A 144,179-nucleotide genomic window follows, 5' to 3' on the forward strand; every position below is an offset into this window, starting at 1 on the left:
AAAGCGGAGAATATTAAATCTATCTTTCTACGTTTATTATTACAACAAACTTTGTAAGTGATTTTAAACTGTATGCATTGAATAATTCACGATCATTAGCTGTATGCATATTACGGTCTCCATGTTCAGCTCGATGTTTAGTTATGTAACCCAACGCGCGAATCCCACGCCTTTGATCGAGGTCACCAGTGTACTAGCCACCTGTGGCCATAAACAAAGGTAGTATTTGTGATCGCGTATAATGTCAATTTTGTACAAAGAGCTGTTAATTAATGGAAAGTTATGTTTTTAATTATATCGAATCAGTACGACTACTTTACCGATCTTTTATAATCTTAATTCCAAACACTGGTGCATAAAAATCATTTTGAATTTTAATCGCTGTTTTTGTCTGTTCACGCAACAATACATTTACATCGAAATATTTCGAAAAAGCTGCCGTAATTAAAGTTGTTAGTTAACATCTTACTGATCTCAAGAAAACGTTATTTTGTTTGAGTCTTGTGTTCTAAATGAGCTAGAAGCATAACACATATACAGGTAAGCGTTTTCATTCAGCAAGTAAACAAGAGCTCTTCATGCGTGTAATTAAAATAAACTTACTATAAATAATAAACCTAGCTACATTAGATGCTAATATTCTTTAGAATCGGGTTCTTGAAGTGTTCAGAGCTTTATTTCTAAATTATTTACTGACAACTTTCCCTTTTATTTCGTTTGTTTTCAAATTTGGATAAACCAGTCTACTTAACAGGGAAAAAAGATAACCTTTTCTTCTTATCATATAAAAACAAACAATAAAGTTAGAAAATAAAACAAAACTTTAAACATAGACCATTCACAGCCATTAAGTACACGCCTTTTACATTTACCTTGTGTGTTTACAATTATGTAACCCCTCCCTCGATAGCGCGTGGCAGAGGAGGTCACAGGGGATCAATCGGCGTGTGATCCAGCGACCTAAGGTCATACACAAAACAAACCATAGAATGGCCTTTCCAAATACATTTTGTAAACTAAGTGATGAGTGGATAAATATGTTGAATCTTTCAGATTATTTTATAATATCTTTGGTTAAGTCGCTAGTACATTTCAATTTATATTTTATTCGCTGAATTACAAGAAAGTTGCATATTAATTTTATTTTTATAAACATTGTATTTCTCGATATCGAGATAATTGCGCTTTGTGAAAAATTACTTTAAAATCATTCAGAATCTTTCATATTATTTCGTCTTACTGTTTATCACTCGCTCGTTTTAATCAACTAGTCTTAACTGACTTCAAATTCAAAGCATTTCGAATGCCGAAAAGACCACTTTGTTTGCGTATTAAAGAAACAGTTTATTTATCTCTCTAATGTTATTATTTAACGAGTTGCTATTTCTTTCATGAACATTAAACAGCATGTATATAATTATCACGATGATTGTACGTAGAGGTCACATTTTTAATTGTCAGGAAAATCGAAAATAAAGTTAACTACTTTTGAGTTTGTATTATTTTCTTCCTAACTTACAATATTATTGCATACAAAATACTAGTTCGGACGCAAGTAACCTAAGTATTTCACTTGTATTTGAAAATTCTATCGAGCGTCGAATGAATTTTACCCGTTAAAAAGTGTACAAAAAAAACTTCCTATGCAGTTTTCTTTGGGAATCAATTGGCTTAGATAGTTTACTCCGACATGTGTTAACAAAACTCACGCAATGAGAAGCCATACATTTCAAACTTGTGACCTCTTGGTCAGTGCATGTGAAGTGCACGACAATTAGTGTCTGGGAAACGAAGTATGTTTTATAAATGATTTAACAGGTTAAGATTTGTTCTCATTCTAAATTAAATACAAATTTACACAATCCCGTTATTTCTTTGTTATTTTATACCGTCAGTTATATTAGAGATTGTTTTAAAAACGTGTTGTTTAGGAAGATCCCAGATAGCAAGACTACATCGGGCCAACGTTGGTTGATTGTTGGTAGGTTGGTATAGTGTTGGCGTTGGGCGGTAAATGTTGGCCCAACATTGGCCCAACGAATGATATGTTGGCGTGAAAGCTGGTCCATCGGTGTTGGGTATGCGATGTTGGGCCAATGTTGGTCCATTGTAGTAAATGTTGGCATGAAACATGACCATTATATGTTGGGCATTTGATGTTGGCCCAACGTAGGTCCAACCAAGTAGATGTTGGCTTAAAACAAAGCCACTGTGTGTCGGGATGTGATGTTGGCCCAACATAGGGCCAACCAAGTAATGTTGACAAGAAACACATGAAATGTGTGTTGGGCATGTAATGTTGGTCCAATGTTGGCCCAACGTAGTAAATTTTGATTACAATGAGGTATTGATATGGCTTTCAACGTTGGCCCAGCGTTGGTTCAACGGAGTGAATATTGGGATAAAAACAGCTTTCATTAACATACATGTTGGTGATCTGTTAATTACACATATTAAATTTGTATCTTTTAGAACCACTTACATGTAAGCTTCTTTCAATAGAGATAGCTCATCTTTCGCTAAAATATTGTGAACGAGGGATTATCTTAATAGCCCATTTATTAATAATTTTCAGTGTATGTGTTAATAAAAACGAGAACCTTATTTATGAAAATAAAGATTTTTAATACTGATTTATGTTTGTAATTTGTGTCCGAGACCTTTGCAAATACATGTAGAAGTTTTAATTATTCTGCACAGTATATAATTTTGTAGATTCTATATTTAGCATCATGGAATTTAAAGTGCTGAATTTTAGAGCTCCAAATAATTAGGTCAGTGGTGAAATCCACTGGCTCGGCAGGTGACTGGCCGGTTTCCTAGGTAACTGGCATCCTAATCAGCTCTGTTTCCTAAACTCGGAGTGGTCACATCTTATCACTTGCAACACTTGAACAAAGCATATACATGTGCTTGTCCGTTTTGAATCGCAAGAAAGAGAGAATGGATTGTTTTAGCCCTTGAAATGTAAGTATAGTCGTTTTAATTGTGATTGATTGAATTTTATCTCTGTGAAAGTTTTAACTTGAGAAAAGTTTGTAAAATTGAACAAGTTATTCAAGAATTGCAATTTTCAAAATATGCATGTATATTTACTAGTAATCTGGTTAAGTTATAACTTAAAAGTATATAGTAAGTGTCATCATTTTTGAACGGATTAAACTGATATATTTTTTTATATCATTTATAGCATCTAGTGGGGAGAAAACCCTTTGTGTTACAAGACCATTGATGTTTGGAATTAATGGACAGTGAGTGATTTATCTCAATTATCAGTGTGAGATACATGGATTTTACAGACAAAGAAACAATAACATGAACAGGAAAAAAGGAGTGAATGGTTCAGAAGTAATATGGGCAGGAGAACATTCCAAAGTTTCACAAATTTGAACACGGGGACTTTTATTCTAGAGGAATATTATATAGTGACTGAAGCGATATGGGATAGACGTAAAAACATTTATTTAAGGAACAAGCTAATTTACAATGCTGGATTTATTCAATCAATTGTGTTTTACTCATAATTATGGAAATAAAAAGGTTACAGGAATTCATATTGTTGAACTAAAATAATTCAATCGCCGATCATTTGCCAACATGTTTATAGAACGTAGGGCCAACGTTTGTCCAACATTCATTCTTAGCTTTAAAACAACACTGAACCAACATTGGACCAACAGGAAGTTAAACGTTGGGCCATTGTTGGGCCAATGCCAGATAACCAACCATCAAATGTTGGCCCAACGTCGAGCCAACTTGTTGGTTGAACGTAGGGCCGATGAGCAAGATGATGTTGGGCCAACGCATAAAACTGACAGAGGGCCAACGTAATTTTCACCGTTGGGCTTGCGTTGGCCCAACGTAAGTTTGCTATCTGGGATTAACCTTATGCTTTTGTTTTATTTCATCTAATAAACTTAATTTTCCCATGATACGAATTACTGGTACATGCATGTAAGTACGCGTAAATGCGGTCTTATTTGTTTATGTGGAAGAGCGCCCAAAATAAATACACTTCGAACTCTGGAATTTCCCTATTTTACTGTTTAAATCATAGGTCCGCTCAGCTGACGAGTTGTTTTAATAACGGTTATAAATTATATTCAAAAAAGTCCTGGCAAGCGATCGTTACGCTTGGTTACATTGCAATTAAACAGGTATATACTAATAAGATATTAAGATACTATCGGTATATATATTTTCACCTTATATGTTTTCATTGAGTGTTTTCATAAAAATAAATTGCTGGAGAATATCATGTTCTCCCTGATCATATCGATAGCGCGTAGAAACAGCGGTACATGTATATGAACACACGCTTTTGTGTACAAAGCAAACGTGTAAATCAAAAGGATGGGGAAAAACGATGAAATAAGGGCATTTCTCTATCAACTGAAATTATTGTCTTTAGACAGATAAAAATAAATGAATATTCGCCTGAGAACATGTGAAAATTATACCCAAATACAATGTAACGAAGGATTTTCGGTTTAATCCGAGTACACAATAACAATGTTGTGTACATGTACATGCAGAATACCTCTTTTTTATCCTTCGCCCATGTGTTCCTCCTTAACGGAAAAAATTATCAGTAAATTATATTATACCGAACGAGGTTGAAAAATGACGAACTTTATTTCTTAAAATTAACAGGAATTATCAGACTTTTCTCATATCACTGTAAAAATGCCCTAAAAACTAAAACCGTCTGGTTTGACTTTGTCAACGCGTTTTAGATCGGGTTCGAGATTTTTATTAAATATCTGGAGTATTTCGCTTATTCTGCAAGTCTTTATAACAAGATTAGCTTTTTAAAAAAAAGCTGAGAGTCAGCCACTGGAATATAGAAAGACTTAGTTTCTTTCTTGGTTTGTGATGGTATATGATTTGTTTTATCCATCATGTTGTGTTCATTAAAAGTCATTGTCGTCTAAGTTAAAATTCGCCCAGTCGTTTTCTTATTTGTAACATAATTCTGTACATAATAAATAATCAAAGTACTTACAGTACTGAAAAGCGCTAAGCTAAGTTAGTTAATAGAACTCTGGTGAATAAGTATGCTCTTTTTCAACAATTGTCAGTTTTACTTACATACACTTTTTCAGAATTTAATGTCGATCTTATGTGTCTCAAAATGTTAAAAAAAATTTATCGTTTGACATGAGCGTAATTTAACTACTTATAGAATACCTTCACCTAGGTGCTGAGTAATTATTTTCATGCCCAGACTTTGATCAGATTGATTACGATCTTTGGAGCATGAATATGCAAACAACTCAAGTAATTTGTTGCTATCGCGCAAAATCATATTTCTATCGATGTGGCCCATCATCGAATACGGTACGTAAAAGTGATGACAAAAACAAATACTAATACATGTACAATAGTACATTCATACTGGCGTATAACCGGTATTCATGTACACCAACTCATTTTTTAATGTTAAACATTGTTAAGAAAAAAGTGCAAGCAACTTTACTGGTCTTCACCGCTAGATCCATCATAAAATTAAGATATGATAGCACTGCGCTAGATCACTACAGCGGTGCTATTTTTAGAAAATGCGCTTATCGGAATATCTGAGGTGCTATGTTTAGAAGAACATAATGCCGATAGGAGTCGTTGATTGGATGACTTCCTGTTTATGAAGACTCCCTAATAAGCGCTTGCGCATGCGCTTAGCGCTTAATAAAGCATAGAATAAATTTTAGTTAAACTACATCGTGATCATTATGATGACCTCCGATTAATTTCTCTTGGGCGCGGACATCAGATAAAGTTCGTCTCAGAAATGAACAAAGCCACTATGATCCCAATCATTGAACGTGTAAGAATGTATACATTTTCATTTTTACTGTTAAATTCTATAAATAATATAGATTAATATGATGCTGAAAAGGAAGGTAGACCTTGGGTTAGATTGTGTTAATTATTATTAGATAAAAGTTTTTTAATCGTGCAGGTTCGAGGCATGCAATTCATGATAGGGGAAGGGGGAGGGTGTATGTATATTTAATTCAATTTCTAAATTTAAGCATCCATTTTAGTGTTATTAGGAAAGAAAAGAATTGCTTCCAAAATAAAGTAATAAACTGGAGATTCAAAATATTTTATACATACAGTACGTATACCCTAAAATGATACTGGATTCCATCTCGCCCACTCTCTCTAATGGGGGGGGGGGGGGCTGTCTACAAATCCGCGCAGTTTCTCTCAACTATCGCAGTTCTACTATGGTCAGTTTCTCACCTGTGGGCGCGGTTCACGTGCACAAGCGGCACTTACATGTACATGTCTATCATCGTGTAAATTATAAGAATTTACACATCTTAAGTGATATTCTGACGTTTTCATAACTTTCATCATTAAAGTAAAGAGATTCTTTTTTTTCACTGTCTTGGGACCTTTGTGCAAGTGGATTATTGTGAGAATTCCGACCCGTACCTGTCTTATGCAAGGTATTGATCGAGGGAGTCTTGCATCAGGCATTCAGAGGAATACAAATCCTTGAACTTGCAACGGCGATTGAGGGTATATATCAAGTGTTAAATGTGCTCTGCATATAAACTTCTCATCTTCTATAAGAAGCACTGAAATATTTTCATAGTATCATATTTCCCACTTAGAACAATCTCTTCTTTAATTTTTCGTCGAGAACGACGAAGAACAATGCAGTCTATCAATAGATCGAGGTCGCGTCTTTGTTTAGAGGAGTTTGTGAAGAATCACGCCCTTTGGTTGGAGCAAATAGCACGAGTTTCTTTAGAACAAGTCGTGTACATCTTTTTCCCAGAATTCCAAATTATGCAAGCGTACTTGCAGTTTTATCCCACCGTAACTAGTCAGCCCGTGGGCTGACTAATAAAAAAAAAAACACTGGCAGATTTAGAGGAGGTTCAGGGGGCCTGCAAGCCCCCTTTTTGTATCCAAAATATACACAAGATTTAATAGATCAATTTTTATGTGGCTTTGGGCCCCTACCCCGACCCAAAACTGATCGGGCCCCCTTTTCTAGATTCCTTTATCCGCCACTGAAAAAAAGAATGTGTTGTTCTCTTGGATGTCGATATCTGAATTATATTTTAATTAAACATCCTGTCTAATATATCATGGGCGCCCATAATAGGACGATTATTTGTTTTTTAAAATAAAGTGGTTCTTACAAATGTTAAAAAAAAAACTTACAAACGGCTAAGTAATTATTTAATTCATCTAGAACAAAAGTTAGTTTTGTTATTTGCTTACATAATCTAACTTTTATAAATTAACACGAAAGTCGTGCGATCGTATACAAATACTCAGAAGCAATCTTCATATTTAATGAACGTATAGGTGAATAAATTGCCTCTCATCGCTATATGTATACCCCCATCCCCGAAATAAATAGAATGTTTTCCTTCGCAGCCGGTTATGTAAGTACAAGTGAGGATGGAGCTTTACAGAAGCAGGTGATGTATTCCGAGAGAAAGGCACTGCCTATTTTATATACATGTACATTCCTAGGGACCTGGTTTTCTGAACCGATGTCACTGTTATTCAAAGACCTAGCTAGAAATTCTCTCTCTCTTTGAAATGCAGGCCCGTCGATCGTAAAAAAATGACAAAATAATTTCAATTTTTATTATTTACATTTGCAAATATTTTTCTTAGGTGAACCTATTGAAGAGAAAATATGTTCAATTCTGTACAAACTTATTAGGGGGTCAGAGGTCATGGCGTGACCGTATCACACAGCGAGATGATATCTTGTCTACATATTTCTGTCCCGGTGACACTGGTTTCGGAACTTCTAAGCCGTTAAAGCGATGAAAAAGATAAAATTATTGAAACATATATGTTTTTTTTCGTTCAACAAATGATCATTAGTTCTTTCTTCGGTGTGAAGAATGTTTTTAATTAGCCTAAAATCACGCTTACCTTTTTAACCCGAAATTCCTTTGAAGGTATGTAAACTGAAGACGATATCACCGCTTTTGACTTCATATAAAGAACTCATACAATAATAGTAAGATCATTCTCAGTAGCGATCATTGTTTTGTTGTTGTTGTTTTTTTTTTTTTATTATAAATAGATATTTCCTGAACTGGACTGCTGAACAGCAATATTTAAGTATTCAAATGTTGGAGCGAGGAGAACTCTCAAGACCAAACAGCTTCTAGGTCACTTCGCGTCACAACATAGCATGAATACGGCGGGCCGTTCGTTTAATAAATGCAGTTCTTTTCAGAAAATTCGTGTCAAATGTAAATAAAAGTAATAAACAACAATGTTAAAAAGTTTTCTGGGAAATGAACTTGTTTGGTACCTGATCAAATCTGAGAAGCCCTTAGGGCTTCACAGGATTTGATCACGTGACCAACCAAGTTCATTTCCCAGAGAACTTTTTAACATTGTTGTTTATTTCTTAAATAAGTATCTCATCTCCCAAGCCCAGAGGCCCAAAGTAAGCTTTTCTGTTCATAATTCTTCAGCTTTGTTTGCTTTCTTGGCGTATATAAGCGTTATCGTCGTTGTCGTTCTAAAGTTACTTGTAAAATTTTCTCATTTTATCTTATCAAGAATCACTGAGCCATAACAACGAAAATTAACATAGAATATTTTTGGTAAAGTTTTGTTCAAATGAAGGGTCACATCCTCTTTTAACGGATACATGTAGTAAAAATTAGATGGGGTCCAGGCGCGGATCAAGGATTTTTTTTCCACGGGGGGGGGGGGGGGGAGAGGATCCCAATAAAAAAATATTTCAACCCAGAAATTTCTTGACGAGCCAAAAAAAAGAAATTCTTTTCACAAACGTGAAAAACCTATTTCGTGTGTGTGTTTATGTGCGTGTGTGTGTGTGTGGGGGGGGGGGGTCGTTGACTTTTAAAGCTTCATACCTAAGACTTTTCATACCATTTTAACACAGATCCGCGTTATCGAGGAAGGGTCTGCGTTTTCTAGGGGGGGGGGGGTTACTTTTACTTGCTTTAGTATATACATTTAACTGCCCCCAACCTCCTCTAGATCCGCGCATGGGGTCATTTGAAAATAGTATTCTCAAGAACCCATGGACTAGAATGAGAAAATTTCCAACACAGCATACATTCATTTTATTTTTCAAATCTTGATTCCAGAGAGAAGGTTTGGGCCGGAAAGAGTGTTCATAATTTAACATAGGATATATGAGATAACATATATCCCCCCAAACGAAGTGTGTTGGTTTGGGGTGGGGGTGTTTTGAGTCTTTGAATCACACTGTCCGTCTGCCTAGCTGTCCGGCTGTACGTGATAGTTTGCCCAGGATATAACTTTGTTATGAAGAAACTGGAAGGTCATACTTGGTACAAAGATTACTAATGATCCGAGGGTGTGTCATGGTTTTGATCCAACATCATTCCGGCAAGTTCAAGGTCACTTAAAAAAAAATAGCAAAGTTTTGTCCGACTCATTTATCTCTAATAGGGAGTCACCGGAAGCTCACTGGATACAGGAATTGCTTATGACAAAAAGAGTTTGCCACGACCTTCATTCAAGGTCATTCCTGTAAGTTCAAGGTCACTGACAGAAAAGTGTAAGATTACTGTATGTGCTATAATTTTGGAAGCTCATACTAGGAACAAAGATTGCTTATGATCCACCGGTTTGAGATAACATAGTACTAGATTGGCAGAAGAAGTGGCAAAACTCGTGCCTGGATTATAAATTTATAAGGGGTGGGAGGAACACAGGAAACTTTTTCTCAGATTGCTTGAGATGGGTTTGTCCTGACCTTGAATAGAGGTTTTTCCCGCAAGTTCAAGGTTACTGGCAGATAAATATTAATTTTTTTTCCATGCTATAACTTTGTAATATAAAATCACTGGAAGCTATTACTTGATACAGAGATTGCTTATGATCCAAGGATGTGTTTTGACCTTGATCCAAGGTCTTTCTGGTAAGTTCAAGGTCACTGACAGAAAAGTGCAATATTCTTTTTCAGGAATATCTTGGTCATTGAGTATCACTGGAAGCTCATAATTAGTTCAAAGGTTGTTTTTGACCTTAAAATAGGTCATTTAGGCAAGTTCAAGGTCACTGATATAATAAGTGTAAAATTCAAAAAGGTCTAGTCGCCCACGTGGCGCAGTGGTAAGAGTGTCTCCTATAGAGTCATGGATTAAGGAGTTGATCCTTATGTCGCAGGTTCGAATCCCACTATGGGACGCAGAGACCGATCCTTCAGATGAGACCGTATAAACTGAAGTCCCGTCTGGCAGTAGGTGCTGGCACAAAAAAGATCCTTCACTGTTCAAAGGCCATGAGTGCCGAGTATAGGTCAAAATTTGCAGATCTCCATCGGCAAATATGGTGGCGTCTCCACATGATTGAAAAATTCTCGAGAGGGACGTTAAACAACATACACACAAACAAACAAACAAAAAGGTCTTTAATTTTGTAATAGAAAAAATTGCATGCATTTGCATTTCACTGAAAAGACGATAAATATATCATCCAAAGTGTGTAATGGCCTTGACTTAAATTCGAGGTCACTTAGAATATGATGTTTTGGATGAATAGTCTGAAAGAATACGTGACTGTGAATTTTTTTTTTGTCGATGACATACAGATGGTGTTTGCTCTTAACCAGCTGCAGAATGTGTCCTGGCTTGACGCACGATTATTTGCACAAGTTCAAGTTCACTGACAGGGGAATTTTACATTCTTTTACTGTCTTTCTTCTGTTAAACATTGGAAGTTGATGCCCCTTACAGGATTGTTTATAACCTTAAAATGTTGCATGACCTTGACTCAAGGTCGCTATGTTCTGTCCGGAGCTCCGATGGAAGACCTATTCGTTGCATTGCAACGAGCTCGGCTCTAGTTCTTATTATTCTTTTTTTTTTTTCCTAGACGCCAACTTTGAGACCTCATACCTCGCTCATTTTTCAACGTATTTTGCTCAAATTTGCAAGGTTTATAGACGTTACAAAACTCTATCAGAATGTTGTCAAACATTTCAAAAATCCACTTCCGCTTTTGGGTTATTTCCCTTTAAATGAAAATTTAGGGGGCTTCATTTCCAGACAAAGGCTCAGAGACTACGAGAGCTGAAGTAGAAATTTTACCGAATTTAAATAATAGAAGCATTGAAGTTGTGCACATCGGTTTTTGTTTTTCAATTTCTGTATTCAAAATGGCGCTAGAGAGGGGTCAAAAATTAGAATGCCTAAAAGACCGAAAATTTACACATATTTTCTTTTTTATCTTCTAAACTAAAAATATTTTGATAAGACATGTAGAATAAAAGTTGTGCACAATTTTAAGGCCTTTCATTTGAGACCACTAAAAAGGGTCTGGCCCCTAAAATTAGGGATCTGGGGTCCTTTAAAGTTTTTGCTTTATAACTCAAAAACGGTAAATATTTCGAAATAGCTGCCGCAAATAAAGTTGTTCTTTAACATCTTATTAATCTCATGAAAACGTTATTTTGTTTGAGTCTTGTGTTCTAAATGAGCTAGAAGCATAACACATATACAGGTAAGTGTTTTCATTCAGCAAGTAAACAAGAGCTCTTTATGCGTGTAATTAAGATAAACTTACTATAAATAATAAACCTTGCTACATTAGATGCTAATATTCTTTAGAATCAAGTTCTTGAAGTATTTTGTGCTTTATTTCCAAATTATTTACTGACAACTTTCCCTTTTATTTCGTTTGTTTTCAAATTTGGATAAACCAGTCTACTAAACAGGGAAAAAAAGAGATAACCTTTTCTTCTTATCATATAAAAACAAACAATAAAGTTAGAAAATAAAACAAAACTTTAAACATAGACTATTCACAGCCAGTAAGTACACGCCTTTTACATTCACCTTGTGTGTTTACAATTATGTAACCCCTCCCTCGATAGCGCGTGGCAAAGGAGGTCACCGAGGATCAATCGGCGTGTGAACCAGCGACCTAAGGTCATACACAAAACAAACCATAGAATGGCCATTCCAAATACATTTTAACTAAGTGATGAGTGTATAAATATGTTGAACCTTTCAGATTATTTCATATCTTTGATTAAGTCGCTAGTACATTTCAATTTATATTTTATTCGCTGAATTACAAGAAAGTTGCATATTTATTCTTATAAACATTGCATTGTTGAGATAATTGCGCTTTGTGGAAAATTACTTTAAAATAATTTCGAATCTTTCATATGATTTCGTCTTACTGTTTAATTATCACTCGCTCGTTTTAATCAGCTAGTCTTAACTGCCTTTCACTTATTCACTTCAAATTCAATGCATTTTGAATGCCGAGAAGACCACTTTGTTTGCGTATTAAAGAAACAGTTTATTTATCTCTCTTTGTTATTATTTAACGAGTTGCTATTTCTTTCATGAACATTATACAGGATATATATAATTATCACGATAATTGTATGTTGAGGTCACATTTTTAATTGTCAGGAAAATCGAAAATAAAATTAAGTACTTTTGAGTTTGTATTATTTTCTTCCTAACTTACAATATTATTGCATACAAAATACTAGGTCGGACGCAAGTAACCTAAATCTTTCACTTGTATTTGAAAATTCTATCGAGCGTCGAATGAATTTTACCCGTTCAAAAGCCCTTCCTATGCAGTTTTCTTTGGGAATCAATTGGCTTAGATAGTCTACTCCGACATGTGTTGACAAAACTCACGCAATGAGAAGCCATACATTTCAAACTTGTGACCTCTTGGTCAGTGCATGTGAAGATTACGCATGGCAATTAGTGTCTGGAAAACGAAGTATGTTTTATAAGTGATTTGACAGGTTAAGATTTGTTCTCATTCCAAATTAAATACAAACACAAACCCGTTATTTTCTTTGTTATTTTATACCGTCAGTTATATCAGATAGATTGTGTTTTAAAAACGTGCTGTTTAGGAAGATTAATCTTATGCATTTGTTTTATTTCATCTAATAAAATGAATTTACCCATGACACGAATTACTTGTACATGCATGTAAGTACGCGTAAATGCGGTTTAATTTGTTTATGTGGAAGAGCGCCCAGAATAAATACACTTCGAACTCTGGATTTTCCCTATTTTACTGTTTAAATCATAGGTCCGCTCAGCTGACGAGTTGTTTTAATAACGGTAATAAATTATATTCAAGTCCTGGCCAGCGATCGTTACGGTTGGTGACATTGCAATTAAACAGGTCGGTACTAAGGTACTAAGATACTAACGGATATATATATTTTCACCTAATATGTTTTCATTAAGTGTTTTCATAAGAAGTAAATTTCTGGAGGATATCATGTTCTCCCCGATCACATCGATAGCGTGTAGAAACAGCGGTATATGAACACACGCTTTTGTGTACAAAGCAAACCTGTAAACCAAAAGGATGAGAGAAAAACGACGAAATAAAAACATTTCTCTATTTACTGAAATTATTGTCTTTAGACAGATAAAAATAAATGATTATCCGCCTGAGAACATGTGAAAATTATACCCAAATACAATGTAACGAAGGATTTTGGGTTTAATCCCGAGTACGCAATTATAGCAATGAAGTGTACATGGACATGCAGAATACCGCTTTTTTTTATCCTTCGTCCATGTGTTCCTCCTTAATGGAAAAAATTATCAGTAAATTATATTATACCGAACGAGGTTGAAAAATGCAGAACTTTATTTCTTAAAATTAACAGCAATTATCCGACTTTTCTCATATCACTGTAAAAATGCCCTAAAAACTAAAACCGTCTGGTTTGACTTTGTCAACGCGTTTTAGATCGGGTTTGAGATTTTTATTAAATGTCTGGAGTATTTCGCTTATTCTACAAGTCCTTATAATGAAAGAAAACACTGGCAGATTTAGAGGAGGTTCAGGGGGCCTGCCCCTACTGGCAGATTTAAGGGGGGCGTGGGGGCGCACGCCCCCCCCCCCCTAAAATTTTCAAAATATGACATGACTAATATTAATAATGCCATACTTTGGTTTTATAATTAATGGTCAATTAAAAAATGGTAATTTTATTTTACGACCAAGTATCGGTTTTCTTAAAAATCAAGTCTGAAAACCTTGCATTCCCTAGGCTATGAATATTATCTCATAATTATTCAAACCGGAAAACGTCTCCCGATTTCGTTTGAAGGGTAAACAGCACTTGTCAATTTCCTATCATGATGCAAGGAAAAATACTGCGATATTTAAGATATCCGACCCATAATAGCCTCAGATTCAGTGAATTTGAATGTATAACAGATATATATTGGCTGAATACTCAGTATAAGTAGACATTATCTTCATGTTTTATTATCAATATGTAAGAGCGGAATGTGTCCTAATTTTTGACCTTGTCCTGTCCTTGAAGAGTTATCCCCCTTTGCTTTTAATTAATAAAAATCAATTCTAAAGAAATCTATCTCGTAAAAGTTTAGTTTTCAATCGCTTTTCTATTCCTTGTAATTGAATACATCTTTCCACTACAGCATTTTTGGATATGCTTAGTATTTAAATTTTTATTTTCAAAAATTTGCGTGTCCCCATAAACATCAATGCAATCTTCATTAATTAATTACTGCTTAGGTAATTATATTTTTGAAAATTTCTCTGGGTAAATCCTTTACTACTCTAAAATGCTTTGAATTAATAAAGTATTTAATACAGGATGGATATTTAAGGTTAGAAAATTAGGTCCTAATAAGGGTCGGATACCTTAAAGGCTGGTCGAAGGTAAATAACATTCGGCAAACCTCGGCTGATTCCGTCACCTTCATCCAGATGAGGTACGAATCGGCCGAGGTGTGCCGAGTGAGGTAAATAAATGAATTTAAAATCAGACGGTCTAAGTTACAAACCTATCCACTGATTGATGTATTTATTTATCAAATGGTGTAACTATGCAGTAATTTACTTACATAGATACAAGACTTTTTTTTAACGTCAGGATATAGGTTAGGATGGTCAAAGTGTAACTTCGACCACCTGGTTAATTTCGACCGTTCATATAAATACCTTAAAATAATTTGTTTATAACCCATTATGGTGTACACACATCTATTTTATGCAGAAAGAAAATGCATTTTTCATATACAAATCAATGTCGATAATAATAGGCGAAATTTATTTCTTCACTGGAAAATTATATCCAAGAAGAAACTTTATCGCCCGAAAAATTACGGACGAGTCTTTTTAAACCATTGCGGGGAATTATCAGTTTATCACCTCTGAAAATATCTTGTATATACAGAAAGACACAGTGGATATTCCTGGCGTGAAATTTATCAACTATGTTTAAATTTGCACTTAAATTCATACCTTTTAAATTTATAGTATTTAGTTTTTTACAAATAAAATGCAAATCAGCTGAACAGAAATCGGCCGAAGTTACCCTTTGCATGAATACGGCGTCAGCAGGTAACTCAGTTCGACCAATGAAAATGACGCAATGCTATTTGTTACCAGAAAAAAATCATGACCACCGTCCGTATAAAAAAGTATTAGGATAAGTATTATGTACAAGAATACTCCGTAGAAACTAGTTCTATAACCGTGAAAAAATCATGTTTTGTTTACATGCGGTTTAGATGCCTGCGCATATATATACATGTACATTTGTAGCATGCCTTGACAAATCGGTAAATCAGTCTCTAGGCAGCTGGTGGACTTAATGTCTTCAAATTAGGTACATTTTGAAAATTACTTTTTTCTTTTTGTCAGCATTTTTTCACAAACTTTTATGTTTTACAGCAGAATAATTTAAATTAATATATATTTATCAAAGACCTTAATATATTTAAAACAAATGCTTTATTTATTTTATATGTTTTATTCGAGTTGGCAGGTATTGTCCACAGTGGTCTACACAACAGTGGGGCAGCCGGCAAACTGGCACATCCCCCAACATCAACAATTAAGTTGTGCCCTCCCTGACGGGAAAAGTAGCACGCTGGGTTGACCTCAATCGTGCTACGGACACATTTCAACACAAATTATCTTTAATTATATTAATTATAATTAATTATATCAATTATATTACATAATTTTGCTTTAGATTTACTCAATATGAGATATAATTTTCAAAGTCAACATCACATATATCAACATCAACCATCACATATATCAACATCAACCACAACAAGTCAAGAATATAAATAGTTCAATGGTTAAATTGAAGGTGACGATTTCAAAATACAAAAATTAAATCAGATACTTTCATCACCCACCTTTCACTTTCATTGATGCATAGAAAAGGGGAGATAACCCGGAAACATAGTGACTAAGTACCGACACTGTATGGGTGGATAACAAAATTCCGACATTACTCAATCATGAGTTTCTCGCAAAATAAGAGGCGAATGATGACATTAATAACAGAGTAGAGCTTTGATAACGACGCATATTGTGAGACGAGCTCAAATATGCGGTAATATATTTAAATTAGAGACGACGCGAATAATTTCATTTATATTTGCACATCGATCGAAAATACCCCGTGTGCGGTCGAAGTTACCCAACAGACATATCTTGTAAATCGAACACATTTATTTTATATCATGACGAATAATACATATAATACAATTTAATCTGAACAGTAAAAGGTATTCAGAAGGAAAAAGGATCCAGTAAAAGTTGAGCGTAATACATGTAATAGGCAGTGACATACTTGAACAAATCTAAATATAAAAAAAATAATCGGTCGAAATCACACCACCCTACCCTACAGTGTATCTATCATATATGTATAATACTTATAAAAACAAACGTTGCAATATTTAATTTTTCAATATTCAGATATTCTTTGTGTATCATTGTGCTTCGTTTATTTCATACTGCTATAAAGGGAACTGCACGTTACAGCGAGTTTGTTTATTTTGTTTCGTTGGCTGCGGTGGAGATACATGTGACGTAGGTCAGTGAATGGAATATAAAAAAAACCCCACTTTTTGGAATAACATTAGAGTTACATACAAATATCAGGTTGACTAGCATCCTTGCTGAAATAACAATGAATTAGAACGACTTCTAAGATACACGAAGTTCGGAGATTCACGAAGTTTGGAGATACACAAAGTTTCTGCTTTCTCAAGAGTAAATTTGAAATAAAAATTATCGAATGATTAATAAATTTGTACATTATTCTTAAGCAGACGTGAAATTCCTACAAAGACTTTAGAGTGTTGTAAGTTACAAACTAAATTCATATCTTATAGGCTTTTGTGTAAAGGAAGTAATCAGTACCACTATTTTTGTGTCTGGTTTTACTGACTCTTAAAATTCACGTAAACCCAGGAGCTTCCGGGGGCTTCGCGCCCTAGGTCACCACCAGGGCTTCGCCCTGGACCCACTGGGGGCCTTAAGGCGGTCCCCAGACTCCCTGCCTGAACGAAGTTATCCAGGCCCCCCCCCCCCCCAAATCATAAATCCTGTATCCGCCCATGGCGCCCTTTTGTATCCAAAATATACACAAGATTTAATAAATCAATTTATTATGTGGCTTTGGGCCCCTACCCCGACACAAAACTGGTCGGGCTCCCTTTTCAAGATTCCTGTATCCGCCACTGAAAAAGAATGTGTTGTTCTCTTGGATGACGATATCTGAATTATATTTTATTTAAACACCTAGTCTAATATATCATGGGCGCCCATAATAGGACGATTATTTGTTTTTAGCTCACCTGAGCCAAAGGCTCAAGTGAGCTTTTCTGATCAAAATTTGTCCGTTGTCTGTCGTCGTTGGCGTTGTCGTCGTCGTTGGCGTAAACTTTTCACAATTTCAACTTCTTCTCCAGAACTACTGGGCCAATTTCAACCAAACTTGGCACAGAGTATCCTTGGGTGAAGGGGATTCAAGTTTGTTCAAATGAAAGGCCACGCCCTCTTTCAAGGGGAGATAATAAAGAATTAGTGAAAAATTAATAGCATCTTTTAAAAATCTTCTCCTCAAGAACCACAAAGCCATGGAAATTGAAACTCATGTGGAAGCATCCTCAGGTAGTGTAGATTCAGATTTGTTCAAATCATGACCCCCGGGGGTAGGGCGGGGCCACAATGGAGGATCAAAGTTTTACATAGAAATATATAGGAAAAACCTTTAAATATCTTCTTCTCAAGAACAGGAAAGCCCTAATTGGTCATATTTATATGAAAGCATCCTCAGGTAGTGGAGATTCAAATTTGTCCAAATCATGACCCTAGGGGGTAGGGCTGGGCCACAATGGAGGATCAAACTTTTGCATAGAAATATATAGGAAAAACCTTCAAAAATCTTCTTTTCAACAACAGCAAAGCCATGATAAGTCATATTTATATGGAAGCATCCTCAGGTAGTGTAGATTCAAGTTTGTTCAAATCATGACCCCCGGGGGTAGGGCGGGGCCACAATGGAGGATCAAACTTTTGCATAGAAATATACAGGAAAAACTTTTAAAAATCTTCTTCTCAGGAACAGCAAAGCCCCAATTGGTCATATTTATATGAAAGCATCCTCAGGTAGTGTAGATCCAAGTTTGTTCAAATCATGACCCTCGGGGGTAGGGCGGGGCCACAATGGAGGATCTAAGTTTAACATAGAAATATATAGGAAAAACCTTTAAAAATCTTCTTCTCAAGAACAGCAAAGCCATGATGAGTCATATTTATGTGGAAGCATCCTCAGGTAGTGTAGATTCAAGTTTGTTCAAATCATGAACCCGGGGGATAGGGCTGGGCCACAATGGAGGATCAAAGTTTTACATAGAAATATATAGGAAAAATCTTTAAAAATCTTCTTCTCAGGAACAGCAAAGCCCTGATTGATCATATTTATGTGGAAGTATCCTCAGGTAGTATAGATTTAAGTTTGTTCAAATCATGACCGCCTGGGGTAGGGCGGGGCCACAATGGAGGATCAATGTCTGAAATAGAAATATTATAGGAAGGTATCTTCTGATGAAGAACTGCAAAGCCATGATTAGTCATTTTGATATGAAAGCCTCTTCAGGTAGTGTAGATTCAAGTTTGACCCCCGGGGATAGGGATGGGGGATCAAAAATTTCTTAAATAGAAACATATTGGAAAATATCTTCTTCTCAAGAAATGAAAACCATGTTTAGTTATTTTGATATGGAAGCATCCTCAGGTAGTGTAAATTCAATTTTTTTTTTCAAATGATAACCCCCAGGGGTAGTTTGGGGCCCAATGGGGATTGAAAGTTTTACATAAATACACATAGAATAAAATATTTCTTCTCAAGAACAGAAAAGTTATGTTTAGTCATATTGATATGGAAGTATCCTCGGGTAGTGTAGATTCAAGTTTGTTCAAATGATGACCTCTGGGATAGGGAGGAGCCACATTGGCGGATCAAAATTTTACAAAGGAATATATGGGAAATTTTTCTTTTAAATCTTCTCAAGTACAACAAAGCCATTTGTTATATTGACATGGAGGCATCATCAGGTAGTTTAAAATTCACCCCCCCCCCAACCCCCAGTAATCTTTTCAATACTGAACTGATTTGTGTCTAGCTAATGTGCTCAGGTGAGCGATGTGGCCCATGGGCCTCTTGTTTAAAATAAAGTGGTTCTTACGGATGTTATAAAAAACCTTATAAACGGCTAAATAATTACATGTATTTAATTCATCTACTACAAATGTTAGTTTAGTTCTTTGCTTTCATAATCTAACTTTTATGAATTAACACGAAAGTCGTGCGACCGTATACAAATACTCAGAAGCAATCTTTCATATTTAATGAACATATAGGTGAATAAATTTCCTCTCATCACTATACGTAAACCCCCATCCTCGAAATAAATAGAATGTTTTCCTTCGCAGTCGGTTGGTTTAACCAGGTACATGTAAGTACAGGTGAGGATGGAGCTTTACAGAAGCAGGTGATGAATTCCGAACCTATTTTATATACATGTACATTCCTAGGGACCTGGTTTTTTGAACCGATCTCACTGTTATTCAAAGACCTAGTTAGAAACTCTCTCTCTCTCTCTCTCTCTCTCTCTGAAATGCAGGCCCGTCGATTGTAAAAAAAAAAATATTTTTGGTAAAGTTTTGTTCAAATGAAGGGTCACATCCTCTTTTAACGGCTACATGTAGTAAAAATTAGATGGGGTCCAGGCGCAGATCAAGGAATTTTTTTCCACGGAGGGGGGGGGGGGAGGTATGCCAATAAAAAAAAATATTTCAACCCAGAAATTCCTTGAGGAGCCAAAACAAAAAAAAAAGAAACTCTTTTCCAAAACGTGAAAAACCTATTTCGTGTGTGTGTTTGTGTGTGTGTATGGGGGGGGGTTGTTGACTTTTAAATCTTCATACCTAAGACTTTTCATACCATTTTAACACAGATCCGCGTTTTCGAGGAAGGGTCCGCGTTTTCGGGGGGGGGGGGGGCATGGTCACTTTTACTTGTTTAGTATATACATTTAACTGCCCCCCAGCCCCCTCTAGATCCGCACATGGGGTCATTTGAAAATAGTATTCTCAAGAATCCCTGGACTAGAATGAGAAAATTTCCAACATAGCATACATTCATTTTTTTTTCTTCAAATATTGATTCCAGGGAGAAAGTTTGGGCCGGAAAGAATGTTCATAATTTTACACAGGAATTTATATATCCCCCCAAACGAAGTGTGTGGGTTTGGGGTGGGGTGTTTTGAGTCTTTTGGAATCACACTGTCCGTCTGCCTAGCTGTCCGTCTGTACGTGATAGTTTGCCAAGGATATTATAACTTTGTTATGAAGAAACTGGAAGGTCATACTTGGTACAAAGATTACTAATGATCCGAAGGTGTGTCATAGTTTTGATCCAACATCATTCCGGCAAGTTCAAGGTCACTGGAAAAATATAGCAAGTATCATACTTGATACAGAAATTACTTATGACAAAATTAAAGAGTTTGACACGACCTTCATCCAAGGTCATTCCTGTAAGTTCAAGGTCACTGACAGAAAAGTGTAAGATTACTGTATGTGCTATAATTTTGGAAGCTCATACTTGGAACAAAGATTGCTTATGATCCACCGGTTTGAGATAACATAGTACTAGACTGGCAGAAGAAGTGGCAAAATTCGTGCCTGGATTATAAATTTATAAGGGTCAAGGTCACTGGCAGATAAATATTAATTTTTTTTCCATGCTATAACTTTGTAATATAAAATCACTGGAAGCTTTTAGTTGATACAGAGATTGCTTATGATCCAAGAATGTGTTTTGACCTTGATCCAAGGTCTTTCTGGCAAGTTCAAGGTCACTGACAGAAAAGTGCAATATTCTTTTTCAGGTATATCTTTGTCATTGAGTATCACTGGAAGCTTATAATTTGTTCAAAGGTTGTTTTTGACCTTAACATAGGTCATTTAGGCAAGTTCAAGGTCACTGATATAATAAGTGTAAAATTCAAAAAGGTCTAGTCGCCCAAGTGGCGCAGGGGTAAGAGTGTCTGCTCTAGAGTCGTGGATTAAGGAGTTGATCCTTACGTCACAGGTTCGAATCCCAATGTGGGACGCAGAGACTGATCCTTCGGATGAGACCGTACAAACTGAGGTCCCGTCAGGCAGTAGGTGCTGGCACGAAAAAGATCCCTCACTGCTCAATGGCCATGTGTGCCAAGTATAGGTCAAAATTTGCAGATCTCCATCGGCAAATGGTGGCGTCTCCATATGATTGAAAAATTCTCGAAAGGGACGTTAAACAACATACGAACAAATAAACAAAAAGGTCTATAATTTTGTAATAGAAAAAATTGCATGCATTTGCATTTCACTGAAAAGATGATAAATATATCATCCAGAGTGTGTAATGGCCTTGGCTTAAATTCGAGGTCACTTAGAATATGATGTATTGGATGAATAGTCTGAAAGAATACGTGACTGTGAATTTTTTTTATGTCGGTGACATAAAGATGTTGTTTGCTCTTAACAAGCTGCAGAATGTGTTATGGCTTGACGCAAGGTTATTTGGACAAGTTCAAGTTCACTGACAGGGGAATTTTACATTCCTTTACTGTCTTTCTACTGTTGAAACATTGAAAGTTGATGCCCCTTACAGGATTGTTTATAACCTTAAAATGTTGCATGACCTTGACTCAAGGTCGCTCTGTCCTGTCTGGAGCTCCGACGGAAGACCTATTCGTTGCATTGCAACGAGCTCGGCTCTAGTTTTTTTGTATTATTATTTTTCAAAATAAATACCAGAGAATCATATACTGATAAAAGTTTTTTCATGCTGGGGTTCAAAACATTAGATGTTGCACTCCTGACATTATTGGGTGTGCACAGGTAATCAACTCTCATTAATGCTGCTTGTGATTTATATAATATTTTTAAGTTTTAAATTGTATATCAGTTATTGCTTTACACTTTGAAAAATTCTTACTAAATTTTTACTTAATTGTTTTCAGATTTTTAAAATCGATGTGTTTTTTGGCAACACTACATTTTTTCTTTTGCACTCCTGACATGGTATAACATTTTTTTCAACATCAGACATGACCACGACTTGGTGAATCAAAAAAGTTGCTACTCTCTGCATTTAAAGCTCAATACTTTGAATATTATCAGGAAAGTCTTTATTTCCAACATAAACCATTATTTTTTTTTCCACATATTTTCAAAAAATATTGAATTAAAATTTTTCAAAATGTCACGAAAAGGTGTTGCACTCCTGACATTTTTAGCCTCATTTTTGGGCATAACTTTTTTGTGAATTGAGATATCAATGAAATATTTGGCAGGTATTTAGATACTATGTAAAGACATTTTCCGAGACATAGAAATTTATTCCCATTGCCTGTTTTTAGTGCAGGTTGATAAATATGTGTTTGGTCATTTTTTTTAAATTCACCCCAATGCGTTGTACCGGAAGTTTCAAGTTATCGGAAGTGTTGTTGACCGCTGACTGTCAACACGTCGGGTAACTACTTTGCATGATGTTTTCTCATTCAAGAGAAATCTAGATTTAAAGTTGTCGAGCAGTTATCCATGCAAATGGTGGTCACACGCAGCACTTCTTTGAATTCGGTCAAAATCTATAGATACTAGTAGAGATGTTTCTGAATATGAATCGAATCCGAATCTGAAAATGAATCTGAAACGAATCTGAAACGGAGGGATCTCGATCCCGATTTGAAAACTGACAAAAATATCATCATAAGAAAAGTTCTTAATTTATTATACACTGAATAATAATATATGATTATTTCTGTGATTTATTTTTTCAATTTTACGATGACTAGGTATATATCGAATTTACATTTGAAAAGTGTTTGATCCTCCCCCTCCTTCTAATTTTAACTAGTTCAAAATTACTTTCGCTAAATACCATCGTCGGATACCCACGAGTGATCTCGTCTTTTACTCATCACCGTACATGTATCTATGTTTAATATGTCATTAAAAAAATAGTGGATGATGTAAACTTATATTTTTGTCAATGGGATGGCGTGTTATAAAAGGGACACGTCAAATTCTATAGACTAAATAACAGAACAGGTACCCTTTCAACTCCTTTCAAAACCTAGCTGCTCGTAAAATTATCATTGTTGTATTATTCACCTACTTACAATATTTGTTTCTGTCAAGAATCGTGTTCTGGACTCTACAATGTATTTTTAAAAATATTCTGTATAAATGTATACATAAGAGTCATTTTATATATTTATATGTAATTGAAAATTATGTCGGATAAATAACCTTTTCAGCAGCCCCTTGGCCACTTTCTCACAGGTCAAATTTTTTGTCGATTTACATTGGATGTCTACAAGTTTTCTAGTTTAAACGTTTCCTTTCATTTCACTGAAAAATTCCTTGATTGGCGAAAAATTAAGCTTGTTAAATGAATAGTAAAAAAATTTAATTTGTCTCCACCATCTCAAAGAAAACACAATTCTCCCGAGGAACGAATATCTAGTGAGTTAAACAATGAAATGATACAAAGCTGATAGCTTTCGTATGTATTTAAAAGACACTTATTACATGTAGTATGTCATATGGCTGATCTACAGGATGCAGTTACAGTATGGGAATGGGGCGCAACTTATCAAAAATCAAGTCTACAGACTTTATTAATGAGGAACATAACCGTAATTTTGATAATTTTGATCTGATTATATATGTACTAGGTAGTATATAACGGCAAAATTAATAGGAGGGAGAGCTGTTCTCCATCTTGCGGGCCTGATATTATACAATTATTTTTCGACGACGAACTGAGAGACCGTTCAGTAGCGATCAAGCGGTGGAAGGTGTCAAAGTAGTCCAGCCCCGCCCCCAGTTATCCAGAGTTATTATATTGTATGTAATAAAGTTAGCAAAGATGAACTTATCCCTCCCCCAATCCCCCTACTTTGGAAACACGAACGAACCCCTCATAAGCTGGTCGAGGAGAATTACACAAGCATGACAAGCCCCCACACACAGAGAGGTTTTTTCATGTTCAGGGAGAGATGGGATTTTGTTTTTGGTCGAAAAATATCCTAGTTGGAGAAAGAGGGTATTTGTTTATCTCCGTGGGAATTTAATAATATGCCCCCCCCCCTTCCCGCCCTAAGCAAAATCTTGGTTCTCCCTTGACATTTCAAACACTCCCTAGCCCCAAAGAAAAAGTAAATCTAGCTTACTTCATAAACTCTTATTTTTCACATCACTACAAGTAATGTGCAAATATAACATCCATATACGATTTAAATCATGGACTTATTACTCCCAGAATTTAGTGGTGTTTTTTTTTTTTTTTTGGGGGGGGGGGGGTCACAAACACATATCTTTTGAAGGTTACAGAATGATATATGTGTACCAAAGAGAAAAAATCTGTAATCATACATGTGTTCATTTTCAAATCGGGATCGAGATCCCTCCGATTCAGATTCATTTTCAGATTCGGATTCGTTTCATATTCAGAAACACCTCTAGTTACAAGTTAGGTTGGGCTTCAACATATTCAAGTTCGAGTATATTCCGATAAGGTCTTAAGACAGACATGCAGCTATAAAGTTAGACGGCTAGACAGAGAAACAAACAGACCATATGAAGACAATGTGTCTTCTCTACCCAAGGGGCATACTAGTATACAGTAAAATAAATTACTGTGGCATGCTTCATTCTTGCATTTATAAATGATTCGTTTACCCATTACTTGTAGAAGAACTAACTATTATACTTAAAAAATGTTTATTGTGATAATCAGTCATACACACATACATGTTATCTTAAAAAGTTAATACAAACCAAATTATTACTCTAAAGTCTAGTAATCGAAAGTATTTGAAAAGTTTATTTAGAAAACATGTGCAGTAAAACAATGCAATGAATTTGAAATCAGAGATATTAATAGCGATTCTCTGTAACCACTTAAACTTCTTTGCCACGCATGGTCACCGATTTTGATGAAACTTTGCCCATTATTACAACTTGACACCAGAAACATATAGTAAATAAAATTTCGTTGCTATGTGTCTTGGTTGCCATGGTAACAGCCAGAAAAGTTGAAAAAATTGAGATTTTCAGCTACTTTGAATCTTTATTAAGCCTTAATAAAGACTAAGAAAAACAAACAAACCATTCTCCCAAAAACATGACACCTTGTTGCCCCTTTTGCTATAAAGAAACTATTTAGAATTTATCTCTAAGTAAGTGGTAACCATGGGTACATTTGGAATACATTTTAGATGCTGAAAAATGCCGAAAAACGCTCAATATTCACCAATGATAGATGTTACATGATCAAACTCAATCAACAACCTAAGAAAAACAATAAAAAGTATTTGACCGTATGTAATTAGGTATTGGCAATATTATTCTAAAAATAACTTTCATGGTTGCCATGGTAACACAGCGTAACCATGCAAAATCTGTTGCTATGATTGGGTTAATGCTACTATCTTGAGGAAAAACAATAAAATTCATGACTAACACATATGCATCCTTGGAACCTTGCAACACCGACAACATAAGAAAAATTGGGATTAAATGTTACTTTGCATTGTAACCATGGAAACAACGTATCAGTCGTTTAAAGTGATATTTTTTGCTCCTTTAGGAATTTACTTACCTTTTAATCAAGAAACTTATTATTTGACTCACCTTGAATACTACTTAACTGGTAGAACTAAAGTTGAATATCATATATTGATAAAGTTTGTTGAAAAATACAACACTGTTACTATGGTTACCAAGAAGGGAAAATGTTCAATTTTGTTAATTTTATATCAATATTAAACCCTATGTGCCAGCTTTTTGCATCCAGTTAGAGATTGGGTGGTAGTCAAAATTCAAAGTCAGGTTAGTTGTTCATAAATATCAATAACAAAAGTTTTGGGAATCTACTTACAAGGGTGCGTATCCAAGGAAACAGAATATTTTTCAGATTTTTATGCATATTTTTTCGGATAATTTCCATAGCAACGCTCTATTTAAAGAATTGGGTTTGAATTTTTTGAAATGTGAAAATAAGGGTCACACCAATGCCTTTCAAAATTGATCATCAGTTATATAGAAATATGCTTTTTAAAAAGATAGGATAAGATTAAAACACTAAGAGAATAAATTTAAAATCCTCTCGAGGTAAATAAACCATAGCAACCGTTGCCAACCTATAAGAAATATCATATTTCGTCCTTGGTATATGATACAAGGATCTCTTGTCCATTATTTGCTTGCATTTCAACCTATAATTGTTTTTATTCTTAAGTTTATGACTTTATAAAATTAAATGAACAAAATTATTACTTTTGAATACTTTGTTTCCATAGTAACGTATGTAATAGTTGATTTACCAAGCATGTTTATCATGCATTTAAGACGTCAGGCCTTCAACTTTCAGAAACAGTCATTGCCACTTGTTTGCGTTGCTGCAAACGTTAACTGGGGGACTCTGAACATGTTGAAAAATGCCATTTTTCAAACGTTAGGACATGTTGCTATGGTAACCATGACAAGTAGCAACCAATTTTTGTCTGATTTGAGTATAAGGTATCAAAGACTTTTATCATAGAGAGTTTGGAGAAATTCTGAGACTATGCGTGCCACAGCTCCTATATAAAAGTTCAAGTCATTACAGAGAATGGCTCTTAAGTTCAAATATTTTTTCTACCTAAATATGGATTCGGAAATACTAGACTGTATGTTATGGTAGAGTGGGATAAATATTGTACTAGGCTAAAAATGACAAAACCTTGACACTGACACACACACATACTCAACCCCCCCCCCCCTCCCCATGAGTACTCGACTATCGTTCTACTAAAGCATCCGACTACTCGACTCAGCTGTGTTAGTGAAATTGACATGCCTACTCTAAACTACATGTAATATGCAAATAAAAAAATAACTTAAATAAATTCGTAAAATGTCTTACTCTTGATTGGAGAAAGGAAAACGAACTCAGCCACTTCTACAAAATTACGTAATCTTTAATATACTCACCCAAAGGGACAGTTAACAGCCTTGCAATGATCTCTTGGTCTGCATTGATACCGATCAGTTTTAGGATTTGCGACACGAGCTCCGCTGTATCTCAAGACAGCAAGTGCAGTATCAGGATTTAAAGGCTTTAATATAAAACTTTCACATTTAAAATGAGGAATATTCAGGAAATAAATAAAATTACATTAATTTTTCTGATTTTTACTTAAGAATATGAATTACCCCTTCACTGTTGCCTACTTCCAAAGTCTGTGCGCGCACCCAATAATTGTTAATGTCTTCCGAAGCCAGTACTATGAAATCTACTCTTTCGCCACCAAACACCATTACTGATTCGGCGCTTGTCATTGTGACATCATTACCATCGACAGATATTATTTGGATGTCATGCTGAATTAAATGATATAATATTGTTTATAACAGTCAAATTCTTTATTATGTGTTCAGCTAGACCTTGGCGCATTTGAATAAAATTTTGTTAAATAGTGATGAACCAATCAGTTACATGTATATTTTCATGCTAATAGTTCCACGACACATTATTGAACCTGTTATTAAATATCTCTGTTTTGAACATACTGTATATTGATTACAATGTCAAAGAAAGCGCTCATCTAAGCAATATGCACATTACAAGTAAACTTTTTTTGCTAAGTAATATTAATGGCAAACATGACAAAGTATCGAAATCATCTACCTTGTCCACAGATACACGGAAACCATAGAGCATGCCGGAGTTGATAACCCTAAATCTGTAATAACCATATCGCTCAACATTGAACGTTTCCAATGGTAACTCTGGTATATCAGGCTGTTCCGGATTATCTTTGTTAAGATAATGATTACCTACGAAAGTTACAAAAAGATGGAGATCATGGCTATTTATATAATTTACCCTCCTGTTAACAATCAGCTTGATGCTAATTCTAAATTTTAATTAATTAATTGTTCTGGATGTTTCCTATATATTTCATGGTGAGTTTGTTATATATCGTGACTTTCATCCTACCTCTGCCATTAATAAGGGCTGCTTCCAAAGGAAATAGACCCACCGCTCCTCCCGTGGCATCAAATGTAAATGAGTAGCATTTAGTTTCGTTAAATCCATATGAAAATCTGTCAAGAATACAAATTAATAAATCTTTCTTCAAAATTAAATTTATTAGGTCTCTATTTATACTACATAAACATAATGATAATTAATACTTACGTGTTCAAACCCCAGTCAGCCTCATTTTTGGTCTCAACAGAAGCGTCAAGCTTCCAGTCTGTCAATACCATGACAAAGTCCCCGGATAACTCTGGTAAATCACTTCTCAGATTCTTAACATAGTGTGAGATATTAAAAGCAAATTACCTTTATGTTAATCCATTCGTGATCATAGAAACATTAATAAGCAAACCATTGATAAAAACAACGAATCAACAACAGAAAAAAAGGTTTACTATTACCTCTGGTTTGTCGGGTCTAGGGAGCACAATCAGTGCCCCTGTCAAACCATCTGTACGTTCTGTTCCTAAGTGAGAGTGATACCAGTGGGTTCCAGGAGGATCAGCCAAAAACCTGTAAAAGGTATCCCTTCTTAAAGTTTTTTTGCAGAGATAGAGAGACTTAGACTTAGAGAAACTGTATTTGATAGATTGATGACATGAGCTGAAGCCCAGTTAAGCTTCTCTGATCAAAGTTGTTTGATGTCCGATTGTCTGTATGTTTTCGCTTCACGACTTTTTATGAAGAACCTATACATTAATTAATTCAAACGTGACCTAGATCATTCCTAAGAAAAAAAAATCTTACCTTACCTTTGTTCAATTAAAGGATCATATCCCTTTACAAGGAAAGATAATGAGTAACCACAAAGAATGCAAGCATTTTCATTAAACTACTAGATAGGATAAGACAAAACCTTTATGCATTGCAGATTCAAATAAAAAAAAGCTAATGGTTTTGATTTCGCCATAAGAGAGGATAATATTTAGACGTAGCAATACGCATTTTTCATTTCTGATGATATACATAGTCCCTACTTTCATTGGGGAAAAAATTACTTCGAAAATAAGACTTATGAGAATAAAATTTGTGTGGGGAAAACTTCATTCGTTCTTTTTGTGTAAGATTCTGTGAGAGTTGTTTTTTTTTGTTGAGGTGGAGTAAATACACTTGTATTTTTGACCACATAATTACTCGATAAATAACTGTTCCATCTGTAATCGAAGGTTGAAAGAAATTCACATATCTGAGTACCATCTACATTGTAATTTACAGAAGTAATTCTATAAATGAAACCTTATAATCATCAAATGAAAATTGTAAGTTAGTGATTGCAAACCCCCCTCTAATTGATGATGTGTAAAAAATATGCGATCCTTTCATGACATACCTATATTGGAAAGTCTCCTCTGGGTTGATTGGACAGTGTGATACAGTTCCAACACCGTCCATCCAAGGTGTATGCCATTGAACCATCCCGTGCCAGTGAATCGTAAGTCCCTCCATTAGTAAATTATTCTTGATGTTTACAACAACCTGAAACAATTATCATATTTTGTAATATATTCATTTCATAGATTTAGAGGAAGCTTTACAGATATCTAAAAATAATCCAAAAATAGATAATCAAAGTAAAACAATTTTATATCTTTGTTGGGTACTTTCTTCAAATAAAAAAAGAAGATATTTTTACCTGTTGTCCCTCGTACACCACAACTGAAGGACCCGGATACTGTTTGTTAATACTGTAGATCATTTTGTAATTACCGTCTGCAAAAATAGCTCTATCCGCATCTGTAAGACAAATATATACTTTGCCGATCTGTCCGTTAGTACTGAGGCTAAAATTTGATACTTGTTAAATTTTCCGCTGTGCACAATATGTAACCAGTCTTAATTTCAAATGCATATTTATCTGAGTCCCCCAAAACAAAATCAAGACAATTATGTTAAAACCGATAATGTGCCAAGCACAACTTTATTGGGAAAAAAGGGAGGGTTAATTCACTTCTCTAGCAATACAATAATACATGACGAATTCATATTACCTTTGGAAATGAAACAATTTGTAAAATGCAAAAGTAACATGCTAGTCAGTGTTTCTTAAGTTTTTAAAGTTGTGGCTAACAATAAATACTTTTGATTCCTGAATCATATCACTTCTGTTTTAAAATTTATAAGGTGATTGCATTTTTATTAACGTATTGAGTTTTACGTCTTTTCAAAAATACCTTATTGACATGGAAAAATGAACACCGGAATTATTTTTATGCATACACTTAAATATTTTAAAAAAGAAACACTGTTATGCATACCGTACCTTTATTAATATCAATTGGGATAAGCGCATTACAACCTGAACGCTGGAAGAGGGTACCATTTCTGACAACGATAGGATTTCCACGTCCATCTTCATCGTAATAAATCATAGTCTCAACATAGTCAATAATCCAATCAAACTCACACACCTCCTCCTCAGGGGGGCAGTGGGGTTTCACGGTATGATCGAAACTATCTACAGATCTCAAGACAAAAGACAGTAAAAGTAATAGCAGGACGGGAATAGTTGATTTCTCCATGCTAGTAAATTTTCATCCGATCATAAAACTATCTAAGCAAGTACTTTATATTGTTTGAAATACGCATTATCACATGTAGTGATATCATGTCATGGATAAGATACATATTGCTATATAAACAAATTATCCAAGTTGGTATGTGATCTGGGTGTAAATAATGAACGATTTCTCCATTTTTAGATATGATGACGTGAAATCAAGGCTAAATACTTGAGGCCAGTTCATTAACCAGTTACCTGGTAGTTTACTTACAATAACAACAACAAAAATCACTGTTTCTTTATTATTGAAACACAGTTAACCCCTATAGTTTGATATATGAGAGAGAGAGAGAGAGAGAGAGAGAGAGAGAGAGAGAGAGAGAATGCACAACAGAACAATATGCATTGTACAATTATGTACTTTAATCCATATCGATATTCTATGCCAGTACTTCCTATCACATAGAAATTCATTCGCATCAAATACAATGTGTCACAAAAAAGAGAGTAAATTTAACGGGGGTATATTTATAAGTTAGATGACTAAAAAATCAAAAGATAATCAGAGATTCTGTCGGTACAGTTGCGTCTCTTACATAAAAATATTAGTGTAATAATAAAGAATATTATAAATTTAGTCCTTTCTTAAATAAAATATACAAAAAATTGATGTAAATTTAGTTCATATCAGTAAGTACTCCATTCCTTAGACAACGAGAAGAATACTAGATCAGAAAACTAGGCACTGCATTTCCGTATGTAATACACAATGACATGTAATAGACGGAATCTTTCAAACCCACAGTGTTCCAGTGCGAATGTAATGACACTTTTTTTTTTTTTTTTTTTTTTTTTTTTTTACAAAACACCTAGACGTATAGGCGTAGTTATGGACATCGACCATACAACAGACCAAATATACATGATGTCTCATTTGATTCACTTTTACCTTACGTTATTAGAAAAAGTTTTCACCACTTTACTCGGTTCCCATGATATTTTGAATGGACTATTTGAAGAAGCTAAAGCAAGTCCATACTTGGATTTTTTAACTGCAGAATTCAAGCCAGTGTTTGTGAATATGGATGTTTCCCAGCACAGACGTATTAGAAATATATTTAGAAAATCGTTATAGAAAGTTAAAAGGCAATATACGAACCATCTATTCTTCCGTTTTCACTAAGTCGGAGGTGAGAAAAGGATTAAAACTAAATTAACAATATGTTTTGGTTTCAGAAGACAATACTTGTAACAATATCGTTTTATATGTAAGACTCATTATTGTAACTTTTTTTTTTTTTTTTTTTTTTTTTTTTTTATAGAATAAACTGGCTTTAATTCTTAAAATCCTACTTATACTCACAGTTCACTTTCTAAAGATGAAATTCTTAAAATCACATTTCAGTATTTAATATTTTTAACATTCCAGTCAACGAAGGTGAGTTCGATCTACCCTACCTATACTGGAGTCCTTAACTTCATAAAAATCCTTTTAAACATATATACATTGCCGGATCCAGCAAGTGCTCTACCAAGACCCCATCTTTACTCCTCATAAAATTATTACAGTTTCTGTAAAGGAGAAACTTCAGACATACCGTGCTACAGGATATTCTATAAGTGTTATAAATCCAATGTGGATTCTCAAAAAAACTCCAAAGAACTTCTGGAAAATTTAAAATCACAAATTTTTCAAAAAGGTAATAACATCAAAACATAACTTTTCTACGCTTGATACAACTATTCCTCACCATAAATTAAAAACTAGGTTTTTGATTTCAAGGACAATTGCTTCTTCAATAAGAATGGAACTCGGAAATTTTCCTATTTTGTGATCAGTTATCGACAAGGTCTTCCAACAACTTGTTGAAATTTCGATGGGCACTAACTGTGCTCTTTTATTAGCCGACCTGTTTTTATATTCCTATGAAGCAGAATTTATTCAAAGAACTTCTACATAAGAAGAAGAAAACACTTGCTACTTGCTTTGGCCTTCAACTCGACATTCAGATATATCGACGAAGTTTTATCAATTACAAACAGTTACTTCCATTCATAAGTCGGTTCGATATATCCAAGTGAGCTTAAAATAAAAGAAACCACAGGGTCTGCCACATCCGTTTTATATTTGGATGCTTTACTGACTATAGACAATAAGGGCCAACTAACAACTACATGTAAATTGTATGACAAACGAGATGACTCCAGCTTTTCGATCGTCAACTTTCCTTATTTATGTAATAATATTCAGCTATCACCTGCGTATATTGTTTATGTCTCCCAACTTCTTCGATACTGAGGAAAGTGCTCTGAATACGATCAATTTAAAAAAGGGGCTACCGACGGGTAAGTTGATGTTACAGAGATTTCAACAACCTCATTGAAAGTCAGTATTTCGTAAATTCTATGGTCACTATATATATAATGACATTATAAGCAAATAACCTATCATTGGGTCTAACTGGCACATTTCAGACCAGTTGTTGGGCCTTTGTTTTTATACTAAATTTGACTACGTGATTTTCCGTCTTCCTGATGAATAGGAAGGGCTCATGGCAGGTGTGACCGGTCAACAGGGGATGCTCACTCTTCCTAGCCACCAGATCACTCCTCTGAAAATTTTGGGGGTCAGTTTTTATGGCCTGTTCACAGATTTATATTGTTTGTAGTTTTTTGGAGATCTTTCACTGTTCATTATTTTCACCTTTTTCATCAATTACAATGGATCAATTTCAATAAAAGAAATATATTCGTAACATTAATATTAGTTTGCTTGTACAATAAAATTATAAACGAGCTAATAGAAGGTTAAGAAGGACATGATAATAGAACATGACCGAAGAATCCAAAATAACTCATGTGATATACCTTTTTATACAAGCCTAAAATAGATAGTCATTATCTGAAATGTTATATTTTGCAAATATAGATAAGTCGTGGTACAAATTGGTGCATACATGACTGGAGACACGTAGATACGGTACGAAGAGTACTGGACTGTTATCAATAGAATATTTTACATATCACCGGGAATAATATTATATACATGTTTGTTTTTTGCGATTAAGTACACATGAACTCCATGTTCGTATTTCGCAAATGTTTTCTTACAAAATAATTTGTAATAAAAATGAATAAGTCATTAGTGTTATCATGTGTATCGTTTTATTTGGAAGTTTATTTGCCTTGCAAGACCCCCCCCCCCTTCCCGATCCCCGGCTATTACAGCCTTAAGACTCCAAGGAACAGGAATTCTTCAATCCAAATTGTACTGTTGCATTTCTTTCAGATCAGTCTGTGATTTCATTGCTTTGACGCGTTGTAGATTGTTTAAAAAATATGAAACTAATTATGAAATTATGAAAATAACATTTTTTTGGAATTCGTTTAAACAAATTTAATCTGTCATAACAAATTTTTGAATTCGTACGATAATCTTATTACACAAATTTGATTCGTACGGAAGCCCGTTGAGGCCAATAATCATTGCGTTTAAACGCAAAAGATTGCAATAAATCGCAATGTATACTGCGTTTAAACGCAATAGTTTTGCGATTAAACGCAATACTTTTGCGTTTACACGCAAAAATATTTTTGCGTTTAAATGCAATATTTTTTGCGTTAAAACGCAATAATTTTTGCGTTTAAACGCAATAATTGTTGCGATTAAACGCAATACTTTTGCGATTAAACGCAATACTATTGCGATTGAACGCAATGGTATTGCGATTAAACGCAATACTATTGCGATTGAACGCAATGGTATTGCGATGAAACGCAATAATTTTTGCGATTAAACGCAATAATCTTTGCGTTTAAATGCAATAATCCTTCCTTTTAAGGATTTATTTTGCATTTAAACACAATGATACTGTTGTTTCAAAATCAAACATGAATTAGTCAAAGTTTATGATTACATGTATATGTACTAGGATCCGACTCTTCAACTTTAAGAAGAGCCGATTTGTTCTGTGTCTTTTTGCAAAATTTTCCAGTTTTTGAAAATTGTAGTAAAACAATGGCATCCTAAAAACCTGAATGTCTTAAATGTATTAGGACCCAAAACTCTTAATTGCTTACGTATATTACAACTTATAGAGAATGTTTCAGTTGTATTAATAGCACTTGTCAATTTGATACATGTGGTACACATTGATCAATCTGTTTTCATTTGATTTTGATTTCATATAAATCCATCACATATGTTCTTGTATTTACTGTATGCAACCATAGGAAGGGTTGTGAATGTACATTTAGGTCTAAATACTTCATCATGTTGTACGTAATTCCAACATTTCCTGTCCTTTCCAAAAATCCCTTTATACATGGGTTAAACTTGTGACCGCAACGTAAAAGAGAGAGTTTTTTAACAGAGCAACTGACCAAAACTTCATTAAGAATGTAGAGAATGAATAATAAGCTTAAGACATATCTCGTTCTTAGGTTGCCTTTGTTTTTACAACCCGACATTTTTTTCTCCTCTATAAATTCTTATTAGTGATTTATCCTTTCATTTTCTGATTCTATAAAGCTAGACAATACACAATTTCCTAAAAAGTAAAAAAAAAAAGAAATAAAAGATATAAGTATGCGTGAGTCCATTGTATTCTGCAAGGTTTGATACAAATGACTGCCTTTAAACATAAAGCTTATTGCCTTTAAACGCAAAAATCATTGCGTTTAATCGCAAAAATATTATTACGTTTAAACGCAAAAACTGTTGCGTTTAATCACAAATTTATTGCGTTTAAACGCAAAAGATTGCGTTTAATCGTAATCTTTTGCGATTAAATGAAAAGCTTTTGCGTTTAAACGCAATATACATTGCAATTAAACGCAATCTTTTGCGTTTAAACGCAATGATTATTGCGATTAAACGCAATGTTTTGCGTTTAAACGCAATAAAAAATATTTCTTTCTCTGAACTGGCCTTAACGGGCTTCCGTAGATTCGTTCTAAGAAATTCAAAAAAATTGTTATAAGGTATTAAGTTTATTTTAACAAATTCGACAATTCGTTATTCCTAATTCAAAAATATTTCTGAATTCGATAACATTTTAAAATTCTCTATATATACGGAAGCTTTCGTATTTATAGATACATTAAAAAAAACCCTTTCGACCAGCCAGATAAAAATAAACCTTTCGACCAGCCAGATAATATGATTAACATCGATTAAAATATTCGAAACAGACCTTGTCAATTGAGAGGATGACTTGATAGGACACAAAAAGGGATTTAAAGGGATTACGTTGTATATAAAGATAACACTGGAGTGATTCAATGACATAAATTATAGATTTTAAATTGAAGTTTTAATTTATTACACCTTTCCTTTGGTGACGATATCGCGGAAAAATTGTGACCGCACATAGCTCATGTTTGTCTCTTAATCTCCTTTTGACAAACTATGCTACTACCATTAAATGGAGAACTACAGACAAACATGCTAAACTATTTAGTCAGTCAAAAAGTATGGAGATTCAAAAATATATACACTTTATATTTATTTAATTTATAAATACATATATGCTAGTAGCTAAAATTCGTTATTTCACTATTTCACTGAAAACACAGTTTCACATGACACAACTTAAATTATATAAAATTATAAATATTTACAATACTTGATAAAGAAGTAAAATCAGCATTATTTTTCAAGCTGTAGACTGTATCTCGAAAACATGGACTTTGCCATTATAATCATATGGGAGGCGGAAGTATCATTTTGTGAACTGAGTGTTCAAAGTACCTCTAGTCTGGATTTCTTTGGTATTCTCAATTCCTTTGAACATCTTACCACATCTTTCCTGTGATGTCCTTCTAAACTGTTATAGGTCCATGGTCCGTCGGTGCAAAAGAAATTCCATATAGGTTTGTCTCTTACAGGACTCTTAACCAAACATTATGAATACCTTTTAAGGGAATAAGGAAAATGCTGCTTTTCTAACCAATGAACAGTTCATTCGGTTATTAGCTTGTGTCTTCATTTCATTCAAATTCAAAGAGATTTTTTTATCCCATATAAAGTTTTATAAATGCAAAAACTTCAGTATAATGTTACGTATTTTATAATGTAATGTTTATGGTATAAATAATTTTAAATTATCAATAAGTGAGTTAATTCCGATTATAAATTAATAGAAAAATTGTTGTTTTATATATATATATATATATATATATATATATATATATATATATATATATATATATATATATATATATATATATATATATATATATATATATATATTATACCTCTGTGAATTTTTTCTATATAAAAATATGATGAATAAACATGCTATTTTCTCCAAACAGCCCCTACCGTGGAATAGTTTTTGTGCTATTTGCCCATGGTGAAATAGTCATTAAACTATTCACCGGCAGCATTCTGTTTCCCTCGCTTTTTATCTCGGAACTCTTCTGGTTTTATCCAGATTGTGACGTAACACAAGTAAAGACTGCTTCGGTATAATAAAACACCTATTTACTGACTATTCGAACAATAGCAAGTTTATCGTCCCCCTCGACAGCAACTATTTCCCTTGGCTGCGCCTCGGGAAATAGTTGCTGTCTTGGGGAACGATAAACTTGCTATTGTCCTCATAGCCAGTAAATAGGTGTATAATATATATATATATATATATATATATATATATATATATATATATATATATATATATATATATATATATATATATATATATATATATATATACACACACACACACAAATAGTGTTGGTGATTTTAAAAGTTATTGAAAATACACGATATTAGGAAAAAAAGAATACAATTTAAATCTAACATTAATGCCAACAGCTTGAATAATCCAATTGTATTAATTCTTTATTTTTATTATTTCATTTGAATTTAGTTTACCTATTTATACACTGTTTATGAATTCTACATATATAATGCGTTACAATTCAATCTTATAAAAGAAAAATAATGGTATTCAATGTATTTATCTGACAGGCTTTATCAATTTTTTCTTATTCAGGTAAACACAGATTAACTCTACCTGTAACCCCCTTATAGGGCCACTTAATCATTGTAGATACAATGTAATTATTACTTCTTATTTTTGGCGAGTAGCCGTTTGTGCATGTGTAATAGAGAGAAATTTTATATGTTTTTAGAATTAATTTTCAGGAATTTCTTTGACATAAAATATTCATTTATTTGCAGATTTTAAATTAAAATATGTTAATAAAAATGTATTTCTTTCAAACTGTGAAGGTATGTGTTTTGTTATTTTATTATTTATTAAATCTAACAGGTAAAGTACCAGTTACAGGATTTACCTTTAGCTGTGTTACTATTTATAATTCTTTATATAAAGTGATCATTCTGGACTGGTCACATGATACTTTTAGGAGTTTTTTTTTTATTGTTCTTTATTCTGGTTTTTCATACCTAGCTGATGGGTGTGAGGATGTTCTGTCATGTTTGCAGCTGAATTAGTTCACATTTATCAGACTGAAAATATTTTGAATTAGGCATTCTTCCATAATCAGAACACCATATATACTCTGACAGTTAGGCGGATATTTTTTTTATACCAGACCTTTGCGCCTCATGGGAGGGTCATGTCAGGTTAAAATGTCACTTTAGCACTACATGTACAATAAACCTACAAAACCTGGATTGTAGTTTGATTACTCATTTCCATCCCGGTTTCGCATGTTAGATATTGACCATTTCTGCAATGAAAAGAAAAATGTTTATTTTGTCGCAAATTTCGTATATCCTTAAATGCAGTCATCCTTTAATTTTTTTTATTTATTATTTTTTTATAGATTTTTTTTTATTATTTATTTGAACGTAGTTGAACTTGAATTTCATTATTAATTTATACTAGACATTTTTCATCGAAAGACCTTCTTTAGAATGAATTGCTTTTCATCATAAATCTATCTTACAAGCAGTGATACTGAAAACATGGCGGAAGACCTACTCGTTGCTTTGCAACGAGCTTTGGTCTAGTTCTTATTGGTTTTTTCTTACCGATTTTGTGCAGAGGGTTTCTCAAAAACGCCTCAATAGAATTTCATGAAATTTGAAATTGAAAAAAGAAATTCATAGCAACTTCCGGTTTGACCGGAAGTGACGCAGATCGACGAATAATCAGAGCTAAAGCCTTTTATGATGGTGATAATTTGATTTTATGACAATATCTGAAGAAAAAGGTCATTTCTGGGTACTTCCAGTTTTACTGGAAGAAGTCTTAAGCGACAATACTCGATTGAAAAATAAGGCCGGACCTCCCCTATGACATTTCAAATTTAATTCCATGCTAATATCTGTGACGATAAGCCATTTTCGACTACTTCCTGTTTGGCCGGAAGTGAGGTCACCTGACGACTTTTGGTAATCTCACTAGCTGTTACTTGTCATTTTGAACAACATTGCTTCTTTGTTGTATCACAAATTCTCAATAGTTTTTGAGATATTGCAAAAACACTTTCAGTCCCTCTATATCCCCAATTTTAGGGGACAGCCCCTATTTGTTGATATCAAATGAAAGAACGTGTTATTCTGCACAACTTTTGTTCTATATGTTTAAACAAAATATTTACAAATAAAGAGATATTCTATTTCTATTTATTTTTGAGAATAAAGCTTCATTTTTCGTTACTTCCAGTTTAAATCAGAAGTACTTCCAATGGATGGTTTTTGTTGCTTTATGACTTTATTCAAAAGAATTCTTTTTTTCGAAAAACCACTAAATTGAATATCACTTCCGTAATGCATAACTCAAAGAAGTGTTCTATCTTCTCTGAAAATATCAAGATTCTATATTGAGTCGTTTATTAGAAAATGCGTGGACAAAATGACAATTTGAAATATGAACATTGGACCAAAAAATGCGACCGTAAGAGATTTTTCAAAAAATGATTAAAAAACCGTCTGGAGGTATGATGATACATCATTCCTGAAAAAATCTTTGAAATCGGTCAACTGGTTTCTGAGAAATCGATTGTACTATGAAAAAGGAATAACAATAATAATAGGAAACAGAAGGAAAACAGAAAGGTCTTCCGAAGGAAGTCGGAAGACATAATAATTAGTGAAAAAGAAACAACAGAATAACAATAAGGTCTTCCGTTGAAACGGAAGACCTTAAAAAAATTGTTACAAATTGATTTTATGCTGTAGAGTTTATTTTTTGAAAAAAATACATCAGCACCAGAAATGCCTCAGAAGATTGTTTCCAGTTACTCAATATGATAGAGAGATTTAGCAAACCAACGTGTACGCGTATACATGTAGGAGGGGATTCCCCACGGAAATCTGTGCATTACGTCATCAGTTTTGCTAATGACGAATTTCTACACGTATCCACTTACGTGTTAATTACCGAGTACACATAATTCCAAAGAAGAAGGGCGTACTTGGCGTGCGATCTGCATGAATCATGTGTACGAAATATTTATGGCTTAAATGTCCACGATTTCGTCGGTTGACCATTAGTGGACTGACCTTTCAAAGTTATGCACATAGGAAAATGTTTAGATTTACATTGAAATAGCTTGCAAATTTGAAATATTTTGGTCCACTTATCTTAATAATTACGATAACACAGTAATACTTCAGATAAATAATAAACACCTAAGAAGATAATAGGGTATGATATATGAAATGAAGTTTCATTAGGTTTGAAAAATTGCTTTCGCTCCCCGTGCAACTGAACCAAAATTTATCTCTTTTAAAACTTTTATATATAAAATAAAATTCAACTGATAAACGACTTGATTGTTTGTATAAAAAAGAAGAAGAAAAAAAAATGAAATGCTGCTCCTTGCGAGGATCGAACCAAAAACTTTTCGACTCCTATGGGCACTGAAATGGTAACGCATACGACTGAGCTATCATTTCTACACGTACACTTTGGAATTTAAAATGACAAAGAAGCAACGCATTTACACAATAATATTTTTTTGGGGAAAAGTTCATTTTTAATAGTCTCTGGGTCTTCTCTCCATTTTTTACAAATGTTTCTTGGTTTCTTTGAATACAAATGCACACAGATGTCTTTTTAAAATCGTGGAGAGATGACCCAGAGAAAGCAAATTTTTAGAAAAACGTGTTTAAAAATGCAACATTTTGTACAAAATGACTCATCTAGCCATGTTTCAAGTTATTTTTAAGGAAATCAAAACACGCTATAGGGAAAATATTTTCCTTTCCTATTTGATAGGAACATAATATATCAAATGAATGTTAAAATTTAATTTTACAGTTCAATGAAGTTTTTACTTTTCAAGTCCGCCTGGTTCCTGCCGAATGTCAATCAAAAGCGCCCTCGTTCTTTGTAGTCTATATTTCTTTAAGTGCTGTTTATTTTTAAAATGTGTGCGTTTCCTAAAACCTGAATGTATAATGCAAATACTGATATAAAGAACTAAACGTCTTTAATTGAAAATATAATTTTATAGAATGTTAAATCCACAACATCTAGACTTTCAAAATAGGCTTTGACGTATCAAAATTATAAGAGTACTTTTCATTCTTTTTCTTACATATATATGCACATTTTATTTAAAAGGGTGATATGCATATTGAATTTAATGTGTTTTCTATTTTTTTTTCTAAATAATGTCAAGCACTTTTACTTTTAAAACACTTGCAAGTACACGTACAGGTTATTCTTTGCTAAACAAGAAAAATAATGTAAACATGTACGTCTAATTCTAACTTGTAGTATACACGTACATGTACACGTACAAGTGAGCTTGCTAAACCTCTCTAATATACACACTGTATACATTTATATGATACACAATGTACATGTTAAATCTATTACTGGGAATATAAACAATCTTCTGATGCAATTATAGTGCTGATGTTTGCTAAAAATTAACTCGACAACACAATTTTTAACAAAGTATTTATTCTCTGGCAACTTGTTTGAATTTTAAAACTACATAAATTTATAATATGAGGTTTGCCAACAATTAATAGTAATGTGCTTGAAGAAATTGCTGAATTTCTTGTAGTAATCCGCTTTGTAGTGAAAAAAAAAACCGTTACTGGAATTAAAAATTTCTAATGTGTGTGTGTGTTTGTGTGTGAGGGTGTGTGTGATACTTCCAGAATGTTAACATTTCTCAGCTGGCTAATTCTTTCGTCGTGCTCAAGTTATCCAAAATTTGTTTCATTGCGACTTCGAAGTTTCAGCGGCCATCTCGGCTGAAGCAATGAATAATTCAAACTTAGCTAAATAAATAGTTGATTTCACAAGGGTAATCACAATTACTTGAATCTCCGTACGATAATGAGGACGCGCACATTTTTACTGACTTTTTACATAGTCAGCTCATGTTCATCTATTGTTCTCCGTTTAACAGTCAGTAGTTGTATAACTTGTGTCAAAAGGAGATTAATAGACAACATGAGTTCATGGTTTAAAATGAAAAAAAAAAAACCTTGATTGTTCTTACATTCGCTGTCTCTGTATAATTATCCACGTGATTTCTTTCCTCAAGTAACTTTGTGAATACTAAATTCCGTCAAGTGACTTGTAAGGTAGCATGTTTTATACTAACTAGGACATTGTGTTAGAACATGTTAAATTGTAAGGCATTGATTTAAAATCTTCTGAACTTACAGGAATGTGGCCATATTGTTACTTCCGTTTTTAAACCTTTGTTAATGGTGTACTTGTGCCATACAGAATAAAAGGGAGATCGGGAAAGGGTGATCACGTATTTTTTTAAAAATACATGTCAATGATATTTATGCTAGTCTAATTTTAGACCCATTCTCAAAACTCCACCTCTCATGCATATTTTTATCAACTTAATGATCAGTCACGGGCAGGTTAATGTAAATTCTCTATATTTGGAAAGCAGTAAGGGCAAAGGCATAGAATTTATTTTTTACTGTATCACAGCCTTAAATCATTTTAACATTTCAATTTGGTTCCAAATTAACAAGATTCTTTAAGAAATGAACAAAAGTGAAAGTAGGTTAAGATATAAAAGCTGAAAAGGCGTTTAATGAAGTTAGTTGCTTTACAATGAACATCTATATATTAATTCCAAAGTTTTGAAAAGTGTTGAAAATTTTAGCTTTGTCCATTGATAAATTGCCAACATCATTAAAATTATACATTCACCCAGCACTGTGGTTGTTTGGTTTTATGACGCTTGACAACGTCATTGCTTCTCTATGTCCGCTCCGTCTGCCTCAATGCGCTTTTCTTGACGAGATATCATAATAAATATTACTACAAACTAATTTGAAATATTAGCACTAGTGTAGGAAAATAGCATATGTAATATGTAAAATGTATAGGCACATGCTCTTGACGATATAAAATATCTTTTAAACTCTGTTGTAACAATGTAAGTTCATTAAATAATATACTACTTTTGCTTTTATTCATATAGTTATTTTATAGCTTTTGTTACGCAGGAAAATTAAATTAACTAACAATTTATTAGCAATATTTGTTTTCCAAAAACCACTGTTGTTATCGACAATGTAAATAATGAAGTTGTTACATAGTTTCGTGTATACACAGTCTTAAACAGGTAGGAAATACAAGGGTTGTCCAAAAGCGTTTCGAAATTTTGGGACAACCCTCGTATAAATGTTAAACTGTATGAAATGAATATGATAATAGTATAAAATGTTTCACTTACAAGTACAACCACTCGATTATAGATGTAAATGTGAAGTCGGATTTAGGCCTCATTTAAACTTCCTGTCTGTTAAGAGTGTTTCAAAGTGCTGAAATTAAACATCAACACATTACAAGAGTAGCATATTAAAGTAGCACGATTCAAACTTAAAACTTTAAATTTTCATAATTTGTTTAGCTATAACATGTACTTCTCCAAACTACCTGCCTTGTCCAATGATATAAGGATCACTAGAGAACCAAACTGATCCTGTACCCAATCGAATACATGTTAATTATCACACTCATAATGCTCAACGCAGAAATATGAAGATACTCGTAAGCAAATGAATAATGTGCTCTTCAACTTATCCAACATTTTTCAGTATGGGTACCTTTGAATAAAAAGAGCATTAGAATTAATTGGAATTTATTTTTCTATATCAACGACGTTGTGTTGTCTATATTCTAATAGGAGAAAGGGGATTGTATTCCTTAGTAAACATACATTTCATGGTAAAAAAAAAATTGACATGCGTTGTTCATTATATATAATGGACATAACAAAGAAGATGGGCGAACAATGCGAGCAACAAGCAAATTGTGCCGCAAATAAAATGAGTGAAAAATTAAATCTCAATTATGATAAAATTTTCTTTAATATTTTATGTTAAATCTCCAAAAATCGCAAAAATCTCACAAACATTGAAATTATTCGTCTACAAAGTAGAATATATACACCAAAGAGGGCAAAAATGATTAATTCTTCTTCCTAAAACACAATTTTTCCGCATGAGTGGGTCTTCGCTCCATTTTTGAAAAGTTATACTCAAAGTATGCGTAAAAATATACATTCTTCGGTTAACAAAAGCATTAAACAAGGACCCACGCTATACCTTAAAAACACACATTTATGACACGACAATTCGTATCTTTAATTCTGAGAAATATTTGAAGTCCATTTAGTCAAAGGTTATATTTCAAACATAATTTAAATGCAGCTTTTTGTTTTAAGCGGAATAGCGTAGTTGTTAGCGTATTAGTCTCAAAGGGAAAATTGATAAATAGAATTTTTATTGATTGGGTTTGAACCTTAAGAATATCACATTTTTTTTAAATTCATAGAATGATTTTTTCCATAAGAAATTTCGGCAGAAATTTTTGTTTGTCATAATTTCATACCTTTCAATGATAAGAACCTTACTCTAAATTCACTAATTGATAACGACTTTTATACATTTGAAACTATGGGTACTTTGCACGCCTTTTTCGCCAATCTCCTTATTAATTTAACCACTGTGCAATACAATCATATGGAATGGACAGTAAATGTAATTCGACAATTTGTTGGGAAATCTGTGTAATATTTATATAAATTACATTAGCCTGAGTAAAAACAATTTCAATACACAGGTACTCTCTTATTTTCGTAAAAATTTACTCGTTACTCCATTCTTCAAAGAATGGAAAAAAATTGTACAAAGTTTTCATTTTGCAGAACTTTTTATGCTTTCAGCATGTGAAATTATGATATACATGTGTACTCAAATCATATAATGCAGAGTCACATGACGCATATTCGATGGGTTTGCCATATGCTTTAAGATAAGCAAAATTGGTAACCAATAAACTTAACTTCCTCATTGTCTGGGTTCGCTATAAGTATGAGCAGTTTAATTTTCGTAATGTAGAACTATTTTGCGTTTCTTGTTTTATTTATCAAGAAAATAATGCTATTTATTTCAAAAGTAATCGCAGCATTGGAAATTATAACAATACATGGATATTTCTGTTTTGGTAAGTTTATTTTCATCATCAATATATATATATATACTTACATGCATAGCAGGGACGAGGTAGTTGAAATGAGTAATTGTAATTTACTGTATTTACATTTTTTCAAAGTAATTGAAAGTATTTGTAATTGAGTTTGCTTTCAATTACGTCATTGAATGTATTTAAAGGCATTCCAAAAATGTCATGTATTTTTCAATTACATTTCAATTACATTCAAATACTTTATTTTTGAAGTTAAATTTTAAAAAAAAGGTGTTTTACCATGATGCATACCAGTAATGTTTGGCTTGAGTTTGTGTTTATTCAATAATTAAATGCCTAGTAATATTTATACAGCATAAACTCACAGCCCAGGGCAATATGAAAAGGTCAAATTTAAAGTATTGCTGCTTCAAAATATTCATGTATTTGTTATTCAAAATCTTTGGAAATAAAACTTCAGTAATTTATATGTATTTAATTACATTCTTCAAAGTAATTGAGAGTAATTAATTACATTTGTTAAAAAGCGATGTAATTGTAAGTAATTGACTAAATTATCAATGTATTTGAGAGTATTTGGTTACATTTCAAAGTAATTTACCCCAACCCTGATATATATAATCCCAGCCACAGGGCTTATTCAAAATGTTCCTGATTAAGACCGCTTATCTTTAATCCGCTTTACATCAATTAATTTTTAATTTATTTTTACACATCTTTTCTGTACACAGAATAAACTATAAGACATACTTTAAGACACACGGTTTATCTTTGTCAATGTTTTTGTCAGCAATGGTATGACCACGCGGCGCAACCTCGAAGTACGACCTATTCTATCGTTCGTCTGAAATGGTTTGGGCCCTGGATGTCGGCCTGGGTAGCTCAGTGGGTGGAGCACCTGACTTGTGATGCAGGGGTCCCGGGTTCGATTATACATTTTCTCCTTTCCTGTTACAGATTTGGTGCCGTTGACCACCCCTGGACTTGCAGGTGAAAGTCCTGCCAGGGGCAAATAAGGACTTTGGTTGTGTCTTCGAGGGCGAAGACAATTTAAGGAGGGAGGAATGTAATGGTTTGAGCCTTGGATATCGGTCTGGGTAGCTCAGTAGGTAGAGCACCTGACTAGTGATGCAGGAGTCCCGGGTTCGACTCCCTGTCATTCCATACATTCTTCTCTCTTGTTACACGTCAAATGAAGACAGAAGTTTTTATATAAGCATTTGTCCAATATCATTCACCCGTGTGATGTGACACAATTATTCCGTAAATTTTACAAGTTTTACCTCATTTAGTTTTTTTTAAAGATCTTGTCGTAAATTAAATAGAGCAAAAAAAAAAAAAAAAAAAAAAAATTCAAAGACGTTATACGGGATGTGTGTTTGTCATTTTGCTCGAAATTTATAGTTTCACTGGAAAATCTCAAATATACTTTGGAAAAGGCCGGAGAAAGTTTTTAAATGGCATATAAAAATTCAGAAATAAGAGACACAATTATTGCCTATTCGCTGTCAGGGGGCCCAAGGCTAGTCACGTCGAACAGTAAGGTTGCTCGCGTGTGGTAGAAATTAAACACCGACAAGCGGATTAAGCTTACAAAGTCAAGCCAAAGGCAATTGAAGACCTTTCTTTTTTATAGAGTGTTTTGAAATAAGTTGTTCTTGAAATTTTAGTCATATAAACAGAATGGATGTCAGTCAGTATGCAACACAAAAAGTCAAGGAAAAGGGGGAGTGGAAATTGAGAAGCAATGACGTTGTCGAAAATATTTGCATATTATTTGCGTATATAAAATTCAAGTAAAATGAAGGAAACTTAGTATTTTGACAAAAAAATTGTCTTTCAGTTGAAAAGCATTGGAACTTAGAAAATAAATCCTGCATTCGTTATATTTATCCAGATATTATAAGTGGACTGTGTCATTTGATTTCAATGACAGATTTCCTGCTGGACACTAGGTTAAAGTGCAAAGTTCTCCAGTGACGAGCTTTGAAATGGGACAGACCTGATCAGTCGAAAGCTACTTAGTATCTAGAAATCAGAAGTGCATATAAAATTGAAGTTATGATATTTTATAGCAAAACCATTGGAAACATTTGTAATCTTGTTGATTTTAACGAATTGCATTTAGTACCAGTTAGAGTTCTGCCTCCTACTCATAGTATTTAAAGAGCTAGGTTCACTTTATGCTTAAAATGGCCCTGTCCTTATATCAATTAATTGACTGTCACCCTCTGTCCCATTTCATATATCAAAATAAAGTATAGACTTAATGCTTTCATTTCCTATAACATTTCTTTTTTGAGAATCCAGGTATTGGAAAACAGGCTTTGAGAAAATGCAATGTTCTTGAATTTTGCAGAAAACATGCGAATTTGACTACCTTCAGCAAAGAATTAAAATATGAGCACAGTCCACGATCCAAAAATTAAAACATGTTTTGAGATCTTCAGAAACAGATCTTTCATTATGTAATTGCATATTTTGGATCAGAGGTTGTGCTCTATATGAAATATTGAAAAAATACCTCAACTTTTGGCCATTTTTAAGGGAATTTACCAGATATGGGAAAAATGACGCATTTTATGACGTCATAATGCATTGACTAGAGAGAAAATTACGCCATGTTCAATAGATACACGGTCAACAAGGGTCCAAGTTATAAATACTGCATTTTCAACCAAAATTGAGCAGTTTCGATTTTACAGAAATTCTCAGGGCCAAAAAAGGCCCTAAGTGGCTCATGCTCTTTGGGACTTTTCTGTTGACGAGACTTAACGAGACTGACTGATTATACCACCACTTTCTAAAGTGCGGATATATTGTTGTTTTCTCGGCCCGTCCATCCGTCTGTCACACTTTCTTCTTCCTCAATCTCCTCTTTTATTTTAAGCAGTAACCAATTAATATTTTGGAATATGATAGTTGGTGTCCTGTAGAAGTGCAATAAGGCTTCGGAATTTTCAATTTTACCCTGGGCGCAAAACGGGGGTAAAAAAAATGACGATAATTCTACAAAAACCCGGTTCCCAGAACTCCTCTTACATTTTACGCAGCAGCCTAATCATCTTTTGGAAGATGATTGACGGTGTCCTGTAGATGTGCAAAAAGGTTTCGGAATTTTTATTTTTACCCTGGGGTCGAATGGGGGTCGAAAATGGCATTTTTATACAAAAAATCCTGGTTCCAGAACTCCTCTTACATTTTACACAGTAACCTAATCATCTTTTGTAAGATGGTCGGTGGTGTCCTGTAGATGTTCAATAAGATTTTGAATTTTCATTTACACCCTAGGGGTCAAATGGGGTCGAAAAATGATTTTTTTTCCCACAAAAATCCCTGGAACTCCTCTTTCATTTTACGCAGTAGCAAATCATTTTTTTAAGATGACTGCTGCTATCCTATAGATGTGCAATAAGGTTTTGCAATTTTCATTTTTACCATTAAATCCAAAGAGAAATTAAAAAAATGCCTTTTTTTTTTTTTTTTTTTTTTTTTTTTTTTTTACAAAAACCCCTAGTTCAAAGAATTCCTCTTACATTTTATGCAGTATCCAAGTCATCTTTTGGAGGGTGATTGCTGGTGTTCTGTAGATTCCAATTAAGTTTTGGAACTTTCATTTTTGCCCTAGAGCCAAAAGGGAGGGGATAAAAAACCCATTTTCTTCTTATATTTTACACAATAGCCAAATCCTCTTTTGGAAGGTGCTTGCTGGTGTCCTTTAGATATGTAATAAAATTTTGAATTTTTCGATTTCACTTTGGGACCAAACGGGGGTCAAAAAATGATATTTTTTCTACAAAAAACCCTGCTTTTCAGAACTTCTCTTACACTTAAAACAGTAGCCTAATCATCTTTTGGAGATGGTGTCCTGTAGATGTGCAATAAGGTTACGGAATATTTATTATCACCCTAGGGGTCAAATGGGGACGAAAAATGATGTCCCCCAAACCCCCCTCGACCCCAGAACTCCATCTATAAAATTTCGAGGTTCCTAAAAGTTTGGATGCGTAGGATAAGTGTATGTTGGTAAACTTTTAAAGTGCCATGAGATTAGGTACTGAAAATACAAGGGACCATATCGAGGTGAGGGAAAAGATTACTAACATACAAAATATAGCATGCTTTACACGAAATATTGAAAAATAAGCTCATTGTTTTTCTATCTTTATTTTGTCACACCATCGACTTAGAAACTTGAAGTTTGATCTAGGTAGGGCAAAGGAGAGAGAAAATATACCCTGGACAAGTATTTAACACGAAGACGTTTTCTGACCTTGACCTTTCACTTTATAAATGCACACCCTCCGCCGCAAAAATGCTCTTTGAGTGAAATATGAGCCCAACTGAGCCAAGGGGAGAGAAAATATGCTTTGGACAAGGATTTTACACGGAAATGTTTTTTCAACCTTGACCTTTTATCCAGAAAATTAATTCAAGTTCACTGTACATCCTCTATCAAAGTGCACTCTTTCGGTGAAGTATGAGTCTGACTTAGCCAAGGGCAAAACTATGCTCTGTACAAGGATATTTTATGCAAAGAAATTTCCTGACCTTTACCTTTTCTCTAAAAAATGGTTCAAGGTCACTGCACACTCTCTACCCAATGGCACTCTATGGATGAAGCATGAATCTAACGGAGCCACGGGGGGGAAAGTATGCTATTAACAAGGATTTTACCGAGAACGTTTTTGTCTTTTTGACCTTGATCTTTGCTTGAAAAAAAATTGGTTCAAGTTTCTTGAACACCCTCTACCCATGGGTACTCTTTCGAGAAAGTTTGAGCCAGGTAAGGTCGAAGGGAGAGAAACAGAGAGGAACTCTGAACAAAATTTTCTTATGCAAAGAGATTCTGACCTTGACCTTTCATCTAAAAAATTGGTTTTAGGTCACTGCACACCCTCTACCCAAGGGCACTCTATGGATGAAATTGAGCCCAACTGAGCAAAGGAGAGAGAAAATATGCTCCAAAAAAGGATTTACGGAGCTTTTTTTTTTTTTACCTTTGGCCTTTGCTTGGAAAATTTGGTTTAAGGTCCCTGCACTACCTTTACAAATGGGTGAAGTTTTGGCCAGGAAGAGTCAAGGGGATGGAAAATATACACCAGACAAGGGTTTTTTTTAACCAAAATTTTCAAGGAATGGGTGAGGTTGACCCCAGGGCAATGCCTAATACAACTAAATTGTTCCTGACAAAAATGCAAGAAAACATGCTTTAAAAGAACCCTCTCTAGAATTCTATTTCTATGGTACTTTTTTGCAGTTAGAGTAATCTGTCCTCTGAGGTGAAAACTACACTTTTGCAGTGTATAACAATACTTATTTATTAATTTAAGTACCAGTGTATTTTAAAAATTAAAAAAAAGATTTGAAACTTTACTTGAATTTATTTTCCCCATTTATGGAAGCAAAAGTACAGGTAATTAGTACTAATCAAGCAAAATGTGTCTTTGGAAATTGTCATTAAAATGTGTAAATAATTTGACAAATTGAACAATACATTTTAAGGATTGAATTTAATAGATACTAAAGTTTGTTGCTTTCATTCTTTTTAAGATATTTAATATTCCAGTTTCATGTAGAGGGGATGACTTCCAGGGGTCCTGACCTATATACTATTTAATGCGTCTTGTTTGCAAGATTGTATATATGGTATTTGTATTTGGTTTGGGGTAAATCTTTCAACCGTTTTTGAGATATTTGGCCATTTCAATGGGGTTGCGGTCAATGCTCATGAGCTTTATTATGTTTAATGTGCCATGACACAAAGAACAGATTATAAATATGGTTAATATAGTTAAAGCTTAAATGTTTCTGAGATATATGATCATTTCCCGTTTCAGCGGGTGGGAATGACCTCCAGGGGTCATGAACTATATACCATTTTATGTGTCATGATACAAGGTTATATAGATTGGATTTGGGATAAAGCTTTTATTTGAGATACTTACCTGTATTCTGTCTTCCTTGCAGAGTTATGGTTCATTCCTCTCTCAGACATACAGTAAATGTATGACCTGATGGTAGAAAGTGGCCTTCTTTTGTCAGCTAGTCCATAAAGCATTTAAATCCATTTAAAACATGATACAAGTTCGTACTTAAAACCACAAAATAGATTGTATATGAAATAATCCATCATGTCAGTAACACAAATTCCAAGTGCAAATCATCTAAAACCACTGCTGCAATTTGGGAAGGACGCTTGTAACTTTGGGAGGTTGCAAAACCTCCATCTAGAAATTTTCCAAAGAGGGGGTAGTTGAGACAAATATGATAAGAAAACAAATGAAATTGGGATATGTATATTTGAGCGAATTCAATCAGGGTCACCCGGGTGGGTTTGAAAGCCCCCCCCCCCCCAATAAATTATTCTGATAACACAAGAGGCCTATTGGCCACATGCTCACCTGAGCAATTTTTGCTCATTTTAATACATGAGTATCTTTTATGTAAGTTATAGAACAACTATTGTGGGTTCTTCATTACAAAGGTAGAAAGGAGAGTACAATTAGAGGCAAACACCTATGTGCGGGCATTACTGTGTTATAATAGCATCGGTTTGGGAGTTGGAAGTGGCAAAAGAAAGCGTGTTAAAATAAACAGTCCTAACATAATAATATGTTTATTTGTACTAGATATAGACTCTTACTTGTGAAACAGGAACTAAATAAGAAGCTACTTGTACTCCTTGTTGTATTATACTTGTACCTAACCACAGTGTAATAACTAAATGAAAACTACTTCATATAACATGTATAAAACACAAGAACACATGCGTGTCGGCTTAAATCTTTAAGAATTAAAAAAGAATCTACCTTCTTTACAGGGAAGGCTCATGTACACAACTGTAATATATTAACTTAAAACTTGATAATATTCACATCCCTATTTTAAAAGTTAATCTGGAAAACGTATACCTGTAAACATCACAACACATACATAATTAAAAGCTAATACTCCCTTCTATGTGGATCTAGCCCATGCAGGAATTTAGAGATGATCGATATTTAAGGTAGTACACAATAGATAGGCCAAAATTTTCCTGAATTCATTTTTTTTTTAAACTTTGAGATTTTGTTCTAAAATACAAAATCTCTCTTATATGAAAGGAATTTGACCGCACATTTTTTGCCAACATAGTTAAAAATATGGTCTATCAGACCCCTGTAAGAAGAATGTGAAATCAGACATTCGACTTGAGAATGTGCCTTGTCTAAAAACTATCAATTGATCAAATGCAAACTTGTGTGATGCTTTTTATAAAGGCAACCATTTTGTTACTAAAATTCAGTAAAGTGTGTTGATACTGGTAAATTTGAGTAAAATGTTATGTAAAAAATAGACCTTAAATAACTCCAGAATTGAAAATTCCCATGTAAATATGCTAGACTTTAAGTCCTCTTAAGAGATAATGTATGATTCAATTTTTACAAAAATCAACAGAATGATTGAAATGAAATGGATCCCAAAATAAAATGTATCAAGTTGATCCGATGGTTTCAGATATTCTGGCAATAAAAAAATCCATGGCAAAAAACTTAAAGATCCAGTAGATGACGTCACAATATTTGATCTTTGACCTCTTAATATGACTTTGACCTTTATCACATAAAGAATAGAGACTCTTTATATACATTTCCAAATATCAGCCTTCTATTATTTATAATCAAAAGTTACTTTGCATATAATAACAGACTGTTATATTACATTTAGACAGCATAAACACATTCTAAAATGTAGGCTCCCAAGTGACCAATATATAGGATGTCCCTTATTTTGTAACAAATTGCCGAAAAACATGTCACAGCTTATTAATTTTCTGATAAAGATTATTGATTATTGACAATAAAGTGATATTATTTTTTTTATGGCCCGGGATCGAAAGATCCCGGGGGTATATTGTTTTTGTCCTGTCTGTTTGTCTGTCTGTCTGTTGTCAACTTAGCCCATAACTATTGCGCTGTCAAGGGTAGGGCTTTAATTTTTGACATGAGTGTTCATTATGACAAAACCTTTCCATTGGTACAGAAATTTTTGATCATGTGACCTCATCTGTGACCTTTGACCTACATTTGAAAAACTTTAACATTGGCCATTACTATTGCACTGTAGTCTACGTCCCACTCCAGAATTGTGTTACCATCGGGGGCATAGTGTTTCACAAACACATCTTGTTTCTCATGTACTTTTTAAGAAATGATTAAAAATAGATTTCATGGGTGTTTCGTACTACCTTAAGCCCTACGGGAAGTTTCTAAACACCAATTATTTGGAAAGTCCATATTTTCGCTTGTTAATCAGTTAGAATACTCAAGGAAAGGGAAGTAAAAATACTAGTAAAACCCTTAAATCTCTGATTATTTTGCAAACAATTCACAAATTCTGCATTTCCCGAACAATACTGGGGAAAACGTATTATGCATGGTTGTCCGTATTTATGAGTCTGCTACGAATTCGTTACTTCACGTTGCGTTTTTATCTACTTTACTGGAAAGGATTCAGACTCTTATATGGTTCATTTCCAGTGGTTTCCAAAGGTCCTGATCGGAATGCAAGGTGATTTGAAAAATAGGAATATCAAGGCAGAAATCAATTCAAACACATCTTCTTGCTAAACTCCCTTGATTGAATTTTCTGTTATTGCTCAATATCTTATATAGGGTCATTACATAGAGGTCCTTTTCTACTTATAGAGTAGTGAAATATTGGAATATTTTCATGGCCCACATCTATTGAATTCTCGACTGGAATAGATTCAGCGTATACTATTCAATACATATCATCAGCACATATTATCAAGGTCACATAGAGATGGCTAGGAGGAACAAATGGGGATTAATTGGTTTTTGTCCGAAATATAAACTACTTTTGTTGGAATGTGACCAACGAGAAACAGTTACAATGTACATACTTAAGATACAAATACTTGGTGTAGCTCTTGTTCATCGTACTATGACACAAGTTGCTTTTAAATGAAATTTGAATTTTGACTGAGTATAAACAAAAACCACTCCAGTCTATTATTGACAGAAATCTGTCTTCAATCGCATCAGCTACTTGTTACAGTAATTAGTAATTACAAGTTCTTACAATGTCAAGTCCTTTTAACTAGAAATAGACATATTGAAGGTATTATGTAAAGAAGTCAATGGTTACAGTTTATGTACACAATTTGACGCATACAAAGGTATCATTACTGAACGGAATACTACACAAGATGCAACCAATGCCTCAGGTAGCTGTGAAAGTTCTTTTGTAAATGTATATAATCGCATAACTGTGCCATTTTAAAATTTAGGATGTTAAACTGTTGATACATACGATTATCATAATATTATTAGGAAACCTCCCCCATACCGTTAAATAATATGCTAAGGATTGGAGTAACTGCTGAGAAGGATATTGGATACCTTAACTCCCTTAAATCAGATTATTGATATTATACTTTGTAAAATTTTGTCTTGACATTTTTTTGGGAATAAAATCGGGACATGCTTGAAAAGTAACTATTGTATATTTCATAGTGTGATGATTGTGGCATTCAAAATTAGATTTTCTAGCGCAGGATTAGATATATTGCGGCAAGAGAGTCTTTGAAATGTACAATCTCTAAAAAAAAAACCTCTTTATTTGTCTTTTGAAAAAAATTGCAAGCAATTTCGCAAGATTTGTAGACCGCTTGTTCTTTCATATTCAGAGGCAACATAGCATTATTCATTTACAACTCAATACTGAATATATTCAGATATATATAAACTAAATATTTTAGGCATCCCTGGTGACAGAGGACTCGTTCTTGGAATTTGGAATCCTGCATCGCTAGCCACCATCACAGAAATACCAAGAGCCCCAGCAAGTTATTTCACAAATGTCTCGAAGTCTTTAAATCCATCAAATGCGCAGATAACAAGCATTGCGTCTGATGAAAGAAATAAAATAGTTTTTATTGCCGTTAAATACTCAATATATGCATTTCATAAGTTTAACATATGGCAAAATGAATCAAAGACCTTCACAATTAGCCTTGCATATGAAAGAAAATCTGCAGGTTTTGGTCAAATAACATTTGATTATGTTTCCAACAATCTATACTGGTGTGATTCACTTCTAAACTGGATAGCCATGAAACCGGCGTATGGGCAGAATAATTCAATATACAGAATCGTTGTTCAAGATGACTTATATCAACCGGAAGGCTTGACTCTAGATTCAGAAGATGGGTATGTTATACATGTAATACTCTCTTTTATAAAAGAAAATAAACACTTTTCTGTATTGCAAAATTTCTGTCGTCTGAATATATCATTATGAAAATGCAAAAAGCAACAAGTGAATTGGAAATAAGTTTCTTTTCAAATTTTTATTCAAGCATACAAATCATCAGTTGCATTTTATTCAAATTCTATATCTTTACTTTTTGAAAATCTCTTTGTTTCTTTTAGATGTTTATTTATGTATTTTCATTTTAGATCTTTTACTAAGAAATATACAAGATTTAGCTTACGATGTTGTTCATGTAAATATAAATGTACGTACATGTTCTTTTGCTTTATTTCCATACATAAAGCATGCTTTTTTAATGCAACAGATTGATGTTTTTCTCTGACAATGATCTAAATCCACGCATTGAAAAGGCCTCCATGGACGGAAAGAATAGAACTGTAATAGTGCACACCAGTCTGATACGAATATTGGCCCTCTCTGTAGACACTGTCAATGATTTATTGTACTGGGCAGATTCTGGGAGACAGACTGTTGAGGTCAGCCATTTTGATGGATCGAATAGAAGAGTGTTGAGACGGAATAACCAGGTTTCATTGACTGGGATTCACTATCATCAGGTTTTGTGCATTCCGATTTTGCAATTAGATGTCAATAAATTTTGCTATGCCATTCTTTATGTTATTATCTCTAGGATATGATCCAATTTTTGCATTGTAATCAATAGATGTTCTTTTAATTTTTGTCAGAATATTTTGCATGCTGCAAGCGCTGGCTCAAAACAGATATTTGGATTCGATGTGAAATCAGGGTCTGTACTCTACAAGTTAACGATGGCAACAGTACAACCGTTTGCTGTTCATGTTTATGATGCAGAAACACAAATCTCATATGCTGGTATAAAATGCAAACATTTCTGAAGCTACCTCTCAAACATGCTGGGTCCCGTTTTACGAAAGAACTTAACGACTATGACCAAAACTTTCCTTGATTGTAAAATTTTGCAAAATTAATGATTCTGTTTAAAATTACTAGAGTAAAAATATCTTACTGCATTCTTTTTAAAAAATAATAAAACCATCTGTAATTTAATATAAATTGGAAAGATATAAGCTGAATTAAAGTTTGGTCTTAGTCGTAAGTTCTTTTGTAAAACGGGCCCCAGTACTTCAAACTTGACATACTTTGTAATTTTGTCAATTCTTTCTATATCTGAAATAAATGTATTGTTTTGACATTATCGTTTTTTAATCAAATACATGAATATTATATGTTTCATTCACTTCCTTCAATACGTAGATCCTTGCTCATCTCGCCGTTGTCAGCATATGTGTGTCAACACTCCTGCAGGAGCCACCTGCCTCTGTGCTGAGGGTTATCAATTATCCACGGACGGATCTTCATGCAGAGGTACATTGATATTTTCCGCATTCAAATGACAAATAAATTCACATTCAATAATATGAAAACATTACGTAAACACTAAAATGATTAATATTGTATAATTCGTTCGCCGATATTTGATCTTTACAACAAAAATTGTATATAAAGTAAACATTGTGCAAAAGAGTATTCGTAAAACATTTTTTTTTTTATGTCGAATTGCTCTTTTGAATTTGGAAATTAGCAGCAAAGGTAGATGTTACGGGGAATAAAGGAAAAAAAGAAACTTTTACAGCCATATATATCATATTCTTATAAAATAAATTAAATCTAGTGTAAAATTGTACAGATCCCTCCTGGTTCCACAACAAAGGATTCATCGTTAGCAACGCTACAGCATTTTCCATGTTGGAGGTAAACTCTGTCAATGGAAGACCAGGTCGGGTTTCTATCCTTAAGGTGCCCTTCTCTATTATTGAAACGTTTGCTGTAGACCCCGAATCGGATCTTATCTATTTTGTGGACAGTGTTGGTAACATGTTAAAGGAATTGAACATCATCACTCGACAAATTAAAACATTAGCTTCTATTGAAAATGCCACAGGTAATATATTATTTAATCAATATTGTACATTATCATATTCATGTATTTTCTCAGTAATTCGAGTTGGCATGTCTTTTCCTAATTGAAGCAGTTTATTCTAACAAAAGTGTACTATATTTATATAATAGTGTTGTGTTTCGCATGTACTAAATAGAAGTCAGGGTTTGACACATGTTGCACGGGCCGAAGGCGAGTGCACTATTTGACAAACCCTGACTACTACATGTATATATTTATCGCATAGTGTTCTAAGGATTTATATAGCGTAAGCATACTATGCCGAAATAGTGCACGGCTTCTTTTTCTGAAGAAAATCCACAGCGCCCACACCGGGGATATAACAACCCCAAGATTGTCAGTCCAACGTGCTACGTACCAATTTAGCTACGGAAGCCGTTCTCTATTACTGTGTATTTTAATATATATATATAAATTTGTTTCACATATTTGATACTTAAAGAAAAAATAAACAAAATTATTTTTCTTAAATAGTTTCTTGCAACATTTTTACCTTCACTCAACTAAAATTCTCTCTGTACATTATACCTTGAACACTCAAAATTAAGAAAAAAAAAGATTATGACGTATAATGTAATACAACTTGATGTCATAATAGGGTGTAGTGAACATGCATGATAACAGGTAATGAAACATTGGAAATGGAGAAAAAATTGTCGTTTTCTACAACAGTCAACATAATAATAACAATAAAGTTGTGCTTTGCATGCACTATGCCTTAATAGTAGTTAAGGTTTGAGACATAGTGCACTCGCCTCCGGGTCGTGCACCATGTGTCAAACCCTGACTACTAGCGCGCTTCATGAAATATGCCTACGTGACAAGTCTGTGTGATTTACACACCAATAACTCACACAAAACTTAAAAACATTCCTTAAATAGATTAGTGTTATATAAAAGAAAACATTTAAGGGATATTTTTAAGTTTTGTGTGAGTTATTGCTGTGTAAATCACACAGACTTGTCACGTAGGCATATTTCATGAAGCGCGCTAGCGTTTTTAAGTTTTGTGTTTAAAACATGCAAAGGCGGATCCAGGGCAGGTGCGCCGGGCGCACGCCCCCCCCCCCCCCCATTTCAATTTTTTGTATGTAGAACTTATGTGTCCATTATCCTAAAATCAAGGAAAAAACATCTCTTATTTGTAAGGATTCGTCAGGCTTTGCCCTAGACCCACTGGGGGGCTTCAATGCAGCCCCCAGACCGTTCTGCCTTCTGCAATTTAAAAATAGAAAAAAAATAAATATGACCATCTGAATTTGGTAAATACTTTTGATTTGCTATATCAAAACTTTGATACAAACTTTGCTTCTTTGATTAACCATAGAACATTATAATTTATTATGGAAAACTATAATTTGCCGGTATTGAGATTATCCTTAGATTTTTTTTTAGTAGGTCCCTTGCAACAAACCAACTTTTTTTCAAGAATCATTAAAATATTTGCTAGATCTCTGTTTATACATAAGTAAAATGAATAGTGTCATGAAAGATGTTTTAAAAATCAGGTACACATTTTCATAGCTTTTACTAAAAAATGAGAACTCTTTCTTATCACAAGGATATCCTCTCCTCAGCCAGGAACAATAAGTCTTATAATTATTATTTATAGGCACAAGCTACAAACTCCCCCCCCCCCCCCCCCCGGCCCAACATGAAAATAAACACTAGATCTTTGTTTATATAAGTCAAATAAATAAATTTAACCACTTGAAGTTTAATCTTTATTCAAGAAAAAAAATGTAAAGGTTTATAAGGGAAATGGCAGAAACATAGAATTTTGAACATCTTATAAAATTTACAATTCCTCGATATTTTAGAAATTTTATATTTGTGTCATTTACAACCAAAATGAATTAGAAAAAAATCATACTAATCCATGCATCCCTTTTTTTCGTAGCAAGTGTCCTTAAGGTCGGGAAAGACATATTTAAGTCATAATTTAGAATCAACATATTATTGGAAATTGCTTTGTCAAAATAAATGTGATAAGCTTCAAGACACATAAATGCATCTTTTTTCTTCAGAATACATAAAATCCCTGATCCAATATAGTGGAGTTCGTAGAGGCAATTAACCAATATTCACAAAGTAAAATTTTATGTAGATCTGAATTTTGACTGGATTGCTAATCTTCTTGAATGGATAGAACCTGCGCAATCTACAATACGAGCATTTTCTATTAACTCTGGAACGACTTCAGTAATATATTCAGGACTTCAACAACCAACATCACTCACAGTGGACTCACATAATGGGTGTGTAATACGCACATTTTAATAAGTCTTTTCTTTGAAAATAATGGATGGATTATTGAAAAAAATCTAATACGTGATAAATTCAATATCATACAAAAACCTTGCTAACAATTCTTTAATTTAGTAAATGAACAAGACAATATCTAAAATAGTACTAAATGAATTTCAAACGACTTACAGAATACACCACAAGCGAAGATCTTGGTAAAATAACAGTATTCTAGATTTCAAAAATAAAATCCGGATCAGTGAAGGGAAAATTTGTTATTATCTTTTTTAAGTATTTCATGAGTTGAATTTTCTATTTCAGATACCTGTTTTGGCTTTCTGGAAGAACACAAATATCAATAATGCGAGGAACGTTAAGTAGAGGTCTGGCAGAAACTATCGTAACGTCAGCAAATCTACACCACCCAAGCTCTCTTTATTACGACGTTACAAGCAACAGGTATATTAGAATAATTTTACAAAAAGCTCAAGATTTTATTTTCTATTTAATTTGAAATTAAGTGCATGCATTAAAGATTTATTTATGTGCAATAGCAAAATATCACTTCAATTTGCAATAGGAGGACAAATAGTGGGAAAGGGGGTTGTTAAACTGTGAACCATATTCTGAATACTATTTGACCATTGATCTAACTCATTACTTATTTCTTTGACGTTTGAATTGTAACATTGTAAATGAACGTTCTAAGATCCTTACTTTTAAGACTCAAAATGTACACAGCTTTTCATGTTTCAGGATATACTGGGTAGACAGATCAATAATTAAAAGCTGCATGACAAATGGATCTGATATTAAAAGCCATGTCATCACGCTAGGTGCAACACAGGCTTTCGCATATAAGGTTAAATCATTAATACTTAATACATTTACTAAAATGTTTTATAAATTGTATATATCTAGTAGAATGCGGGCTTTGTATCATTGTAATGGCCCTGTTCCAAATTTCACCATGATTTTTTGACCTTGAAGTTTGACCTACTTTTCTAAAATTTTAAAATTGGTTATAACTTTAGAATGAGAGAAGATAGGACATTCCTATTTGACTTGTACATTACCTATGACAAGGTTTTTTCCGAACATGCTAAGTTTTTTGTCCTCATGACCTTGTCCTTTAAGTTTGATCTGATTTTCAAAAATTTTAACATTGGTGATAACTTTTGAATGACAGAAGAAAGGAAGTTCATATTTGACAAGTGCATCACCTGTGACAAGAAGTTTCCGAAGGAGCTTTGATATTTGACCCTGTGACCCTGAGCTTCAAGTTTGACATACTTTTCGAAAGTTTTATCAATTTTGCTAACTTTTGAGGGAGAAAATTCATATTTGCATGAACATTACCTGTGAGAAGAAAATGCACTATAACTTTTAACCATATGACCTTGACCTTAAAGTTTGACCTAACTTTCAACAATTTTTACATTTCTGATAGCTTTTGAGTGGCAGAAGGTAGGACATTTATATTTGACATGTGCATTACCTGTTTCAAGATCTTTTCGACATTTTTTGGACCTCGTGACCTCGACCTTTAAGTTTAACCCACAGTCTTTTTAAATTTTTTTTTTTACATTGGTAAGCTTTTTTGAATGAGATATTTTACATGTACATTAGATATGACAACACCTTTCAGAAAGCTTACGCTAACACGGGATATGTAAATTTATCTGCAATATCTGCAACATTAATTTCCATATTAACAATCAAAGAAAGCATTTTTTGTTTAAATTTACGTCTGTATAAATAATCGTTTAAAGTAGGATTGAGTGTCATTGAACTACTGCTCAATAAATCGATACAGGTGGCTTGCTTAGCTCGGTGTTTTCGACCGTGGCCTTTCATTAGAAATAAGGAGATGATATTCAGTGGATGTAAATATAAGTGAAAAAGGGCTCAAAGCCATCTAAAATGTTTTTGTGTTAGTCTGAAGTTCTTTTGTTTGTTTGTCTAAAGTCTGAGTTTTTTGTTGGTTATGACGTCGAAGTTGGTTATGACGATATGTAATGTAATCATTTTAAGTTATACGTAACTACTTAGTCATTAGCATATTTGTAGCAAAAACATATATCAAAATAATTTCTTATTTAACCAAAAAATAATCTTTTTGTAGGATTTCTTTGGTTGGATCAATGCAGATAAGATATTCTTTACAAGGAAGTCATCCATTTCTCGAGAGACTGCGCTGAATATTGTACAAAACGCAAAACATGTTTCCATATTTGATTCTTCCCTGCAGCAGGATAGAAGAGGCAAGTTCTTTTTAATCAGAGGTAGTTTAGAAGGTAGCCCTCATACATTTGTTGCTTTCTTTAGATGAAATAAATATCTATCCGTCAATTTTACATCTCTGGTACAAATTTTATGGCAAAGAAAGGTGACTACTTAAATAATAAGCAAATAATGTACAAACCAACCTTTTGATTTAAAGAGCATAATTAAATTTTTAATGATACAGCAAGTAGGAAAAAACTATCTGCTTTGAAAAAATGCTTCATGTTATCTTCAAATAAAGCTATTTTAGTAACACCATTATCTTTATATTTCACAATTGATTAACTAGTCAAGTAATAAGATATGCTGACAACACGAAGAATTATGGACTTTCATTGAAAGGAAGCAAAAATATGTGTGTTATGTTTGTGTGTGTGTGTGTGTGTGTGTGTGAGGGAGAGAGAGAGAGAGAGAGAGAGAGAGAGAGAGTTATCATTTGATTATGCCTTTCTTTTAAAGATTTTTATAAACTATTTTGTATAACATGTAGGTGGCTGTCACATACTGAATGGTGGCTGTGAGGATATTTGTGTTCCTTCAGAAAATGGTCGAAAATGTGAATGTGATATTGGACTACAACTACAATCAGATTTAAAAACGTGTGATAGCAGTGAGTCTTTTTTCTTTCTGTCACCAGTGAGATATGATCCAGTTCTATATATTCTTGTAAGAAGCCGTATGTTATTTCCTAATAAAATCGATCAGAAAATTGGCCGCAGTAACAAGTGGCAATGACCTTCAAATATGACACGAGTAATCCATCAAGGATCTGGAAAGGTTTTTTTTCCAGAATGGTTTTCAGGTCCTAAGATGCACTGACTCTAGACTACTTGAGTAAGGGCTCTGAAATACAGAAAAATATATAGCAGAAAAGGTCAAACCATCAAAATGTACATAAATGATAAAAAATATTCTAATAACAAACCAACATCATGCATCAAGGGAAAGTGGGGGAGAATTATAGAATTTTTTCATGAAATCAAAGCATGCTATGAAAGCAAATGTACCGCAAACCCTGTGTTGAACCCTAGCCTTTTTCTATGCCCCCGTAATCCAAGATAGTTTTTGGTCTGTCCGCCTCCCTCTTTCTCTCTGTCTATTTGTCTATTTGTCAGTCCGCAGAAACATTAAATAACATTGCCCATAACCTTTCACTGGTAGGAGCCAGGGCTTTCATTGGGTACCAACATACTCGTCCTATTACCTATGACCCTTGACTTTGACCCATCTTTACCAAATTTTCTCAAATTTTAACACTGCTTTATGTTTTAAACGGATGGTGCTAGGGCTTTCATACTTTCATACTTCACATATGTATTTCTTGTAATAAGACTTTGCCTTTTTTTAAGATTTTGATCTTGATGTTCGGTCTACCTTCGAAAACCTTCAACCTTAGCCATAACTTTTGAATGATTGATGTTAGGGCTTTCATATTTCACATATGTACTTCTAGTGACAGGACCTTCCTTTTGATACCAACATTTGTGACGTTTTGAACGTGATCTTGGAGTTTGACCTATTTTTGAAAATTTTAATCTTGGCAATTTCTTTGAACAGTTGGTGCTAAGTCTTTCATATTTCACATGTTTATTTCTTTTGACAAGACCTTCCGTCGGGTACCACCATTTGTGACCTTTGGACCTTTAAGTTTGATCTACTTTTTTAAAAAAAATAACCTTGGCCATAACTTTTGCTTCTTTCACATCTGTATTTTTTGTGACAAGACTTTCCTTTGGATACCAACATTTTTGATCTCTTGACCTTTCCCCTTGGAGTTTGACTTGATTTGGGATTTTTAACCTTGGTCATAGCTGTCATACGGGGGTATCAGTGTTTTGCAAATATATCTTGTTGTATTTAACCTTGTGAAATGGCGTGATATGAAAATATTTAACAGAGTTCTTTTTTAAAACTGGCCATTAATCTATTTAAAGTTTTACTGAACATTTCAGAGGTTTTGAAATAAACCAGAATGTTATAAATATTTTAATTAAAGCTATATAATAAAACAAAAGAAGACTAGTACATAACGTACCTATGTTTAAAACGTTAAAGCATGTTGTTCCTTTTAAGCTGGCTCGCTTTGTGATCGGGAATTCAGGGTTCATTAGCTTGTTTCCGGCGGCAAACCTCGTATATTTAACAAGGGAAGGTAGCCATCGCCAAGCATCCATCATTAGAAGTAAAAGTCACGAGTGTTTCGGGTATAATCATAAAAATGAAAGTCACGTGTCCCAGTAGGCATTGGCATGTTAAAGAACAACTAATCTTCTTTGCTGGAAATGTAAAAATTCGTTTGCATGACTTATTGTCTTGTTTGTACAGATAAATTGCTTATTTCATCACTACCTCTTTTAGATTTGATCCCAATTTCCACCAGTCATGCAAGATTTTTGTTTTGGTGACTATCTCTTTAGCTGATGTCATATCCTGCTGAGAGTTACGCTGATCAGCCTAATATTGATATTATTTTATCATGAATCCTTAATGTACAGATACATAGTGCAGTACATGTTTTAATGTATTCAAACTACATGTTAGCGTATATTTTGTCATGTACAAGTTGACACTGTTGAATTGGATTCAGCACTGTGTGCGTTTATGTTCATGCTATTTGCTTGAATTCAGAACTTGATGGAGCAAACTTCAGACTGAGTAATAGCACTAAATATAATTCAACTAAAAAAGGGACATACCTGTTCAGTCAATTACTTTCAAGCAATTTATAGGTAGGTTTATCTATATCTGATCTTTTCTCCTTAAGAAACCCATCTGTTACATAAACACATGCGCACATAAAATCAAAAAACCTAATATTAAGTGCAACTCTATATATGAATAGACCATCGAAATGTCTTATGTCAGGAGATTGAAAACATGGAAATATGATATTTAAGTGATTAATAGTGCCTTTCTGCTTTTCTTTTTAGAAAACTTATAATTTATGTTTATATCTTAGGTGCTTATTCCACAAATTTCCTTCTTGTTTCCGATTATTCCCACGGTCGAATCCTTCAGGTTGACATTAGCACAGGGAATATAGTCAAACTACCAATAATTGTAAAAACTCCTCCAGGAATGACATTTGATAAATTGGGAATGGAACTCATCTACTCCGTTGTCTCCTCGAAAACTATTATGTCGACCACACTTCATGGAATGAACACATCGTTGGTTTATGCGACAGGTATTCTGAATGGATGTTAAATACAATACACTAACACCTGTTCATAAGTCAATGTTTTTGAAAAGTATTCTTTTTTGAAATTGCAAACATTTTCCCAATAACTATAATTTTTGATCGACGTTGCCATAAATCTTTCATCCAAATGTCTAGGATTCGCTCATGCAGAACGTTTGACCATTGACTATTCAACGGGAAACATTTACTATACTGCAGAAGGTTCTACTCCAAATCAGAGCTATATTGGAGTTGTACATAGAGTCACCTTACACCACAGGACTTTGTTTTCAAACATGCACAGTCCAAGAGATATTGTGGTATATCCGTCAAAAGGGTTAGTTTATTTCTGCATAATAAATACACATACTGTTGTTGAAAAAAATGATGACCAGATTTGAAATTGCCTCAAAATTGGTTTTTGTAAGAAATAAGGAAAGGAAAGATTCATTGTACAGTCTTCTTATTTTTTTTTTTACCTTTCAGCTTTTTGTACTGGACAGAATTTGGGAATATAACAGAAATTGGTAGATCATATATGGATGGAACGTCAAAAAAGTATATAGCAACAACAGATATTGGATGGCCAAACGGTCTCGCTATAGATTTTATTTGTAAGTACAACTATAGTCAGTAACATTTTCCATATTTTTCAAAACATACTTCAAAGGAGCATAATCTTTTTTTATTTTGTAGCCAACAGACTATACTGGACAGATGGCCTTCGAAATCGCATAGAGTATTCAGATTTAAATGGAGGAAACAGACAAGTTTTAACAACTGATAATGACGCACATCTAATGAGTATTGTGATTCATGGACAATATTTATATTACACTGCGTGGAATAGACAGTAAATTAAATTTTTACAATTTCTGTACAAATAAAAATAATCTATAGGTAAAAAAAATATCCAGCAATTAGTTTTAACACTTATACCTGTACGTTTTTGATTTGACAATGAAAATGTGCAGACCAACAGTTTCAGTACTTTAAAGAAGTACCCTTTATATTCAGTATCGTGAAGTTTACGTATCATGATGAAAAATGTTTTCTTTACAAAACAGGCGTATAACAAAGATAAATAAAGCAACGGGTTCCAAAGTTACGTTTATGACAAACCATCCAGAGCTTGGTCGACTTGATAGTCTAGATATCTATTCAGGTGATTCAGTGGATGGTAAGTTAGGATTTGAAAATATGAAAGAATAAAGATTTATCTATCAAAAACCTTCTGAGACACTCATTAGATAGTCATACGTCCTTTTAGTTAGTAGAATTTGTTCAAAGAATAACGGAGGATGCAGTACGTTCTGCTTTCCAACACCAACAGGAAGAACATGTGGATGTCAGGATAATGTTAATTTACAAGCAGACCAAAAGACATGTCAAGGAGGTTAACAGTTTATATTTTCTGTACACAAAACATTGAAATTTTATGTACTGCAATATTAGACAATTATGCCTTTCTAGACGTTTTAATTATTTTTGATTAACATTTTCATTGGCAGTATCTCGCTGTGACACTTCTCTACAGAATATAGATTTCCCTGACTGTCTTCCATATCCCGGCCAAAATTGTCAGGTTGCATGTAAATCTGGTTATAGGCTTGTTGTCAATGCGTCTGTTACTTGTGATCAATCCGGACATTGGACTCCATCCCCAAGTCCTCTGTGCACCGGTAAATTTGAGCGAATATGTTTGAATTTAAATTAGTTGTTTGTTGAATACAAAAGTCCTCATACAATCAAAGGAAAGTAAAAAAAAAATGAAATTCAGCAGGAAATATAAATGTTTTCGTAAGCGTTTTTATTTCATATTCCTAAGTTACAATGTAAAAAAAAATTATACATTATAATTGCTGTTCATTTTCTCTTACGAGTTTTTACATTATATATAATTAATGTTCATTTTTTTCTTACGAGTTTAAAGTCTTTATAGTGTACTTTAAAATCAGCAAATAATAATAATAATAATAATAATAATAATAATAATAATAAAAATAAATATAATATTGATGATGATGATGATGATGATAATAATAATTAATAATAATAAAGTAAAATAAAATAGATTAAAATAAAATAATAATATTAATAATAATAACAATAACATAAATTTCAACATTGCAATTGTTTTAGAAATATTCTGCACATCTGTTATCGACAATGCCTTGTTATCATCGGAATGCACTCGAAAAGCAGGTGAATCGTGCACATTCTCTTGTAATAATGGATATACCTCAACGACTTCAGGGAGCTTGCTATGTACAAACAACGGTACCTGGAGTCAGGACACCAAGAATTTATGCTTACGTAAGGCTTAAACAGGGAAACATGTATTGTTCTTTGCAAAAAAAAAAAAAAAAAAAAAAAAAAAAGAAAAAAAAAAAAAAGAAAAAGAAAAACAAATAAATAAATAAAAAGTTAAAAATTTAAATTTTCGGATCTGTCTATGTAACTGAAATATCAGCACTATGCATATGATTATTTAAAATATTACTCAAATGCTGCAGAATGTTTCACATGAATATTTTTTGAATAAAAATTATTAAAATTTTACTTAAATTAATTTAAGAAGTTGTATGCATGCATGTAAACATATTAACCCCTCTTGCAACATAATCATACAAATTTTAATTTGTCATTCTATTTTGCTAAAGCATTTAATTTATTTAACTTGCACGCCAGATTATTGTTAAGACATTTAATACATAATCCAGCAACCTTCAACTACAATCTAGTGTCTGTCTGTCTAAAAATCACATGGATAATGTACTTGAAGTGACATTAAAAATTTTTTAACTCTGCTTTGAAACTAGTACCTTTATCAAATGGGCCAAGTACTCTAAAATTCTGAATATCTTCCCACTAACAAAAGCTACAAAAGCCTTGTGTCTCACATTGTTCAGTTCCAGAAAAAGAGACTTCGTCGTCTCTGATAGAGTACGAGTACCTGGGGGAGAGGTTCTAGGGGGAAGTCACTTTCACCTGCCAGATAATGCAAAGGTCTCAAGTTAGGACCAAAAGTAGAAGAATAATGTGTATGTCTTTCATTGGAATTTAACCCTGAACTTGTCAAGCTAGTTCAGTAATCTACCAATAGAACTTACGAATAACCCATTAAGCAACGCTAGTAGGAGCCTTGTATGTTACACCATCACATCCGACATGTGATGTAAGGTATGAATGTGATGAATATTGCATAGCTTGAGTACGGGCTGTGTTCTGGGGTGTAACAGAGTTTAACAGAGATCCTTCATTATTTGTTTTTTTACAGGTTCTGGTTGTTCCAAAACGATAAAAAATGGCCATTTTATAAATTGTCAGTCCAAAATCGGAGAAACTTGTAGATATGAATGCAGTGGTCTACTCAAGGTCAATCCATCTGTTCCAAATGTTACTTGCTACGAGAGTGGCGATTGGAGCCATGATGCCAATGACTTATGCGGTGAGTTTGTTTTGTAAGAGTTTCAATTTAAGAACGAAACAAAGGCAGTATAAAGGTCATATTTAATCTTCGTCAGAATATTAATTTTTGTTTAATACCAATATATTTCCAGTAAGATTATGCTCATCATCAATCCAGAATGGAAAACTGGATAAGGGTTGTCAAAGGAAAATTGGGAATGTTTGTTCCTATACGTGTGACCCTAACTATAGGTCTTCCATCTCTTCTTTAAATATTGTTTGTACCTTGGATGGCGCATGGAATGAAAACACTGACGAGATATGCAAACGTAAGATTCATGTTCGATTGAATTACTTTTAACAAATTTGTTCATACATGTAACAAAGCTTACGTTTCGACCAAAAAAAAAAAAAAAAAAAAAAAAAAAAAAAAAAAATAAATAAATAAATAGAAGTGCTTTAAAAAGTACTAGCTTTTTGTATTCAGAGTGAATTCTTCCACCATAATTAAAATTAAATGTTGATAATATATCTAAATAATCCGAAGTAATATGTTAAATTGGAAAATTGCAAATTTTAAACATTAGCAAGTTGACGTTCATGATTTTTATTTTTATAGCTTCTGGATGTTCAAAGACGATACCAAATGGTCAACTTATAAACTGTCAGTCAAATATCCAAGAAACATGTCAATATATATGCTACAGTCCTTTGGAAATAAATCCATCTGTTCCAAATGTCACATGTAACGGAAATGGAAAATGGAGTGATGATACAAATAACCTGTGTGGTGAGTTTGTTAAATTGATAATGTTGATAATTTTTCTTCTGCAGAAGAAATACTAATTTTATAAGATTTTTAGTACATTTATGTCCCTCAACTATCCGGAACGGAAAACTGGATGAAGGCTGTCAACGAAATATTGGGAACATTTGCTCTTACTCTTGCGACATCAACTACAGATCCTCTATGTCTTCTTCAAATATTGTCTGTACATTGGGCGCCACCTGGAACGAAAACACTGACGGATTATGCAAGTGTAGGAAAATTTTCTAGAGTTGCTTTGTTCAAAGTATTATCGTTTACATAATTACTCCTGCTATGAAAAATATTAAATGCTTAAAAAGGTGCCTCTTCCTTGATTCCAGAATATATTTAACCTCTGTAACTGTGTAATGATTAATTTATCTAAAAATGTTAAAAATATACAATGCACTCGAAGCCTGTAAAAAATATTGCATGCAAGTAACTGATATTGCAATGTATAACGCAAGGTCTATATTTTTTCATTATTCTTCGTCTATAGCTTCTGGTTGTTCCAAGACGATACAAAATGGCAAACTTATAACTTGTCAGGCAAACATCCGAGAAACCTGTGGATATGAATGCAATGGTCTTTTCGAAGTGAATTCATTAGCTCAGAATGTTACGTGTAATGAAAATGGAGAATGGAGTCATGACGTAAACGATTTATGTAGTGAGTTCATTTTATTTATAGTTTCAGGCAACTTTACAAAGATACAGAAGAAAGGTCATATTGTTTTTCTTCGTTAGAAGAAATAATTTTTACAACATTTTCAGTACGAGCATGTCCTTCGACAATCCGAAACGGAAAACTGGATAAAGGATGTCCACGAAAAATTGGGAACATTTGCTCCTTTTCTTGTGACATAAACTACAGTTCTTCCCTCCATTCTTCACGTATTGTTTGTACATCGAATGGAACTTGGAATGAAAACACTAACAAATTATGCAAGCGTAAGATCTTTTGACAGTTACATTGTATTGACGTATTTTCTCAATTATTTTTAACAAGCTTTTTAATTTAATGCAGAAATATCGAAAAATTGTTCCAAATACACATTTCTTTATAACTGTGTCCTCACTAGCCGGTTTTCCGATTTTCCCTCATTTGATGGTACATGTAATGAGAATAAAACTTCGATAAATAACGTAGATTGTATGATGCTATATGAAAATGGAAAAAACTCGATCATTTGCATTTGTATTCAGAATAAATTTTTTTCATTGGTATTGTCTTAGAAACTGGTTAGACGGGCAATAAAGAAGTAAGTGAAATCATTGTATAATTAATATATTTGTATATGTAGCTCCTGGTTGCCCAAAGACGATACAAAATGGTAAACTCATTAATTGTTCGTCAAATTCCGGAGAGATATGTGGATATGAATGTATCGATCCTTTTTACATAAATCCACTTGTACCAACTGTTACCTGCAACACAGGTGGTGACTGGAGTCATGCGACAAGCAATTTATGCGGTACATGTAATTTTATTTTGGTGAAATATATTACACCAACACATATATTTTAAGTAAAATATAGTCTAGAAAATATTGAATTGCATTTCATCCTCTTTTGAAATCTGTTTAATATTAGTTTATCATTCATTTTCTTCTCTTCTGAAATATGATATATATTAGTTTTTCTTTCTTTTGTATGTTTTCGTTTTTGTTTCTATTTTGAAATGTTTCAAAAATTAATACAAGTTTATCTTTTCAGTAAGGCCATGTCCATCAATTATCCCTCATGGAAAACTGGCATCAAATTGCGAAAGACAAATAGGAGACCGTTGTTCATTTATTTGTAACAGTAATTACCAATCATCCATTCCCTCCACAAATATTGTTTGTACTTCAGACAGCACCTGGAATGAAGATATCGATAAAATATGCAAAAGTGAGAAAAATGATTTGACGTACAAAATTTTTAACATCTCCCGATTAAAATCCATTTTTTATGCACCCGAAATTGAAGATTCGGGGACATACAGTTTTGCCTCTGTCCGTCTCTCTTTTTGTCTGCCAGCATATTTGACCTCTTGACCTTTGAGTTTGACCCAATTTTGCAAAAAAAAAAAAAAAAAAAAAAAAAAAAAAAAATTGCCAAAATTCACCATTTGCCTCAACTTTTGAACGATTAGTACTAGGGCTTTCATACTTAACGTGTATTTCCTTGGGTACAAGTATTTTTGACCTTTTGACCTTAGGTCTGATTTACTTTAGAAAAAAACATTAAGCTTGGCCACTCATTCGAGCGATTGGTGCTATAGCTTTCATACTTTACAGGTGTATTCCTTGTGACAAACCTTCCCTTGGATACCAACATTTTTTAACCTTTGACATTGACCTTTTGGGTTACTAATATGTATGATCTCTTGACCTTGAAGTTTGACTTGCATTTGAAAAACTTCAACCTTGACCAAGAGCTGCCATGCGGGGAATCAGTGTTTCACAACCACATCTTGTTTTCAATTTTCATTATCATCTAGATGTATCTGAAGCTAAACATGAATACTCAAAATAAATAAGAATTTCATTACAGAAACAAGTTTCCTAATCTTTTTTTTTGACAGGAATATTGGACCTCTTGACCTTTGACTTTCACCAACCTTTGCAAACTTTTACCAAACTTCTACCTTGGCTTTAACTTTTGAACGGTTAGTGCTAGGGCTTTAATACTTAAATTGTTTTTCCTTGGGTGCAAGTATTTTTGACCTTTTGAACTTGGAGTTTGATCCACTTTTGAAAATCTTTAACCTTGGCCGTAACTTTTGAACAGTTGGTGCTATGGCTTTCTTATTTCACATGTATATTTCTTGTGACAAGACCTTCCCTTGGGTACCAATACTTTTTAACCTTTGACATTGACCTTGGAGTTTGATCGACTTCTGAGGAAGTTTATCCGTGGCTATAACTTTTGAACGGTTTGTGTTTGGCCTTTTCGTATTTCACAGGTGTACATCTTGTGGCAAGACCTTTTTTGGGTACCATCATTTTTTTATCTCTTCACCTGGAAGATTGACTTGTAATTGAGAAATTTCAACCTTGGACATGAGCTGCCATACGGGGGCATCAGTCTTGTTTACAATTTTCAACACAATCTACATGTTACTTAAGCAAAACATGAGTATTCAGAATACAAAAGAATTTAACTGCAGAAATAACTTTTCAAATCTATTTTTGTGACAGGAATAACGTGTCCGCTTCAAATACCAGATGGTTTTGTGTCCTCGCAATGTAATGGAAATATCGGTGAAATATGTGAGGTTGTTTGCCGAAATGAATCAAATGCAACCTCTCTTCAGTTAATATGCACATCACTTGGATCCTGGAACAAAGATATAAACAACATATGTACACAATTTACTCGTATGTACATTTATCATAACTAATGGTTTCAACTGTTCAAAAGTATGTTAAATGAAGTTTTCATTTGGTTTGAAATCCTTGTTTCTCATTAAAATATAGGAAACAGTTCTATCAATTAATGGATGGATATTGAAAAATGTCTTCAGATATGTAATATTTTTTACCACTTACTTTAGATATAATAATGTGATTGTTTGAAATAATGTTATTCTTTCTCTCTCTTTCTACCTATATTTTAAAAAATGATTGATAATATTCACTGAAAATCTTATTCATTTGTATTGTTTGTAGATTTTTGACATCGATCACTGTTCGTTATCTTCACCTTTTCCATGAAAAATATTTGGTGTCACACAAAGAACTTTTATTTATGACTTAAAAATGAAAATAAAAATTGTTAACTTTAATGAATTTATTTTAATTCTCTTTTAAAGGAAACATTTCCTCACACCATGCAACTGAAGACAGCTTTGATACATATGTCTTTATTGGAGCATCGATTGCAGGCCTAATTGTCATTGCTATTGTTGCGACTGTTTGTTTCCTGAAGAAAAGAAATACATATGGGTATTTAATTTGTAACTTTGATATGTGCATTGCAATGTTTATCATTAAATCTTACATGATTTAAACGAAGCACTTGTTAAAAAGTATTCTAAAATAAGTTATTATGTATATTCATACATAGCATTTTGAACTATTCCTACTGACATTCATGTGTTGTACCAAGTCTCCTATTTTACTTTTTACAAAAATATTCACAGCAGTGAAGGAGAAACTTTTAGAGTATGAACAACAACATATTCGAAACATTGTGTTATTCAAATGTGGATACTTAAAAACTTCAAGGAACTGTAGAAAATTTGAAACCACCAAATATTACCGAAATCAATGGCATCAAAACATAACTTTTCAATTCTTTATGCAACCATTCCCCACGATAAATTTAAGACCGGAATTTTTAACATCACAGACAACTGCTTCTTCAATAAAAATGAGACTCGTTAATTTGAATACCTTGTCAAAGGTCATCTGCAAACTTATTTTGTTAAAAATATTCTGATTCTACACACAAGCACTCCGAGATTGATATTTAAAAGATGCTTGAGTTTCTCATTGACAGTATATATATATAGTTTTAGGAGACTACGTGTTCCAACGTCTGTTGGAATTCCCTTCGGTACTAATTTTGCTCCGGTATAAACAGACCTATTTTTGTATCCTTATGAAGATCTTATTCAAAAACTTCTCGATAAGAAGAAGTCTCTTGCTGTGACCTTCAATTCGACATTTAGATATATCGACGACGTTTTATTAATTAACAATATTCATTTTTATGCCAACGTTGATTCGACATATCCCACTGAACTCAAATCAAAAGACAACACAAAGGGATCTGACATATCTGCTTCTTATTTGGATATTTTACTAAACACATTGATGGCAACCTAACAACTTAATTTTATGATAAACGTGATAACTTCAACATTTCAATTGTCAACTTCCCTTATTTTTTGTAGCAATATACCGTTATCCTGCATACGTAATTTTATTCTCCCTGCCGATTCGACACACAAGAACACGTCCTATAAACGAATAATTTCAAAAAACGAGTTAAGCTAGTGACAAATAAATTGAAAATACAAGGATACCAACAATTTCGTATAAAGTCTTCATTTCGCAAATTCTATGGTCGATACAATGACCTTGTTTGCAAATACAATCTGTCGTTAAGTCGAATGTGGACTGCTGTCTAATTTCACAGTGCTAGAAATCTGCAGATCTTTTCACAAACAATTTACGAGAAATTTCCTTCGTACGAGAAATCTTACAGTTTTTTTTCCTTTTCATCAATAAAATCTTGCAAGATTCTGATGTGTTAAATTTGTCGTAACTTTACGAGAGCCTTAACACCCTCGTGAGTATTTAAAACCGATTTTATTGTAAAAATATAACCGATAAAACCAAAATACATGTTTAATTAAACTTTTTACTCAACCTACGATAGTATTTTATATTTTTTTCACAATTATCGTCGTTAAATGAAATATACTACAAAATATTATATTATGGCATGTAGTTTCACTTGATATTTTGGTATAACCTACTTCTACGTTAGTCTCTTGTCTGTGACGTCAGATTTCAAACGTTCGTGCTTCACAATCGATTGCACGGTAGCTCAGTCGGAAGAGCGTTCGCTCCGTGATTGGAAGGTCGATAAAAAATAGGTAGCAACTGTTCCTTCGCCAAACTCTCGGCACTTTAAAGTAAATGTTATAGGTCCTTCGAATGAGATCTTAAAACCGAGGCCCCGCGTCAAGTCAGGTTGGCACGATAATGATCCCTCACTGCTCAATTGCCCTCAATGCCGAGTAAAGGACTAAAGAAGCCCTTCGCCGGTATATGGTGACGTCTCTATATGAGTGAAAAATTTTCGAACGGGACGTAAAACAACATACAGTCAATCAATCACAATCGATTGCATAGTGTTTGTTTTACTTACAAGTGTTGAAAACTTCACTTCATTTTTATTCTCATTCACTTCTTAAGAATTATAAAGCATATTGAGATCGTTGCTAGGAACGAAGTCTGTCGTAAGTAAGATCTCTAGTTTAATCTGCTACGAATATAATGTGTTCGTGAAAGTACTTAAGATTTGTCGTAAGAGATACTTCATGTGAAATCTTACCCCAGAACGTAGGATTTTTTGTGAAAAGGGCTACTGATTTTAAGCTAAAACTAGCACAAGAAGTACTCACCATGGATAAAAATGTAATGGGTTAAACCCTTTTTAAAAAACTGATGATTTCCTTTGTTTCATTTTTTTAGGATAAAATTTCCTTTACTTCAATTTATAAAATCTTTTATTTTTGTAGGAATCGTTACGAAAGATCAACAGTGCAGGAAGAAAACAATTATTTGACAATTAGTAATCAAGGATATTTAACCGAAAACAATAGCGCTGAGAGACAATTATCTGCTGAATACTTCACTATTAATGATCAATTCGCCTCAGAACAGGAACAATCACCTAAACAAATGTATCTGAATCCTGTGTATAATCTCTAAATGGCACACACGCACGCAGAGTTTGATATAGCCAGACGACATATATAGAAGATATCATTGTCATAGTATATTCATACTGTGTCTAATGGAGCATGGATTAACAAAAGATTATTGTTGTTAGTAAAAATATGAAAATTGCTTCCTAGACAATAGTGAAGGGTGTCAGTGACGTATTTTTGTCATTTCAGTCATTAATTCACAATTATATCGTATACCCAGATTAAAGCAAAAGGATTCCTCGATTAAAATATATTTCATAATTCATATAGTATTTCAGTGTTATATGGTATACATTTATGATCTTTACATAAAAATAAGGAATTTTTGAGAGAATTCTGTTAAATGAAAAAGTATTTTAAACAGAATTCTTTAAATCGGACTCCCCTGTTACATGAATCTCGAAAAGTTCTCAAATATTTTTTGTCGCCTGCGTTTCGTATTGATTAGACCGTCCTCTCTAGAGCCGCGGAGTAAGGAGCTGATCCTTACGTCTCGGGTTCGAATCCACTGAGGGACGTGGAGACCGGTCCTTCGGATGAGACCGTATAAACCGAGGTCCCGTGTCGCAGTATAGGTGTTGGCATAAAAAAGATCCCTTACTGCTCAATGGACCTGAGTGCCCAGTATAGGTATAATTTGAAGCCATCCACCGGCAAGTTGTGGCTTCTCCATATGGGTGAAAAATTCTCGAGAGGGCATTAAACAACAAAACAAACATTTAAAAAAAAATTGCATTTATATCGTAACATTGACATTGCATATTACTAAATATGCTTAAAGAGAGTAATAAAATAATATCTGTTTTATTTGCAGTGGGAGTCGGATAAATGGCTTTAATCATATACAATTAATTACCCCTTATGAGGTCAACATGGTGAAATAAGGACCCGAGACCTGGCCCACGAGATGACCTGACCTGACCTCGGCCGCGTAGCACTCTGTGATTGTCAGTAACATGCATTTTTATAATCACAAATACCGATTCCGAGTACAATGACAATCTGGTGCAGACTTTTACTGTACAAAAGAGCCAAGTCTGCATTCGTTGAATTTGACACTGTAACGAAAGTTTCAATGAAAACGATAAATTTTATGACGCATCTGAAGGACAATCGTATTCCATATCATAAAAAGACTATACATATTTTTATAACGGCATTTTCTGTAATGAACAGTCATTATTGTATGCATTAATTTTAAACTTTGAATGGAATTTAGATTAACAGGTCATTTTTAGCGGTCATTATTTATAATGACCGGGTCATTAAACCCCACGTGCAATGATTCCTAGGTCATTATTGCTGTAAATGGTACTTTTTGGAGTCATTATTGAGTTTAAAAGCCTTCTAACAAGCCAATCAAATTTGAGTATTCTTAATAGAGGTATAATAATGTAAAATAATGTTGTTTTTTTTTCAAACGGATCTACTCCTCTGAGGAAACCTATCAGATGTAACATCCAAAGTGCTGAAATGGAATATAGACATAAATTTGCAGAGTGTATTAAAGGAGAACGTCTCAGATTTGAAGGGTTAAGCGCCTATTCCGAAAATAGCCCAAGCAATTAAGTCGACGTCTAATATCGTTAGTTGAAGAAAAAGTATCATATCAATTGAAACTATTTATAAAGAATGAAATAAACATCCAAATTACGATTGTATATTTTTAAATTGCCTCACTTTGCAACATAAATATGTTACTGCATTTATCATACTTATTTAACAATATAATAATCATTGGCTTCGTTGTTCATGTAAAATTTACTGTAATTTTTGACAGAATTTTACTGTATTGATAAAAATAAGAGAACGTATTAATTTTACATTTAATCTTACTCACGGCATGAATTCAGCGTCTTGGTGCAAAGAGTCAGAGAAAAAGGAAGACTGTCCTTATTATTGATTTATGAATCCAAATAGAAACACTAGACGGCTACTTAATAATTTACTTTAAAAGACAAACTTTTCGTATGAATAAATGAACATGTAAAAAAAAAGTTTTGATAATCTATTTATGAATCTATATGTAAATTAAGCACTTAGATATTTCCTCATTTTCTTACCTATAAAAGAAAAAGATTACACAAATTTTTGATCTTTGATAAACTTCAATCTTCTTGTGGATATAAAAACACTACTTTTATTGTATAGATGAATACATGACATAAAACATTATATTACATATTTTCTGGTTTTGCATGATGTGTATAAGGAGCCTATAAACAAAACTTCCCCCTTTCTAACGCAAAGGCTTGCCCAACTTCTTGTTAACTTTAACGGTTGTAGGCATTAGAGTTTCATGTGTTTGTTCTTCCTTAAAAGATGTTTATTTCACAAGTCATAGCATTCTTGGCAATACTAACAACTGAAGGATATTCCTGTTTCGGTAAGTTTATAAGATTTCTTACATCGCATTTAAGTATTGAGCATATGTTTTGTAAATGTTTTTCTTGTTTATTTCATTTTTTTTTTATTTGTTTCCTTTTTCATTTGATTTTTTTCCGTTTGCCTTTCGGAAATGTATTTGCTTTCATGATTTATTTTATAATTTATGAATAAAGTACATGTAAGCAGGTGGAAACTATAGGGCTTGAGCATTAACAATTAAAATTGTACGCACATCGGTACGTAATGTTAGTTCACCTTTTGTTTAAGATATAATCAGGAAAAGTTTATGTTTACATTTTGGTTAACTGACTAATATTTCAAAGTTGGCAATTTCAAGTCAAATGTTCCATTTTAGCATGACGATTTAAAAAAAAAAACATCAAATTTTGTTTTTCCAAATAATTCATGGCCAATTCTGAGCGGCTAATACGATTTCTAAAATCTGACATTGAGAACTTGACAATAAAGTCAATTTAAATAAAATCAACCCACAACTCACAAAAATAAGCAAAAACTTTTGTTAGATTCTGCGACTTTCACCTGAACATACAATTTAAACCATGAATTTCTAAAAAAAATGAACTATTATTTAAACCTAAAGAGTCAAAGTTATAAAAAAAAAAAAAAACAAAACCCAATGCCCTTAACAATAATGAAAGATGAAAATTCCTGTTCTGATTTCAGACCTTTGAAAGAGATTGATCAGTGTTGATACTGATTTTTCAATAATAGAGAACAAGTTGTGTTTGTGAAACACCGATGCCCCCGTGTGACAGCTCATTGTCAAGGTTAGGATTAGTTTTTTTTAAAACGTAGGTCAAATTCCAAGATCATTAGGTCAAAAATGTTATTACGCAGAGAAAGGTCTTGTAACAGGGAATAAGCGTGTGAATATAAAAGTCCAAGCACCAACAGTTCAAAAGTTACGACCAAATGAAATTTTTTTTCAAAAGAAGTTCAAAATCCAATTAAGGTTAAAACCAAGAGAACCGAATGTTAGTACCCACAGGAAAGTCTTTGCAAGTAATTAGAGGGGCATTTGAAAAGTTCTGAGAACTGTTTGATAAAACATTAACTGTTCAATGGAAATGACTGAGTTTGATATCACTGGACAGATCACAAAAATATACATATATTGTGACGTCATTGTAATTTTTATTATGAAATAACTCCGAAAATGACGTCAGAATTCGAATGTCTAGCATACTGACCATAAAATGACGTAACAAGAGACACAATTTTAATGAAGTAAAATTTTTATGTAAACGTTTGTTCATTACTCGGATGAACTCTAACGGACACAACTACCAGTTGGAAGAATATTTACATAGACTACAGTCTAATATTTACATTCAATATGTATTTTGCTTATAAAGTATGAGGAAAGCTACGGCATTCAAAACACCATAACACGGACAGGGGTTCAAAAGGTTAACGTGTGTGTTTTATTTTGACGTCACAAACGTTTAACGCCGTGGAAGTGCAGCGTCATCAACGAAAATCAAATTTCACGCTCAGATTGAACAGAAGCTGTTGCAATGGCTCTTCCATTAAATGTAACTTACCTAAAGGATAATACAGGGATTTTGAAATAAAAAAACACCTTTGCAATCAAGGCAAGGAGTTAAAAAATATAAATATAAGCATTGAATCATTATTTTTTGAAAGATATAGTCTCATAACTGCAAGGATGTGTGCACACAAATTTTCATAACGCGCTAACGCGCGTTACTCAATTTGTTTGCACACAACGTTGCAGTCATGAGACAATATCTTTCAAAAAATAATGATTCAATGCTTAATTATATGGAGTTTATATTCAGGAGCTCCTTTAGTTCTGAGGTGGTTTATGTAGTGTGTCAAACATAGCATCTTATTATCGAATCTCGCGCAAAATATTGGGTAAAAAAGACGCTGCTCTGAAAACCCCCCACAAAGTTTACAATCACAAGAGAATAGTGGACGGTGTTACAGAATTTACTGGCATTAATTCGTCAGTTGTTTTAACCAATTTTGCGGGAACGATTAAAGCTCAAGAGAGGTTAAGCTAAGGATGTCCCATATTTTCTCGTAAAAACTAAAATCGCGCCAGTGTATTTCTAACCCCACCGTAACTCGATATGTTCGAAAATTTGAAAACATGGAAAATAAATAATAGACAAATAATAATAATAATAAATAATAAATAAATAGTGAGTTTTGGATTGTCGTAGTTGAAATAATATGAAAAAGTACGCGCATAAATTTGTTCGGGGGAAGACGTTTGTAGGACTTATTCGTAAAGGGTAAGAGTCCTGATACTCAAGATGAAAGAACATTAAGAACAAAACTGCATTATTACACTTCAGTTTTATACAGAATATGTTTTAATACACTGGAGAACTATATAATAGACCAAAAATCCAGCTATATCATATAAATAAAATCTTTTATGAAGATTTTATGAGGATAACATTGCTGTGCTTATAAACCAAGCCAAAAAAAAAAAAAAAAAAAAAAAAAAATAAATAAATAAATAAATAAAAATAAAAATAAAATATGTAATTGCTGATTTACCGAATCATTCTTATTGTCATACTCTACTTCCAGGCAAATTCTCTTTGAAATATATCTTTTCAAAGACGCCTTTTACAGCACTTTTTCGATGTTCTCATGTGGATAGCTTTTTTAGAGTTATTTCGTCATAAATATACGAAAATGACGTTCATATAAGTGCAAATTTTCCAGCTCTTTTCAATGGTATCAAACTTGTTCACTTCTGTGAAATGGTTCATATTTTAGCAAGCAGTTCTTAGAACTTTTCAAATGCCCCTCGTACATAGATAAAATATGAAAGCTCTAGTACAACTGTTCGAAAGCTATTGTCAAGATTAAAGTTCTAGTATCTGCAAACGTGAAGAATGGAGACAGAAAGACATAAAGACGGACCCACGAAAAAAATTTAATTCCCCTAGATTCAGAGTAGCGGGCTATAAATTGAACACAAATTAGGTTAAAATTTGTTGCGATCGAAACAATGTGCATGAAAATCATATACACTACACTTTAATAAGAAAGTGGAACTCTCTTCCAATTTTGTCTTAATTTTTCATTTATGTAGAACACATAGATTTCCAAGAAGGTTTATCAAATGATTAAATCGAAACTAAAATCTTTACGTAGAAGTCAAATTATACTCTCTTTAAAGGAATAGTGTCTGAAATGTATAATTTTGTCAATTCAATTTTTGTACTTGACTGTCAACTAGCAGATGCAGTATATTCATAACTCAACGCAAACGTAATATTACAGGTATCCCTGCTAAAAGGGGACTCATTATTGGAATGTGGAATCCTGCTTCGCTGGTCACCATCACAGATATACCCGGATATCAAACAGAATATTATGATAATGGCACAATATATTTGAAACCTCCAAATATTCAAGTTTATAGTATTACGTCTGATGAAAAAAATAAAGTAGTTTTTTTTGCTATTCACCATTATATTTTTGCGTTACAAAACTTTACTATTCCGCCAAAAAAATCAACATCTCTTGAATCAATTACAGTTGCTTACAAAGGAAAATCTGCAGCTCTTGGACAAATTGCCTTTGACTTTGTTTCCAATAATCTGTACTGGTGTGACTCGCTTTTAAAATGGATAGGCATGAAACCAGCATACGACCATAATAATACTACATATAAAATTGTCGTTCAAGATGATTTATTTCAGCCGGTAGGATTGACACTAGATCCCGAAGATGGGTAAGATAAATAATATCTTTAAATTGTAACACATTAAGATATACATCATCATATGTGCAAAACTGTCCAAGACTTAAATGCATGTAAAACTTGCAGCATAGAGTGTTCTGTGGATAAAATCGTTTATTTCCATTTTATATATGAAATATCAAATTCTACATCTTGAGTATAGGAAAAATTTCGTTTCATTTATATATATATATATATATATATATATATATATATATATATATATATATATATATATATATATATATATATATATATATATATATATATATATATCCACACACGTAGTCGTATATAAAAAAAATTCACAACACCGAAATAAACTCTACCGGTTTCATTTTCAATCTTCAGGAGTTTGACAACATATTGCTTAGTTACACATAAAAATTTCTTCATTTATGTGTAACTAAGCAATATGTTGTCAAACTCCTGAAGATTGAAAATGAAACCGGTAGAGTTTATTTCGGTGTTGTGATTTATATATATATATATATATATATATATATATATATATATATATATATATATATATATATATATATATATATATATATAAAGGAGAAAGGCCGAAAACTGTTCATTCCGTGAGAGAAAGAACTAATCGAGGGCCGTAGACCCGAGATTAGTTCTTTCTCTCACAGAATGAACAGTTTGAGGCCTTTCTCCTGCTTAAAACATGATTTCCTTTGTTTTGAAAATTAAATATAAAATGTACAAAATGACAGGTAGCACACATACAATGGCAAGTTCATTGTTTACGGAATGGACAGTCACAGGTAAGCTAGGGATGCAGAGCAATTTGTTGAATAGCCATTGTGTTTCCAGATGCAAATAACAAAAGGTTTTTGTCTTAAGAATGGACAGTTACAGGTGGAATTTGCAGGATACTAGTATTTATACAAGTATACGATGCTTCAAAATCAGTTTACAGTTTGCGTTGTAAAGACAAACATGTTTTCCTGTGATGGAGAGAGTATATGACAGAATCAAAATCTGATAAACCAAAATATGCACAAAATTAGTGATATTTGGATCTGGAAACAGAAAAGGAAGAGTAAAAGAAATATTAGCCAAATTTTGACCCAAAAATGAATTTCGACGACAGATACAGATGATCAAATTCAAATCAAACCTGGAAATGTTTTATTTGAATTCTATTTTTGAGGATATATTAACTGCAGCAGTTTTATGGTGAGATGCAATTGTGTTCTGAGTGTTGGATCAGCCATGAGCCAATCTTCGACCTGAAATGTTTTTCAAATCAAATCGGGAAATGTTTCATTTTTATTTATTTTCTAACGATATATTAACTGCAGCAGTGTAGTGTTCATGGTGCAAACTGTTTTCTGGGTGGAGGATTTAATATCAGAGGTACTTCTATCTGAAAATGAATTCTCCTCGAGGGAATGATTTTTCCGAAATTTAAATCAAATGTGAAATTGTGTCATTTGAATTCAAGTTTTGTGAAAATTAAGTTTTAGGTATTGAAAAAATGTGCATCATTCATGGATTTAAAAGAGTAAAATCGAGTGGATGCTGTGTAGACATTGTGTTCTGGATTAACTTTGGTCTCCGCGTTCTTTTTGTTATTTACATGTTTTTATATTTAATATATTGTTTTTGTTTCCCTCTTGAACACATTCCAAAGTTTACCTGTAACTCTCCATTCTGTTTATTTCAACTTTTCATTCTTTTTGAAAAAAACTGTCCATTCTTAAAAGAATGGACAGTTTTCCAAAAAGAATGGACACTTACAGGTAACTTAATGGATTGTTTGAGGAGTTAGCTCAACATTAAGCTATAGAATGGACAACACAAACAAAAGGTTTACGTCACAATCATGTTTATATATATATATATATATATATATATATATATATATATATATATATATATATATATATATATATATATATATAACGTGTTTACAACTTTCTTTAAATTAGTACCAAAATGCATAGTTTTGAAAATGCGAAACAAATACGAAGTTTTTTCGTTTTTTTAAGGGGGGTGGGGGGTGGATGGTACTTCTTTCAGCTATTGTAAATCAATACTTTATAAACATTTAAAGAACTTATAGCATGTTTCTAAATTATTTGAAATTAAAAGCGTAAAACGTTCCTCATAACCACAGTTTATAAATTTTGTGTTTTTACTGCGGATAAACCGCGGTAATTAACCAATAATTGACTCAAATGAGACCCCTGAATTAAAAATCTAAGTTAATTAGATAGCGATCACGTGACCCTGTGACGTCAAAGGCGACAATGGCTGATCAGTTCTACACGATAATCTTCCTAAAATATATGCGGTACAACCTGAATTTTCTGCGTTGTGGACGACCAAATCACTGATTTTATCGATATGAAATTGAATATCCAACCTTATATTTTAGAATTGTCAGAAAGAAAAAATCTGAAAAATCTGTTAACAATGTAAAAATAGCAGCGACGATATCGAAGGAGACGCGGCGAAGACGAAGAAACTCGCCATCACAATACAATTTGATTTGTCATCTTATCACATGTATTAACTTATTTGATTCACAAATTTAATATTGTATAACTTTGTTATTCTTCGTTTAACCATAACATTAATTTACTTATGTTTTGTAAAGGATGGCGGTCTTGAAAAATAATTTTCCGATCACGAAACATTGCCGTGATCGGAGCTGTACAGATTCTAAATGTTTCGAATAAAAAACGAAAATATCACAATAGCCTTATACCTTAGAACTAGTTAATGTTTCTATAGTAATTAAAAAGCACGCTAGGAAAGATTTTTTTCAGAATTTTTCGTAATTAAGCTGCATTTGTCGTTGATAACTCCGTAAATAGTGTGCATATTCTCATGTACATAAAAACAAGTTGAAAAATTATGCACTTTGAAAAATTTTTTAAAAGTGCGTTAAATTTGGGACCAAGTAAACGCACTTTGTTTGTTTGTTTCTATGTTGTTTAACGTCCCTCTCGAGAATTTTTCACTCATATGGAGACGCCACCACTTGCCGGTGGAGAGCTGCAAATTTTGTCCTATACTCGGCACTTAGTGGCATTTAGGATTGAGGGATCTTTTACGTGCCAGCACCTACTGCGACACGGGACCTCGGTTTATACGGTCTCATCCGAAGGACCGGTCTCCACGTCCCACAGTGGGATTCGAACCCGCTGCGTAAGGATCAACTCCTTACTTCGCGACTCTAGAGCAGACGCTCTGACCACTGCGCCACGCGGGCGACAAACGCACTTTGAAAAAATATATTTCTTTTCAAAGTGCGTTCATATCGACCATATTTAAGCACTTTGAAAAAATAAATGTGCACGGCTTGGTCAATATTCTCGCAAATTTTAGGTATGATAAATAATTATCTGAATCTGTTTGGATAATTTTTCGGTAATGACGTCACATCAGGATCTGAGATATAGAAGTTTTAAAGATTTTTAGGTGTTGTCTTGTTCCTAAAGGTTCAAAGCTTCTCATAAATGTCATAAAAGTTAATAAGGGTCTTTTGGAAATAATGGAGGAATGATTGTTTAAAAGCTCAATTTTGTTTAGTTTTGTTTTATTTTATCCAGTCTGTTCAGTAGATGTAGGGGTCGATAAGTGACTTAAAGCATCATATTTTTCAATGTGATTTTTCTATTGAAAATGAGCCTCTTCTTTAATATAATAGGGTTTGTTACTTTTTTCTTCAGAAAAGCTTATCTCAATTTTTTCATCTATTTTGCGTTAACTAAAATTTAGTGAGAGAAAGTATATCAATGTCATACCAGTTATGTAAATACATATAGATAAAGAGTTGGGCTGAGAAACCTTCTACCTGTGTTCTTTCGTTCTCGATGAGGGTAGATCAAAAGTGGATCCAGCGACGGCGCACCCCCCCCCCACCCCCCAGTTGAATTTATTTTATTTTTACATGTAAATGTAAATGCCACTGTAACTCAACTCATCAGTCTTTCGAAAGAAATGTAACAAAATAATTCTGTTTATTACTACTAAAATCTATCTCCAGAATTTTGTTTTATACGTATTTTTTTCAAAGGGCGTTAGGTGTCTCCATGGTAAAAAATGTTGATCTACACTCTTCAAAGTGCCTTGATTTTGTCCCAAATTTAATGCACTTTGAAATTTTTTTCTCAAAGTGCATTAATTTTGCCCCAATTTTAACTCACCTTGAAAAAAAAATTCATAATTCGTAATTTTTTCAAAGTGCGTTGCCACAGAGCCTAATTATATGATCATGTCTCCAGGAATAGCACAACATTTAACATGCCCGATTTTTGCTCATTCATCGGATAAAACTGAAAGGCTTAATTATTATTATTAATTACATGACAGATTTCGTCCCTGTGAAGAAATGCAAGAATCTGGACTTGGGAGGCAGAATTTATTGATTATTAAGATCTTCCGTTTTCACGGAAGACGTTATAGTGATTCTGCTGTTTCTTCTTCTTCTTCTTTTTTCTTTTTTACCAAATTTTGTGCAGGCGATTTCTCGAAAACTATTCACTGGTTTTCCGTGAAACTTCCAGGAAAAATTAGAGATTATATGACCTTTGTTCACCGCAAGGAAAATTTGGAAAATTTCATTCTGGTTCCAAGTTACGGGCAATTTCCTGATTTTTAAATGGAATGTTGTCTGCGGCAGATCTAAAGAACGGCTAAAGATTTGAACTGGAGACTTATTGGAGAGCATAGAACGTGACTTCTACATTTGCGGAATTGCCTTTTCGTGCGTCGTCTGTACTTCCGGTGGCTACCAGAAGCGAATTAAAAAAGTAGAATTTTTCAACATTTTTGTTTTTCAATATATTTTGATGATATTAGTAAGGTTAATAGAGACTCTTTTCAGAATGCATAATATATAATTTGTTTGAAAATTGATAATAAATATCATAATTATTATTAATATTTTTTAAACAAACATTGTGCACGCGGTGCCTCGAGAACTATTCATTGGTTTTTCGTCAAACTTTCAGGGATAATGCGCTATTACATGCCATTGTTACATTTGGAAGAATTTTTTAACAATTCGCTTCCGGTTCCAAGTTATGGACAGTTTTCTGATTTTAAAATGAAATTTTATCGCCCTTTTTTTCAAAAATGGCTAAAGATCTGAACTGGATACTTGTTAGAGATGGTAGATGATGGATTTTAGATGTGCAGAATCTCTTTTTCGTGCGTTGTTATTACTTCCGGTTGCTACCGGAAGCGAATATAAAAGTCGTATTTTTTAACTTTTCTGTTTTTTAAAATATATTTTTATAATATTAAGATGGAAGACCTCTCGTTGCTCGCAACGAGTTTCTAGTTATTATTATTTATTTTTTGCATAGTCATGAAGTGAATCGTAATTTATTACACTTTCAACAGAGTTGCATATAAAAGTAAAGTTATAATCCCACCAAACATTGTGCTTTGACAACTAAAACTTTTGTATACTGTCAATATGAGTAAAATTAGAAAGCTAACTAGATTAAGTTTTGTTTCCTTAATCAAACATATACTACTGAAACAGTCTGATGTTCTTCTCTGACAATGGTGTGAATCCACGCATTGAAAAGGCCTCCATGGATGGAAGTGATAGGACAGTGATAGTGCACATCGGTCTGCTACGAGTCCTATCGCTTACTGTTGACACTGTCAATAATTTACTCTTTTGGGCGGACGTTAACAGACACACTCTTGAGGTCAGCAATTATGACGGATCAAGTCGAAGAGTTGTAAGACGACAGAGTCAAGTCTTGTTGAATAGTGTCGTTTTTCATCGGGTAATTGTATGGTTTAAGATATTTCAACATAAAACTAAATGTAGTAAATGATAAATGATACTTCATTTTATTAGTCAAAATAAAATCTTTATTTTCTCAGGCCAGACATTGCCGCATTGACCATTTTTATTCACATACTGAAAAAGGGGATTAATTCAGTTTTGTATTTTTTAAGCTACAAAAAAAAAAAAAAAATCATACGTACGTGTATTTAGAAAAAAAACAAAGATAAAGCATGCAATCATAGATACGCAATAAATTTCTGCCTGCTGCATTTAATTTTGAATGAAATCTTTGACCTGTTAAACTCAAGATTTTTTTTAAGGAATCCGGATTCTGTTGATTGTAACATTGCTCAATACTTACTTTTTTTTATTGTTGAAGTGTTTTAAGTGTATGATATAATGATATATTTGTTTTTCTACGTTTAGAATATACTACATGTTGTTAGCTCGAGCGCTAGGTTGATAGCTGGATATGATGCTACAGCTGGGTCTTTAATGTACGGTGTAAACACATCAGCAGAACCGTTTGTTGTTCATGTTTATGATGCAAAAATATTTCAATCACATGCCGGTATGAAGCAATAATGTTTTATTTTGTAAATAAAATAGGTTTGACCAATTTTGTTGTTGCTCAAATTGTACACTAGAAAAGAATCTTAAATTCCTTTCACTGTGACTATTTATATATATGGTGTGCAAATATTGTCTTTCTATATCATTCAAAATTTGTTGCCAAAAATTATGAAGAGTATTTTTTAAAAGCATGTGCTTGATGTGCCTTAGTGAAATTTTTAGATTTCGAATGGTCATAAAATATTTAGACATTGGTTTTGAATTAATTTGTTATAACTATTTGAATAATGTGTATGTATATTATTTTTTAGACTCTTGTGCTTCAAGACGTTGTCAACATATATGTGTAAACAGTCCTTCAGGAAGCAAATGTCTTTGTGCTGAGGGTTATAGGTTATCCTCAGACGGTTCCACATGCAGAGGTCACGTCTGTGTATATCAATATCTAAGTTCTTAAATACTAGTAACAAAGGAGAGTAATCATATTTCTAAGCAAGTTTATATTGGTTAAAATAATAAAATATAGAACTGTATGAAGTTCGACATTTAGCACATTTATCAAAGAAAATCATCATAAAATTGTAGTTTATCAAGATCGGATTCAGAAGTTGAAATGATAGGGAAAAAACCAAGTCCCAAGTACTTAAGAAGTTCCTTTTGTTAACACTTTCATTTTGCTGCTTTGACAGAGCACTCTTCGCTCTATGAGAAAGGATTTATTGTTAGCAACGCCACAATATTTTCCATGTATGAAGTGAATATCGTCAATGGAATACAATCCACGGTTACTGGCATTCGAATCTCATCAGCTAATATCACAACGTTTGCTGTTGACACTAACTCTCATCTTATTTACTTTGTGGACAGCCGTAGTAAAAGATTAAAAAAAACAGACATTATAACAAGAAAGTTTAGAACTGTAGCTCATATTGGAAGTGCTACAGGTAAAAATTAATTTTCTCTCTCTCAAACTCTCTCTCCCTCCACCCCCTCACACGCACACATTCTTCATAACTTCTGTCAAAAAATATAATTCTAGTTCCCATGTTTAAATTAAACCTCCTTCAATTGTCATTCATTGCTTTCCCTTTCCATTAAAATAGACCTACACTTTGACTGGGTTGCGAATCTACTGATATGGATTGATCCAACAGGGTCGAGCATACAAACTTACTCTATCAATTCTGGTTCGACTACAGTAATCTATAGGGGACTTCAACAACCAGCTTCATTAACAGTGGACGCATATAATGGGTTTGATATATATATATATATATATATATATATATATATATATATATATATATATATATATATATATATATATATATATATATATATATATATATATATACATGTATATATATATATATATATATATCATTTAAATCCAGTGGTGATGCCAAAGTCCGATTGTCTCGCCAAAGTACTATGGCTCGTTTCCTATGACACACGTTGCGCGAAAATGCGATGTTCTAACACGCCAAAGTCCGATTTTGCAGAGAAATAAAGAACGTCTATGACGTCACAATATTCCGACGTCAATCCTTGACTTCGTTTGTATGGCATTCAAAAGCTAACCATATAGGAATATTTTGATTGTTTGAACAGTTTGATTGAATTTGGTTATTTGCACTCACATTAAATATTAAGTTTAGTATTCGCACCCCACTAGACTGATAAGGGTTAGTTCTTGCACAATATTGATTTAATTGTGGGAGAGCTTCGTACCCATTCGAGAGATAATTTCAGCCGGGTAAGACCTCGTACACCGTTGGATTGAATAGGGTTTGTCTCGCACCCACCAGAGAGATTAAGGGTACGTCCTTTCACACTTTTCGACTGACAAGAATTAATCTTGCACCCATCACAGGGATTAAGTCAGCCTCGTACCCACTTGAAAAATTAGGGCTCGTGATACAATTATATTTTTACCTATTCTTTTTCACTTTGGCGATCAAATATTTTAATATTCTTTTGTTTTTATTCAAAACTTTCGGACCTTGGAATGGTGCGACTTCACAATTTACTGCAAAAGTACTATATGAGTCATAAACGTTAATTGTTTTTTTTGCACCATCGGACTTTGGCGAGTCAAACTATCAGAGTTTTATGCACACCATAGGGGTTTCTTGTGACCATCGGCTTTGAAGTCCCATTGCACTTTCGAATCCTACATATATACTTGAATACTTTGTGAAAAGAGTGCCTCATACACGTAATAAAAAAAATCATAAATATTAATAATGTCCAAATTATTTTAAAATATTAAATCAAGTTTTATTTCATGTCTTTTCCGTAATTGTATTGATTTTTAAATTACTTTAAAAAAAAAAGATTATGAATTTCTTTTCTTCCATTTTACAATGTAATATATTGTAGTTATCTTTTTTGGCTGTCGGGACAATTACGTAAATCAATAATGCGGGGAAACTTGCGCAGAACTTTGCCAGAAGCTATCGTGTCTTCTCCAAACTTAGACAGTCCAACGTCTCTCTATTATGATATCACAAGCAACAGGTAAATTTTAATAAGTCTAAAAAAAATGTACACAATTGAAAACTTTAAGTCGCATTTCAAATAACAATTCTAATTTATAAATGAATCATTTAAATGTGCAAAGCACACAAGAAAGTTGTTTTGATATGATGTATAAATATTCTCACGATTTTTTTTTTTAAGCTTTGATTCGGTTGACAGCTTATTTTTTTTACTATGATATTTCCATTTAGAAAACTAAATATGTCATAGATTTAGTTGGTTCTTCTCAAAATGTTTTTTAATCTAATTCGTTTTTATTTTAGAATATATTGGCTTGATAGATCGATTATTAAAAGCTGTTTGACCAATGGATCCAACATTAAAAGTCATACTGTTACGTTAGGTGCAACGCAAATATTTGTATACAAGGTAATTAAGTCTTGTTATAAGTTTTATACTAGATTTTTTAAAAAATCAAAGATAAACAAAGTATTTGTTTATTTTTACTATTGTGTTATTGTACAATCAATAGTCTATAATTATTAAAGTCGATGCTATTTTATATAATGTTAATTATAATGCATACACTACACTCTGCTGTTTGAATCAGAGATAGAGTCATTTAAAAAACTGTTTTAGACCAGTAAGCCTATGAAAGATTCAATTTTGAATGAAGTTATGTTTGTCATCACCTGCATGATTATTAGAAATAGAGCTTTACGAAAATCTTAAACTGCATTCCTTACCTGCATATGTATTTGTAATGTTTTACCAAGAGGCAAATCAGAAACATGATCTGAGAATCATTCCTCTGTGCAACATCTTATGCAAGTCTGGTCTTCTTTTTTCTTCAAATTGTTAAATTCGCTATGAATTTTTATCACAAAGTAAGAAGAAAACCATTACCAATAGAGCACATGTTATTGAAACTTTCTCCTCAAAGTATGAGTGTATTATAACTTTCACTACAATGAAACAAATGCTCACCTCAGCTCCCTAGCACGTTAGAGAAACAGGAGAGAATTTTTGTGGGAATCAAAGAAAGTTATTAAATACTGATAAAACAGAAACAGTCTTATGCATGAATGAACAAGTCTTTGTATAGACCCTAAAACGTGCTACTACACCAATTGAACGGTACGGTACGCTTTGTGCACGGTACGGTTCGCTTTGTGCACGGTACGGTTCGTTTTGTGAACGGTATGTAAAGCAAGTGGGCGGAGTCTGTATGCTTTAGTTTATGACTGGCTTCCTAATAAAGTCGTTTATTTCTTTATTATAATCTCTTTATTTTATATAAATGGAAGTACGGTGTCGTTCAACATGCACAGCTCAAGTTTTTACCTGTGCACGTGTGATGACAATACTCGATCGAAAAATTCAAATATTTTATAGAGTAAATAACGAAAGTATAGAAAGACGTCAGTCTAGATAACGAGACCAAGGCAAGAAATGTTCAGTGTTTCTTAAAAAAGAAAAACTTGAATGTACATGCATGCACAGACGAAGCATTAAAAAAAAAAGATTTGTGAACGGTTAGTTTTGTGCACCGTACGGTACGCTTCTTGCAGGGAACGATTCGTTTCGTTTCTGAGGTGTAGTAGCACGTTTTAGGGTCTGTATTTCTGTAAGTCATTTATCGGCAATTGATATTTTGACGTGAACAATGACAAATAAATTTTCTTGTAGGATTTCTTTGGTTGGATGGACAAGAACAGGATATATTTTGCAAGGAAGTCAGCAATTTCCTCAGAGATTGTTTTTGATTTAATACAAAGTCCTAAAGAAGTTGTCATATATGATTCTTCTTTACAGCGGGATAAAAGTGGTTAGATTATATTTGTCTCTACATGAATTTGACATTGTGAATGCTAACAACTACTGAGTATGTTGTTTGAGGAAACACTAAATACTTTGAGAAAATTGTCTTGCATAAATTTGTACATGTTGAGTTTTTCTAGCACATTTTCAAAAAAAATATCTTACCTGCCATATTTCTCAAGGGAAAATTGTTCAAATACAATGACATAATAGTGAACAGAAATCACGGTTGTTCAGTTACATTGGGTATATTATGTACATGCAAATAATATTATCAATTATATTATCTTTGTCTATAGTAATGTTAAGAATATTTCAATTATGCTCTTTACTATAGACCTCCGTTTATCCCCTTTTCCTGAAAGTACAAATCACACAAACTTCACAAAGTATTATGGTAGTTACCATCAAATAAGAACTCTTCACTGAGAAGTATTTAGAATTTCCTTAAGCTGTTGTATAAAATATGATGAAGAAATGTATATATGGTTATACGTACAATTTAAACCATTGAATAAGGTTCTATTATAAAATTAGTGTAATACTACTTTCAGAATACAGAATATTTTAAAATGGGAGACTTCTTGTGCTTATATTTGAGTACACATGGTGTCTTGGCTACAAAATATTCTATTTTTGCATACTGCTAAACATCAACATGTTTTTCAAATGCTTAACGTAGAACCTACGTCGTATTACGTCAAGATTAAGTTTTTGCTTGGTCTGAAGGCATCTGCTGCTCTCTGATCCGAGCTAATAAAACTGTATTTTCAACTATATTGAAAAAATACAAACTTGCTAATGAAATATATGAAGATAACGAACAGTATTCAGGCTCAAAAGTCCAACAAACAATACAAAAAAGGAGCAGAGCAAACACGGACATCCAAACTAAGAAATCTTTAGTTTCTAACAAAAAATACAATATTTTGATAAAATGTCGCATGAATAAAAGATCTGTTTCAAATCGTATTTTTATGTATAGTAATATCTATTACGAAGTGATGTTTTTACATTCTATCCCTTAAATTCCGAATATTTGTTCATTATTTATACGTGTCTTTGGTGGTTGATGTATAAAAAATGTCCTAAATTATCGATTTTTAAAAACCTTTTTTGCTTAGTAAATCTTAAAGTAACCTTAAAACAGTCATATAATAATTGAATCTTGTGTAAGTGCAAAAAGGTATACAGAAGTAGTAATAATTATGAAAAAATATATCTTTCATTAGTTTGCGAGGAAAGGTATATATTTTACCCACTTTTCTTAACCATTAGGATCCGTTCTTCATCATATTACAGTGACAAAGACATATGGAAAATAATAATAAAAATTGTATTTAGATTGATTCAAAATCGTTGATAATTATTGAGCGCATTTGCTTATATATCATGTTATATGGGGTTTCTGTCATTTTTTTTTTAAAAGAAGAATTTATTCTATGAATATTTTAAGTAAATAAAATCAGTAAACGATACAATTTGAAAATAATTTTTGTAATTTTCTGTCTAGTCCTTGTGATCATGTACCACTAAAAGTCAGCAAATTACACAGGCTGCAGTACATTCATTAACAAGGAAAGATACCTTTTAATTTGATTAATAAGCGAGTGCTAATCAATGATTTTGGAAAGTTTGAAAATCCTTTGGCAAAGACTTTTCCGACAATTGAAAGGTTTTTCCTTAAAATCACTTCAAATACGATTAGAAGTTCTCAAATAGACCTGTTGATTACTTTTCACTTTCATTTCCTCAATTTTATAAAAAGCTCAAAGTAAAAACCAAGTTTTATGAATTACCTATTATATATCTTAAACCTGCAAGCCTGATGATCGATGCATTAAAAGTGATAAAAAATACTGGAAAAAAAAGCAGAGGATGAAATTACACCATTCAGTCGACAGAATTGTAACTGAATGCCCACTGACTTATCACTGAAAAATCACAGAATAGATCCTTTCCCGTGACTTTTCCGTGATCTTTCAGTTATCATTCAGTCGACTGAATGGCAGATACATTTCAGTGATCTTTTAGGTATCTTTCTGTTGTATCTTTTTATTAAACAATCGGCTTATTTTCTAACTAAGAGTTTTAATTTCACGTTTTCCAATTATAAAAGTATTAATTTAATCTCTTTTCGAATAAAAAAATAAATTTAAAAAAGTGGATTTAAGAAAGGAATTCTTGTAGAAACTCAGGATCGAACGAACCGGGGGCCCTTCTGCAAGGTAGTCTGCCACCTTATCCATACCACAACTGCGTCTTGTTGAAAACTACTGGTATTAAAATCGATGAATCTGTAGAAATCGAATTTGAACACGTAGTTCACTTGTTTTATCGAGGAGCTTGGCGATGTGTATATATAGTCGATAAAAAATAGGTAGCAACTGTTCCTTCGCCATGCGCTCGGCACTTTGAAGTGAAAGTTGCGGGTCCTTCGGATGAGACCTTAAAAACCGAGGCCCCGTGTCACGGCAGGCGTTGGCACGATAAAGATCCCTCACTGCTCAATGGCCCTGAGTGCCGAGTAAAGGTCAAAATTTGAGGCCCTTCACCGGTATATGGTGACGTCTCTATATGAGTGAAAAATTCTCGAATGGGTCGTAAAACAATATACAATCAATATATTCTATGTTAATTGCGCGGATTTTGGGACAGACTAATGAATTACAAATATCCTATCGGGATGATGACAATTATCGGCGACGGGCATCTGTTTCTCAAGGAAATGATTCAAGTTAAATCTTCAACTCGGAGAAAGTTTAAAAATTCTCTATCTAGAAAATTATGTTAAATAATTTTAAAATGATATATTTAAAAGCTTAAATATCATGTTATTTTAACAGATAAGACACAAAATTTACAATATTTAGTTTCTTCAACAAGAGGCATGAATAATTTTTTCTGTCTCTTATTTCACTACGAGATATTTCCATGAAAACTAACCGCATTATACAGCGTTAGATGGACACAAGAATAATGAAAAAGTAAATTACCTTTGAAAAAAAATGAAGAAAACATTTATTCTTGTTTATATTAACAGATTAAAATCATATTTTGACCGAGATCCTCTTTTTTCAAGTTGACTGATTGGTAATTTAACAACTTATTAAATTGAATAAGCTTGTGGAAATATTTATCACTGATTTAGAGATTTTACAGAAAGAAAAAAAGGATAATTCTATGTCAGTCAATCAAATTCTGATATAATATTGGATCATTATCTGTTGCCATTTAAATACTTCTATCTTTCTAAATCGATTCTCATGCAACAGACTAGAAATACGAAAATGATTTTGAATTTTATGAGTGCACAGTTGAATTGTAATTTTTAATATTAGTAAAATTATATTAAGACATAATTTTTATAGTCTATAATCACAATAATTAACATTTTAGTAATCAATTTAAAGACAGTTGAACATCTAATCATTACTAGTTCAACGTGGTAGAATATTCTTATTACAAAAAGTATAACAGAAACACATTCATTAAAGATGAAGATAAAAATAATTTTATGAAATTGTTAAAGAATAATAATCACAATAATTAACATTTTAGTAATCAATTTAAAGACAGTTGAACATCTAATCATTACTAGTTCAACGTGGTAGAATATTCTTATTACAAAAAGTATAACAGAAACACATTCATTAAAGATGAAGATAAAAGTAATTTTATGAAATTGTTAAAGAATAATTACTGATAAACTAATGAAAAGCCGATGAAAAAGTTGAATTACGACTGAAAGGCAACTGAAAGATGACGGAAAGTTCACTGAAAGATAAATGAAATGTGTACTCTGAATGGTGACCGAAAGTAACTGAAAGGTCACTGAAAAGTACCTCCAATTCAGTGATTAAATGGCCACTGAAAAGTCACTGAAAGGCTTTTCAATTTTATTTTTTGTTTTTATATAATGATGAATGGAGATAACGAACATTAAAAAAATTCATTGAAACAATACAAACCGGTAGCAGAGCAAACACAAGCATCTAAAACACATCAGAGGTGGTATCAGGTACCATTGAGGAGTAAGCATCCCCTGTCGACCCGTCATACCCGCCGTGCTCTTTGTCATGGTCGGGCAAACGGAAAAATCCTTAGACAATTCAGTGTTTAAATTACGAGCACTTTACTTAATGAAATATCGTATTTTCTGACAAAGTCGTTTGACTCAACCATAAAACTTAAGAAATGATGACATAAATAAACTTGACCATAGACTTTAAGCAAATAAACGCTTGTTTCTTCAACATTTGCATAAATGATAAAGAATTTTTATATAACATTTTTTAAAGCAATATATTTCTTTGCATTCTTCACAGAAAATTTAAATCTTATGAAACTTACTGTCAATACAGGTGTTTGCAACGATCTGAATGGTGGTTGTGAAGATATTTGTGTGCCGATACAAAGTGGACGAAAATGTGAATGTGATTTCGGCCTGCAACTCCAGACAGATATGAAAACTTGTGATGCCAGTAAGTGGGATAATTTTCTGCATGGTAATTTATCCATAATTTATTTGCTTACAATTTTTTTTTTTAAATTTTGTAAGGTGTTTATACGAAGAATTTCTTGATTGTGGTTGATAACTCCCATGGAAGGATCCTTCAGATTGACATTAACACGGGAAATTTAGTTAAATTACCGATCAGTGTACAGAGTTCTTCAGGAATAGCATTCGATAGGTCGACAAAGGAACTCATCTACTCCGATGGCTCATCGAAAACTATAATGTCCACTACGCTTCATGGAAAGAATACAACGTTGGTCTACTTAACAGGTACATGTATTTTGAACCTGATATTTAAACTAAAATTAGAAATTAATACCTTTACTTCTCAGCAATGTTCATCGTATTTTCTTTATTGTCGCCATTGCATTTCACAGGATTCGCCCATGCTGAGCGTTTGACCATTGACTATTCAACGGGAAACATATATTTTTCTGCAGTAGCCTCTATATCAAGTCAAAGTTATATTGGAGTTGTGCATAGAAAGAGTTTTCTTCATAAAACTTTGTTGTCCAACTTGCACAGACCAAAAGATATCGTTCTATATCCATCAAAAGGGTAGGTTAATGTACAGGTAAATGCATGAAATGATTCAGTTTATTATTATACAAGTATATAATATCTTTAAAAATCAAATAAATGTAACTGAATTTATCTGGTGTGTATGTAATCTGATGTAAAATATGATAAAAAAATTATTGATATGCTTTTTGTAAAATGATCTGTTTTACGATTTAGATTTTTATACTGGACAGAAACCGGAAGTACAAGAGAAATAGGTAGATCGTACATGGATGGAACATCACAAACCTACATAGCAACAACAGAAATTGGAGCCCCAACTGGTCTTGCAATCGATTTTACATGTATGAATAAATACCGCTACATTCTGTTTCCTTACATTTCATCTCTGGATGTATCTTTTATTTAAAAATAAGATTCATAACGATTTATTCTTCTATTACCTTAAAGCCAATAGACTTTACTGGACTGATGGACCTAAAGATCGTATTGAGTACTCTGACTTAAATGGAGGAAACAGACATGTTTTGACAACAGATAAAGACGCATTTCCCATTGGAATTGTTGTTCATGGACAATATCTCTATTACACAGCGTCGAATAGACAGTTGGTTTAAACTTTACTTCTCTTTTTCTCTTTCAGGCAAAAGTTGTCATTTAGTTGTTTTACTTCCTTTGGGACCGTAGTCTGTAACTGTAAAATAAATCAGAGTGAATATAACTTTTAATCTTTTTATAAAGTTTTTCGATTTTTTTTATTTGTTTGTTTTTGTTTTGCGTTGCTTTTTGCTTCTTTGGGGTTTCCTTTAGCACGCGCAATTTGACCTAGCATACATTAATTAGTGAAAAAACTTCTATAATCTGTAAATCTTATAATATTCAATTACAAATATGAAGTATATTTCTATTCTTAAACAATTTAATTAACAATTAACAACAATGTTAATGATATTCTGACGAACAATATTCAAGGTAAGTTCGACTCTTGTTTTATTTGCTTATTAACAAATCAAACGAAATAAGACATTTTTTTTGAAATGCAGAGGCGTAACAAAGATAAACAAGGCAACGGGTTCAAAAATAACATTCATGTCAAGTCATCCAGAGCTAGGTAGACTGGATAGTCTGGATGTGTATACAGATGATTCTGTTGATAGTAAGTATTGGACTTTTGCGAGAAGCGCTGACTTTTACAATCGACGGCCTACTTTTTCACCAGGACAGTTTATGGAAGCTCTTTTGCGACATAAAAATTAAGCTTAATAGTTAATTAAACGAAAGAAATGGACCATTTCAAAGCACATATTACGTTGTCCAGGAAGGGAACGGCAACCACCCTACCCTCAACCCCCTCCCTTCCCACATTGACCGACTCTTGCTTAGTTTTCCTTCTGGAATGTTTTTTCTTCCTTATTTGATTCCTTCAGAAAATGAGATTGAAAGGAGATACTAATCCTTACGAATAAATAATTTAAGTTATGTAATTCTGCCTCCAATCATCTCTTGCGTTGATTGCATACCAGTTAATCATGTAAGTACTCCAAACAAAATATCTATAACCACTATTAAGGTTTTCTTATCATTTATCAATTCCGTACTTCCGTACATAAGGTAGTTTTGAATGTCAAAGTAAGTCGTCGACTGTAAAAGTCAGTGCTTCTCGCAAAAGTCCATTAATGCTTTGTTAACAAATACAAAAAATTTCGAAAGATATTTTTTTTCATCTCATGAAACCGGTTCAAAACCAGACATGTATTATAAAGTTAATCTTTCCTTTTAGTGAGTTTCAGTTGTTCTACAAATAACGGTAACTGTAGTACGTTCTGCTTTCCAACACCGAATGGAAGAACGTGTGGTTGTGAGGACGATGTTGATCTAAAATCAGATCAAACAACGTGTCAAGGAGGTACAAGTCAGCTTTTCATGGTGATACAAAAATATATAAATACAGAGAATTTAATCCCATAAGACAAATTAATAAGCAATTTTAGAATTACTTACCGCATTAAAAGTCTATTAAGTTGGAAACAAATTTCAGTCCGAAACTTCAGACAACAGGGGTACAGGTGAAGAACCCTCAGCTATGCAAAATTTTGTGGAAAAGATATACATGTAATTACATGTAATTGCATTAAGTTAGGATTATATTTACAAAAATATAATTAATTTTTAGCTCACCTGAGTTGAAAGCTCAAGTGAGCTTTTCTGATCACCTGTTGTCCGTCGTCCGTCCGTCCGTCTGTAAACTCTTCACATTTTCAACTTCTTCTCAAGAACCACTGGGCCAATTTTAACCAAACTTGGTACAAAGTATCCTTGAGGAAGGGGAGTTTAAATTGTTAAAATACAGGGGCAAGTCCCCTTACAAGGGGAGATAATCAAAGAAAAGACAAAAATAGGATGGGGTCATTAAAAATCTTCTTCTCAAGAACCACTTGGCCAGAAAAGCTGAAACTTATGTGGAAGCATCCTTGGGTAGTGTAGATTCTAAATTGTTAAAATCATGACCCCCGGGGGTAGGGCGGGGCCACAATAGGGAATCCAAGTTTTACATTGAAATATATAAGAAAAGTTTTCAAAATTTTCTTGAGAATCACTTGACCAGAAAAGTTGAAACTTATGTGGAAGCATCCTGGGGTAGTGTAGATTCTAAATTGTTCAAATCATGACTCCCAGGGGTGAGGGGGGCACAATAGGGAATCCCAGTTTTTTTTACATTGAAATATAAAGTAAAAACCTTTAAAAATCTTCTTCTCAAGAACCACTTGACCAGAAAAGCTCATACTTATGTGGAAGGATCCTGGGATGGTGTAGATTCTAAATTGTTCAACTCATGACCCACGGGGGTAGGGCGGGACGCAATAGGTATTACAAGTGGGGAAATCTGGTAAAGAACAGCATGGCCAAAGTTACTCAGGTGAGCGATGTGGCCCATGGGCCTCTTGTTTCAGATTTCTAAGACATGGACATTTTTACCATAGTAATTTCCGTTTTCATGCTTGTATTAATTAGATTACCCTTTAATAGATCGTGGACAAAGTAAATCAAAATTATCTTTATTCCGAAATTTTTATTTATTTTTTTTTTGAAAGTTATATCTTGACTTTAATTTGGTCAGTTTCTCGCTGCGCTACTTCTCTACCCAATGTGGTTTTACATGACTGTCTTCCATATCCTGGACATACTTGCATAATTCACTGTAATTCTGGATATAGACTTGCAGCTAACGTATCCCTTATGTGTGATCACTCTGGACAATGGGTTCCATCCCCAGTTTCCTTGTGCACAGGTAATGTTTTAACATTTTAGATGAAAATATAATACAGACTCGAAGTAATCTAGGCATGGGGAAGGGTACACCTCCCCTATATTTCTTTTGTTGTTGAGTACATGCTAAACACTTGTAAACTTAACAATCGACGCTTGTCTTCCCTCAATTATAAAGTCCATGACCCATTTGTTTGTTTTCAAGAAATTATGTAGGCTGTGCCCAAACTGATATTGCTTCATACAGACCTGAAATATACAGCTCAAAAACCTTTTAACTGAATATTTTTGTGAACTTACTAAATGCACATTTTTGGCGTAAATGTATACCTACCAAACAATTACAGATATGATGAATTTTGGAATTTTATTAAAGTTCTTATACATGTATTCGTAATTGACAATTTACTTTGTTGTACATAGTTTCTCCTCTTGTTGCACGAATAACAACTTCAATGCAATTATGCATATAATGAAACAGGTTTTCACGGAACCTTTTTTTCTTAAAATGAGCACCGTTCTTGCTAGAGTGCCTTAGATATATCTTAAAATCTATACTTAGTTCGCCTGTTTTCATTAAGAATCGGTCTACTTTATTTGACCCCAAATATTTATATATTTTTAGTATGAATCAGGACTGTTCTATGAAAAAGAAAGTGTGGAATCTGCATTACTTCTGGGAAACTTCCTGGAGTTGTTTGAGCAACACTATAATATACTATAAATAATTTATACAAATAGTTTTTGCAAAATATTTATCAAGCACATATTGTACTTAACCTTTTAGTATCTCCAAAACAAAAAAAACAAAACAAAAAAAAAAAAAAAAAAAAAAAAAAAAAATCATGGAGTGTCCTACACTTACGCTGCCAGGAAATGATCCCAATATATATTCAATCTGAAATAATTTATGCGAAATTGTATTTTCTGTGGAATAAAAAGATTTTGATGACAACATGCCAACGGCTTGAACAAGACATTTGGGAGACACTTCAGAGGAAATGAAACTCATTCCATAAATGTTCTATGGAAACTTAGTGACTAGCACAAGTGGCATAACGCTGTTATTCCTGCAAAAGGGGGAGTAACTTAATACCATAAAAAATAGCAATATCAAAATACCAGCGTTGAATGTGAAAACTATAATAAAATGGCATAATTTATCAAATCTTAAGTTTGCACCATTGTATACTAGTAATATTTATTTCCAAAATGTGCATTTAATTAGTTCTCAAAGGCATGTTGAGCTAATTTATTTTAGCTTATTCTTGACCATTTTCAACATCCAGTTTTTTGTAATAAATGGAAAAATTAAATGCCAACAAGTCAACAGTTTTCTTTGCCAATTTCCAAAATTTGATTTTACGGGTTTATGTGTGGTTAGTGTTTTAGAGAGAGAAAGGGAAACTTAAGTAATATAACATACTTTAGGATTGAAAGGTGCTTTTATATGGACCTTCATCTTGCCGTGATATAACTTTTTTGAGGAAGAGAAAAAAACAATTCTAAAGAGGGTTTTACTTTTTCAAGAGAACAAACTGGTCCTTTATTCGTTTGAAAGTGTTTTTAAAACTTATTGCTCTGTTAAGAATAATTTCCAAAGTAGTAAGAATATAAAACTAAATTTTACTTTGTTTTTTTTTCTATAATACTGTTTTCACATACCTTCATGATTAAGTAGCTCGTTGATTTTACTTACTAATGAATAAATAGAGTTTTAGATGTTACAATCACTAAAATGTTCATTAATTGACTCTGATTTTAGAGATATTCTGCACGTCAGCTATATAACATGTCAAGTTATCAGCAACTTGCACACAAAAAGCAGGTGAATCTTGCACATTTTCTTGTAATGATGGATATACCCCGAAAACTTCAGAGAACTTACTTTGTACAGATATGGGCACCTGGAGCCAGAATACCAGAAATTTATGCTTAAGTAAAGCATTGTCTGAGAAATGCGAAAATGATCCATATTTGGATTCTTAAAAAATGTCGTGTTTTCGGATTCAGTTCTTTCTGGCAAATGTGTGGATTAAATAATTTTATAAAAGACTTGTTTTTTTTAAATCATTTTTATTTTATCTTCTTCAAACATAAACTTGAAGTATAACATGAAGAATGTTGAAAATTAAATTTTGTTAAAATTGAAATGCTAAGCTGCTTTCTTATTGAAAACAAATTATATCTTCGAAGAAGATATATGATGTTCATAGAAATTTTTTGATCATTAAACTTATACAGTGATGAAAAAAGATAAAAACATAGTTGAAAGAATTTTATATATTTCATTTTTCGTGTCGTAAAGAAGGTAATTTTAATCAATCTAAATCCAACAGAAGAAACTGGTTTGAAAAGAGTTGTAACTGTTGTACATTCGAAAAAACTTTCTTTGGAAACATTTTCTAAATAGAATTTGCATGTGTCATAATTGAGATACATTACATGGAGTAATGATTCAAAACAAAGAGTATGGTTTGTCGTGTAATGTGCCACTTTGCATATGGTAAAATCTGATATGGCCTATATCTCAGTTTGTGCATTATATATAATCGTCAGATACATGTTGCTCTGTAGAAATGATGATATCATTGTAAACCAGTTTCTAAATAAATGTCATCATATTATAAATACACTGTAAAATAATTATGTTAAAAATAGCACTTAACACTAAAATAAAACTTACAAAAATATAACAAATAAATCACTTGAATATGCCAAATACCTCAAAATAATAATGATTTTACCATTTTATTTTCTTATATTTCTTTTCATAGGAAACACATCCTCACAACGCAATAGCGAAGACGATTTTGAAATATACAATATGTATGTCTACATTGGATCATCAATTGCAGCCATCGCTGGAATAATTTTCGCTGTAGCTCTTACAATAGCGTGTTTCCTCAAAAGAAAAAATACATCTCGGTAATTGTAATGTTTTAATATGAAGTTGTTTATTATAACTTTGTCAAACTTTGAACCCTGTATGCGTCTCAATTTTGGTCATGATTAAAATAGGAGACACATGGATCACAATGCTCATCTGAGTCACCTTGGCCCTACTATCCTTAAGAATTTCTATAAAAGATTTTTCCCTTTTTATTCTTTTTATTCCCATGGAAATATTTAGCTCATACTGTGTACCCGTCCTACTTCATAGAATCGTCTTTATCAACGTAAATCTATACAAAATGGGGATGGAAAACTTCAATATCAAAACAATGCTCTGGAGAAAAAAAGAATTTTTTCCCAAAAGATCCCCCCCCCCCTGTTTTCATGCTTTATGTAATATTTGATCCCGATTTTAGTTCAAACTTAGCCCTTGGGTCCATACCTTGAACAATCTTTGAAATGGTTGCATATTTAAATACAGTGATCTAACCCTGTAGTATACCCCCTGGGTGTCCAAATTTGAGCAAACTTGAATCTGTACTACCTGCATATCTTGCATATTTACTGAACTGTTCCTGTGAAGATTTTGAAAGATTTTTCCCTATACAATTCCATATAAGACCTTGATCCCCTATTGTTGCCCCTCCCTACCCCTCAGGCCATTAGACTCTGTCTCATTTACACAAAAAGTAGTTTTGCAGAGACAGACGAAAGCCTATGATAATCAGTTTTAATAGCCTTTGGTGGGTCTTAAGTCACGTCAGAAGAAAACCTTTTTTAATTCCAGTACATCTTTCGTGTAAACCTTCATGTAGGGTTTACAATGGATACCGATCTACCATTTACCTAATTGGCTACAATCCAGAGTTAAAATTATGTATGCCTAGAAAATGTCACTTATGTCGGCCTCATAAATCTCAAAAATGTAGCAAGTAAAACTTTCTAACAAAAGATTTTTTCCTATTCAAACGCTGATGTTATCTCTTTGATTTTATAGCGATTCGTACCAGACATCACCGGTGCACGCGGAACACAATTACTCGATAATCAGAAGTCGTGGACATTTGACTGGAAGTAATAGAGAAGAGGGGCAAGAACCTGCTGAATACATTACCATTGATGACCAGTTCATTACAGAATATGTGGAACCAATGAAAGACATGTATCTGAACCCTGTGTATAGCTACTAAACTGTGCTACTCATCTGCAGCAAAAAACTTATGAGCAGACAAATATTTGTTTTTAAATTTTACATTGATTGTAATACAATTGATTATTTTTTGTATCGTTACTAAACATTTGTTATGTTTTACATTGAAATATGAATTAGTCAGAAACTAACATTTTTTTCAGTATGGCTTTTAGCTTTTCCTTAATCATTTTCTAAACGCCAACTAATACCCGTTGAAGAAAAACAAATAACTAACAGCATCATTTTTGTGAGTGTATTTTACTAATCAACGACAGAAAGTTTTACGAGAAATTCACATTACTTTCTCCATTATGTAAAAGTAATCTAGAGAAAAAAATATTAATTTTGCTTTGATACTTATATGTAACCATGTGAAATAACAATTGTCTTAAATTACAAACATTACAGATTTATATCTTTTCTTTGATAAACACGTAATGAAAGACCGTGCATGATATAAGGTATCAATTCTTATATACATGTAAGCACCCAAACCGAAGTTAAAAGATAATATAAGAGGGTTAAGATTAAAAATGAAAATTGTCCAATGTAAACTCATTAAATCATTAAATTAGAAAGTTTCTATTAATTCTATTACAACGGAGTTTCCTCTCTATAGACGTCACAAAAGACTGATGAAGGGCTTCAAATTTAGACCTTTTATTGGTAGTGAGGGTCCTTTATCATGCTAACACCTACCGTGAAAAGGGGGCTCGTTTTCTAAGGTTTCATCCGAAAGACCTGCGACTTTCACTTCAATTGGCGGGGCTTGTCGAAGAAAAAGAAACAACATACGAATGGGTATTAAAGCAAAACAGGACTGGAACTTAAAACAACACAATCAGTTTTGAAACCCTTCTTCAAAGGTGATACGACTGGATGGATTCTTGTCGTTACATCATTCTTTTTGTTCTATGATGAATTGATCATCATGGTTATTAAACTGAATCTTTAATTTTTTATGCTAACTTAGATACATTTAAGTAAACCATTATAAGTCATCTTTCATAACGCACGTAAATAAATACAGGTACAGGCTGCTTTGAAAGTGATACAGTCCTTCTAAAAAATGTTCAAATTTGGCGAAGCAGAACAGAAGTGACTTCCTTATTCAGTTTTTACAAAAATACTGTACTTTCCCCAATTGTCCAGTTATATATTGCTATTTAATTTAAATGGATATTCGTTTCTCATAAAACAATTATGTTTGTTTTACATGCGATAGTTTGTCTTATAACCACAGCAACAAATGTGTATTTTTCTTTTGGTAAGTCAAACACATTGATCTGATATTTATGTGTTATACTAAGATATATACTTCATTAATTTCAAAGCCTAAATATTGAAAGTAATTAAATCTTCAATAACTACAAAGCAATGTAACAAAACATCTAAGTTCCTCAATTTATTAACCATTCAATGCTGCTTTGATGTTGTCCCCCTTTTAAAGGAGTATTCTACTTAAGTATTGTAGTGTGGTCCCTTTTTACACCCTTGGTTTACCGGTTAAATATTAGCATACGGTACTTTGTTTGTTTTCATGGTGTATAACGAAGTATTTCTAATTAAAACATTGTGTATTTATAATGAATAATTAAACATATCAAAAAATACAAGTCCATTTTTAACACCTATCGCACTAAAAAATTCCGGAGCATTTTCCTCCGATCAGACTACGGTTTCTCTATTACATGGATATGGGCGGAGACATTCAGATTAGATACTATAAAAAGAAGATCTTGATATGATATTTTTCTTTCAAAGACGAATTTTATGTTCAAGATTCACAATCAACTACAAATACAATTTCTATTTTATACAAAACTTTGGCAATAAAAACTATAACAAGATGAACCAAACAAGTCCATGCTGATCGACATAAAACTGAGTACGTTTCAACTGAGAACTAGCACGTTCACTGGAGGCATTCACCCGTAACGATACAATTCTAAACAGGTCATATAGAGGTTAATCGCATGTAAATGAAGTCAGCGAAGATATTCAAAATCACAATACTTTTAATTAGGAAACATAGAGCACAAGGTTGTTCAACAAAGATATTTTCACTCAACCCTTACACATATAATATACACATTATATTTCAAACTCGACTCTGAACAAACCTGTGCTCGGTGTTTATGAAAGCTTTGAAGTGTGTACCTGTCACTGATTTCTTTTGATATTCATGAAAATCAAAGGACCCTACCCTCAATGCTGCCTATATCTATTGTTTGACATTTTTAGATGATGATTCAAATAATAAAGACATAAGTTAATAATAAAATTTAATTTTTAAAAATTTTAATAAATATTCGAAATTTGACGAGTAACCGGGGACCACAGATAAGCCTTATTGAGACTTGTTCTTTGTATTTAATGATATCAAATATATTAAATATTTGTAATGAAGATCGATAATGTATTTGAAATGAAGTAAGAAGTCATAATTTTTAATCAAAGTCTTTAACGATTTATAAAAAATAAAGAAAAACAACACTTTGTTAATTCCTTTATTAATTGAATGTATATTTCTTCTCACAAGGTTTTTTTTGTCATGAGAACTTATACTTATTCATTGAAAAAGTTTCTGTTTGTTCAAACAAAGGTTGTTGATAAAATTAATCAAAGAATAAGAAAAGTTAATTTACGATTGACAAAATATAATAAATATGAGAGAGAGAAGAAATGACAAAAGGGAGATGTTGTACTTGCCTAACTGTTTAATACAGTACCCCTACACCAGGTGATTTAAAATTTGCATTATGTTTATGAAATATGGAGATAACGAACAGTATTCAAGCTCAAAGTCCACTAAAACAATACAAACTGGGAGCAGAGCAAACATGGAAATCAAAAAACAGGTTTTTAAATATCAGAAATTACAATTTTAAAAAGAAATTTGAATATAGATTTAGAAAAAAAAACGAAACGAATAAGAAAAAGAAAACTTGTATACAAATATGCCTGCTGGATCCAAATATTGTAATAATAAATAGTAAAAAAAAAAAGTATATTCATGTACATGTAAAAGGCTGTAAATTATTTCCAAATTTTCGTAAGCTTTAAAAATATTCTGGCTTTGGGTTTACAATTGTTTGGCTCATGTATACGTTGTACTTAGGAATACATGTTTACAAACACGACATGTATTTCAAGGTTATTACACTTGTTGAGAACATAGTTGTTTTTCTTCTCCAGAAGAGCGTGTTGTTCGAATAAAGCGTGTATTAAAGGTGCTTAGACACAGATTTGAAGTTTATATTTTCTCAAATTTTCTGTACATAATATTACAACTTATATGTTGCTATAGCATTTCACAAGAAAATAAAATTAAAAACTTATTTAATCTGGAAATTATTGAAACTTCGAATTTCGGGGGGCGTTTGATTATCACATCCTTGCACTTTCACAATTTTTAACTCTATCCTTAATACTTAAGAAAAGTAGCAATTTTGTTGTGTATTAATGAATAATATTACATCTATAATCCAGAAAATTCAGAGTAAAAATGTGCGAAAGCAAAACCCACTCACTTAAGTATTGTCAGCCCGTGCTCAGTGTTGTGTAGTTGTGTACAGAGTTTAACAAATTGAATACACCCGTGAAACGTAAACTGATTTTGTAAACAGGGCACGAGCTCTGTTGTTGTTAATGTTTACGTTTCACCGGGTGTGTTCAATTGTTAAACTCTGCACACACCACTGAGCACGGACTGACAATACTGTTCAGAGGATTTTGCTTTCTACATTTCAACTCTAGAATTTCTGCATTATAGTTTTAATATTTTTCATTAATATACGACAAAATTGCTACTTTTCTAAAGTACTAAGGAAAAAGTTAAAATTTGTGAAAGTGCAAGGATGTGTCTATCAAACGCGTCCAGAAATTCGAAGTTTCAATAACTTCAAGATAAAATAAGATTTTTATCAAATTTTCGTATGAAATGCTATAGCAACATATAAGTCATGAAATTATACAGAAAATTTGAGTAAATATTAACTTCAAATCTGTGTCTAAGCACCTTTAAGCTATTTGTAAGAACCAGGCAGGGTTGATTCATGACCATCTCAGATTTTTTTGAAATTTTGATATGTTGCTTTATGGACCAATGGAACATCATTGGATGCTATGATTTTACTGGCCAGCCTTTGTTGCCATGCAACCAGACGCCATGTAATAGTAAAAGGCTTGCAAGCAACAAATAGCAAAACTGGTCAATTTAGCTATAATTTAATGAAGGAACAATGCTTCTTCGATGAAAATAACACAAGTGAATCTTTTTTCCCAGGAAGTAACATAAAAAAATTCAATTATTACCATATTGATAAAATTGTTCATTATTTCTAAAAAGTATTAAATTTTAGTTCATTTTGCTGCGTTTCATAAAATTTGCCTTTTACATTTTTTTTTTAAAAAATCATGCACATTTTAATAGAATTTTATGAAAAAATCACACAAATTCATTAATTTTGATTATTTATGTTAGAAAGTGCATATTATGAACAATTAAAAAATTAAATAAAACCCATGGGTTTTCTTAATATATTTTGTTACCATGGCAACAAAATCTCCTGAAAAATTCATTTTTAACCAAAAAAAAAAAAAGAAAAGCATAAAGCATCTCATTTCTGTTGTATTTTAAAGAAGATATACCATATACCACTTATGCAAGAATTTTGGGAATATACAATAGGAAGTACACGTCTTATATATTGCAAAATTAAGTTAAACCAATTAGTTTTTACAGATAATTTGCTACCATGGCAACGGAATATCTAAAATGCATTTTTGTTGAAAATAGCAAAGATATATCCATACAATGCCAGAAAAAAGATTTACCGCTGTATATGTCACCTAGCACGTTTAAATAAGCATAAATAAAAATACATCTTAAATAGTCATTATATATGTCAAAAACAATCTTTGGTTACCATGACTACGGACTATAATTTACTTTTAAAAATATATAAAGCAATGTTTGATAACTATATATAACAAACATGATTTTTAACGAGTCATTTTTTCCTTCCAAAATCAAACAAAGCTACATGTTAAAACATTTATGTTTCCCTAAAATCAAACTTTGTAGAAAAATTTGCCTTTTTCTTCTGAAATTCAAGCTTTACAAAATTTGTTTTTTAAAGTTTTAGGCCATCCAAAGTTTTTTTTTATATATGTTTAGCGTCCGCTTGTGCTTTGGTTTTGAAACTCCAGATCAGAAAAAAAAAACAACAAAACAAAACTTAAAAAAAAAAAAACAAAAAAAAAAAAAAAAAAAAAAAACAAAACAAAACAAAACAAAAAAAAAAAAAAAACAAACAAACAAAAAACAAAAAACAAAAAACAAAAAACTAAAAACAAAAACAAAATCAGGAGTCCTGAAATTGATTCTTTTGGTTCGTCCTTTGGTTTGAGGGGGAGCAATTTGTGCAGGTGAATGACTGCTTTATCTTTGAATTCTGTCAATTTCTTTGTATATTTTCTATAATCTGTCATATTAGGTATATAATAATCATTTAATACATTGATTTTCCTACGGAATAAATCTCTCTCTGAGAAAAATAGATTAATATATCATATCCTTTAAATGTCATTATTTTTCCAACTTTAAAGTCTGTGTTTAATTTTAGGCTTGTGCGTTTTTTGTAAATAGGTAGGTAGGTTTTTGAAAGATGTGTGGATGCTAAACAGAGAAAAAACTTGCAATGGCCTTATGCAGCATCACAAATTGCTACCATGACAAACTTGAAAAAAAAACCTTCAACAATAATTCGATTGGTACAAAAAGTTTAAACATCATAAAATTTATGAATTTTTTTGCACGCGCACAGACACATAATATATATTCGCTAAAATGCTTACAATATCAATATACAGACGCCTCTACCTGTATGCATTAATATCATTCACATCACACCGTGCTGCTATTCTCAAACAAAAGTGTATTTCTTATGTTTTCTCTTTCTTCTTCCTCTTCTATTGACTGCAAGACTTCTCTCAAGTGTTCATCATTCTCTGGTTCCTTCTTGAAACCACTGGCCTTTCCATTCAGAGAAAGGCTACCAAAATAAAAGTTAATTTGAGAAGGCTGCAGCCATTCCTCAGAACTGAAAAAAATTCTCACCATTGCTATCTCTCAGAGATCTCATACGCTGAGCTACTTCAATCGGAATCGCTTTCCTTCCTGATTTTTCACCTTCTTGATACACTCTTTGGAGAAATTCTTTTACTTTGGAAGAGAAGCGAGCAAATTTTCTTGCTTATTTTAGTGTCCATACTTGTGGAAGTATTTTTCCTGTCTTGATACACTCTTTGGAGAAATTCTTTTACTTTGGAAGAGAAGCGAGCAAATTTTCTTGCTTATTTTAGTGTCCATACTTGTGGAAGTATTTTTCCTGAAAAATTGGAATCTTCCAAGGAGTTGCGATCTGTGCCTATTTGATGCTTCTGTTTAGACTTGAACAAATTTGAATGACACGTCTGTGACCAAAGATGTCGAATTTCATCAAATGTAGAGGTTATTTCTTGCACATGTCGATCTAGATCCATATGTTCTTGCAGAAGCTGATAAGAGGAGAACTGCTGATTACAGCCTAATTCGGAACAGTGGAAAATCCTGGTATGGGGTCTCTGTGGATCTGAACAGTTTTCTTTTCTCTGAGAGGAGATCATACCATACTTTGTTGGTGGCTCTTCAAAGTCTGATAGTATGATGAGTCCTGTGTCAAGCTGTTCAGTTTTCAAGACATCTTCTCTCTTTATCTTCATACCAATGCCCATATTGAAACTGTGCCATGCAAAGATTTCTTCTCCATCAAAGGCAAGATTACTGATGGAAGTAACTCCTTTGATGCAATGACTCACCATAGTCTGTTTTTTCTTGTCAACTTCCACAACCGCACACTGGCATCCTACTACGACACTTCCATCCATTATTGCCTTCTTCATGTCAAATGGTGTTGTTACATTCTTCCCTGATGAAACAAACATTCTTAATTTGGAGCGCATGTGTGCAATTTTGGCATCACAATAGCTTTACCTGCCTGAGCTTCACTAAAGTCATAGCGTACTATGCTGATACCTAAAAAAGAAAAAAAATATTGCATCAAACAGGAATATCAATGAATCCATAAAACAATCTTTGAGTACCACTTCATCATGCAATTATGAATAAGCAATATTGTCATAGACATATTCAGTTAATAGCATTTAATGTTTTAACTAGCTATTTTAGAATACACTATGTGCAATGGAAATTGAGGATCATCAATCAAAATAAGAAATCCACAGGCAACATTGCTTACCTGAACCAAACAAGAAGCCCATGGGCCACAACACTCACCTGAGTCACTATGGCCCTGCTGTTCTTCATCAGAAGATTTTTCCCAAATTAATTCCTATTTACTAGTATGCAAAACTTTAATATCCATTTGTGGCCCCACCTTACCTAAAAGGCAAGTGGCCATAATTTGATCAAACTTGAGTCTACACTACCTGAAGATCCTTCCATATATACACGATTGATCTTTGCTTTGTCCCTTTCACCCTTGTTGCAAGTGAGCGAACTTTAACTGTTTACAGGGCGAATTCAAAGATGATGGAATTATATTTTTAACACAACTGTGTCTAGGCAAATTTAAGGCAGGACAAAATCGTTTGTAAGTGTGATATGACAAAAATAATATGAGGAAAAAACTGTAAACAGTTTATATGTATGAAAAATTCATGCAGGCAATCGATCGTCAACTCACCTGTTCTTTCACTAATTCCATGTAAACTCAGCGACAGACACCCGCAGTGGTAGCAGCCAGCATTGTCGCTCCTTAAAAACACCTCTTCTACTCCAGGCAATTGTACCCTTACACTCTGAAGGGTAAGCTGGTGTGACAGCAAATCAATCTTGTTTGACTGTCCCAAAAATATGAGTGAATGTCTTGTGCTAAAAAAATAAGATTAAACATTTTTATACAAATTCACTTATTAATTATGACAATATATAATTCTTAAAACAGAATCTGGAATGTATGATGTAAAAATTATCTAAAAATCGATAGTTAGATTTTTAGAAATATTTCATCATTCAGCAACCTTATGGTATTCTGCCATCAATAATCCCACGACCATTGTGTAGATTTTGGTTCTAAAATTTTAAACCATCAAACCATTAGTCTACTAAAAAAGCTTTAACCTTTGATGCAGACTCAGATGCCGAAGGTACTTAAGCCCCCCCCCCCCCCAACTATGAGAGCAACTTTCAGTTGCCCCTTGTGAGCTGACAATTTTACATACACAAAATATTTAAAGTAAATAAACAATTTATTCAAATTTAAAATGTGCATATTGTCATCTTATCTTAATTAAGCTTATGAGTATTAGTCATCAGCTTCTTGAAATGTTCCAAAATAAATACATTCACAAAATAAAATGTGTCTGGCTAATACCAATACCTTCAAAGATCCATCTTCTGCTCTGAAAACAGCAACGGAAATGTGCCAGCTCATGCCTTTTTGACCAAAAAAGTCTGACTGCTTTTCTCTGTACATTGCTGGCAGAAACTTCATTGCCCAGTCCATGATAATCAGAAGATGGTGAGGCTAAAGCTCTTACAATATCTTGTATCTTCCTTCTTGATTCTGGGTTCTAAGAATGTGAGCTTTCCAATCAGATTTTTTTTTCAATTGCCTTCTCCACGCTTACTAATAATTCTTCCACTATTTCTGATGCTGTAATTCAAAAATGGCAAACCAATAAAATGACATTTGATAATCAAACTTGATGTTTTAAATTTATAGAAACCCATGCCAAAAATAAACAGTTTTACAGAAATTTTCTATAGAAAACTTACATCTGACTTTCTGGAGGTCGTCAAAAGAGGCACTGCTTATTTCTTCAAGGATGTTTCTACAGAGTTCCTCATGTAAATGATCACACTCTTTTTGCAGCAAGACATTGGTTGGATGGCTTAAAGCAAACTTGAAACAGTGATCTTGGCATCCATCAGGACAGTCCCACACTGAATTTATACTCTGATTTCAAGTACATCTTTAGATTTTTTAAATCAGTGGTTTAACTGGTAACTGTGTTTATTTCAGATCCTAATTCTTTTAAATGCTCACACATGTGTATTAGGTCATCTATGGCTGCTGCACCATCAGTGGCAATGTTATCAAGACCACATAAGCTCGTTCTTTTACTAGCAGAGCAGGTAGACATAATTTTGTACAATGTGGAATCAGATAATGGAATAAAGTTAAATACTAATAAAACAGAGAAACAGTTTTATGTACGAATGAGCAAGTCTTTGTATTTCTGTAAGTCATTTTTCGACAATTGATATTTTGATGTAAACAATGAGAAATATATTTTCTTGTAGGATTGCTTTGGTTGGATGGACAAGAACAGGCTATGTTTTGCAAGGAAATGAGCAATTTCCTCAGAGCTTGTTTTTGATTTAATGCAAAGTCCTAAAGAAATTGTCATATATGATTCTTCTTTACAGCGGGATAAAAGTGGTTAGATTTAGTTTTGTTTCAACATAAATTTGATATTATGAATACTAACAGCTACTGAGTATGTTCTTTGAGGAAGCACTACATACTAAATTAAATATTTTTTTTGACTTTTGAGAAAATTGTCTTGCATAAATTTGTACATGTTGAGTTTTTCTAGTACATTTTAAAAAAAAGATTACCTGCCATATTTCTCAAGGAAAAATTGTTCAAATACAATGACATATTAGTGAACAGAAATCACGATTGTTCAGGTATATTATGTACATGCAAATAATATTATCGATTATTTTATCTTTGTTTAATGTAATGTTAAGAATATTTTCATGTATTTTAATTGTGCGATTTACTATAGACTTCCGTTTATCTCATTTTCATGAAAGTACAAATCACTCAAACTTCACAAAGTATTATGGTAGTTACCATCAAATAAGAACTCTTCACTGAGAAGTATTTAGAATTTCCTTAAGCTGTTGTACAAAATATGATGAAGAAATGTATATGTGGTAATACGTACAATTTAAACCATTAAATAAGGTCCTATTATAAAATTAATGTAATACTACTACAGAATATTTCAAAATGGGAAACTTCTTGTGCTAATCTTTGAGTACATATGGTCTCTTAGCTACAATTATTCTATTTTTCATATTTGCTAAACACAACATGTTTTTCATGAACCTACGTCGTATCACGTCACAATTAAGTTCTTGCTAGGTCTGAAGGAATCTGCTACTATCTGGTCCGAACTAATAAAACTGTGATAATTTGAACGGGACTCAACTCTGTTGAAAGAATACAAACTTGCCAAGAAATCTTTAGTTTTTAACAAAAAATACATTTTGATAATATGTCGAATGAGTACATTGTAAAAGATCTGTCTCAAATTGTATTTATGTACAGTAATATCTATTACGAAATGATGTTTTCACATTCTATCCCTTATATTCCAAATATTTGTTCATCATTTATACGTGTCTTTGGTGGTTGGTTTATAAAAATGTCCTGAATTATTGACTTTTTAAACCTTTTTGCTTAGTAAATCTGAAAGTAACTCCAAAACAGTGAAGAAAGCTCTACAGAAGTAGTAATAATTGTGAAAAAAAAATATTCATTAGTTTGCAAAGAAAGGTATATATTTTACCCACTTTTCATAATCATTAGGGTCCGTTTTTCATCATATAACAGATTTGATACCCTTTGACAAAGACTTTTGGAAAATAAAAAAAAATAATACATTTAGATTGGTTCAAAATCTTTGATAATTTTTGAGCATTTGCTTATATATCATGTTATGTGGGCTTTCTGTCGTTTTTTAAAAGAATTTATTCTATGACTATTTTTCAGTAAATAAAATCAGTAAACGGTGAAATTTGAAAAATAATTTTTGTAATTTTCTGTCTAGTCCTTTTTATCATGTACCACTTAAAGTCAGAAAATGTTTAGTCGCAGTGTATAAATATCATTTCAAATAGCACAGGCTGTAGTACATTCATTAATAAAGAAAACATGCCTTTTAATTTGAATTGATTAATAAGCGAGTGCTAATTAATGATTTTGGAAAGTTTGAAAATCCTTTTGGCAAAGACTTTTCCGACGTAGGTTTTAACTTAAAATCACTTCAAATATAATTGCAATTTCTCAAACAGACCTGTTGATTACTTTTCACCTATATTTTCTCAACTTTATAAAAAGCTCAAAGAAAGAACCAAGTTTTATGAATTATCTATTATTTACCTAAAACCTGCAAGCCTGATGATCGATGCATGAAATGTAATAAAAAATACTGAAAAAAGCACAGGATGAAATTATACCATTCAGTCGACGGAATGGTAACTGAATGCCCACTGAATGATCACTGAAAGGTCACTGAATAGATCCTTTCCCGTGATTTTTCCTGATCTTTCATTCATCATTCAATCGACTGAATGACAGATACTTTTCAGTGGTCTTTCACCTATCTTTCAGTTGTATCTTTCTATTATATAATCGGCCTATTGCTGACTACGAGTTTGAATTTCACGTTTTCCTTTCATAAAAGTATTAAATTAATCTATTTTCGACTAAAAAATAAATTTTAAAAAGTGAATCTAAAAAAAAATTCTTGCAGAAACTCGAGGTCGAACCGTGGGCCCTTCCACATGGTAGTCTGTCACCTTATCCATTACGCAACGGCGTCTTGTTAAAAACTACTGGTATTAAAATTGATAAATCTGTATAGAAATCGAATTGAGACATGTAGTTCACTTGTTGTATCAAGGAACTTGGCGATGTGTATATATCTTGTATACATTTTGTATATAATATGTTAATTGCGCTGATTTTGGGGCAGACTAATCAATTACACATCTCCTATCGGGATGATGACAATTATCGGCGACAGGCACCTGTTTCTCAAAGAAATGATTCAAGTTAAATCTTCAACTCGGAGAAAGTTTTAAATTCTCTATCTAGAAAATTATGTAAAATAATAATAAAACGATATATTTAAAAGCTTAAATATCATGTGATTTTAACAAATAAGACAAAATTTACAATATTAAGTTTCTTCAAAAGGAGGCTTAAATAATATTTAATTCTGTCTCTTATTTCACTGCGAGATATTTCCATGAAAACTAATATAATCGCATTATACAGCGTTAGATGGACACAAGAATAATGAAAAACTAAATTATCTCTGAAAAATAAGAAGAAAACTTTTTCCCTGTTTATATAAACAGATTAAGAGCATATTTTGACTGATATATTTTTTTTTCAGGTTGGCTGATTGTTCATGTATTTAACAACTTATTAAATTGAATAAGGTTGTGGAAATGTTTATCACTGCTTTAGAGATTTTACAGAAAGAAAAAAGAGAATTCTATATCTGTCACTCAAATTCTGATACTAATATTGGATCATTATCTTTTATCATTAAATAATTTTATTTTTCTAAATCGATTTTCAGGCAACAGATTAGAAATTCGAAAACTATTTTGAATTTTCTTAGTCCACAGTTGAATTGTAATTTTTAATATTAATAAAATTATATTTAGACAGAAGACAGTTGAACATCTAATCATTACCAGTTCAACGTACTTGAATATTCTTATCGCAAAAAGTATAATAAATGAAACACATTCATTAAAGATGAAGATAAAAATAATTTTATTAAATTGTTAAGGAATAATTACTGAAAAAAAAAAAAAAAAAAAAAAAAAAAAAAAAAAAAAAACTAATGAAAAGCCGATGAAAAAGTCGTTGAATTACGACTGAAAGGACACTGAAATGCAACTGAAAGATGACGGAAAGGGAAAGAAAAGGTCACTGAAAGATAACTGAAATGTGTACGCTGAATGGTGGCTGAAAGGTAGCTGAATTGTGGCTGAAAGTTAACTGAAAGGTCACTGAAATGTACCTCCCATTCAGTGACTGAATGGCCACTGAAAAGTCACTGAAAGCCTTTTTCATTTTTATATAATGATGAATGGGGATAATGAACAGTGAAAAAATCCATTGAAACAATCGAGAGCAGAGCAAACAGAGACCTCTAAAACACATCGGAGGTGATATCAAGTACCAGAGGAGTAAGCATCTCTTCTCGACCGGTCATACCCGCCGTGTGATCACTGTCATGGTCGGGCAAACGGAAGAATCCGTAGACAATTCAGTGTTTAAGTAATGACCTAACAGTTAGTATGAAAAACGTCAGTGAGCATTTTACTTATTGAAAGATCGCATTTTCTGACAAGGTCATTGTATCAACCATAAAACTTGCGGAATGATAACTTCAAACGAGACATAGACTAAGCCAATTGATAAACTTTAAGCAAATAAACCCTTGTTTCCCTAACATTTGCATAAATGGTAACAATTTTTTCATATAACATGTTTTAAAGCAATGTCTTTCTTTGCATTCTTTCACAGAAAATTTAAATCTTATGAAAATTATTGTCAATACAGGTGTTTTCAACGTCCTGAATGGTGGTTGTGAAATATTTGTGTGCCGATACAAAGCGGACGAAACTGTGAAAGTGATTCCGGCTTGCAACTCCAGGCAGATTTGAAAACTTGTGATGCCAGTAAGTGGGATAATTTTCTGCATGGTAGTTTATCCATAATTTATTTGCTTATAATTTTCTTTTTAAATTTTGTAAGGTGTTTATACGAAGAATTTCTTGATTGTGGTTGATAACTCCCAAGGAAGGATCCTTCAGATTGATATTAATATACGGGAAATTTAGTTAAATTACCGATCAGTGTACAGAGTTCTTCAGGAATAGCATTCGATAGGTCGACAAAGGAACTCATCTACTCCGATGGCTCATGGAAAATTATAATGTCCACAACGCTTCATGGAAGGTATACAACCTTGATCTACTTAACAGGTACTTAGAACCTAATATTTAAACTAAAATTGGAAATTGATACCTTTACTCCTCAGCAATTTGTATCGTATTTTCTTTATTGTCGCCATTGCATTTCACAGGATTCGCCCACGCTTAGCGTTTGACCATTGACTATTCAGCGGGAAACATATATTTTTCTGCAGTAGCCTCTATATCAAGTCAAAGTTATATTGGAGTTGTACATAGAAAGAGTTTTCTTCATAAAACTTTGTTGTCCAACTTGCACAGACCAAAGGATATCGTTCTATATCCATCAAAAGGGTAGGTTAATGTACAGGTGAGTGCATGAAATAAAGCTTATTATTATATAAATATATAATATCTTTAAAAATCAAATAAATGTAATTGAATTTATCTTAAGTGTGTAAGTAATCTGATATAAAATATGATGAAAAAAATTATTGATATGCTTTTCATCAAACGATTTGTTTTACGTTTTAGATTTTTATACTGGTCAGAAACCGGAAGTACAAGAGAAATAGGTAGATCGTGCATGGATGGAACATCACAAACCTACATAGCAACAACAGAAATTGGAGCCCCAACTGGTCTTGCAATCGATTTTACATGTATGAATAAATACCGCTACATTCTGTTTCCTTACATTCAATCTCTGGATGTATCTCTTCTTTAGAAATAAGATTCATAACAATTTATTCTTCTATTACATTACAGCCAATAGACTTTACTGGACTGATGGACCTAAAGATCGTATTGAGTACTCTGACTTAAATGGAGGAAACAGACATGTTTTGACAACAGATAAAGACGCATTTCCCATTGGAATTGTTGTTCATGAACAATATCTCTAATACACAGCGTCGAATAGACAGTTGGTTTAAACTTTACTTTTCTTTTTCTCTTTCAGGAAAAAGTTGTCATCAAGTTGTTCTACTTCCTTTGAGACCGTAGTCTGTAACTGTAAATAAATCACAGTGAATATAACTTTTAATCTTTTTGTAAAGTTTTTTTAAAATTTTTTTTTTAGTTGTTTGTTTTTGTTTTGTTTTGCTTCTTTGGGTTTTCCTTTAACACGAGTAATTTGACCTAGCAGACTTTAATTAGTGGAAAAACTTCTATAATTTGTAAATCTTATAATATTCAATTACAAAAATGAAGTATCATTTCTATTCTGAAAGAATTTAATTAACAATTAACAACAACATTAATGGTATTCTGACGAACAATATTCGAGATAAGTTCGACTCTTGTTTCATTTGCTTAATAACAAATCAAACGAAATAAGATATTATATTTTTGAAATGCAGAGGCGTACGAAAGATAAACAAGGCAACGGGTTCAAAAGTAACATTCATGTCAAGTCATCCAGAGCTAGGTAGACTGGATAGTCTGGATGTGTATACAGATGATTCTGTTGATAGTAAGTATTAATGCTTTGTTAACAAATATACAAAATTTCGAAAGATATTACTTTTTCATCTCATGAAACCGGTTCAAAACCAGACATGTATTATAAAGTTAATCTTTCCTTTTAGTGAGTTTGAGTTGTTCTACAAATAACATGAATTGTAGTACGTTCTGGTTTCCAACATCGAATGGAAGAACGTGTGGTTGTGAGGACGATGTTGATCTAAAATCAGATCAAACAACGTGTCAAGGAGGTACAAGTCCCGCTTTTCATGGTGATACAAAAATATATATATCATGTATATATACAGAATTTATCACATATGGCAAATTAATAAGCAATTTTAGATCTACTTACCGCATTAAAAGTATATTAAGTTGGAAACAAATTTCAGTCCGAAAATTCACACAACAGAGATACAGGAGAAGTACCCTCAGCTATGCAAAATTTTGTGGAATAGGTTTAATTACATGTAATTGCATTAAATCAGGATCATTATATTTACAAAAATATAATTTTTTCAGATTCCCAAGACATGGACATTTTTACCATAGTAATTTCCGTTTTCATGCTTGTATTAATTGTCTACTCTTTAATAGATCGTGGACAAAGTAAATCAAAAATTGTCTTTATTCCGTAATTTTTCTTTTTTTTAAAATTATATTTTGACTTTAATTTGGGCAGTTTCTCGCTGCACTACTTATCTACCAAATGTGAATTTACATGACTGTCTTCCATATTTTGGACATACTTGCAATATTCACTGTAAATCTGGATATAGACCTACTGCTAACGTAACCCTTATGTGTGATCACTCTGGATAATGGGTTCCATCCCGTTTCCTTGTGCACAGGTAATGTTTAGATGAAAATAGAATATAGACTCGAAGTAATCTAGGCATGCGGAAGGGTAAACCTCCCCTATATATCTTTTGTTTCTGAATACATGCTAAACAATTGTAAACTTAACAATCTATGCTGTTCCCTCAATTATAACGTCCATGACCCCTTTGTTTGCTTTCAAGGAATTATGTGGACTGTGCCCAAACTGATATTGCTTCATACAGACCTGGAATATACAGCTCAAAAACCTCTTAACTGGACAATTTTTGTGAACTAACTAAATGCACATTTTTTTGAGTAAATGTATAGCTACCAAACAATTAAAGATATGATGAATTTTGGAATTTTATTAAAGTTCTTATATTCGTAATTGACAATTCACTAGTACTTTGTTGTACATATTTTCTCCCCTTAAAAATGTATAGCTACTAAACAATTAAAGATATGATGAATTTTGGAATTTTATTAAAGTTCTTATATTCGTAACTGACAATTCACTAGTACTTTGTTGTACATATTTTCTCCTCTTGTTGCACGAATAACAACCTCGATGCAATCATGCATGTACTGAAATAGGTTTTCACATATTCACAAACCTTCATTTTGTAAAATTCTCATTTTAAAAGTCGTCAGACTCAAGTTCAAGTGTTAAACCACACTGAATTAACTCACTTATCGGCCATTTTTCTACAGAAGGGAAACCAGAAACACAGCTCTTCAAGGATTTTGAATAGATATCCCATTTACTTGCAACAAGTTGTCTAAAATTTGATTTACATCTTTCAAGTACATAAGGTTTTGCCTTATTAAATCCAGTACAAAATATTCTGTAATGTAAAACCATCCAAAGAATAACAACAGTCTCATCAATAAGAGTTCTGTATTCTGGGAGGTCCAAATTGAATAAAAGAATTTGATTGCTGCAAAGTAAAACATCATTATCTGAATCATACATCATAATTTCAACCTTTTCTGGGGAAATAACAATATTTGGTATCATGTGGTGTAAAAACTCAGGGTGTTTTTGCTTTTGAACTAGGGAAAACACAACTGTTTGTGCTATTGCTTGTGACAGTGAATGCTCTGGTAATGCTTGCTTGACCTCTGTTATCATTTTTCCACCTGGAAAATCATCATTCTTTGTTTCTGAAATTCAAAAAGCAAATCTTAATAGAAGAATGTATCTTATTGAAATACAAGAGGCCCAAGGGCCTTAATGGTCACATGAGTATAATACAACGCTGTAAAGGATCCATAGATTGAAGTATAAAACAAATAAACTGATAGATGAATATCAATTGAATATCAATTGCCCAAAAACAAGAGAAATGATGCTCAGGGATCAATAAAATAGTCTACGACTTGGTTACAAATCCTAAAGTATACTTATTTACTTGCCTGTACCTGCCAGTGATAATACATTCCCATTTGTCACTATCACTATTTAAACCAAACAAAACAATAGTGCTTGAGCACATACACTGATCTCAAACCTTCTCAGACTGGCCTCTCTTGCTCTTTGAAGACCATTTAATATACAAAGTATTTTTATCTCATTCTTATTTATCTAAAATACAAGTCTACCTGACCATTACAAAATTGAAATTATTTTTAAGTATTACACATATTTTTGGGGGTAATTCTTTTATGAACAGTGATTAATTATCATAGGTGAATAGCAAAGGGTAAAAGCTCCCAGTACAGTACAAATTTCTGTACAAGATCAATAGAGCCCTGTTCAGCAACAGAACGCTTGACCCAGTGATCCAGAATTTAACAAATCTGGCAAAAATACCCTTGCTCATAACAACTTTTTCCTCTGTTTGCCTCCAAGAATTTTTAAACAAGAGGCCCATGAGCTATAATGCTCACCTGAGTCAGTATGGCCCTGTTGTTCTTCATCAGTAGATTTCTTCTCCTATATATTCAAATGTAAAGCTTTGATCACCTGTTCTAGCCACACCCTATCCCCATGTGTCATGTTTTAAACTTAATTAAATCTGAACTAGCTGAGGATGCTTCCATATTCAAATGACTTATCATGGCTTTGCTGTTCTTGAAAACAGAATTTTAAAGATGTTTGCCACCCTACCCTGGGAGGGGGAGGGGTGCAGGGGGAGGGGGGTCATGATTTGAACAAGCTTGAATCTACATTCATGCCAAATTTGTCTGTCTGTCTGTCCTTTGTTTATTTAATGCACAGAAAGGTGTGTAAATGTACACTGGGTAACAGGAAATCACTTCACGCCTTAATGCACACTGATGGCCAGGTTTGGAGATAATTAAAATTGATTGACAGCTGTATTTATGCATTGTTTATTTTTCATACCTACAAACAGGCGTGATTTATATTTTTTGAACACATGTTATCAACAATTTCTATTTTTTTCTGCCATACATTTATCACATAAAAGATTCAAATAGTTACTTATAAATTTGAATAAATAATAATTAAAAAAAAAAAAAACAAAAAAAAAAAAAACATATACTTTTGTCAGTTTTGCATCATAGTAAAATATTGTATTAAAAATATTGCACAGAAATTTCTTATTTTTAGTAACCATGGCAACAGGGTTCATCGAAATCAAAAACCAATATACAGAATTAGGTATCTTAGTGTAGTCTACTTGCATGCGTAGTTATATTGAAATCAAATCAAAACTGTAAGAGTAGCATTTTGAAAAATTGTTAACAGACGCACAGACAGACAGACACCTTACCATCGCATAAGCTCTTCTGGTCTCTGACAAGTAGAGCTAAACATAGGTAATCAGAGATTACAGAGCTCACCTCAACAAATGTTGCCTTTAAGTAAGGCAAAGTCCCACACTAAACTAATAATCTAGGAGTGTGCATCCCTAGATGCAACATTTATGCAATTTTGGTCTGATAGGGCTTGCAGTTACTTGGGAATAGACTTATCTGAAAACTTAAATCTAGTCACTCATCCAGAAAAGGTAAGTCAAATCCAGCATCTGAAGCAAGTTTGAGATTGTTCATCCCTTGATGCATCATCCATGCAAGTTTGGTTCAGATAGGCCTTATAGTTATTTGGAAATGAGATCTGCTCCAAAAACTTTAACCTGGTTACTCATCCGGAAAATGTAGGTCAGATCCAGCATCTGAAGCAAGTCCAGTAGTGTGCATCCTTAGATGTATTATCCATGCAAGTTTAGTCAATACAGGGCTTATAGTTACTTGGAAATGACATCTGCTCCAAAACTTTAACGTGGTTACTCATCCAGAAAATGTAGGTCAGATCCAGCATCTGAAGCAAGTCCAGTAGTGTGCATCCTTAGATGTATCATCCATGCAAGTTTGGTCAATATAGGGTTTATAGATACTTGGAAATAACATCTGCTCCAAAAACTTTAACCTGCTCCAAAAACATTAACCTGGTCATTTTTTAGCTGAAATTGCAGCATCTGAAACCTTGACTGGTACAATGAAACACACTAGAAGCATCCTCCATGCATCTCTGACTAATATAGGTCATAGAAGTACTTGAAAAGAAAACTGCTCCAAAAACCTTAACCTGGGACGCCATCACGCCAACACCGACGGTATTATATAAGCTCCCCCAACTTCGTTGAGGTGAGCTAAAAATGTGTATCCTGAATCTTCACATTTAACAATAAATGAATTAACTGGAGAGTGACAGATTACAAAAATAAATATAGTATAGTAATAAAAATATAGTAATACAAGTCATCAATCCACCCATTTAATTCACTCGTATATCATAACATTGCGAAAGCGAAGTGACGCCTCCACATAACATTTTAGCTGAAAACAATGCATAATTTTACCAGAGCTTACTAAAGAACTATTCCTTGTGGTTATGGAATGTAATATTTACTATATTATGGAGGCCAAACGTGAAATGCAGAGTGCAGGGCTAGTCTTTGAGGGACTTGTGCACAAGGCAACGCTATTCTGTGATCTCGGTCTTTCATAGGTATTGTGACAGTATTGGCAGATTTAAGTGACAATTCACCAGGAATTTTTTTATCATGTCTATAGATGGGGCTATTCATACTATCTGGTTTGAAAAACGGTTTATATGAAGAAACTCATGGCCTAGAATAGGTACCATTTCAACACATGTGCAAATGGGTTAGTCTGTGCACCGCAAGACTAACCTTCTTAGAACTATCAATACACAAACTTCAAAGTTCTAACCCCATTTCCAAAAACATAAAACAGCACTGAATATGAACAAAATAAATCAAGAAATAACATTATTACAAGACTTAAGTAAAAAAAAAAAAAAAAACAAAAAAAAAATCTAACTTAAAACATGCACAAAAAAATTTTATACCTAGGCAAAGAAAAAAATATGTTAATTTGAAGACTTAATTATTTCTAACCACATAGTTCTACACAAATAATAATTTTGTTTTCTTCTAATTTGTAAATAAATCCTCTACACTGAAATCTGAAAATTATTGAAAGTTTGAGCCAAACAATAGGTCTGAGATTAAATAATACCCTGTTTTGTATAGTTTTGTACTATTTATACATGTGCATAATTCGATTCTTGTCTATTTGTCATTGTAGACATGACAAAATATATTTAAAATGGAGTAAAATAAATCTTATAATCCTTACCATCTTGTTCATCAAGTTTTCTTTTTTTGGAAATATTTTCTTCAATATCCAACACAGTGCTCGCTATAGCAGAAATTCCCAGATGTGAAGAGAAGACAATATCGATAAATCCATGCCAAACTTGTTCATGCCCTAAAATGTGATTGCAATTACCACAGATATTAACGTTGTAAATAATAATGTAGTTTTGTATAAGAAAAGAGGCCAAAGGACGTTAACAGTCACCCATGTATAATACCTTTTTGTAAAGAATCCATGGAAAGGTAAATAATTATATAACTAGATAAAATGCACCACCACAGCATATGATAAGCCCATCAAATATTGTTCAATTTAATCATAAACAGATTAGAGTGCAAGGAAGACTAGAGGTACTGTGAGCGAGCTCAAAAAATAATGGAGCCGCAGTTTTTAGCTCACCTGAGCTGAAAGCTCAAGTAAGCTTTTCTGATCACCCATTGTCCATAGTCTGTCTGTTTGTCTGTCTGTCCATCCTTCTGTAAACTTTTTACATTTTCAACTTCTTTTTTAAGAACAACTGGGCCAATTTTAACCAAAGTTGGTACAAAGCATCCTTGGATAAAGGAGATTCTAAATTGTAAAAATAAAGGGCCAAGCTCCCTTCTAATGGGAGATATTTAAGAAAAGGCAAAAATAGGGTGGGGTCATTAAAAAATCTTCTCCTCAAGAACCACTTACTGAAACTTATGTGAAAGCTTCCTGAGGTACTGTAGATTCCAAATATTTCAAATCATGACCCCCAAGGGTAGGATGGGGCCACAATAGGGAATCGAAGTTTTACATTGGAATATATAGGGAAAATCTTTAAAAATCTTCTTCTCAAGAACCACTGGACCAAAAAAGCTAAAACTTATGTGAAAGCTTCCTGAGATAGTGTAGATTCTAAATTGTTCAAGTCATGTCACTGGGGGTAGGGTAGGGCCACAATAGGGAATCAAAGTTTCAATAGGGAATCAATAGGGAATCCAAATTATGTAATGTTTTTCTAATGCTTACTACTGTTATTTTACTCCAATTAGAGCTCATTGTTTGGCTTGCACAATCAATTAACTTCTATGCCTCGCTGGACTTTACGTATGAATGAAAAGAGACATGCCATTTTTTTTTAACACTTCCTGATAAGTGCAAATGATTTTTAAATACTAATTTTTAAACTACTTAGCTTTACTAAAGATAACCACGTCTCTAAAATTGCATTGGCACTGTGAGTCAAACACCGTACGTGTATCATAATCAAGTATTGCTGTAATGTTGAAAAATTAACGATAGATCCATCAAAATAGTATTTTGTGACTCCAAATAGCTAATGTGTTTTTAATTCACAAGTTTTAGGATAATTTAGTCAACCGACACCAATAATTGCTAATATATAGATGAAAGCTTGATTGTGTGTGACCTACCAGAAATCCCTCTGTCCTGACAACTGTAGGTGTATAATTTACATTTTGTAAACAAAATTTTTTTTTTAAAAAAATCACGTTAAACACTAAAATCTTGTTATAACTGGTACTAATATTTTCAGAGCCAATTAGCAAAAATTTTGTTTATTTATAACTATTTTTGTAGGTTGGTGTGTTGGGGGGGGGGGTTCACAGAACACTTATACATGAATACTGCAAACGTTCTAATTTTTCTTTTACACTATGTTAAATTCCATATCCATTAATTGTTTATAATTAAAATCAAATATATATTTCAATTTGCCAAATATATAATACAATTTATGTATGAAACTAGTGATTCAGAAAAACTGTTTTTCAATTTATTCAGTGGTTACTTCACGAATTCGGTCGCAAAAAGACCGCGAATATTAGAATTTGTGTACGTCTTCCACCGCAGTTAAATTTGAAATGATGGAGCACCCTGAAGTTACTGGATGACTCTTAGATTTGTAGGGACTATCTACCAAAAAACTTTTTTTAATACTTTGTGATTTTTTTTTTGAGTAGTTTTATGCTGCAATTCACATTTTTGTACAGATGTACCAACTGGCAGTTCTAGATTCTATAATGTCTCAAACCTACATGAACCCAAAATGACTAAGTCAATAAAAATGAAAAAAACACCTGTAAAATGCAGAAAAATTATCCAATCCAATCATGATGAAAAAACCAGGTGCACACCTTCATATGGTGAATAATGAGTGTATAAATTTTCAGACAAATCCAAGCAATAGTCTCTGAGAACAGGTCCGGACAAAATCATGTCTACAGACAGATGGACAAGCCGATCCCAATATACCCCCCTTAACTTCATTTGTGGGGGTATAATAAGAAATAATCATTACAATAATCATAAACTTTATTTATTTGAAACATTGTTTAATAAGTCAATGATATATAATATCAACTCTCAGATCAAGTATTATCTTTAAGAGTTATCATTAGAAAATTATGGGAAAGAATATCACTCTTTACACACCATCATGACCATTGTCTTGTCAAATTTACCATGGTGCATGACTGTTACACATCTTCTCATTTATAAGTTCTGTTCAATGAAATAAGTTACTTGGCAAATCCCAAACCTACTTATAGGCAAATCTTCATAACTGTTTTTTCATACCTATTCCTGTTCCACCAAATACAGGTGTCACTTTACATCCACACCTGCAATTCTTCTTTCCCCTTGCTTTATTATCAATTTTGTAGGACTCCTCAGGAGCTAACTTTCCTAGCAAGTGCTCTGCAAGTGTAATGCTTATATCTGTCTCTGTAACTGCCATTTCTTCACTCTTTAGTCTCATGTCAAAGACTTTTTTCAGACAGGTTTCATTATACTCTACAAATAATAAAGTATTTTTAGTTAAGTTTATTTATCATCTTTCTGATGAATATTTTGACATTTAATGGACATGTACCGGGTATGTATTTTAAATAATTTAAAAAAAAATCATGAAAGACAAAGAGGCCCATGGGCCACAATGCTCACCTGAGTAACTTTAGCCCTGCTGTTCTTCATCAGATTTCCAAAAAGATTTCGTTATTCCCATGAAAAATTGTGATTCCATATTAAAGCCCAACTCTAACTCTAAAGGTTTCACACAACAAGGAATGCTTCAATATCATTATGACTATCAAGGCTTTGCAATAATGGAGAAGCAAATTCTTTTCCTTTATACATGCATTATCATGTGAAATTTGATCCCTTTTTTAGCTAACTCTAAGCCACAGTGCATAATTTAAAAAAGAAATGAATCCACTCAATTTTGGAATGTTTTCACATAAATGGTGTGATTAAAGTTTATGAGATTTTCAAAATTCATTTCCTATATTGTTCCATGTAAATCTTTGATCCCCAGGGGCCATGATTTCATTTAATTTAGCATCTACACTACATCAGGAAGCTTTCATGTAAGTCTCATCACTTCTGGATCAGTTGTGGCCCCACCCTACCCTGGGGGTCATGATAAAAATGAGTATAATTTAGAATTAATAGTACCTCAGGAAGCTTGCATTTGTGTTTCACCTTTTTTGGTCCAGTGGTTCTTAAGACCATTTTTAAAGAATTTTTCCTGTATATTTCAATATAAAGCTTTGATCCCCTATTGTGGCCTCACCTAACTCCTGGGGGCCAAAGTTTGAACAATTTAGAATCTACACGAACTCATGAAGCCTTACATAAGTTTCATCTCTTCTGACCCTATGGTACTTGAGAAGAATATTTCTAAAGAATTATTCCTACATCTCAATGTAAAACTTTGATCCCCTTTTGTGGCCCCACTCAACCCCCTGGGGCCAAAATATGAACAGCTTTAATCTACACTACCTCAGGAAGCTTTCACAGAAGTTTAATCTCTTCTGGCCCAGTGGTTCTTGAGAAAAAGATTTTTAAAGAATTTTCCTATATATTTCAATGTAAAACTTTGATCCCCTATGGTGGCCCCACCCTACCCAGGGGCCATGATTTGAACAATTTAGAATCTACAGTATCTTAAGAAACTTTTATACAAGTTTCATCTCTTCTTGCCCAGTAGTTCTTGAGAAGAAGATTTTAAAAGAATTTTTCGTATATATTTCAATGTAAAACTTAAATTCCCTACTCTGGCCCCACCCAAACCTAGGGGGGGGGGGCATGATTTGAGCAATTTAGAATCTAAAAAACTACCTCATGAACCTTTCACACAAGTTTCATCTCTTCTGGCCCAGTGGTTCTTGAGAAGATTTTTTTAATTACCCCTTCCTATTTTTGCCTTTTCTTGATTATCTCCCATTGGAATAGGACTTGGAGGGGTACTTGGCCCTTTATGTGAACAATTTAGAATCCCCTTCACCCAAGGATGCTTTGTACCAACTTTGGTTAAAATGGCCCAGTGGTTTTTCATCAGAAGTCAAAAATGTGATAAGTTTACAGACAGATGGACAATCAGACAGATGGACGGATGAAGGCCGGACAATGGATGATTAGAAAAGCTCACTTGAGTTTTCAGCTCAGATGAGCTAAAATGTATATACAGAAATGAATATTATTAAAGATCATAAGTTTACATAAAAAATATCTGGAATAGTTTCTTTGAGAAAAAAAAAATTGAGAAAAGTGAGGTCAAGGTCAAAGGAAAGGTTGAGGTCATAAATGTTGATGAAGTTGAATAGCTCTCCTAAATATGTAAAAAAATATCTTGATTTGTTTCTGTAAATCTATGCTAAACACAAATTTGAAGCCATGGTCAAACAAAAAGGTCAAGGTAAAAAATGTTGATGGAATTGAAAAGCTCTCACCAATATGTATCAGCATATTACATTTGATTGAAATATATTGAACAATTTCTTTGAAATTGAACTTAACATCATTTTATGATAAGTGAGGTCAAAGGAAAGGTCAAGGTCAAAAGATGTCGATGCAGTTGAAATAGCTCTGTTCAATTTGTATAAGCATATAAAATTTGATAAAATTATCTTAAGTTTCTTTGAAATTTGGATATTCACTAATTTAAGAAAGTTTGGTCAAGGTCAAAAAGGTCAAGGTCAAAAGATGTTGATGCAGTTGAATAGGTTTTATCAATATGTATCAGCATATGAAGTTTGATAAAAATATCATGAAAAGTTTCTTTGAAACTAAGCTAAACACAAATTTAAGAAAAGTGAAGTCAAGGTCAAAAGAAAGGTCAAGGTCAAAAAATGTTGATGAAGTTAAATAGTTCTCATCAGTATGTATCAGGATAAAAGGTTTGATAAAAATATCTTGAACAGTTTCTTTGAATTTAAGCTATATAAACACAAATTTAAGAAAAGGTCAAGGTCAAAGGAAAGGACAAAGTCAAAAAATGTTGATGCACTTGAATAGCTCTTATCAATATGTATCAGCATGTAAAGTCTGTTAAAAATATCTTGAATAGTTTCTTTGAAACTGGTGTGATGGAATGCAGATGGAAGGATAGAAGGATGGAGGGACAGAAGACAGACATGACAAACACTACATGCACCACCTATATTCATGGGTGGGGGGGGGGCATAAAAATATAATCTGCTTGCATAAAACTAAATATGGGTGTGTCTGATGGGGAAATCTCATATTTTTGAGAAATGAATATAGGCTCTTACTATTTTTTTTTCATATGGGGGGGGGGGGGGGGGGGATTTACACTTCAAATTACGGCTTGTTCTTGAGAAGAAGATATTTAAAGTTCCTATGTATTCCTATGCAAAACTTTGATCAGCCATTGTGGCCCCACCCTACCCCCGGAGGTCATGATTTTAACAAATTTGAATCTATACTGCATGAGAATGGTTCCATATATCAATATGACTTGTCAATGCTTTGCTATTCTTAAGAAGAAATTTTTAAAAGATTTTTCCCTTATGTACATTCCTTTGTAAAACTTTAATCCCCCATTTTGGCTCCAACCTTACCTCTGTGGTCATGATTTGAACAAACTTAAATCTACATTATGTAATGAAGACTACATATAAATTTCAACTTTTTTGGCCCAGTGGTTCTTGGGAGAAAGATTTTTCTAGAGATGCCACCAAATTTTCCCAAACTCTTAATTATTTCCCCTTGAAAGAGGGTGTGACCCTTCATTTGAACAAACTTGAATCCCCTACACACAACCATTCCTTGTGACAAATTTGGTTGAAATTGGCCCAGTTACAGGTTCTGGAGAAGAAGTCGAAAATGTTAGAAGTTTAAAGACGGACTGAAGGACAGACAGACTACAGACAAAATGTGATCAGAAAATCTCATTTGAACTTTCACCTCAGGTGAGCTCCAGTCATGCATACACATTTTATCAATGACATTTATAAGCTTTGCAACATAAATTACTGTCATTAATTACTTATTATATTATTTCATGTTTTATCCCACATCTTAAAGGTCAAGTCTAAGGACTATTTCTACATAGCTATTAATAGCTACCCATGTCAGTGGCATAGCTACCATGTATGCTTGAGCATGCACATCATTTTGAAGAAAAGAATGAAAATGATAAAAGTAATGAATGTATACGTAACTGAATAAAGTTGAATTTATATTTTAATAAATATGTTACATTTGATCCGGAACTGTTTCTGCCCATACTTGAATAATAGACTAGTTTCTCATATGACATTCAGAAATTAAAAATTTGAAATTTGAATTTAACTAGAAATATGTCCATAGGACATGAATGCCCCTCCGAGGGTATATTAGTAATGCAACATTTTAACACAAATTGAGAAAAGTGAGGTCAAGGTCAAAGGAAAGGTCAAGGTGAAAAAATATTGATGCAGTTGAATAGCTTACATCAGTATGTATCAGCATATGAAGTTTGACACTAATTTAAGAAAAGTGAGGTCAATTGTTGATGCAGTTGAAAAGATTAAATCAGTATGTATTAGCATATGAAGTTTGATAAAAATATTATGAATGGTTTCTTTAAAACTGAGCTAAACAATAATTTAAAAAAGTGAGGTCAAGGTCAAAGGAAAGTTCAAGGTCAAAAAATGTTGATGCAGTTGAATAGCTCTCATCAGTATGTATCAGCATATGAAGTTTGATTACACTATCTTGAATGGTATCTTTAAAACTGAGCTAAACACTAATTTAAGAAAAGTGAGGTCAAGGTCAAAAGAAGGGTCAAGGTCAAAAAATGTTGATGCAGTTGAAAAGATTACATCAGTATGTATTAGCATATGAAGTTTGATAAAAATATTATGAATGGTTTCTTTAAAACTGGGCTAAACAATAATTTAAGAAAAGTGAGGTCAAGGTCAAAGGAAAGGTCAAGGTCAAAAAATATTGATGCAGTTGAATAGCTTACATCAGTATGTATCAGCATATGAAGTTTGACACTAATTTAAGAAAAGTGAGGTAAAGGTCAAAGGAAAGGTCAAGGTAAAAAAATGTTGATGCAGTTGAATAGCTAGCTCTCATCATTATGTATTAGCATATGAAGTTTGATTACACTATCTTGAATGGTATCTTTAAAACTGAGCTAAACACTAATTTAAGAAAAGTGAGGTCAAGGTCAAAAGAAAGGTCAAGGTCAAAAAATGTTGATGCAGTTGAATAGCTTACATCAGTATGTATCAACATATGAAGTTTGATTACACTTCTTGAATGGTATCTTTTAAACTGAGCTAAACACTAATTTAAGAAAAGTGAGGTCAAGGTCAAAAGAAAGGTCAAGGTCAAAAAATGTTGATGCAGTTGCATAGCTCTCATCAATATCTATCAGCATATGAAGTTTGATAAAAATATCTTGGATAGTTTCTTTGAAACTGAGCTTTGAACAGAGCTAAATGCAAAGTGTGATGGAAGGACAGACGGAAAGACAGAAGGACGGAAGACGGACATGACAAACACTATATGCCCCGGCCATATTCATGGCGGGGCATAAAAAAGAATTTGAATATTGGCAGTATACAGTAAGTTTGCAAACACTCATTATCTCCTTCTTTCTAATCATGGGCACTTTTTATCATATGTAGTTTATGCACAATATATACTAAAAGTTTCCAAAAATGTTCTGATTAGTGCATTTATTTAATAATTATATCTATTCTCAAATTCATCTGTTAATGTACAATTCTATGATTTAGCAAATTCTATTACTCCCTGGAAAAATATTCACTGTGAGTACAAAAATTAATAAGGCAGTTATCTCCAAAAGGTTTACTGATTTTTTTTTAACATTAATTTTCTCAAATCAAAAAAATTTTATGGTTGAATGGTCAAGACACTTTAAAAAAAAAACCATGTAATTTTAATTAGAATATGCTAAGCAATTTCTATTTTAATTATTACCTTTGGTGACCCATATAAAATTTTGTCCACTATTGAGTCAAGAACAAACTTCTTGTGTGTGTGTGTGTGTGGTTGTGTGGGGCCTATCTTAACTTTTGTGAAAACTTTTTAAATTGGACATAAATTTAACAATTTAGTTTATAGATGCTTCTAAATTACGACAACACTTAGTTTAACATTAAAAGAATTTCAATAAAATTTAATACACTCTCTACTATCATTTGTGCTGCCTTGTGCATCTAATTCTAATATATTTTCTTCAATTTCTTTTAATATGGCTTTATGAGTGTATCATCGTCAAAATCCAGGCGCTTCTTGGAGCTTCGCCCTGGACCCACTGGGGACCTCAGGGCAGCCTTTAGACCCCCTGCCATTTTGAGCATTCATTTCATTTAGTGCCTAGCTACGCCACTGCATGTATTTAAACCTTTTTGAAGTAGTTATTTCTACCTACTTTTACCTGTCTTTAAAAGTATAAATAATGACTAAGGCACATCTTTAAAATGGATCAAACTTGTTGTTTATCACCTTGTACACTTGCACAGCAAAATTCAGTGTAAATTTGTGAATTTTACAGGGGTGGACAATGGAGAGGAAATGCATGTCTAAAAAACTTCTTATCCAAGAATGAATGAAGGTAAGTTTTAAAATTAATCCAATTTTGTAATACATTTTAGGCTTCTAACCATGTAGCTTCTGTCCTTAGCTCCTAGAAAATGGAACTGGGTGTAGTTATAGATGCAAAATTGATAAGGTAAAAAAAAACTTGTTTCCTGTAACATTCCCAAACAAGAAGCCCAAGGGCCTTGAATTGCTCTTCTGATAAACTGTTCAACCTATAACTTCTATTTGAAGCCTCTAAGTATCCTGTATATTTTAAACCCTTGAAATTCCAAAGGTAGGTCATCATGACCTACATTTTAGATGACACACTCTGAGAACCAAAGATGATTCTAAGCCAATTAGTACCTGAGAGTTGGTCATGGTGATCTATTTATCACTTGCCATTCTCTTAGGTCAGGACCCAAGATGCATCAACTAAGTTTGATGATTCTAAGCCAATTAATACCTAAAATATTTTTTAAATTATAACCATTAAATTTCAAAAGTAGGTCACAGTGATCTACTTTTCAGATGACATACTTTGAGGACCCAAGATGCACCAGCTGACAAAGTTTGATGATTCTTAGCCAATAAGTACCTGATATATTTAAATAAAGCCATAAAATTTCAAAAATAGGTCACAGTGACCTCCTTTTCAGTCAACTAACTCTGCGGACCCAAGATGCATCAACTGACAAAGTTTGATGATTCTAAGCCAATTAGTTCCTGAAATATTTAATTAAAGCCATAAATTTTCAAAAGTAGGTCATGGTGACCTACTTTACAGTCGACTTACTCGGACGACCCAAGATGCATCAACTGACAAAATTTGATGATTCTTAGCCAATTAATACCCGAAATATTTAATTATAGTCATATAAATTGAAAAGTAGGTCATGGTGAACTCCTTTTTAGTGGACCTACTCCGAGGACCCAAGATGCATCGACTGACAAATTTTGATGATTCTAAGCCAAATAGTACCTGAAAAACATTAAATACAGCCATAATATTTCAAAAGTAGGTCACGGTGACCTACTTTTCAGTTGTCGTACTCTGAGGACCCAAGATGCATCAACTGACAAAGTTTGATGATTCTAAGCCAATTAGTACCCAAAATATTTAACTAAAGCTATAAATCTTCAAAAGTAGGTCACAGTAACCTACTTTTCAGTCTACCTACTCTGAAGACCCAAGATGCATCAACTGATAAAGTTTGATGATTCTAAGCCAATTAGTACCTCAAATATTTAATTATGGTCATATACAGTGACCTTCTTTTCAGTTGATGTTTCTTGAGGACCCAAAGCTTTATGATCATAGTCCTTAAAATGTCCAAATTATGCCTCTAAAATGCTTTGAAATCAAATGCCTGCAAAGTTCAAAAAGTAGGCCACTGTGACCTACTTTTTAATAAATATGTTTTATGGCCCAAAGATGCATCACCTTACAAGATTTAATGACTCTAAACCTCTCAGTATTTGAATTAATGACTTTAATTGTTTTGAAAAAGATTAGCCATAAAATTCAAAAAGTAGGTCAAGGTGACAAAGTATGATGATCATAGGCCTTAAATTGTTCAAAATATGCCTCTAAATCATTTTGAAAAAGAATGGCAGCAAAATTTAAAAAGTAGGTCACCGTGACCTACTTTTGAGTCAACATGATATGAGGTCCTAAGATGCATCAACCAACAAGATTTAATGATCCTACTCATTATAGTAAGCAAAATATCAACATTTTAATAAAATGTCATTTTTGGTGAACTTTGAAGTGACCTTGAGACCACGCCCTTTACCCCAGGGTATATCCCCATGCAAATTTTAATCTACAACATATCCTCATCCTTTTGTGTAAGTTTGGTGATAATCTGCCCAGTGGTTCTTGAGAAGATTTTTTAGCAACCAGTACTTTTGTTTCTATTTTCCTAATTATCTCCCCTTGTTTAAGGGTCACAACCCTAGTTTTAGTACAAACGGGAGCCCTTGGGCCAAGGATACTCTTTGAAAAATTTGACAATAATTGGCCAAGGGGTTCTTGAGTTATGGCCCATATTCTAAAAAGTTTATGCACACCCACAAATGACCATACCATTAGCTCTTTTGAGCTAAAAATCCAGGGTCAGTAGGTAGGATTTTTTTTTTTTTTTTTTTTGGCTAATGTACAATCTCACATATTGACACATAATAAAGTTTCCAGTTTAAACATGTTAAAACATTCATTTTCACATTCCATAAATGCCTAAATACATGTAAAAGCGTCAAACATCCTTGAACTGAATTAACTATCTTTATATCCTGAGTATCAAAGCATTTACTCAAAAAATTCAAAAGCTACGGTATATCAAGTATATTTGTCGCTTTACGCATTGCACACGCGCTCACGTGCATGGTGCCCATGTCATCTTGGCTACACTACTTATATATCTTTATATCCTGAGTAAAAAATCATTTCATCAAAAAATATAAAAGTTATGCCTATATCAAATACTAGATGAAATCCCGCGCAAGCGCGGGGAATGGAATTTATACCACTAATGACTGAAAATATATTGCAGTTTCTACTGACAGCCTACAGGCTTATAGCAGGAAGAAATACTTTGTTCAAAATCCCGCATGAAGTAGATGTACGTCTCTACCCCCCCCCCCCTTCTTTGTAAAAACTTGAAAAATAACAGTTTCATTAATTGACGTTTATTGTGAAACCTGTTATACTATGTTATGGATGTTGTACTTCAGATGCTCTCATTTCATTTCTGTCAAGGATAAAAGCAGCGAATATGCACATTTTACTGATTAATTGTTTTTTTTAGGGGGGGGGGGTAAAAATTCAAAGCTACTTGGGTCTTGGTTTTTAAAAATGTTTGTACCTTACTGATATGAAAAAAAAATGTACTTTACTTTTTTACATATCAATAAGGTACATACATATTTATAAACCAAGACCCAAGTACCTGTGTAAAAATGAGCTTTTAACGCCCTATGAATAGGCAGAGTATTTGATACAAAAGACTGTATTCAGAAAAAAAAAGCTGGAACGTATTGATTAAAGCACAAAATTTTACATCTTTAATTGTACTTGAACAATATATTATCCATTTTTTCTCTTTTCATGTAAGCAAGTTTATTACGAAGTACAAATTGCACTTCGGGTTCGTTGCCACGATGCTCTCAGTAAGGAATATAGCCTATACAAATTTTTCTGATAAATTTTTTTTTATCATTTTTAGGAAAACCTACTACATACATATATATATATATATATATATAATAGTCTTTCCATATATAAATATATTTACAAATAATAGTGTTATCAATGAATTACCATTATTTCAATGACTATTCACACAAAAGCTTTTTTTATGTTATGCAGTACTAATCGCCTCGTTTTTCATTTTAACATCGGGCTCGATGCTATATGATGTTCTGGAAGCTTCCGTCAGCTATATGATGTTCTGGAAGCTTCCGTCAGCTATATGATGTTCTGGAAGCTTCCGTCAATATTAAGATCGGTGAATGGCGAAAATAATTTGCACATTTCCCTTTTTAATCAGTTATCACAACTTATTTCTTTTATATCATTTAAATCAAGTTTTGATTGAATAATTCCGTGATGACGTTTTATGAAATAAATAAACGATTGCTTGTTGTCAGTGTCATTAAAAATTGCCAGTAACTTAGATCCGCCAACCGGAAACGCCACCGTACTCACGTTTTTGCTATTTCATGGCTGTTTATAGAAATTGAAAGTAGACTTTTGATTTAATGTACGATACTTACTATGAAAGTGAAATCTAAATATAGTTTACGGACATCATATTGTATCTAGTGTATTGTTAGAGGGGTAAGTAAAAACTCTGGTGCACCCATTTTGGAGTTTATTTGCAAAATTTATTAATTTATAAGTATAGATATTGGTAATTTTACGTACAGCACGCGTACCCACTTGCATACTGCATGACGACCATGTTGTCCTGTCTACAATTTTAATATATCTTTATATTCTGATTATCAAAGCTTTTCATCAAAAAATATAAAAGTTACAGCTATATTATGTATATTGGTCATTTTATGCCTCGCACGTGTGCACAGGTGCATGATGACCATGGCATCTTGTCTACACTGTTAAGGCCAAACAAAAAAATATGTGTGGTTGCGGTTACACTTCCAAAACAAGAGGCCCATGGGCCACATTGCTCACCTGAGCACATTGGCTAGGCAAAAGCACAAATCAGTTCAGTATTGAAAAGACTACCTGGGGGGTGGGGGGCTTGAATTTTAAATTACCTGATGATGCTTCCATGTCAATATAACAAATGGCTTTATTGTTCTTGAGAATTCGAAGATTTTAAAAAAATTTTCCCATATATTCCTTTGTAAAAATTTGATCCTCCATTGTGGCTCCTCCCTATCCCAGGGGTCATCATTTGAACTTGAATCTACACTACCTCAGGATGCTTCCATATCAATATGACTAAACATAGCTTTCCTGTTCTTGAGAAGAAATATTTTTTCTATATGTTCTTATGTAAAACTTTCGATCCCCCAATGGGCCCCATCCAACCCCTGGGGGTCATCATTTGAACAAAATTGAATCTACACTACCTGAGGATGCTTCCATATCAAAATGACTTATCATTGTTTGCAGTTCTTCAGAAGAAGAAATTTTCCTATATATTTCTATTTAAGACTTTGATCCTTCATTGTGGCCCCATCCTACCCACGGGGGTCATGATTTAAACAAAATAGAATCTACACTACCTGAGGATGCTTCCATATAAATATGATCAATCAGGACTTTGCTGTTCCTGAGAAGAAGATTTTTAAAATTTTTCCTATACATTTCTATGTAAAACTTTGATCCTCCATTGTGGCCCCGCCCTACCCCCGGGGGTCATGATTTGAATAAATTTGAATCTACACTACCTGAGGATGCTTCCATATAAATATGAACAATCTGGGCTCTGCTGTTCCTGAGAAGAAGATTTTTCCTATATATTTCTATGTACAACTTTGATAGTCCATTGCGGCCCTGCCCTACCCCCGGTGGTCATGATTTGAACAAACTTGAATCTACACTACCTGAGGATGCTTCCATATCAATATGACTCATCATGGCTTTGCTGTTCTTGAGAAGAAGATTTTTAAAGATTTTTCCTATATATATATATATATATATTTCTATATAAAACTTTGATCCTCCATTGTGGCCCCGCCCTACCCCTGGGGGTCATGATTTGAACAAACTTGAATCTACACTACCTGAGGATGCTTCCATATAAATATGACTCATCATGACTTTGTTGTTCTTGAGAAGATTTTTAAAGATTTTTCCTATATATTTCTATGTAAAACTTTGATCCTCCATTGTGGCCACGCCCTACCCCCAGGGGTCATGGTTTGAACAACTTGAATCTACACTATCTGAAGATGCTTCCATATAAATATGATTCATCATGGCTTTGCTGTTCTTGAGAAGAAGATTTTTAAAGATTTTTCCTATATATTTCTATGTAAAACTTTGATCCTCCATTGTGACCCCGCCCTACCCCCTGGGGTCATGTTTTTGACAAATTTGAATCTGCACTACCTGAAGATGCTTCCATATAAATATGACTCGTCATGACTTTGCTGTTCTTGAGAAGAAGATTTTTAAAGATTTTTCCTATATATTTCTCTGTAAAACTTTGATCCTCCATTGTGGCCCCGCCCTACCCCCTGGGGTCATAATTTTAACAAACTTGAATCTACACTATCTGAAGATGCTTCCATATAAATATGACTCATCATGACCTTGCTGTTCTTGAGAAGAAGATTTTTAAAGATTTTTCCTATATATTTCCATGTAAAACTTTGATCCTTGATTATGGCCCCGCCCTACCCCGGGGGGTCATGATTTGAACAAATTTGAATGTACACTACCTGAGGATGCTTCCACATGACTTTCATCTTTCCTGGCCCTATGGTTCTTGAGAAGAAGATTTTTAAATGTTGCCATTATTTTTTCACTAATTCCTAATTATCTCCCCTTGAAAGAGGGTGTGGCCCTTCATTTGAACAAACTTGAATCCCCTTTACCCAAGGATACTTTGTGGCAACTTTGGTTGAAATTGGCCCAGTGGTTCTTGAGAAGAAGTCGAAAATGTGAAAAGTTTACAGACAGACAGACAGACGGACAGACAGACGGACGCCGGACAAAATGTGATCAGAAAAGCTCACTTGAGCTTTCAGCTCAGGTGAGCTAAAAAATTAGGGTAGGTAGGTAGGGAATTTTTATTTTTTTTTTAACAAAATGATTTTCTTAATTTTTTTCTAAATAATACCTATCACTGCTTTGCAGATGGCGTTTAGATGAGGTGTGATAATATGCTAGTCAATATTGGTAGGGAACACCTACATGCTAGCTTGTTTTTGATTTAACACTATTAAACACTTGCACTATATTTTGCAAGGAGGCCGTCATTGCTGAAACTAAAACTTAAACTGGAGCCATTGATGGAAATCGGGGAAAATTCCGGAAAAAAATATAAAAATTGCCAAAAAAAGTTTAGGGTCGGGGGTATAAAATAGGGAAGGTCGGGTAACTGGAACCACACATATTTTTTTATTCGGCCTAATATACCTTTATATTCTGAGTATCAAAGCTTTTCATTAAAAATTATAAAGGTTACGGCTATATCAAGTTTGTCATTTTACGCATTGCACGCGCGTGCACATACATGCATGAGCATGAGAAAATACCTTGCAAAGTAAAAGTGGCACGAGGAAAAAAGGAATTCCTCTTGTTTTTGTCACAAAGTACAACCCCTGTATATGACATTTAAAAAGAAAACTGAGAAAATATTGGCATATCCTTGCAAAGGATGAAGACTGTGAAAAAGTCTTTCTGAATTACCTATTGTGTCCTACAAACGCAATAAAAACTTGGGTGATATATTCTCACCTCCTCAATAATTAAATAATTTTATTTTTTATATGTAGATGCATAAATGCATAATGCAAATAAACTCCTGATGAGGCGGATTTGCAGTAAAAGGAAGAAAATTATTTCTTCATTATAAAATCAATTTATTTTAATATACCTCGTACCAAACCGCCGAAACATTAAATTAGTGTAGAGTCAAGTGATCGGAGGTACGTGGCTGATAGGAGCCACTTTTTGGAAATTTCGGTACATGTGCACTCTAATATGTAGATTACATGTTACATGTATATGTTGAAATGTTTTTTGAGCTATAACGTTAGGTATATGAAGTGCAATTAATTAGCTCCCAAGAAACTGTCCCCATGTATCTGTTTTTATTGACCTCATGCACATGCCTACCCCTCGGCACATGTTTCTTTGGCATTAAAAAAACTATCCCCTGCCACCAAAGTAATTTCTTTTCTCACCTTTAGCTTTGTAAAATGCATTAAGGCGCAAAGCAGCATCTTTCATGTGGCCTTCCATGTTTTTAATGTCATCGTTGCTTGCTTTTTCCAAATTTTGCAAGAAAGAAACTCCGTCTTTGAAGATTGATGTACACGGGAAAAAGCATGGCCGTCGTTTTATTTTGTCCCTTAACACTTCATATCCACAAGAGACTTCTGAAAATGAAATACTTTCCGTCCCGTTGCAAGATTCTACTTTGACAATAGCAAACTGCAGCTTATTTAGTCCCAGGGCAGTTAGACCCTCAAATATACGCTTGTCAAACTTCACGTTATCCTCCTCCATCTAAGTACAGTGACTGTACACTGTATCGGTTAACACGAATCACCGGAATGCCCGGTAATCACCGAAATGCCCCTTAAAATCACCGAAATGCCCAATGAAATCACCAAAATTCCCATTCATATGATTTTAAATCATGTTTTTCATTAAAAAAAAAATAATGCTTATATTTTTCATTAATGCATAACTGCTTGTAAAATCAAATATTTTCATGCCTTGCATCTCGATGCGTATAGTATTCAAAGGGCGATAACTCGTATTGAAGATAAACCATCTAAGTTGTGAAATCTTCGATATTGCAGAAAATTAATAATAAATTCTCTTGTAAATAATCAGGTGACAACTGATTATAATTCATACTTCATGAACTTAAATTGATAAATAAATGCTGAAATTCGTTCATAATCTTTATTATTACTGGTGCACAGTCAATAACATGTCATCAAAGCAGATAGCAATATATAATGTGAAGCTATACTATTTCAAAAAATCACATCATTTACATCTAAAAATATCAATGATGTATGAATAAATATCGATTTAAAAATATTCATACAGCATTTAAACCCATTAAGCAACTATAAAGGAGCGTCTCAGACACATGACGCATAGCTACTATTTTAAATCACATAAAATCAATAAAATTAATAATAAAAACATATATAATACATATTAAAAAAAAAACAACAAAAAACAAAAACAAAAACAAAAAACAATCATGATGACAAGATGTATGGCAATAAAAAATGCAGACTAATTCTACACATGTGATTGCTTAAATCTTTTTTTCATGCGAATTTCAAGAGATAAGCACACTGCTCAACGCGTTATCGGCTATTCGGTTGTTATCGGGCATTCGGTGCAAGGAAAGCAAAGTTTAGAAAACATAGGTGATTTTAAATTTCTTAATTCAACGATAATTGCGTACTTCAGCAAACAAAGTTTGTGATCTTAGGCAGATAAATGATTATACTTTCAGCAGCAAAAAGAACAAACCAAATCACTCTCTTTCTAAAGATATACAGCTTTTTCAAATGATATTTTATTAAAATTTCGGAATATTTCATCACATTTTAGCTTTTGTAGAAGTCAAAATCAGATTATTCTATAAAACAAAACGGTTTATTTATTCTATGGACAATCATATACCTGAAGATACCAGACTGAGATCAAAAATCCAAATGAAGGGTTAGTTAACAGGCATCTAAAATGTCTCGTTAGGTTAAAACATGTTATCGTCAACAAGGTTGATGTTGCCGGATAATTCGGTTTTTACGGGTGTACGTTATCGGAAACTCAGGTTAAAAAGTTTCTTTCAGCTTTAGAAATAGATTGGGAAAAAAGTAATTTATAATCTGTCAATCCTTGAAAATAGCAGACGTAATGTGTTTTAAGGATATGCAATCCTCAGCCATGAAGGATAACTCTTAAAATTATTATTTAATTTAAAAAGTTTCAACATGAAGTTTGAAATTGAAAACTATTCATGCAACAATTTCCATTTTATGCATCTTAATATGACTTGAGGTTTTTGAAGTCTTAGAAAGGGTCTTGTAAAAAGTTGACATTTATTCCTTATACAAGTAAAAAATAAATACAGTTTTAGATGAATAGGATTTTCTTGAGTTTAACCTTAAACACCAATGCTTTTTAGCATAATATGAAATTGAAAGTGATTTGTGATTTCTTGCCATGATAGCACAAGCTTTTTACACTATATATCATGTTAATTTTGGAAGAAAATAGAAGACCTATACATGTAAAACCAAAAAAGTATTTAAAAAAAAAAAA

General features: G+C 33.0%; 4 protein-coding genes, 1 long non-coding RNA gene and 1 pseudogene across 5 annotated transcripts; 3 read left to right on the forward strand and 3 right to left on the reverse strand.

Annotated features, from left to right (window-relative positions):
* Positions 1-27,368: 27,368 nt before the first annotated feature.
* On the reverse strand, positions 27,369-30,942 carry LOC133192428 (uncharacterized). Its single transcript, XM_061328437.1, has 9 exons — positions 30,684-30,942; positions 30,057-30,157; positions 29,754-29,899; positions 28,825-28,936; positions 28,583-28,695; positions 28,382-28,488; positions 28,070-28,218; positions 27,595-27,762; positions 27,369-27,497 (listed from the first exon to the last, which is right to left on the reverse strand). Exons 1-9 carry the CDS (start codon positions 30,940-30,942, stop codon positions 27,369-27,371), a joined length of 1,284 nt encoding a protein of 427 aa, XP_061184421.1.
* A 14,332-nt stretch (positions 30,943-45,274) lies between these two features.
* On the forward strand, positions 45,275-76,147 carry LOC133191884 (low-density lipoprotein receptor-related protein 2-like). Its single transcript, XM_061327631.1, has 30 exons — positions 45,275-45,349; positions 55,098-55,548; positions 55,917-56,169; positions 56,299-56,446; positions 56,849-56,959; positions 57,282-57,536; positions 59,662-59,812; positions 60,123-60,260; positions 60,558-60,663; positions 61,927-62,065; positions 62,578-62,697; positions 65,047-65,274; positions 65,425-65,605; positions 65,755-65,882; positions 65,965-66,121; positions 66,336-66,448; positions 66,539-66,664; positions 66,780-66,950; positions 67,411-67,584; positions 68,549-68,719; positions 68,832-69,008; positions 69,299-69,469; positions 69,543-69,719; positions 69,987-70,157; positions 70,262-70,438; positions 70,792-70,962; positions 71,204-71,380; positions 72,673-72,852; positions 73,287-73,419; positions 75,729-76,147. The coding sequence occupies exons 1-30, from the start codon at positions 45,283-45,285 to the stop codon at positions 75,919-75,921; spliced, it is 5,115 nt and encodes a 1,704-aa protein (XP_061183615.1). The 5' UTR covers positions 45,275-45,282; the 3' UTR covers positions 75,922-76,147.
* Positions 76,148-78,279: 2,132 nt separating this feature from the next.
* LOC133192429 (low-density lipoprotein receptor-related protein 6-like) lies at positions 78,280-105,132 on the forward strand. Its single transcript, XM_061328438.1, has 19 exons — positions 78,280-78,306; positions 81,600-82,053; positions 87,581-87,833; positions 88,265-88,409; positions 88,723-88,833; positions 89,101-89,355; positions 89,515-89,665; positions 90,794-90,931; positions 91,216-91,321; positions 92,582-92,720; positions 97,078-97,197; positions 97,275-97,502; positions 97,610-97,790; positions 97,971-98,098; positions 98,205-98,361; positions 98,798-98,910; positions 99,535-99,660; positions 103,799-103,949; positions 104,914-105,132. The coding sequence occupies exons 2-19, from the start codon at positions 81,632-81,634 to the stop codon at positions 105,104-105,106; spliced, it is 3,117 nt and encodes a 1,038-aa protein (XP_061184422.1). The 5' UTR covers positions 78,280-78,306; positions 81,600-81,631; the 3' UTR covers positions 105,107-105,132.
* Positions 105,133-111,019: 5,887 nt separating this feature from the next.
* On the reverse strand, positions 111,020-113,681 carry LOC133192430 (uncharacterized; annotated as a pseudogene).
* Positions 113,682-119,478: 5,797 nt separating this feature from the next.
* LOC133191886 (uncharacterized) lies at positions 119,479-120,524 on the forward strand. Its single transcript, XR_009721760.1, has 4 exons — positions 119,479-119,574; positions 119,681-119,837; positions 120,274-120,386; positions 120,502-120,524. It is a non-coding gene; the product is annotated as an uncharacterized LOC133191886 (long non-coding RNA).
* Positions 120,525-121,664: 1,140 nt separating this feature from the next.
* On the reverse strand, positions 121,665-142,391 carry LOC133191883 (uncharacterized). The gene is made up of 4 exons (XM_061327630.1): positions 142,067-142,391; positions 128,414-128,629; positions 125,828-125,959; positions 121,665-122,362 (listed from the first exon to the last, which is right to left on the reverse strand). Exons 1-4 carry the CDS (start codon positions 142,389-142,391, stop codon positions 121,836-121,838), a joined length of 1,200 nt encoding a protein of 399 aa, XP_061183614.1. The 3' UTR covers positions 121,665-121,835.
* Between the last annotated feature and the right edge of the window lie 1,788 nt (positions 142,392-144,179).

The sequence above is a fragment of the Saccostrea echinata genome, unplaced genomic scaffold (genome assembly GCF_033153115.1).
Source record: "Saccostrea echinata isolate AGI-Se365-2 ecotype Australia unplaced genomic scaffold, CSIRO_AGI_Sech_v1 ptg000025l, whole genome shotgun sequence".
Classification (NCBI taxonomy): Eukaryota; Metazoa; Mollusca; class Bivalvia; order Ostreida; family Ostreidae; genus Saccostrea; species Saccostrea echinata.

Excerpts from the sequence above, each read along its gene's own strand:
- LOC133192428 (XM_061328437.1), bottom strand. The coding sequence starts at position 30,942 with ATGGAGAAATCAACTATTCCCGTCCTGCTATTACTTTTACTGTCTTTT. Across the intron at positions 28,489-28,582 it reads GCTGACTGGGGTTTGAACAC|ATTTTCATATGGATTTAACG; the intron begins GTAAGTATTAAT and ends TATTCTTGACAG. Across the intron at positions 28,219-28,381 it reads AGCCCTTATTAATGGCAGAG|GTAATCATTATCTTAACAAA; the intron begins GTAGGATGAAAG and ends TAACTTTCGTAG.
- LOC133192429 (XM_061328438.1), top strand. The coding sequence starts at position 81,632 with ATGTGGAATCCTGCTTCGCTGGTCACCATCACAGATATACCCGGATAT. Across the intron at positions 82,054-87,580 it reads ACACTAGATCCCGAAGATGG|TCTGATGTTCTTCTCTGACA; the intron begins GTAAGATAAATA and ends CTACTGAAACAG. Across the intron at positions 89,666-90,793 it reads ACAGTGGACGCATATAATGG|TTATCTTTTTTGGCTGTCGG; the intron begins GTTTGATATATA and ends AATATATTGTAG.
- LOC133191884 (XM_061327631.1), top strand. The coding sequence starts at position 45,283 with ATGCTATTTATTTCAAAAGTAATCGCAGCATTGGAAATTATAACAATA. Across the intron at positions 56,960-57,281 it reads GGACGGATCTTCATGCAGAG|ATCCCTCCTGGTTCCACAAC; the intron begins GTACATTGATAT and ends AAAATTGTACAG. Across the intron at positions 73,420-75,728 it reads AAGAAAAGAAATACATATGG|GAATCGTTACGAAAGATCAA; the intron begins GTATTTAATTTG and ends TTATTTTTGTAG.
- LOC133191883 (XM_061327630.1), bottom strand. The coding sequence starts at position 142,391 with ATGGAGGAGGATAACGTGAAGTTTGACAAGCGTATATTTGAGGGTCTA. Across the intron at positions 128,630-142,066 it reads TGCATTTTACAAAGCTAAAG|AGTATAATGAAACCTGTCTG; the intron begins GTGAGAAAAGAA and ends TATTATTTGTAG. Across the intron at positions 122,363-125,827 it reads AAAACTTGATGAACAAGATG|AAACAAAGAATGATGATTTT; the intron begins GTAAGGATTATA and ends TTTGAATTTCAG.